Genomic DNA, 144,179 nt, shown 5'->3' with positions numbered 1-144,179 from the left:
GTCAATTGGAGGGGTATCGGTGGGCTGCGGTGGCCCCAGGTGTTCTCAGAAGTTGTTAACATCAGTTCCAGGGTTTCGGGTCCAATAATTTTAGTTTTGCATGTGGGTGGAAATGATCTCTGCTCCATGAGAATGGCTGAGTTGTTGACACTTATGCGAGCAGATATCGACTGTTTTGCCACCTTTTTTTCAGACCTAGTCTTAGTATGGTCGGAAATAGTTTCTAGGGTGGTCTGGCAAGATGCCTGGGATGCCGCTGCTGTTGAAAGGGCCCGTAGGTCCATTAATTCCCGTGTTTCCCGATTTGTAAGATCCAGGTCCTGGGTGGTAGTTAGGCACATGCAGCTTGAGGGTGACAACAGCCACCTTATGCGGCCTGACAGAGTGTATTTATCCGACATTGGATCGGATATTTTTATATCGGGCCTCCAGGATGGCATTGAACAGGCCATATATTTGCTGGGCGGGGTCGGAGCCCTATAGGTTCATAAGGGCTCCTTTGTGGCGATTCCGAGGTTAAAGGTTTTGATAAAGCGAGCCTGGAAGTTCGATGTGCCCGCTGGGAGTCCGGCGGCCGGCACTCCGCGTCCAGCCTGGGTATGAGTTCTCCACATTGGAGAGAGTTGGAGTTACTTGAAAAGAGTTTAAAATTAATAAATGCTGTGGCCGACCCTCGTCCAGCAAAAGTAGAATGGTGTTGTGTTTTTATTTTAGTTATAAGAGCCAGCAGTCTGCGGGTGGTATAGGTTTGTTACCTGTTGGCAGTCTGGTGAGGCAAACAGGCGTTTAGCCTGTGTGCCTAGGGACTGCGAACGGTTTGTCGCTGGGCATAGTTAGCAGAGTGCTGGGCAGGCATGGTTCCCATTATCTGTTACATCCCCCCCTTTTACCCCCTCTGCTTGTAGAGTAAAATGGTTGCACAGGGACAACCCCTTCCACACACATGACCATAGCCGTCCAATAGCAGCAGGGTGGAATGCTTAATATACCCTCCCGTAGCTTACCTCTTCCTCTTGATGATCCGGTAGCAAGCAGGACACATCCCCTTGCTGTCCCTCCCTCCCTCCCAAAAAAAAAAAAAAAATTATTTGGAGATCTTAGATGTTGCCACTTTAGGCTATGTTCACACTACGTATATTTGAGGCTGTATGTTTGAGGCTGTGTAGCAACCAAAACCAGGAGTGGATTGAAAACACAGAAAGGCTCTGTTCACATAATGTTGTAATTGAGTGGATGGCCGTCATTTAATGGCAAATATGTGCTGTTATTTTAAAACAACGGCTGTTGTATTGAAATAATGGAAGTTAATTACAGTTATATGGCGGCCATCCACTCAATTTCACCATTGTGTGAACAGAGCCTTTCTGTGTTTTCAATCCACTCCTGGTTTTGGTTGCTATGAGGACCTGACATGAGGACCAAATACAGCCTCAAATACGGTTCAGGGAAGAAAAGGAGCGCTGCACCTCACACCTATGGCTGATACTGGTGCCCCTAGGCTAAATAAAAAACACATCAGAATTTTGTGTATGAATTGATCAAACCATACTGCCCCATGTACCATCGTGCAGGTATCTGATACACATGGGTCCCTACACTAAGTCCACACCGTGCCAGTCAGTGGCCACCAACCCCGCAGGCGCGCATAGCCAGGGATTGGGGGCCATGGGGAGGCCCTGCGACCCCCGTGCCACAGGACCAGACCCAAAAACACCACACCAGAACCCGGCCAGCACCGCCGGCGGAGAAGGTCGCCCCCAAACAGCACAGGTCTGGATGAGGTATTGCGCTCACCATAGCTGCAGCAGACAGAATGGGAAAAGACAGGAGGGATTAAAACCATGTGCACTCAGGTGTCTCCTGCTAATTGCGGTCATGTGGGTCTCACCAGGAGGAGTGCAAAATACGGAGAAAAGCAAAATGCAGTTCAGGAAAGAAAAGGAGCGCTGCACCTCACACCTATGGCTGATACTGGTGCCCTTAGGCTAAATAAATAACACATCAGAATTTTGTGTATGAATTATCAGCCATAGGTGTGAGGTGCAGCGCTCCTTTTCTTCCCTGAACCGCACAGCCTCAAATATACATAGTGTGAACCCAGCCTTAAGGTGTAATTGCTATATGGTTCCATGTGGTCACATCTTTGTTCATGTTGATTTTCTGTAAGTCACAGCAGGCGGTTCCGAGGTTAAAGGTTGTGATAAAGCGAGGCTGGAAGTTCGATGTGCCCACTGGGAGTCCGGTGGCCGGCACTCCGTGTCCAGCCTGGGTATGAGTTCTCCACGTTGGAGAGAGTTGGAGGTACTTGAAAAGAGTTTAAAAATAAATAAATGCTGTGGCCGACCCTCGTCCAGCAAAAGTAGAATGGTGTTGTGTTTTTATTTTAGTTATCCAACAGTCTGCGGGTGGTATAGGTATGTTACCTGTTGGCAGTCTGCACGTTTACGGTAGAGAATTCTCTATTTTAGTTTTTTTTCTGTATTATTCATTTGATCCATACTAGTGATGAGCGAATACTGTTCGATCGAATAGATATTCGATCGAATACTGAGATATTAGAATATTCAATATTCGTACGAATATCCCGCGAATATTCGATAAATATTCGATAAGCGATTAAGTCCCCCAGCTTTCGGTTTCACCCTCCATATGGTCAAATAGATGTTTTTTTACTAATCGAATACTTGTTCCCATAGACTTTAATGGGATCGAATATTCGATCGAACATTCGAATATTCGCGGGATATTCGTACGAATATCGAATATTCGAATATTTTACTATTCGCTCATTACTATTGCATACCATTGATACAGTCTCTAGGACTTTGGAGCTGCGGCCTGCACTATACCTGTGTACTATTAAAAGTACTACAAATACAATTAATATCTATGTCCAAAAGAAATTATGACAAATTTGCTACCAAAAGTAGAAAAATATGAAAATCTTTATTAAATACTATTTCAACAAAACAGCATAAAAAAATGACTTGGGGAGGCGGGAGGCCATGTTACTGGGACAATCTGGAGTAGTGGTGGAGACAGCACTGCTGTAGTGGTGGTGCTCAGGGTGGGATGGCGCCCCAGACGTAGTGTAGAAGAAAATCCCGGCACTTCACCACGTAAAAGTTTTGATAATTTATTCTGTGCAAAACATCATAGGGTACAGGAGGATGAGTTTTGGCATATAGCCTTCATCAGCTCATGAAGCTGATGAAGGCTATACACCGAAATGCGTCCTCCTGTACCCTATGATGTTTTGCACAGAATAAAATAGCAATACTTTATTTGGTAAAGTGCCGGGATTTTCTTCTACACTATGTAACTGGGACAAATCCTGACAGAATAATGGCCCCCACCTCACACTACAGCGCTGTTTCACTCCTGCTTTGTCAGGGAGTCATGAGGAGGGGGCCCAGGGGTCCTCATATAACAGCTCTTGCACAAATGATTGGTCAGCTCTGATTACAACTGCCAACTCACCTGGTATTGGGTGGTCCCTTTGCATGACCGTATGCATGGAAACATGGACTATACTTTTACATGGTTATAATTGTAAGTAGGGATGGTCCGAATCTGCCGAGGTTCGAGTTCGTATGAACTTGAACGCTCGGCATCAGATTCCCACTGTCTGCCCACTCCGTGCAGGGGGTGGATACAGCGGGAGGGTTGCCTGGAAAACTGGGATACAGCCTATGGTTATGGCTGTATCCCAGTTTTCCAGGCGGTCCTCCCGCTGTATCCACCCTCTCCACAGAGCGGGCAGACAGCTGGAATCATTTCCAAGGGTTCGGGATCGTAGGAACCCGAACCGAACCAGGTTCCGACCATCCCTAATTGTAAGCTTGCACTGCGTCCATCTGTTTGCTGCCTCTCTAATAAGATACTGGTACAGGACCTAGTTATTATGGGCTCTTGCATGGCAGCGTTATGGTGGAGACAGAGACAGGTAGTAATGTTGGGCATACGTTTTGTAATAAAATGTCGACCTATTAGTTACCACATATGTATAATCCATATCTCAGCTCTTGCCTATACGCAAGAGTTAACCCTTAGCCTTCAGCTGCGCTCTTACAAGCAGATAGGGGATAGTGAGACACCAAGTGGTGAAAGTGCTAAAGGCATTCATCATTCCAGAGTGTGACATAGGAAAGGTTGACCTTTTCAATGTTGCTTATGCCTAGAAAACTGCTTTGTCGTTCCCATAGACCTGTATGGAAACTCAATATAAGTGTTAGGACTAGGAAACTGGACAACACAAGACTGGTGATGCATTGGGGCTGACACCCGCCCCGCTGTCCCTGCCTGATTGCCTCGACTGCCCTAGGCGGCAGCAGACAACTGGTCAACAATCCCTAGCCTATGCAGGTGTGACAGGTGGGTAATTGGAAACACACCCAAATGCACCCACATTCCAATTAAAAAGAAATTAAGTTAATCTGGCTGGTACTGCAGTATTGGTCGGGATGAACTTCACAGACAGCGGCCACAGCGTGTAACAGAACGGCCTCTAGTAGCAAAAAAAATTCTTCCACTCCAACAAACCAGGTGCAGGTCAAAGTAGGCAGAAGATAAAATGTATAATAAAAATGTTTTCATAAATATTTTATACATTTTATCTTCTGCCTTCTTGGACCTACGCCCGATTCACCCGGGGTTTGTTGGAATGGAGGATTTTTTGCTGCTAGAATCCTGTTATGGTACCTGGGAGTGGCTGTGGTTCTTATACACGCTGTTTCTGAGCGTTGTGCCTTGCATTTGCACAACAGCATCAGGTGAGAGTCTCCCATTTACTCTCTTTCACTACTTTTACTTCCTCAGACATCACACCATGGAGCGCTGTTCACATTTGTATATACAGAATGGCCCGGTCATAAACTTACGGCGAACCCTGACTCTTTGGACTTAAACCCCGGGTGCCACAACAGGAGGCTCTATGGGGATTCACATGTAAAGTTTCCTCTTCCTTTGCCTGGATTGTGCACCCTATAGCCCCTCCCCCTGTGCACTGACTGCAGAGCTGTACAAGTCTATACACAGCTGCAGGAAGCAGCAGATATTACACAGGGGAAGGAGAGGAGGGGTGGGGCCTGCTGCTTTCCTTTGCATCTTCCTGCCTGTCATCTGGGTGCACAGATAGGAAGATAGGTGTGTTTCGAGCCTGGGAGCTGCTGCAGAGGAAGGCCAGTCCACCAAGAATGCAGGGGGAGGACCCCATGATTTTAGTTCTGTAAAAGAATGAGTCACTTTATAGACCGGGCCCCTGACGGCAGTACTGCCAACACCAATTTGAGGAGCCTCGAGACGGTATGTGTTAGTCTGGACGATGATGGACTAACCTGGTTGCTGTGACGGCTGTGATTTGCTGCATCTGGCCTCTGACTGAGGATACTAGCCGGGAGAGTGCTTGTGCCGCAGAAGAAGATGGAGGTTCACGACCTGCCGTCTGGCTCGGGTGGAGGGCAGCCGGCGGTTAGTGCGGCTTCTTTCCCCGAAAAAATGGGCGTCCGCAAATTGGAGAGTTTGTCCTCTGGGGAGCTGGCATGCAATGGACAAATTGCTATTACCCTGTGACGTGGATCCATCTGCAGCAGGCTCCAAACCCCACTCTTCTCCTCTCCTCAACGACAGGCGAGACAAGATCTGCAAGAGGACCAGGTAACCTTCACCTCCATGGCTATCGGTAACAACCTTGCTGACACATTCCTCTGCTACAGGGAGTCTTTGATTAAGACTTTGAGCCATATGGAACTCCCTATGTAGAGCTAAGAGGAATTGGAGTAATCTAAGGTTGGGGGTTTCTATAAGGATTCGGCTTTGCTGGATGGTATTGCCCCAGTTATAGATGTTTGTATTCATATGTTTGATAACACATGTATACCTCCAACTATATCTGGATAATAAGGATTCAGAACCAGATTAATTAGCTCCTAATTAACAAATTTATTAATCACTTCATCCAAAAGTTTAGATCACACAGTGAATAATTCTATGCCTCCTTATAAGGTATTACAAATTAGCATGAATTCAATACAATGTACATAACCCTGACCTAAAACACAAAACTAACTAAACATACATATACAGAAATATGCGCACAATTATCCTAAGGTAAAGATATCTACCGTCCAGCGGTGCTTTTCTCTACACAGCTGTGTGATTCCTTCTCTTCTTGATGGTTCCCTGATGCATAACCTCATGTTTCTGGACCCTCGTTTTATCTACCTTCTAGCCATTGACTAAAAGGTGGACTTTTCTGATTGGTCATACCTTAGGAAAGTTGTGTAACTTCTGGCGGAATGTGGTTGTGTATGCCCAAATAAGGAAAACTGGAGTATTCCATCTCCATGTTGATATTTATGTCTGTCCCCCAAGCTACCACCAACATTATTTAATTTCTCTATTGGTATTTATTGCTGTCCCTAAGCTATTATCAACAGTATGCCATCTCCCTATTGGTATCTATGGCTGTCCCCGAAGCTACTACCAACAGGAGGGATATGGATACTGTACACAAGAAGGAACTGGTTTTGTCATTGATAACGATCAACTCCTTGTGTATTCAATCACCTCTGCCTGACATATAAACAGCCCTGTATCTGGGATACACAAACACATTCACAGTTATGATTGCTAAATCCCTATGGTAAAAGAATTCTATGTTATTTGACTAATATCCCTTTTTTCCTATTACACCTGACACACACACACACACACACACACACACACACACATATATATATATATACTTTTCTATATACACAAGACTACACATCCTATCAACAGAAATACTATTGTTGTTTTTGTTTATCAGACCAACTATATGTCCAGTTTTTCCAGTCTAGCATTCCTCCTGGGGCAAGCTCTGGCGGTCAAGGAATTTACTCAGTGAAACCAGTTCTATCCAGACGAAGGGTGAAAAGTTGACCATTGATATCAACATATATATACATAGGGGCTATGTTCACACTACGTAAGTCTCCGGACGTAGCGCGTTCCGTGAATAAGCGGCCGGAGACTTACGTAGTTTGCGTACAATGGAAAGTATACGATGTACGGCGGCACAGTTCACACTACGTAAGAACTTACGCCAGGATCGTACGTGGCGCTGTAAAAAATGAATCAGACCATTGTTTGAGGACGAAAATGCTGTAACTTACGCCCGTAGCGTAACATGCGGTCCCGTACGTGGTGGTGATTTCTTCATTTTTGCACTTTTCTTTGCGGATCCTAAGGGCCCTATTCCACCGGACGATTATCGTTAGCATAATCGTTAACGATTAACGATCTCAAACGACCGCTATTGCGAAAGACCTGAAAACGTTCACTCATTTCCATGGAACGATAATCGTTACTTATGATCGTAATTGCGATCGTTTCTTCTTCCGTATTTCTTCGCTATTGCGTTCGTATCTATTGCGAACGACCGAACGATGTCTTATTCAATGCGAACGATTTGCGAACGTTTTGCAAACGAGCAACGATAAAAATAGGTCCAGGTCTTATAAAGCAATCAACGATTTCTCGTTCGGTCGTTAATCGTTACTGCATTTCAACCGAACGATTATCGTTTAGATTCGAACGATTTAACGATAATCTGAACGATAATCGTCCGGTGGAATAGGGCCCTAAAGGTTCTGTGGGGTGTCCGGGGCTAGCCGAAGATTTCCAAGTAAAAGACCGCTGTCAGATCGCTACGTAGGGCGCTCGGTAAGCGTAAGTAGACTACGGGCGTAAGTTTGTGGACCGTACGTAGCGAGTTTAACACGTATATGCCCGGCCGCGAAAATATGCGCCCGGACATATACGTAGTGTGAACATAGCCATAAATTTATTTCAGTGTATGGATAGAGAGGAATAAGCATTTATATAAAAGAATAAGAGTAAGCAATTATCCTTTTGGTAACAGTCGCCCCCTTGTGGCCATGGTAAACTCAAAAAAAGGCCATACCTTATCTTAATAATTGCTTGTGTCTTTCTTCCAATAGCCATTGTAATTTTCTCCTCTGTTGTTTCATCATCTGTCCCAAATATACTATCATCCCTAAAATAATAAAAAACATGACAGGTTTGCCCTATTAGTAATTCCTTTAACCCGGTTTCTAACAACGAATTGGTAGTAGTAAGTTCTACATCCCCATCATTTAATAATTCATTTAAGGATGCATCTGCTTTCTCAATCTCATTACCAATATGAATTAGATGGGTGTCCTTTCTATCTAATAGGTTTTCTAAATTCATAGATAGAGGATCTATGTGGATATTGAATGTGGGGATATACTTCTCAGGATGTGCGGTTGGCTCACTGTCTATTACTGCCTCATCCTTGTATACAGGAATAGGGGAAATAACAGTGGTTCCAATGGTTGTGACCTTGTGTGGAGTAAAGCAAAAGTTAGGGTTAGGTATTCCTTTTCTGGTGTTTGGAGGTTAGCTACTTGTGCTGCTGTGATGTTTTCGAAGTCAACACCCCTGTGTGTGGATTAAGCTCTCCAGAGGCCAAGACAGAGACTGTGAAACCAACCACGGCCTTGGGCAAGGCAGTTAACCTCCAAACACCAGAAAAGGAAGAAGAGACGCCTGCAGGGTATGAAAATTCACTACCTACAGGAGCTGCTATTGTTAAAGAGGTTATCCAGCGCTACAAAAACATGGCCACTTTCCTCCTACTGTTGTCTCCAGTTTGGGTGGGGTTTTAAAACTCAGTTCCATTGAAGTAAATGGAGCTTAATTGCAAACTGCACCTGAACTGGAGACGAGAGGGGGAAAAGTGGCCATGTTTTTGTAGCGCTGGATAACCCCTTTAAGAGCGATCCGACACCAGTGGAAAATGAAACCACTCCAGACAAGACCCTTGAGATGGACTATGGTATAACAGAACCTCCTCTCCTCAACGGCAGGCGAGACAAGATCTGCAAGAGGACCAGGTAACCTTCACCTCCATCGGTGACGACCTTGCTGACACATTCCTCTGCTACAGGGAATCTTTGATTAAGACTTTGAGCCATATGGAACTCCCTATGTAGAGCTAAGATGAACTGGAGTAATCTAAGGTTGGGGGTTTCTATAAGGATTCGGCTTTGCTGGAAGGGCACGAGCGCTGGTTACCGCTAACAAGAACTCGGACTGGCTGTGACTCTGATATTACTCTGCAGCTCACTTCTCTAAGCTGCACAGCCACTGGGAGAGACATTTTACAGGGATTGCTGCCCCCCACATGAGGTATGTGGCTTATTACACTCCCTATCTGTTTTGACAATTCGGCTCCTAAATAATCCTTTATGCTCTTATTCAGATTATAAAGTGGCAACCTGCGTCTGGCATTGCAGGACTGTATAACTAGGAGTAGTGGGATCACTAGAACTCCACACATGATAAAAATCTCTCCTCCAGCCTTCCCATAGTAAGAGAAATCACACTAGAGAAAAGACTACACAGGTTTGTAAGCCACTCTAATGGTCCTTTTACACGGAACGATTATCGTTCGAATTTTCGCGATAATGATCGCATTTGAGCAATAATCGTTCCGTGTAAACACAGCGAACGATCAAGCGACGAGCGAGAAATCGTTCATTTTGATCTTTCAACATGTTCTCAAATGGTCGTTGATCATTCGCAAAAAATTCGCTGATCGTTCCGTGTAAACATTCTTTCAACAATTTCACCTATGTGTGAGATAGGCTTAAGCGATCGCAAAACGGTCGCATAACGATTTTTCCATACGATGTATCATTCCATCTAAACGCTGATCATTATAAAAAAAAAACATTGTTCATTCAAAACCGTTAGTCGTGCGATCAGGCGAATTATCGCTCCGTGTAAAAGTACCATAAGGGCCCTATTCCACCGGACGATTATAGTTCAGATTATCGTTAAATAGTTCGAATCTAAACGATAATAGGTCGGTTGAAATGCATTTAACGAGTAACGACCGAACATGAAATCGTTGATCGCTTTATAAGACCTGGACCTATTTTTATCGTTGCTCGTTTGCAAAACGTTCTCAAATTGTTCGTATTGAATAAGACGTTGTTTGGTCGTTCGCAGTAGATACGAATGCAATAGCGAAGAAAAAACGATCGCAAATACGATCATAAGTAATGATTATCGTTCCATGGAAATGAGTGAACATTTTAAGATCTTTCGCAATAGCGGTCGTTTGAGATCGTTAATCGTTAACGATTATGTGAACGATAATCGTCTAGTGGAATAGGGCCCTAAGAAAGATTCCCAATTTAATGGGTCTGACAGGCCCACTAAAGTATCAAAGGATACTTCAAGGGAACACTCTAGCACTTAAAGAGGTATTCTTGTTTTGACAAGTTATGCTCTATTCACAGGATAGGGCATAAGTAAGTCTACATCTGTAGCCATTCGCAATTCGATGGACCTATTCATAGGTATAGTTGATATGTGCTGCAGATACATAGCAATTACTTATGTGTAAAAGGATCCATTGAAATCAATGGATACTGTCTACAATTAATATGTAAAAGGGACCAAAGAGACTTATGCTGCGTTTACACGTAACGATTATTGGCCCGATCGTACGATTAGCGATGTCGGATTTACGATTTTTTTTTTATAACGATCAGCGTTTAGACGGTACGATATATCGTACGAAAATTCGCACTGCGATCCTTTTGCGATCGTTTAAGCCTATCTCACACATTGGTTAAATCGGCGAACGACTGTTCACACGGAACGATTTGCGAATTTTCTGCGTACGATGAACGACGATTTGCTGACCTGATGAAAGATCACGATGTACGATTTATCGTGCGTCGTTCGATCGTTCACTGCATTTACACGTACGATTATCGTTCGAATTCGACCGTTATCGCGCAAATTCGCACGATAATCGTTACGTGTAAACGCAGCATTAGATGATGTAGATGAAAGCTGCAGTTGCCTATATCTGGTATGAAGGGAGTGGCCCTTAGCTCCATCCAGTGACAATTTCAGGGTCCCTGTACTCAAGATCAAGGTCCTCCGGATTAGACACTCCGTAATCATTGTCAATCATTCTCGGAGGAGGTGGGGGGCACCATAATGATGGAGCCGTGGTCTGAGAGCAGGGTGGGTGCAAACAGTGTTACAGACCGGCCTCTGTGACACTGTCACCAGAAATTAAAGATTGGAGTTTTTTTTGCAGACATGACAGCTCAGAGGAGAAAGCAAACTGACAGCACTTTGACATGCATATCTGGAATAGTGTACACAAGAGACATCTAGTGGTGGAAAAGCAGTATTATTATTATTACAACACTACTATTTATATAATATACATAATATATACTATTGTAACAGAAGTCAAGGAAAGATCTTCAAAATACAAAAGGGGAAATGTATCCAGCCTTAGTACAAGTTTTCTGGCATAAAAAGGATTATTTTTATGCGGTCACCATTTTAAACACCATTCTTTTTGTATATTTTTCTAAAACGTGTGAAGGAGAATGTCATAGCTTCCCCGGATCAAAGGATTTATTATAACTTATTAGTGGTGCAAACTGCAGCTGATGTCTATTCTAGATCAAGGCTCCCATAGATTTACAACATTGTAAACACACGGGTGCGCCCGCATCCCAATTCAGAAGAAATGAAGATCATCCGGCCACTGCTGCAGTACCGCCCGGGATGATCTTCTCTGACACCGGCTGTTCTGTGATCCGGCTGGGTCACAGAACGACCGGGTCTTACGCCATGTAAACATGGCCTGAGAGTGTGAGAGCGATAATGCAAAATGTAACACACTTGCTTCCAATTCACACTTGAGACCTTGTAAAACCAATTCCTCATGTGACAATGGGCATGGAAGATGGCTAATTTGGCCATTTTTACTCAGGGCTGTACTCACATTTGTTGCCAGGGGTTTAGACATTAACCCTTTAAGGACCGGGCCTGAAATGGGCTTACGGACCGAGGCAAGTTTTAAGACCTGTGTCACTTTATTCATTAATAACTTCGGGATGCTTTTACCTATCTGGCTGATTCTGAAATAGTTTTCTTCTACTTATAACAAATCTTTATGAAAAAAACAATCACGTGAAAAATTGCATTTTTCCAACTTTGAAACTTTCCTGCTTGTACAGAAAATGATTATGCCACATAAATTATATATTAAATAGCATTAGCAACATGTCTACTTTATGTTGGCGGCTTTTAGCAAACTATCTTTCTTTTTTTTGAGACAATAGGAAGTTTAAAACATTAGCAGCAATTTTCCAAATTTTCACTAAAATTTCAAAATCTGATTTTTTTTTAAGGAACCTGTTCAGGTTTAGGTTATGTTCACACTACGTATGAGTCCGGCCGTAGTTCGTACGCAGCCGTACATGTGCGGCTGAAAGTACGGCCGTGGGAAAAATAGACATGCGGCCGGATTGCGAACATGCGGGCGAACCGTGAACATACGCCCGTAGTACAGTTATGCTTCCCTAGCTTGTTTCGAAGCGATCTGAAACAGGTCATTTACTTGGAAATCTTCGCCCAGCCCAATAAAACTCACAGAACCTTTTGGATCTAAAAATCACGTTCAATTTGGCTGAAATAAGTACTTCGTACGGGACCTCATGGAAATCCACGGCCGTGAGTTGGAACATTTCCGTCCTCAAACAATGGTCGTGTTCATTTTTCACGGCACCGTATACGATCCGGCCGTAAGCTCATACGTAGTGTGCATTGTGCGGGCGTATATCGTATACTTTCAAGCGAACGCATCAACCTCAAAACTACGTGCGTATATTCGCACTACGAACGGATTCATACGTAGTGTGAACATAGCCTAAAAGTGTATCTGAGGGGACTATATGTTAGAAAACCCCACAAAGCACCCCGTTTCAGAAACTGCACCCCCTAAACTCTGCAAAAGCACATCCAGAAAGTTTTTCTAGGTGAATCACAGAAATAAAAGCTAAGTGTGTAAGAAAATTGAAAGTTTTAATTTTCTGTGCAGACATTTTATTGTAATCCAATATCTTTCATAATTATAAACTTATTACCAGACAAATGCCCCCCAATATTGATTGCCCTGTTTCTACAGTTTATAGAAATACCCCATATGTGGCCCTATTGCGCTATTTGATGCAACCACAAGGCTCAGATATAATGGAGCTCCTAGTGAATTTCAACGCCTCTGTTATTATTTGGTCATAAAAAACACCCCTAAGAGGACACCATTTAGAAAACTACACCCCTCGAGAATTTAAAAATTGGACCCCACAGGTGTTTCACAGATTTGAAAAACATTGTGGCGTGAAAAAGGAAAAATAAATTTTTTTACACTAAAATGTTATTCTAGCCTTCAATTTTTCATTTTTACAAGGGAATAAAAATACATGTAGCGCAGTTTCTCCGGAGTACGGAAATACCCCACATGTAGACATAAAATGCCGAGCAGGTGCAGGACGAGCCTCCAAAGGGAAGGAGCGCCAATTGGCCTTTGCAAGCTGGATGTCACTGGAATGGATTTCAAGGGCCAGCCAAGACAGTGGAAACCCCCTAACAAGGGGTGCAGTGAGCATTACAGATGAGCGAACCGGTTTGCTCGGTATGGGATCCAGTTCGGATCTTCCCAAAAATCTGAGTCCGATCGGATTCGGATTTTTGGAAATACACTCCGATTTTTTTTTTCTTGCTTTCTAAAATGGCAGCCGCGGGAAAACCGTTTTCTCATGATGCCCGGGACACATCCAATCAGCAGGGATCTTGTTCTAGCCCACCCCCTGTGTGACGTCGGTATTGCTTTGAAAGGAGCGGTCACATGACCGCACAGTCAGGGCCGTCTTACCCATTGGGCAGGGTAGGCGGCTGCCCGGGGGCCCTTGTGTCCTAGGAGGCCCCTGCCCTCTGGGACACACCTGTATTTTTCGCTTTATAAGACGCACTTATAAAACTAAGTGCGTCCTATAAAGAGAAGACGGCTTCCAAGCAGGGCTGAGCACCGCAAGGAAGCCGTCCTGCCCGCCCCCTGTATTGCCGCTCACTAAGCATATGCATAGTGAGCGGCCCTGAGCGACCCCCTCCGCCCGCCCCTTCTATCGCTTCTCAGCTGAGCCGATTAGAAGCCCAGGAAAGTGCAATGAGCAGCACTTTCCTGGGCTTCTGATCGGCTCAGCTGAGTGGCGATAGAAGGGGCCGGCAGTCCAGTTACTCACCCGTCCGGCGGCCCCAGACGCTGATGTCTCCCGTCAGCGCGTCACTCCCGTCATCCTCCGGGCACAGGCAGTGGGGTACAGAGAGACTGCCTGTGTCCTGGATGTGTCATGCAGCCGGACACTTCCGGCACAGGCAGTCTCTCTGTACCCCGCTGCCTGTGCCCGGAGGATGATGGGAGTGACGCGCTGACGGGAGACATCAGCTGCTGGGGCCGCCGGACGGGTGAGTAACTGGTTTGCTGTTTTGGGGGGTCACTGGCTACTATGGGGCCACTGGCTACTATGGGGGCACTGGCTACTATGGGGAGCACTGGCTACTATGGGGGGCACTGGCTACTATAGGGGTACTGGCTACTATGGGGGGCACTGGCTACTATGGGGGGCACTGGCTACTATGGGGGCACTGGCTACTATGGGGGGCACTGGCTACTATAGGGGTGCTGGCTACTATGGGGGGCACTGGCTACTATGGGGGCACTGGCTACTATGGGGGGCACTGGCTACTATAGGGGTGCTGGCTACTATGGGGGGCACTGGCTACTATGGGGGGTACTGACTACTATGGTGGGCACTAGCTACTATGGGGGGCACTGGCTACTATAGGGGTACTGGCTACTATGGGGGGCACTGGCTACTATGGGGGGCACTGGCTACTATGGGGGGCACTGGCTACTATGGGGGTACTGGCTACTATGGGGGGCACTGGCTTCTATGGGGGGTACTGGCTACTATGGGGGGTACTGGCTACTATGGGGGTACTGGCTACTATGGGGGGCACTGGCTACTATGGGGGGTACTATATGGGGAAATTGGCTTCTATGGGGGGCACTATATGCAAAGATGTGGGGGATTTGATGGCGGCGGTTGGGGGGGGGGCCCTATTTGCACCTCTGCCCAGGGGCCCATAATGCTGTTAAGACGGCCCTGCGCACAGTGTGTAGAGGGAGAGAGAGAGAGAAGAAGCAAGCTGCTGTTGTGTACTACAGACTACTGAGAAGATATTGTGGGAAGGGAAAGGAAAGATTAGGAAAGCGGAGAGGAGAAACATCTAGTGATTGAGAGAGAAATATAGAGAGGGCGAAAGATAAATAGATTAGGCAAAGGACAGAAAAGGGTGCACGGAACCAAAATGTGCAGTACAGATATACAAGTCCTATACTTCTGATAGTGTGTATATCACATCTGTCTTATCCTGAGAGACAAAAATACCTGGTTCAGGTGTATAGCACTGTATCTTAAAAAAAAGTGCTAGATATATATATATACCCAATTTCTATACTGGGACCCTTCTGATTGAAAGTGTGTATATCACATCCGCCTTATCCTGAGAGACTAAAATACCTGGTTCAGGTGTATAGCATTGTATCTTTAAAAAAGTGCTATTTACCCAATTTCTATACTTGGACCCTTCTGATTGAAAGTGTATATATCACATCCGTCTTATCCTTAGAGTCCAAAATACCTGGTTCGGGTGTATAGCATTGTATCTTAAAAGTGCTATATATATAGACAATTTCTATAGTTGTCCTATATATTACAAGTCCTATATATTACAGATAATACTGTTCTCATCTACCAAGTGTTGAAATCATAATTTGAATATAAAGTCATGGCACAGCGGCAGCAGGAAACCTCACAAAGCGTTTCAGGCAGAGGGCAGGGCAGAGAGTCTGGCTCAAGGGGCATAAGAGGAAGTAGCGCAGGAAGAGGGCCCAGTGGCAGGCCTGAGCTTCCTTTGTCACACCAGGGTCGTGTCCACACGTCTAATTCCATAGTCCTGGAGTGGCTGGCTCACACTTCGACATCCACAAGGATGAGTAGTGAGACAGCCAGCCAGGTATCTGTGGGTACCTCGGACACGACCCTGACTTGGCACGAGCACGCAGCAATTCCCCCACGTCCTCCATCTGACATCCTCAGCAACATCCCGCTAACTTTTGACCCGCCGCCTGCAAGGGAACTGTTGGCGTCTATGAGCAGCCAACTGCTCTTTGACGATGAGCACGTGGAGAAAGAGACAGGGGACAATCAAGTGCAGGGCATAGCTTTGTCGGAGGCGATATCAGAGCAGGCCCATGTTAGTCCTGGCAGGAGAGCAGTAGGTAGTAGACGAGAGAGGGCTGGGCAGGAGCCTGATGAGGATCATAGCATCATTCTGGAACAGGATGATGCTACATCGGATGTTACATGGGATCCACGGCAAGATTTGGCTTATTCGACGGATTTGTCAACCGGGAATCCGTCCGCCAGCAGGCCCGCCACAACTAAAAAGCAGACAGGCAGCAGTAGTCACCTAACAAGTCTTAAGCGTAGCCGGGACAAGCAGATGACCACTGGGGAAACCTCCACCACTGCAGGTCCTAGTATCGGCAGCTCCCGCCCATCCTCGCAGCCTGTCGGTACTAGACTCTACACCTCGCCTGTGTGGCAGTTTTTTAAAAAGTGCCCGGAGGATACCTATGCGGTCATCTGTCGCCTGTGCGACAGGCGCATTAAAAGAGACAAGAGTTGCCATCCTGGCACCAGTGCCATGGCTGCCCATATGAAGGGCCACCACCTTTCCGCCTGGGAGAAACGGGGTGATAGTGGGTCACAGCAGGCCCAGGCAGAGCCGCGGGCAACAGCAGCAGGAAGCAGCAGTAGTCAGGGGGGCCTTTCACAGAGTCAGACCTCCTCTGTGGAAGGGAGTGTGACTCCCTTCTTAGGCTGGTGGCCCCTGTGTTGGTAGCAGTAGGCAGCTTGTCATCATGGAGTCCCTATACCGGAGGCAGACATATGCACCCAGCAATCCCGCAGCAGTCAAGCTGAACGCCCACCTGGCCAAGTTGCTGGTGCTCCAGGCCATGTACAGCTATGTTCGTGAAAAGGTTGCTGACTCGCTGAGCCATTCAGTGAGCAGACATGTACATTTAACCACAGACATCTGGAGCTGTAATTACGGGCAAGGGCAGTATATATCCATTACTGCTCAGTGGGTAAATGTAATATGGCCGGCGGACCCCCAGCAACTTGGTCAGGGAAGGGCGATGACACAACCCTGTTGTCACAGCAGGGTTCCTGTGTCACGGTCCTCCTCCTCCTCCACCTCCACCAGTAGGTCCAAAACCTCCTCAACCGTTAGTGTTCCTCCCTTGTACCACTTGGGTGTAGCACGGAGGTGTCACCAATGGCGGATTATAATGTAGGCGGTTTGGGTGGCCGCCCGGGGCCCGAGGCTCCGGGGGGGCCCATGCCTTGCCGCCCACATTATAATGCCGCCCGGGAGGCCCCCTTCCCCCCGCCACTGCAGGCTCTTGTGACCGCAAGCATTGTTTCGCTTGCGGTCACAAGAGTCTCCGGCTGCCTCCGGCTGATGCGCGGCTGCCGGGGGTGTCCCGTCCTCTCCCCGGCAGCGCGCGCATCACACAGCTCCTAGTGCCGCCTGGGCCCTGACTTCCGGTACTGGGAGCGCACGTACCGGAAGTCAGGGCCCAGGCGGCACTTGGAGCTGCGTGATGCGCGCGCTGTCGGGGAAAGGACGGGACACCCCCGGCAGCCGCGCTTAGCCGGAGACTGCAGACAGAGAGAGGATCGACGGGGGAACGCAGGGTAGGTGAGTTGTATTTTGTTATTTTTGTGTTATTTACTGATTGGGGGGCATCTATAAAGGGGAGAAGAGGGTGACCAGCTATAAGGGGGGAAAGGAGGACCAGCTATAAGGGGGGAAAGAGGGGGACCAGCTATAAGGGGGGGAAAGGAGGACCATCTATAAGGGGGGGGAAGGAAGACCAGCTATAAGGGGGGGAAAGGAGGACCAGCTATAAGGGGGGGAAAGGAGGACCATCTATAAGGGGGGGAAAGGAGGACCATCTATAAGGGGGGGAAAGGAGGACCAGCTATAAGGGGGGGAAAGTAGGACCAGCTATAAGGGGGGGAAAGAGGGGGACCATCTATAAGGGGGGAAAGGGGGACCATCTATAAAGGGGGAAAGAGGGAGACCATCTATAAAGGGGGACTATCTCCTATAGGATTAGCACCCTCCTTTCCTGACATCCTCTGTGCTGCTGGGACCTCCCCTATAGATCAGCACCCTCCTCTCCTGACATCCTCTGTGCTGCTCGGACCTCTCCTATAAGATCAGCACCCTCCTCTCCTGACATCCTCTGTGCTACTGTGACCTCTCCTATAAGATCAGCACCCTCCTCTCCTGACATCCTCTGTGCTGCTGTGACCTTGGGGGGGGGCAACATCAGGGGACCAGGTGAGGTGGCAATATGTTTATTGGGGGCAGTGGAGGTGGGGTGGGCAATGCTTACTGGGGGTAGCAGCAAGGGACCAAACATTATGTTTATTGGGGCCAGCAGGGAGGGGAGGCAGGCAGTGTTTATTGGGGACAGTGGGGGGGGGCGCAGTAGCAGATTATAATGTGGGCGAATTGACTGGGGGGGGGGGGCCAGGTTGGGTGGACAGCCCGGGGCCCAGGGTACATTTAATCCACCACTGGGTGTCACGCTGTGCTGCATCTAGCCTGCCTGGGTGAAAGGAGACACACAGGGGAATAGCTGCACCGCCTCCTCGAGATGGAAATCCTCTCGTGGCTGACTCCACACCATCTTAAAGTTGGGACGGTGGTGAGTGACAATGGGAGCAAAATTCTCTCCGCACTGCATTGAGGAGGTATGAGGCATGCCCCGTGTATGGCACATGTTTTAAACCTAATAGTTACACACTTTCTAAAGTCTTCATCCCATTTTTAGACTGTGCTGTCAATGGCTCGAAAGCTGTGTAACCATTTCAGCCATTTAAGTCGCTCTCACCACATCCTCCTCGACCTGCAGCAGACGAATGGTCTTTCCAACCATCGTCTTATTTGCGATGTAGCCACGCGGTGGAACTCCACCCTCCACATGCTGGACCGGCTCTATGAGCAGAGGAAGGCCTTGACTGATTTGATGCAGACGGACACGGCGACTCCCCTGTGTAACTTGGAGCTCGGGCAGTGGCAGCTCATGCGTGACACCTGCCGCTTGCTACGATTCTTTGAGGAGGCCACCTTTCTGGTCAGTGGGCAAGACACAGGACTGAGCGCCATCATACCCATGCTTCATGTACTGGAGCTGATGGGGCAAGAGGAGGATATGCAGGGCTATAAGGAGGATGAGGAGGATGGAGGCAGTACCCATCGGCAGTATGCTGTGGAGATGGAGGCGGGGACTCCTTCACACTCCCTGGTGGAAATGGCTAAGCGCATGTTGATATGCTTTCGGGGCGACCCACGCTTGCAAAGGGTTCGTCAACGGGATGAGTTCTGGCTGGCCACACTACTGGACCCACGGTATCACAACAAGCTGTGTGAATTCACTCACCCTTCCCAACGGGAGGAAAAAATGAATTATTATAGAGAGGAGCTGGGTGCACAGTTAGTGGCAGCCTTTGGAACACGGCGCTCTCATTCACGCCATTCCCACCAGGGCCACACCAGCGGCGCTGCCTCCTCCACATCCTCCTCTAGCAGCTTGGGTGGCATGAGCAGCGGCATCAGTCTGAGCCTGATGTCCATGGTGCACGCTTTCATGCAGCCACAGGCCGGGGTAACAGGGGCACCCGCACAGCAGCAGGACATCTACGTTGCCACCTAACGTCCCCGAACCCCTGGACTACTGGGTGGGAAAATTAGTTGTCTGGCCACAACTCGCTGAATTTGCTTTGGACATACTCTCCAGTCCGGCCAGCAGTGTGTCATCCGAGCGAGTTTTCAGCGCAGCAGGTCTTATTGTCAGTCCCAGGAGAACCAGATTGTCCTATGATAGTGTGGAACGTCTGACTTTCATCAAAATGAATGCCACATGGATAGATAAGGACTTTGTGACACCTGCTCCTGATACCATAGACTAGGATTTGGTCCTGTTGTCACCAAGATGTAGGACCTTTTCTGCATCTATTATGGCCTATATGTGAACTAGACCTTACTGGTCATTCCACCTTTCCTGCTGCCCTGCTACCTCTCGCCTGTCCATGGACCTCATTATTCTGCTTCTGCTGCTCATGTCACCTCATTACAACTGCTACTCCTGCCCTGGCCTCCATATTGGCTACTACTGGGCCTTCACTGGCCTCATAATTGGCTACTGCTGGGCCTTAACTGGCATCCATGTTGTCTACTGCTGTGCCTGCCCTTGCCTCCTTGTTGGCTACTGCTGGGCCTTGACTGGCATCTAGGTTGACTACTGCTATGCCTGCCCTTGCCTCAATGTTGGCTACTGCTGGGTCTTAACTGGCATCTAGGTTGACTACTGGTGTGCCTGCCCTTGCCTCTTTGTTGGATACTGCTGGGCTTTGACTGGCATTTAGGTTGACTACTGGTGTGCCTGCCCTTGCCTCAATGTTGGCTACTGCTGGGCCTTGACTGGCATCTAGGTTGACTACTGCTGTGCCTGCCCTTGCCTCAATGTTGGCTACTGCTGTGCCTTGACTGGCATCTAGGTTGACTACTGCTGTGCCTGCCCTTGCCTCAATGTTGGCTACTGCTGGGCCTTAACTGGCATATAGGTTGACTACTGCTGTGCCTGCCCTTGCCTCAATGTTGGCTACTGCTGGGCCTTAACTGGCATCTAGGTTGACTACTGCTGCGCCTGCCCTTGCCTCAATGTTGGCTACTGCTGGGCCTTAACTGGCATCTAGGTTGACTACTGCTGTGCCTGCCCTTGCCTCAATGTTGGCTACTGCTGGGCCTTAACTGGCATCTAGGTTGACTACTGCTGTGCCTGCCCTTGCCTCAATGTTGGCTACTGCTGGGCCTTGACTGGCATCTAGGTTGACTACTGCTGTGCCTGCCCTTGCCTCAATGTTGGCTACTGCTGGGCCTTGACTGGCATCTAGGTTGACTACTGCTGTGCCTGCCCTTGCCTCAGTGTTGGCTACTGCTGGGCCTTAACTGGCATCTAGGTTGACTACTGCTGTGCCTGCCCTTGTCTCCTTGTTGGCTACTGCTGTTTCTGCCTGGCCTCCATGTTGGCTACTGCTGATCCTGCCTGCCCTCCATGTTGACTACTGTTGCTCCTGCCTGGCCTCCATGTTGGCTACTGCTGATCCTGCCTGCCCTCCATGTTGACTACTGTTGCTCCTGCCTGGCCTCCATGTTGGCTACTGCTGCTCCTGCCTGGCCTCCATGTTGGCTACTGCTGATCCTGCCTGGCCTCCATGTTGACTACTGCTGATCCTGCCTGCCCTCCATGTTGACTACTGTTGCTCCTGCCTGGCCTCCATGTTGGCCACTGCTGATCCTGCCTTCCCTCCTTGTTGGCTACTGCTGCTCCTGCCTTGCCTCCATGTTGGCTACTGCTGATCCTGCCTGGCCTCAATGTTGGCTACTGCTGCTCCTGCCTGGCCTCCATGTTGGCTACTGCTGATCCTGCCTGTCCTCCATGTTGACTACTGTTGCTCCTGCCTGGCCTTCATGTTGGCTACTGCTGATTCTGCCTGCCCTCCATGTTGGCTACTGCTGCTCCTGCCTGGTCTCCATGTTGGCTGCTGCTGATCCTGCCTGGCCTTCATGTTGGCTACTGCTGCTCCTGCCTGTCCTCCATGTTGGCTACTGCTGCTCCTGTACTGGCCTCAAATGTCTATTGCTGGACCTCCACTGGCCTCCAATGACTACTGCTGCTCCTTCACTGCATTTGTGACCTTTTTCCTGCCTAGACCCTGTAATGGTGAGTTTCCTGCATAGACCCTGTAATGGTGAGTTTCCTGCATAGACCCTGTAATGGTGAATTTCCTGCATAGACCCTGTAATGGTGAGTTTCCTGCATAGACCCTGTAATGGGGAATTTTCTGCATAGACCCTGTAATGGTGAGTTTCCTGCATAGACCCTGTAATGGGGAATTTCCTGCATAGACCCTGTAATGGTAAATTTCCTGCATAGACGGTGTAATGGTGAGTTTCCTGCATAGACCCTGTAATGGTGAATTTCCTGCATAGACCCTGTAATGGTGAATTTCCTGCATAGACTCTGTAATGGTGAGTTTCCTGGATAGACCCTGTAATGGTGAGTTTCCTGCATAGACCCTGTAATGGTGAGTTTCCTGCATAGACCCTGTAATGGTGAATATTGAAGTCTAGAGAAAAAAAATTGACTTTGATATATCGAAAAGATAATGATGTTACTGACATGTAGAGCCCTAAATTCAACCAAATACACTACCCCCGTATCATATAGATGCTTTAAACTATGAAATCTGAAGAAATCCGAAATTCGGTCGGACCGAACTTTTGAAAAGTTCGCTCATCTCTAGTGAGTATATGGATCCAACTGGTGACGGACACAAACGTGGAACAATGTGATGTGAAAGTGAATTTTTTTTTTTCACTTTCACGGCACAAATGTGCCCGTCATCAAGGGGTCCATATCCTCGCTGCACCGCTTGTTAGTTTCCTGGAGGGGTGTAGTTTCCAGAATGGGGTCACTTGTGGGGGGTTTTCACTGTCTTGGCAGCACGAGGGCTCTGTAAATGCGACATGGCATTTATCATCAATTCTAGCCAAATCTAGCCTCCAAAATCCAAATGGCGCTCCTTTACTTCGGAGGTTTGCCCTGCGCCCACATGGCGCTTTATGTCCACATGTGGGGTATTTATTGATTCAGAGGAAATTGCTCTACACATTTTGTGTTTTTTTTTTCTCTTTTAACCCCTTGTGAAAATGAAAAATTTAAGGCTAAACCAACATTATAGTGTAAAAATGTAATATTTCCTTTTCACGCCACATTGTTCCACATTTGTGCCCGTCACCAGTGGGGTCCATATGCTCACTACACCCCTTGTTACATTCCTTGAGTTGTGAAGTTTCCATAATGTGGTCACTTTTGGGGGGTTTCAACTTTCTTGGCAACACAGGGGCCTTTTAAATACAACATGGCCCTCAAAATCCATTCCAGCAAAATCCAGTGTCCAAAAGCCAAATGCCGCATGGTGCCTAAAGTCCACATGTGGGGTATTTCGGTACTATTGGGTAATTGCTCTACACATTTTGTGTGTATTTTTTCTTTTAATCCCTTGTGAAAATGAAAAAAATCAAGACAAGATCAATGATTTAGTGTAAAAACTAAAAATTTTGTACACTAAATGTTGGTCTAGCCTTCCCCTGAGTACGAAAATACCCCATATGGGCACAGAGTAAGCCACCAAAGGGCAGAGCGCCATTTAGAGGCTGGAATGGAGGATGGAGGCCATGTCGCATTGACAAAGCCTCTGTGCTGCCAGGACAGTGGAAACCCCCACAAGTGACCCCATTCTGGAAACAACACCCCATAATGAACCTAACAAGGGGTGCAGTGAAACATGTGCTGTGACAATAAAAAATATTTTTTTTTTCCATTTTCACTGCAAAAATGTGCCCGTCACCAGGGGGCCATACCCCCGTACCATACCCCCTTGTTAGATTCCTTATGGGGTGTAGTCTCCAGAATGGGGTATTTTGTGGGGGGGGTTCTACTGTCCTGGCAGCACAGAGGCTTTGTAATTGCATCATGGCATCCTCTAATGGGAATGGGGGCCATGCCTATTTAGTTGGGGAAAAGGGACAATTTTAATTTATTTGTGAGTATTATGCCAATTATTAGTTTATAGGGTTAAAAAGGACTAGAGTCCATCAAATTCAACCTGTGTTGATCCAGAGAAAGGCAAAAAAAACCTCATAAGGCAGGTGACAGTAGCCTCATCACAGGGGAAAAATTCCTTCCTGACTCCATAATGGCGATCAGAATAATCCCTGGATCAACGTGACCCCTGAAATAGGGATAAGGAAAAGAATTTAGATAATGTAGAACTCCAATGACGTGTGGTACGCCTTGAAGTGATCCTTTATGCAGAGGCCGGGGTGATCAGGACAGGCGTCACACTGGAAAATAGTGTCCTTCCTGATCCCCGTTACGGCACACTCTGCACTTCTTCTGAGATCTCCCGTTTTCCAGTGTGGGGGGGGACGTCACCTGGAAAATGTTTCCCTGGTACGATACGGGGTCCTTCATATCCAGAAGCGCTGGGTCCGCTCCATGGCTGCTAAATATTAGGGCTCTGTTACTGCTTCTGATCTTTTCGGATTGTGCCACAAGCTACAGTAGCTCTGGCAGCGAGGGACCGGAAGAGGAACGTGCTTGTATAAAAGTTATCCCTGTACAGGTGGTAACCTTTATCCATCAGTGGGAAGATCAGTTCCCAAACAATGTTCCACCTAACTCCGAGGATGGGGGGGGGCATTCTGGGGGTTGGGTTTCAGTGTCCCTTCCAGTCTAAATCTGCCTAAGTATACCCTGAGGCCCATGTGCAGCAGGGTCACCTCAAATCTTTTCATTTCCGCTGCATCAACAGGGGTCCATGCATGGTTTGGACCCCTGTTGATGCAGCAGAAATGAAAAAAAGGGGGGGGGGGGTTCTGGGCTATAAATTGGTGCGCCTACAAGTTTGTTTGCGCCACCATCAAATTTATAAGGTCATCAGAGAAATAGAGTTTAAAAAGTATAGTTCTTTGACACCTGTGGGGTTAATTTGGATTCCTGCTCGTGTTACACAAGCCAGAAATCTGGGGCTTATAATTTTGGGGGGCTAGGGTCCAGATGGGGTCACCTGTCTGGGGGCGAGATGGGGTCACCTGTCTGGGGGGTGCTGGCCGGCCAATCACGGTGATCACTGGGGTGGCACCGTCACCATCTTTACACAGCACCAATCGCCATTGATTTCCGGGTCACCGATGACCCGGAAAGCTGTATTTTGCTGTATTTGGCTGGTCTGAATTGACCAGCCAATTACAGTGATCGTCGGCACAGGGGGAGTAAATGACCCCCCATGCCGACAAGCCTAGATTATAGCAGCCATCATTAGTACACACACAGTGATCGAGTAAACCGTGGTGTAAATTTACGCCAGTTTGCGTTAAGGCACAGGCTGCGGGGGCGTATGTTTACGCCCGCGGTCATTAAGGGGTTAATGGCATTTTTAGCGTTATTTTGAGGGCACACCACATTTACACTATTATACAAGCTGTACATTGAGTACTTTACTTTCAATCACAGTGTCAGATCTTCAGTGTTGTCCTAAAAAAAAGTATAATAAAATACAAACAACAATATGAGGGGTGCACTCAGTTATGCGAGAAACTAGATTTGTGTAAAAAAAAGTTTTAATCGTAGGGATCTTGATCTTCAAGCATCATTGTACAGTTTTTAGTTCTAGAGTTGCAAATAATACAATAATACCCTCATCTAATTCCCCATGTTACAATCATTATTTTTATCTAATTTTCTTAGGTGATTTCCCCCCAGGTGCTGTGCTTGCATCAATTAGTGTAATAATAAACTGCATATACTGTATATGTGTATTGTAAGAAGGCGCATGGCACCGTCATAGATGGTAGATATGTCTCACAAAGGATCCTGGCCTTGGTGAGGTGAAAGACTATGATAACTGGTGTCAGCGGCAATAGGCCACTCGCACACATTTAAAATTTAGTATGGCTGCAATGCAGTTTAGTCTGGGACGGTCTTTCATGGGAGCATGCCAAAGAGTGGGTGGGTGGCTGCTCCCACACTCCAGGTCCAGGTTTTGGTGTGGCCTTTGTAAGCCTGGGAGAACCAGCTGAGAGGGGGTGTGTGTATCTCCAGTCTGCAGAGTGTGCTGCTGGGGAGAAGGAGCTGTGTGTGGCTTCTCTGAGGCCAAAGGAGACTTCCAGGAGCTGTTTGGTGTCTGGCAGCGTCTATCCGGGTGAGAGCCCTATGTGAACCAATTGACTGTGTTGCATAACTGCCAATGACTGTTTTCACGGACTCTGTTCCATTCCTGGGTGTTGGCTGAAGAAAGCTGTATGTTTTGTTGGCTGTTGTGGACAATAAACCACTTATTTTTCTTTAAACCTGCTGCTGGTCTCATATCAAAAGACTGCTTTTGAGACTGATCCCCACAGTATATATATAGGCCTATGTATGGGAGGGCTGAACATGTGCCAAGAAAATAAAGGCTCACAGAGGTATGTGATGTATATGTTACTCTATCATATGCGATACAGTATTGGTATTAGCAAATTATACATAGATTTTTTTTTTTCACATATTTACACAAATCTCTTTTATATGAAAAAGTGTTGTTTTTTTAATTCATTATTTTGCTTTGTCCTTCTTTTTTTTTTTTTTTTTTTTTTTTTTTTAAGGGAATCTGTAAGCTGCAATTCACATTCCGAACTGCTGACACTGTTAGGACAAAGAGAAACACTGTACCTTTCATATATTTGTCTGTGATTGCGGAACACTGAAAAATGCTTAGGGGCCTATTCCACGGAGCGATAATCGGCCAAATCGGCCCATGGAATAGGACCCTTAGGGCTCGTTCCCACTGAGGAAAGGTAGCGGAATTCCGCGACGGAATTGTCCGCCGCGGAATGCCGTTAGCCTCCCGCTCATAATGGGAGTCTATGGGAGGCGCGCGCTCCTGCCCTGTCCGCGCTGAAGAATGAACATGCCTCCCATAGACTCCCATTATGAGCGGGAGTCTAACGGCATTCCGCGGCGGACAATTCCGTCGCGGAATTCCGCTACCTTTCCTCAGTGGGAACGAGCCCTTAGTGTCAAAGAGGCGTTCTAAACCTCCTGAAATGCTGAGGGCTGTAACACCTCCTCACTCCTATATTTGAGCCTGCTTGGAGCTTGGAGCAGATTTTAATTCCACTGTGAGAATGTAGTGGTAATACGGGAAACAGATCGCTGATCTCAGGGAGACGAGTCAAAGATAACACTGTCGGCTACCGGTCAAAGCGCTCAATACAGTGAAATCCTAGGTGCATTGCTTCCTGGGAAACATGAATATGCAAAAAAGAACCTGTGAAGCCTCATTTAAGATTTTCGAAACACAGGACTAGCCTGAAATCCCTCCGGGAAGGACCCAGCCAAGTGGTGGCTCCTGTAGGGAAACTACAGGGCCACTTAATATGGTGGTTTTGGTGGTTTTCCTACAGGAGCCACCCCTTGGCTGGGCCCTTCCCGGAAGAATATCCAGCTAATCCTGTGTTTTGAGACTCTTAAATGACGCACCACTGGCTCTTTTTTGCATATGCAATGTAGTGGTAAGGTTCTTTAACTAATTCTATGCCGGGCAGGTTAAAATGATAAAGACACTATGCTTACCCGCTCCCATTCCTCTGCTGTGCTCCAGTCTGCTCCTCTGCGTCCCGGGTCACTGTCAGTCCGCTCAGCCGATCACTGTGCTGTCCTGGAGCAGGAATTAGTTAAAGAAACTTGCCATTACTTTCTTGCTGCAGAATTAAGATCCGGTGCAAAAATGAAGAGCTATAGATTTTAATCGGAAGGAGTATCGCAGTAGATTTGCTGCAATATGAGCAGCGTGTAATCCGCTGCGGATTTGTTACGTGTGAACCTACCCTTAAGCGGGATCTATCTATGCAGAAATTACTGCAGTACTTACTATTTTTTTTCCCCCAGAATTTTTAGGCTATGTCACACACAGTATTTCGCTCAGTATTTTGTCAACCAAAACCTGGATTGAAAACACAGAAACTGTGCAAATATTTCTGTTATACATTTTAAATCTATCTATCTATCTCCTATCTATCTATCTATCTCCTATCTATCCATCTCTTATCTATCTATCTATCTATCTATCTATCTCCTATCGATCAATCAAATTCAAATTCAAAAAAGCTTTATTGGCAGGTCCAAAATAAACATTTAGCATTGCCAAAGCAACAGAGTATAATAGATGGAGTGTGGGGGAGAGGGGGGAGGGTCATTTGGGTAGGAGGGTGTATACGGGGTAAGGGGCAGGATTGGGGTATAATAGGGCGTATAACAGTCCATGGTATCTCATAATCCTCTCAGCCGGTGGCAGGTGGAGACATACTGGGCCGCTACTTCCATGGTGGCCTCCTCTTCCCCCAGCAGAATGTGGAGTTTCCTCTCCTCATCTATGGAGGTGAAGTCCGGGATGATGGTGGAAAGTCTCTGGAAGTAGGTGACCCTGGTGGATGAGTATTTGCTGCAGTGTAGCAAGAAGTGGGCCTCATCCTCCAGGTCTCCCTGCTCACAGTGCCGGCACAGTCGGCTCTCCCGCGGCTTGTATGTCTGTCTGTGCCGCCCCGTCTCTATCTCCAGGCTGTGGGCGCTCAGTCTATATAGGCTTAGGGTCTGCCTGTGTTTGGGGTGGTGCAGCCTCTCCAGGTATGGCGCCATGGTGTAGTCTCTCTGTAGTGACTGGTAGATGGTGAGTTTCTGGGAGTTACTTATTTCTCTCCTCCATTCCTCTGTATATTGCCCCTGGTATGTCTCTATTGCCCCTTTTATTTGGGCTTTTGTCAGGGCATGTTGTGGGGTTTGGCAGGACTGGTGGTGGATGCCCTGTTGGGGGGCACATTGGGCTCCATGGCTCAGGGAGGCTTTGTGGTGATAGGAGTCTGGGCTGCTTCTCTGTAAGTGCGCCCAGAATGAAAGCGCCCTCTTCTGTACCTGAAACTATAGTGGGAACCTGCTCAACTCTGCCCGACACGCCATGTTGGAGGTGCTGCGATGGACCTGGAGGAGGTACTTGCAGAACTCCAGATGAAAGGTCTCTGTTGGGCTTGGATCCCATTTTGACTGGTCTGGGTAAGTGGCCGGACCCCACACCTCACTGCCATAAAGCAGGATTGGGGCAATGACACCATCAAAGATCTTTAGCCAGACCCTCACTGGTGCTTTCAGGTGGTACAGTTGCTTTCATATGGCATAGAAGGCTCTGCTGGCTTTTCCTTTGAGGACCTCTATTGCAGACTTGAAGCTCCCTGATTGGTTAAGCTCCAGGCCCAGGTATGTGTAGCTGCTGGTGTTCTCCAGTACTGACCCGTTTAGTGTGAAGGAGGAGGAGATGGAGGCTTTTTTCTGACCCTTCCTCTGGAACACCATGACCTTGGTCTTCTTAGAGTTGATGGGTAGTGCCCATGTATTGCTGAATTTCTCCAGGACTGACAGGCTTTCTTGGAGCCCACTCTCTGTGGGGGACAGCAGCAGGGCCAGGAGGAGCACGGGACCGACCGACAGCGTTCCTGTCAGTCCCCCGTCTGATGCGCGGCTGCCGGGGGTGTCGCGTCCTATCCCCGGCAGCGCGCGTATCATAGAGCTCTCTGTGTGGCGGAAGTCGCGGCTGCAGCACAAGCCCACAGAGAGCTCTATGATACGCGCGCTGTCGGGGATAGGACGCGACACCCCCGGCAGCCGCGCATCAGACGGGGGACTGACAGGAAAAAGGCTCGACGGGGGAGCGCGTTGTAAGGTGAGTTTGTTTTTTGTTTTTTTTTTTTAAACCTGCTTTCCGGGGGGGGGGGGGGGGGGGGGGGGGAGAGAAGGGGGCATCTATAAGGGGGATGGGGAGAAGAGGGCATCTATAAGGAAGGGGGGAGAGGGGGACATCTATAAGGAAGGGGGGAGAGGAGGGCATCTATAAGGAAGGGGGGGAGAGGAGGACATCTATAAGGAAGGGGGGTGCGATGCCCTGGCCCCTGGGGGCCACTTCCGCAGTGCTGGTGTTATGAGCGGGCAATGACCGGAGCAGCTGCAGGGTGTATACTTGTCACGGTATAGGCCTGAGGGCAGCACAGCTGTAGGGCCGGTCTGTGGAATCTGCGGGTGATGATGGGCATGCGATTCTTCGCTGCACTTAGTCAGGGCACCAGTTAGTGGACACCAATGCCAGGGTTCAGTAACAGCGGTTTTATTATAGATGAGGTAACTAGTAGCAACAGTTCTGTCCGGATGCAACCGGGTATATAGCAGGCTTTGACAAATAAGGCAGGAGTGGTGCTGCATAGGCTGTGAGAATACGTGCCGGATGATGGGAGTAGGAGTATGAGAGAAATAGCGGTGCTGGGTGGATTAGCTTGAGAATAATACTTGCTGTGAATCCTTGCAGCGATGAGGAGAAATAACGGAATGACACCCAGATGAGAGAAAAGAATCCGGTCACTTGAGCAGGCAGAAACAGCCGAAGACTGGAATATAGCAGCAGACTTAGTCACTCTTCTGTGGGAGAGGATAGAACCACACAACCTCCTTGCTTGGAAGCCGGGGCTCAACTCTCTTGTCAGCAGGAAGTGGGAGGTCACATGGTTGCTCCTGGCCAGAGCTAGTCGGCCATTGGAGGAACCATGGTTACAGGTCACGTGATCAACAGCCTTGCATACCACTGTACACTGTAATACACAGGAACACATGAGAATACACATGAAAATGCACAATACCAGAGAATACTAGGGGAAAACCAGCAGCAGTTGCAGTGCAAACACTTACCAGAACAGGCATTGACACAGCAAGAGAAATGGCCATAATAGGAGTAGTAGTCTGCATGTTCTGGGACACTGCATACCTCCCTAGCAAATTTGAGCCGACCTCGGCGAATCTAGAAGGCAGCAAACATGAATAGACTGGACAATCAAACAACAGGAATGAATGATGAGAGTGAGTGTGATGAGGTGTGTGTTTCCCACGCCCAGGGCACAGGTGAGAAGAGAGAGAATGAGAAACCCTAGTGGCAGGACTTCACCTAGGGGTGCCTAACATACTCTGGCGACCAGGTAGCTAGTGCATGAACCATCTGACGTGTAAGCCAGGACAACTTAACTGCTGGCGGGTGACCCTCCATATTCCAGCCAGTTAGACAGTAGGTTTTCTGTTAAATGTGTTACCCTACTGGAAAAGAGAACTGTGAAGACCTGTGTACTACCTTGGCGTGTCTGAGTAGTGTCTTGGATACCTGGAAGAGAAAAGAACAAAATAATAAAAGCAAACATACATGGGGAGCTCCCTTTCATACCACTCAATCACACACAGGCACTCCACAGGCCAAACACACGAAAGGGTATCCAAGGTGCAATATGTATGGACAAGTGTGAAGGTTAGGTATGACTATGTGTGATAACTACTGTGTTGGGACAAGACAGAGGCGAACAAATACTGGAAACAAAAAGGAAGGGAAGCACAACAGACAACAAATACTGTGAGGTCTTGAGGAGAACTGGCTCACATGAATGTGAATGAAACCTAAGAAAAATCTGAATGAAAATCTGAGAAAAATCTGAATAAGAACTGGCTCAACTAAATCTTTCCAGCTATAGATTTGATAATAATACACAATAATGAGACTGGATGAGAAAATACACTCCTACATAAACTGGACTTTCTCTGAGGTATATATGAACTGACTTCTCTTACTCAGAGGAGGAGCTATCTGACTTTGACACTGGAAAATATACTGTTTTACAAAAGAGGCACTCTACTCTGAGGCAATCTAAACAACCCTTTTGCTTACTCAGAGGAGGAAATACAAAGACTCTGATAACACTGAAATGCAATGGTAGAAAAAGTACAATAATGAAATAAGTGCAATAATACCCTGTGTGGAACACACAATCACAGGAAAGTGCATTAGGAAGGAATGGGTTAAGTGTCTCTGTTAGGTAGAGTCTCTTTTAGGCAATTAGAACATCGTCCATGTAAAAGGCTCTGGGACAGGCACTAGAGAACTTTTTGTTACTGTAAGTGTCCATCAGCTCATGGCTGGTTAGTACAGGGAACTTGGTCAGGAGGACCAGGCACGAACCTTGAACGTTGCAGGAACTGGAACAAAACAGTTAGACAACAAAAACAGTTTAAGGGCTCTGGTCTCTGTAACGAAGTGGAGGAATTCCTCTGGTAGAGCGCTCAGACCGTCTCAGCGGAGGATCCTCTTCAACAGTGATTGGTGCAGGTACCGGTGGAAGATCACCCCCAGTGTCTGGTTGTAGAGATGGAGTCGTTGGAGGCACAATTGGAAGTGGAGAAACCGCTGAAACGGGTACAGGGAACGCTGGATAGCCTACGGCCATGAGGAACGGTTCAACTTGGAACATTTCTTCCAGAGAGAGAGGTTTAGCTGGAGCTGCTGGGGGAGCCGGAGGCGTGGATGCAGGTACCGGATACGGTGCTGTAAGGCCCTGTAGGTCCTCCTTAGTGCAACGTTTTATCCTATTCCGGTGCACCGTCTGTGGGGCTAGCCCAGGCTTTTTGACTTCATACACATCAGTCTCTGGGTAAGGGATAGAGGAGATGACATAGGGCTCAGGCTCCCAAAGGCTTTCAAGTTTGTGAGAGCGATGATATTTCTTTAGCCAAACTTTATCCCCCACTTGTAGTGGTGTGGCATTCGCCCTTAGGTTGTAGGCATCCTCTTGGCGCTGCTGAGCCTCCCCCATCCTCCGGTCAACAATTTCCCGGGCATCCTGGATTCTCCTCTGATGTTCCCGAACCCAGTCAGTTTCAGGTAGGGGGTTGAAGGTGTCAGGAGCTTGGACTCCAAGAGCACGGTCCTGAGGAAGTTGGCCTTGGCGGCCGAACATCAGGTAGAACGGGGAGTAGCCAGTGGAACAATGAGTGGTATTGTTATAGATCTCCACTAGTTCATCCAACAAGTGGGGCCACTCTACTCTCTTTGTCACTGAAGCCGTTCGGAGCATGTTGATAAAGACCTGGTTAACTTTTTCACACAGACCATTCCCTTGAGGGTGATAGGCCGTGGTGCGGAGCTTCTTACATTCATGGTAGGCACACAGCTCCTGGAAAAGTTGCGACTCGAAGGCCGGACCCCGGTCCGTCAGCAGAGACTCTGGGCACCCATAGTGCTTTACATACTCCTTGTAAAAAGTAAGAGCAGTGGTCTTGGCGGTCAAGTCCCTGACAGGTACCACGACTACCCACTTGGAGTAGTGGTCAACCATGGTGAGGGCGTAGGTATACCCGCATCTTGTAGGGGCTAGCTTCACATGGTCCAGGGCGACTAGCTGATTCGGCCGGTGGGAGGTGATTGGATGCAAAGGGGCCCTGACTTCTCTTCCCCCAGCTTTGGAGATATTACAGGCAGGGCACTCAGCACACCAGTTCTCGATGTCAGCCCTCATCCCGATCCAGTAGAACCGCTGTCGGATAGTGGCCTCCGTCTTGTGTACCCCGAAATGACCGGACCGGTCATGGTAGGCATCTAGCACCATCTTAGCGTCTCGTCGGGGAATGAGGATCTGGTGGCACCTCTCCCCAGAGACCGGATCAAGAGAGTTCCGCAGGATCAGTCCCTTCTGTAAGAAGAGCCTCTTTCTTTGCCTCCAGAGTCGCCTTAGCTCGACATCAGGATAGGGCCTCTTTATCCGCATGGGGACCCGACCAGTAGAGAGGTAGTCATAGATCTCCCCCAGGACACGGGACTCTTCCTGGATGGTCTGCCACCTGGCCAAGTCTTGCGGGGCCCTAGGTGGAGGCGAAGGCGTTTCAGGCCCGGCTACATCAATAGCACTCTGGGTAGCGAACCTTTGATAGAAGGGAGGCATTTCTACGTCTTCCCAATCGCTGTCCTCTGGGGCCTCTTCGCCCTTGGATAGTCGGGACAGAAGGTCTGCATTGACGTTAGCCTTGCCACTGCGGTACTTAATTTCAAACTGGAAATTGGCCAGTCGAGAAGCCCACCGCTGCTCCAGGGCGCCCAGCCGAGCAGTGTTGAGATGCGCCAACGGGTTGTTATCCGTATAGATGGTAACAGGGGTGGCAGCCAGGTAGTCCTTGAACTTTTCAGTGACGGCCCACACTAGGGCTAGTAACTCCAACTTGAAGGAGCTATAATTGTTATCGTTCTTTTCAGCACCCCGAAGACTCCGGCTGGCATAAGCTACGACTCTCTCTTGGCCATCTTGAACCTGGGACAGCACAGCTCCCAGGCCTTGGAAGCTGGCGTCTGTGTAAAGCCGGAAAGGAAGGTTATAGTCCGGGTAGGCCAGGATAGGAGGCGTGGTCAACAGGCGTTTCAGGGTTTGAAAAGCAACCTCCTGCCGTTCGGACCACTCGACGGGGAGTCGTCGGTTGTAGCTTTCTCGAGGGCAACCCCGGAGTAACTCATTGAGGGGCTCGGCCACTTGGGCAAAGTGGGGAATGAAGCGGCGGTAATAGCCGGCAAATCCCAGAAAGCTTCTCACCTCCTTGACGGTCTTAGGGGGTATCCCAGTGTTCCACAGCCGAGATCTTCTCTGGATCGGGTCGTATCCCCTCAGCACTCACAACGTGCCCCAGATAGTTCACTTGGGGTTTGAGAAGGTGGCACTTGGAAGGCTTGATTTTCAGGCCGTGATCGATTAGAACCTGGAACACTTCAGCCAGATGATGGACGTGATCTTCGTAGGTACGTGAATAGACAATCACATCATCTAGGTAGAGCAGGACACTCTGAAAGTTGAGATGGCCGAGACACCTTTCCATCAACCGCTGGAAGGTAGCGGGGGCGTTGCACAGACCGAAGGGCATGCTGGTGAATTCGAATAGTCCCATGGGGGTGGTGAAGGCCGTCTTCTCACGGTCTTCGGGTGCCATGGGCACCTGCCAGTACCCACTGGTGAGGTCCAAGGTGGAGAAGTAGGCGGCTGACCCCAAAGCAGCAATAGACTCTTCGATCCGGGGCAAAGGATAGGCATCCTTGTGGGTGATTGTGTTTATCTTCCTATAATCCACGCAGAACCGGATGTTACCGTCTTTCTTCCTCACGAGGACAATAGGGGCAGCCCACGGACTCTGACTTTCTTGGATAACGTTAGAGTCTTTCATCCCCTTGAGCAGTTTCTTGACCTGCTGATAGCTGGCAGGAGGGATTGGCCGATGTTTCTCTTTGATAGGCAAATGGTCCCCTGTGTTGATCCGATGCTGGACCAGGTTGGTCTTCCCGAAATCGAGGGAGTGTTTGCTGAAGGCCTCGTGATACCTTTTGGCCACCTTGAGGATGCCGTGGAGGTATTCAAGTGGGGTATTGGCATCGCCAATATGGAGTTCATCCCACCAAGGGGCGAGAGCCCTGTTTGAGTCCCTTTGAGTGCCACGGATGGAGCTCTGATAGGCGATGGTCTCCTCACAGACGATGTCCTCAGGATCGAGTTGGTATAGCATGGCCACGGTGGTGAACTTGGGTAGGTCAGCTGAGGAGTCTCCAAGGTTCACCAGACGGACAGGGACCTGACCATTGGAGACGGTCACCAGGCTTCTAGCGGCCCTGACAAGAGGTTGCCCCTCAATTTCAATAGCATCCAGAAGGGCCACATAATCAGCATTGTTGAGGCCTGGACGGACCCTGCACCAGATGAGGAACTCACTGTTAGCTGGGATGGTGATCGGACGAGCATCTCTAGTGCGGACACGGCAGATTTCTCCTCGAGGATTGGCAAATTTCCGCTGAGCGGCGAGCACCTTTATGGTCTTCTGAACGGCTTGCCTGTACTGAGGAGACATAGCACAAGACATAGAGGCATTCAAGGCATCCAACACTTCAGTGAATACATGACGGATAATATTCATGCCTAATACCACGGTCCCACTATCTCCCTGAGCCTCAGTAACAATGATACCCTGACGCGCTAGCTCCCGCTTCCCTATGCAGACAGTGGGTTCCCAGTAACCTAGTTGCACAATAGGACGACCATTACTAGCAATAAGTTTCAGACGGTATTTCTCAACTGGACCTAGGGTTCTCAGATCCCAATGTTCTTCAAACACATGCCTCGGGATAGTGGTAACCTGGGAACCTGTATCTACCAGAGCCTCCAGGGGGACTCCGTCCACCCAGAGAGTCACATGCGGGCATTGTGAGAGGAACCTTGAGAACCACTGTGCTTCCTGCGGGCCTGGATCTCGACCTCCTGGGTGTTGGCCCTCGGACCCAGGGGTAGCCCGTTTAACTGATAGCACTGAGAGCGGTAGTGTCCATGTCGCCTACAGTGGCGGCAATAGGGGCGCTCAGGGGATCTAAGTCTCGGTGGAGGAGGCCGATCGGGAACTGAATACTCAGGGCAGGGGTCCTGTGGTGGTGGAGGTGTTGGATAGGCCCCTTGTAGCCCCCTTAGGGCTTGGCAGAGCGAGTCAACCACTTGCGTAAGGAGAGCAGGGATCGCTGGTGAATTAGCCGGAATAGACTGTTGGGCAGCTTGTATAGCGGAAACTGGTGGAACCATAGTGGGCACTGGAGGTGGGGGTATAGGTCCCACCGGATCCGGGCAATCTGAACCTGGAGTACAGCCGGCACAGGGATTGTCAATGCCAACCACCCTCAGAGCCAGAGTCTTGAAGTCCAGGAAAGGCATTGTAGGGTTTTGGGCAGCTAGCATACGCAGTTGGCTCTGGATGAGTCTAGAGTCCACCCCCTCTATGAAGCGGTCAGTGATCATACTCTCCACAGCCGAGGGGTCTATGGTATCAACCTGTCTCAGGGCCCGGTAGGCAGATTGGAGTGCTAGTGCATAGTCTCTGAGGGTCTCACCTGGCCTTTGTCGTCGGTCATAAAACTTAAGGCGGACCTCCGTGGGTGACTGTACCTCAAATTCTTTACTCAGCCGGGTCAGGATCTGTTGTACATTAGCTTTCTCCGTAGCTGGCCATGACCGCACCTCCTCGGCAGCGGGACCCTCAAGTTGTCCTAGCAGCAACTGCACCTGCTGAGTGGGAGAGAGTGAGACAAGTTCAAGGGTGCGGGAAATTTTTTCCTTGAAATCAGCCAACGTGTGGGGTTCTCCTTTATAACTGGGAAGATTGTTGGGCCCAATGAAGAATGGGACCGCTGCGGTAGCCATAGCAACGGGAGCCGCGGGAAGCCTTCTTCGGGCCGTCGGCGAACTGCCGGACCCGTCAGAGTCACTGTGATGGCCGGTGGACATGACGAGGGGTTCTGGTGTAAGGCGCCTGGAAGAAAGTAGGGGCGAGGAGAGCTTGCGGGAACAGCAGGCACCGATAGGCAGGGTGTCCGGGACCGGAGAGGAATAGGGCGGAAGTCCGCATCAACACTTCCGGCGGTCCGGGCACAATCTCCTTCCCTCCTGCAACAGAGGCTTGGATACTGCAGGGCCGGGGCGGAGCGCGCGCGCGAAGACAGTGCGTCACCGGCTGACTTGACCCCTTAGCAGGCCGCAGCGCGGCAATAGCAAAGTCTCTGGGGGGATTAGCAGTACAGTTCTGGGGACACTGACAGTTGGCACAACACAGTCTGTATCCTGTTCGTGACGCCAAAAATGCGATGCCCTGGCCCCTGGGGGCCACTTCCGCAGTGCTGGTGTTATGAGCGGGCAATGACCGGGGCAGCTGCAGGGTGTATACTTGTCACGGTATAGGCCTGAGGGCAGCACAGCTGTAGGGCCGGTCTGTGGAATCTGCGGGTGATGATGGGCATGCGATTCTTCGCTGCACTTAGTCAGGGCACCAGTTAGTGGACACCAATGCCAGGGTTCAGTAACAGCGGTTTTATTATAGATGAGGTAACTAGTAGCAACAGTTCTGTCCGGATGCAACCGGGTATATAGCAGGCTTTGACAAATAAGGCAGGAGTGGTGCTGCATAGGCTGTGAGAATACGTGCCGGATGATGGGAGTAGGAGTATGAGAGAAATAGCGGTGCTGGGTGGATTAGCTTGAGAATAATACTTGCTGTGAATCCTTGCAGCGATGAGGAGAAATAACGGAATGACACCCAGATGAGAGAAAAGAATCCGGTCACTTGAGCAGGCAGAAACAGCCGAAGACTGGAATATAGCAGCAGACTTAGTCACTCTTCTGTGGGAGAGGATAGAACCACACAACCTCCTTGCTTGGAAGCCGGGGCTCAACTCTCTTGTCAGCAGGAAGTGGGAGGTCACATGGTTGCTCCTGGCCAGAGCTAGTCGGCCATTGGAGGAACCATGGTTACAGGTCACGTGATCAACAGCCTTGCATACCACTGTACACTGTAATACACAGGAACACATGAGAATACACATGAAAATGCACAATACCAGAGAATACTAGGGGAAAACCAGCAGCAGTTGCAGTGCAAACACTTACCAGAACAGGCATTGACACAGCAAGAGAAATGGCCATAATAGGAGTAGTAGTCTGCATGTTCTGGGACACTGCAGGGGGATAGGAGGGCATCTATAAGGGAGGGGGGAGAGGAGGGCATCTATAAGGAAGGGGGGGAGAGGAGGACATCTATAAGAAAGGGGGGGGGGGAGAGGACATCTATAAGGAAGGGGGGGAGAGGAGGACATCTATAAGGAAGGGGGGGATAGGAGGGCATCTATAAGGAAGGGGGGGATAGGAGGGCATCTATAAGGAAGGGGGGGAGAGGAGGGCATCTATAAGGAAGGGGGGGAGAGGAGGAAATCTATAAGGAAGAGGGTGAGAGGAGGACATCTATAAGGAAGGGGGGATAGGAAGGGGACATCTATAAGGAAGGGGGGGAGAGGAGGACATCTATAAGGAAGAGGGGGAGAGGAGGACATCTATAAGGAAGGGGGGGGAGAGGGGGACATCTGTAAGGAAGGGGGGAGAGGGGGACATCTATAAGGGAGGGAGAAAGGGGCATCTATAAGGGAGGGAGGGATAGGAGGGCATCTATAAGGAAGGGGGGGGGAGGACATCTATAAGGAAGGGGGGGGGAGAGGGGGACATCTATAAGGAAGGGGGGAGAGGAGGGCATCTATAAGGAAGGGGGGGAGAGGGGGACATCTATAAGGAAGGGGGGAGAGGGGGACATCTATAAGGAAGGGGGGGAGAGAGGGACATCTATAAGGAAGGGGGGAGAGGGGGACATCTATAAGGAAGGGGGGAGAGGGACCATCTATAAGGAAGGGGGGAGAGGGGGACATCTATAAGGGAGGGAGAAGAGGACATCTATAAGGGAGGGAGAGGAGGGCATCTATAAGGGAGGGGGGAGAGGAGGGCATCTATAAGGAAGGGGGGGATAGGAGGGCATCTATAAGGAAGGGGGGGGAGGGAGACATCTATAAGGAAGGGGGGGAGAGGGAGACATCTATAAGGAAGGGGGGAGAGGGGGACATCTATAAGGGGGGGAGAGGGACCATCTATAAGGAAGGGGGGGAGAGGGGGACATCTATAAGGGAGGGAGAAGAGGACATCTATAAGGGAGGGAGAAGGGGGCATCTATAAGGGAGGGGGGAGAGGAGGGCATCTATAAGGAAGGGGGGGAGAGGGAGACATCTATAAGGAAGGGGGGAGAGGAGGGCATCTATAAGGAAGGGGGGGAGAGGAGGGCATCTATAAGGAAGGGGGGGAGAGGAGGGCATCTATAAGGAAGGGGGGGAGAGGGGGACATCTATAAGGAAGGGGGGGGAGAGGGAGACATCTATAAGGAAGGGGGGAGAGGGGGACATCTATAAGGAAGGGGGGGAGAGGAGGGCATCTATAAGGAAGGGGGGGAGAGGGAGACATCTATAAGGAAGGGGGGAGAGGGGGACATCTATAAGGGAGGGAGAAGGGGACATCTATAAGGAAGGGGGGAGAGGGAGACATCTATAAGGAAGGGGGGAGAGGGAGACATCTATAAGGAAGGGGGGAGAGGGGGACATCTATAAGGAAGGGGGGAGAGGGGGACATCTATAAGGAAGGGGGAAGAGGGGGCATCTATAAGGGAGGGAGAAGGGGGCATCTATAAGGGAGGGGGGAGAGGAGGGCATCTATAAGGAAGGGGGGGAGAGGGAGACATCTATAAGGAAGGGGGGAGAGGAGGGCATCTATAAGGAAGGGGGGGAGAGGAGGGCATCTATAAGGAAGGGGGGGAGAGGAGGGCATCTATAAGGAAGGGGGGGAGAGGGGGACATCTATAAGGAAGGGGGGGAGAGGGGGACATCTATAAGGAAGGGGGGGGAGAGGGAGACATCTATAAGGAAGGGGGGAGAGGGGGACATCTATAAGGAAGGGGGGGAGAGGAGGGCATCTATAAGGAAGGGGGGGAGAGGGAGACATCTATAAGGAAGGGGGGAGAGGGGGACATCTATAAGGGAGGGAGAAGGGGACATCTATAAGGAAGGGGGGAGAGGGAGACATCTATAAGGAAGGGGGGAGAGGGAGACATCTATAAGGAAGGGGGGAGAGGGGGACATCTATAAGGAAGGGGGGAGAGGGGGACATCTATAAGGAAGGGGGGAGAGGGGGACATCTATAAGGAAGGGGGGGAGAGGGGGACATCTATAAGGAAGGGGGGGAGAGGGACATCTATAAGGGGGGCAACATAGGGGGAGAGGGGGACATCTATTAGGGGACAACATAGGGGAGAGAACCACAACATAGGGGAGAGGGATATTATAAAGGGACAACATTGGGGGAGAGGGGAACATCTATAAAGGGACAATATAGGGGGAGAGGGCCATCTATAAGAGGACAACATAGGAGGGGCCATCTATAGGGGGGGCAACATGGGGGACCATCTATTAGGGGACAACATGGGGGGCATCTATAAGGGGGACAGCATGGGGGGCTTCTATAAGGGGGGCAACATAAGGGGGCTATTTATAAGGAGGGGCGACAGAGAGGAGGGCCATATAATAAAATGGGATCACATAGAGTCAGCCTTCCCACTAAATGAGGGTGTAAAGGGGCCAATGCAGATGTGCAGTATAGAGAGATGAGGATGGTGCCAGTGTGAGGAGACTAATATGTTTTTCTGGCAGATTCTGTGGATTTACATAGTTACATAGTTAATACGGTTGAAAAAAGACACATGTCCATCAAGTTCAACCAAGGAGGGGATGGATACAGGGAAGGGGGAGGGGTGATAGGTTCTATACATATGCATTTATATTATTTTGGTCTAAGAACTTGTCTAGCCCTGTTTTGAAGCCCTCTACTGTTTTTGCTGTGACCAGATCCTGTGGTAGACTGTTCCACAGATTCACAGTCCTCATGGTAAAGAAGACTTGTCGCCTCCAGAGATTGAACCTTTTTTTTCTCCAGGCGGAGGCAGTGCCCTCTTGTCCTTTGAGGGGGTTTTACCTGGAACATCTTTTCCCCATATCTCTTGTAGGGGCCATTTATATATTTAAATAAGTTAATCATATCTCCCCTTAAACGTCTCTTCTCCAGACTAAACAAATGTAATTCTTTTAATCTCTCCTCATAACTAAGATGCTCCATTCCCCTTATTAGTTTAGTTGCCCGTCTTTGTACCCTCTCCAGCTCTAGAACATCCTTTTTATGAATCGGGTTCCAAAACTGGACGGCATACTCCAGATGAGGCCGCACCAAAGCTTTATAAAGCGGTAATATTATATCCCTGTCCCGAGAGTCCATGCCTGTTTTAATGCATGACAATATCCTACTGGCCTTAGAAGCAGCTGACTGACATTGTGTGCTGTTCTGTAGTCTATTATCTACAAGTACACCCAGATCCTTCTCCATCAGTGACTCTCCCAGAATAACTCCCCCCAGGACATATGATGCATGCGGGTTATTAGTACCCAGGTGCATAACTTTACATTTATCCACATTGAACCTCATTTGCCAAGTGGACGCCCAAACACTCAGTGTGTCTAAGTCATCCTGTAACATCTGCACATCCTCCATAGACTGTACTGTACTACAAAGCTTGGTGTCATCTGCAAAGATAGAAACATTGCTGTTAATTCCATTCTCAATATCATTAATAAACAAGTTAAACAGAAGAGGGCCCAGTACTGACCCTTGGGGTACACCACTTATTACCGGGGACCATTCGGAGTAGGAATCATTGACCACCACTCTCTGGGTACGATTATTAAGCCAGTTTTCAATCCAGTTACACATTAAATTTTCCAAACCGATAGACTTTAACTTACCCATCAGACGTCCATGAGGAACTGTGTCAAACGCTTTTGCAAAATCCAGGTACACTATATCCACAGCCGCGCCGCCATCCAGGCTTCTACTTACCTCGGAGAAGGCTCGGAGAAGGAGATGGAGAAGAAAATGAAAAGGGAAGAACTCCGATCAGAGAAGACGTCCCCTGTAAGTCACCTGATATAACTGTACTGTAATTTATATGGTGTACAGGACCTGTGTAGAGCTGAGTGTGTTGATGGCGTAGTGGTCGATCGAGAGGGGGCGGCCGGGGGGGGGGGAGGGGGCGGCCGGGGGGGGGGGGGGGGGCGGGGGCCCCAATCAAAAGTTTGCTATGGGGCCCAGCCATTTCTAGTTACGCCCCTGTATCTATCTATCTCCTATCTATCTATCTCCTACCTATCTATCTATCTATCTATCTTTCCATCCATCTATGTCTTTTTATAGTTCCCTTTACTTATAAGAAATCCTTATTTCTGACTTTTATGATTCCGCAGAATAGCGCTTAACCCTCCAGTAATTCATGGAGAAGAGGAACCAGACAGGTTTCACCATTCTTGCGTTCTCAGACACCCCACAGCTCCAGCTTCCCCTGTTCTTATTTTTCCTGACCATCTATATGTCCATATTTCTTAGCAATGTTGCTATGGTTACCCTGATTTTCTCCAATGCCAGTCTGCATAAACCAATGTACTTCTTCCTAGGGAACCTTTCCACTTTGGATATCTGTTATACCACGGTCATATTTCCAAAATTACTCCAACTCTTAATGAATAATAATCGCTATGTATCCTACTTGGCTTGCTACACCCAACTTTACTTCTTTGTTGCTTTCGCCAGCATTGAGTTCTTCTTGTTGACAGTCATGGCGTACGACCGCTAGGTAGCTATTTGTAAACCGCTCCACTATTACTTCATCATGAACAGTATAATGGCCTCCCTCATCACTGCAGCCTCATGGGTGGCTGGTCTATGTAACTCAGCTGTGTTCAGCTCATCCATTGCCAAGCTACCAGTATGTTCCCACCATCAGGTCAACCACTTTTTCTGCAACATGGCAGCTATGTTAAAACTGGCATGTAAAGGAACCCACAACGTTGAGCTGATGATCTATATCAAGGGTGTCCTCATAGGACTGACCTCCTTCTTAACCCTTATATCATATGTCTATATCATCTCCACCATCATGAAGATCAAATCATCCGAAGGACGAAGCAGGGCCTTCTCCACCTGTGCTTCTCATCTAACAGTGGTTCTAATGTTCTACGGGACCATCATGTGCATGTACATGAGACCCACGTCTTCCTACTCCTTAAAGTGTCACTGTCGTGAAATTTTTTTTTGCAGAAATCAATAGTCCATGCGATTTTAAGAAACTTTGTAATTGGGTTTATTATCCGAAAAATGCATTTTTATCATGAAAAAGCAGTTTGAAGCTCTCCCCCCTGTCTTCATTGTTCTCCTATGGAGAGAGCTAAAGAAAAGACCAAAACAGGACAACAAAGAGTTAATCTACAAATCCCTCACCCGTTATCTGTTCTGACCATCACCAGTGACCTGTCTGAGCTCGGATTACAGCTGTCACCCAGCTCCGTGCCTGTAATCCTCTGTTATCTGCTTTCTGCTGCCGGCTAACTCCCTCCTTCCTCCTCCCCCCTCCCCTCTCCCTAGAGCAGACAGGGGACGTCTCCTGCAACAAGTCACAATTTTCAGATTTTTCAGAGTGGATGAAAAAGAGGAAGGAGGGGGGGGACCTGGGAAAAGGCTTTTTACATGCAGATAATGGCAGATTTGGCTAATAAACCCAATTACAAAGTTTCTTAAAATCGCCTGGACTATTGATTTCTGCAAAAAAAAAAATATGACAGTGACTCTTTAAGTCATGATAAGTTCTTCTCATTACTGTATGTTGTTATCACACCCTTAGCCAATCCTTTAATCTATAGCTTGAGGAATAATGATGTGAAAAACGCCATTAGGAAAGTTCTGGGTATAAAAATGTTGAAGACAAAGTATATATAATGTATAGGGATTGTGGTTTTTAACTGGGAAGAAGTTTGAAAATTAATTTATATATATATATATATATATATATATATATATATATATATATATATATATATAATATATAATATATAATCTCCATATTGTAAATGATTTTACATGTCTGAGCTGACTCTAGAAAGAATTTAATAGGCTGTCTATGCAGCTGTCCAGCCCAAAAGGATTACAATCAACTGATGAACTGTTGTTTTTTTGTAGGCCTAAAAAACTAGATTTCAATGATACGTAATTTTTAGAGATGAGCGAACCTGGAGCATGCTTGAGTAGATCCGAACCCGAACTTTCGGCATTTGATTAGCGGTGGCTGCTGAGCTTGGATAAAGCCCTAAGGCTATGTGGAAATCATGGATATAGTCATTGGCTGTATCCATGTTTTCCAGACAACCTTAGAGCTTTATACAAGTTCAGCAGCCCCAGCTAATCAAATACCGAAAATTCGGGTTCGGATCGACTCGAACGCAAACCCGGTTCGCTCATCTCTAGTCATTTTCAGATGACATAGTTCCTTTTCCCCCCAGACTCTCTTAACTTCAGTAGGGATGTGAATACAAATCATCAGTATTTCAGCCCTCTATGAAACCTTCTACACCCTGCAAAGTGTCATACCAGCTGCGATGGCTGTGTTCACACAACGTTTTTGCAATCCGTTTTTTTGCTGATGATCCCTATTTCTATTGGCTTCCATTATAAAAAAAAAAAAAAAAAAACAGGTCGACCTCTTTTTTGTGATCCGTTTTTTTTTTTTAATGGAGGTCAATAGAGAAACAGAACAAAACGGATGCACACAGTTGAAAATAACGGATTGCAAAAACGTAGTGTGAACTCAGCCTAACCTACTACTTGGATGTCTGTCCTAACCACTGAGTGATGGCCATGTCGGTTGTATCATATTAGAATACCTCCATTTGTATTCTCTTTGCACCTTCAGTGCACTAGCACTTTGATTTTTGTATTGGTATTATAGATTTGTTGTTTAGGCATTTGCTTTACATAGTGTATACATATATTTGCTTTGATTACTGCACATATTTATTTGATTTATAGCGAATATTGATCTATTTGTAATTTATTTATTCTTTGCGATTATGGTCATCACATAAAGATATTGTTCAGTGACTGGGTCCCACATGGCCTTATCGGGGCCAGTGGCTTGTTTGTATTTTTAATTGTTTTTAATAAGTCCATTTTTTCAGTCCTTTCTTTCTTGTGGATGTATGCTATTTGTGGATTGTCAGGACTTGCACTCACTTGTATATGGTTTTCATGGTGCCAGTCCAATCACAATAAAACCTACTACTTGCATCCTAAGACTAGATTAAACTGATTGTGCACAATCATGTTGCTTTCTTACAAAAACAGTGCCAAACCTGCTCGCAGTTTGTGTCTGGTATTGCAGCTGACCTGCACTAAAGTGAAGTAATACCAGACACAAACTGTCCTGTGTTTATCACTATCCTGTCATTGTCCCACACCTGCACAGGAATACTTCTTCCATCTTGCTACTGTTCCTATAGCTTTCTGTGTTGTGCTGTGCTGTGCTGTGATGTGTATGGACTGACTTAGTTTCTTAAAGGTCAAGCATGCACACTCCAACTCCAGTCCTTTGGCAATCACTGCTCGGTCACACCTTTTGCTTCAAATGTTTGGGACAAAACGCAAGAAAAAAGGCAATTTTTTGGGAAAATAAGTTTTTAAAAATGTGCTGCAAATTAACACCAAAATCTACAGGTTTTCTTGTCTTACACATGACATACTCATGGGCACTTATGTGGGAAATTTACCATTGTTTTTCGTGTCGGTTCTGGAAATAAAGGAGCATGTTTCTTTTGTGCCCTTTTTTGTTGCGCTTGCACACTTATTACATGCTGCACAAAAACTTACAGGTCTTGCTCAAATTTTATCACAAGGCACAGAGGCCTTGATAAATCTCATTTTTTGTGTGCTTACGAAATTTTCTTTAGGGTGCCTTCACACCTACCGGATCAGCAGCGGATCTCACGCTGCGGATTGGCAGCGAGAACCGCTGCGGATCCAGTCTCATTTACCCCAATGATAACGGCGGGGCTGATGGGGGCGGCGATGGGAGATGCGGGAGGCGGGGATGTGGGCGGCAGGGGGTTAAAGCACATACTCACAGCGGGATGTCAATCCCGCTGCAAGTATGTGCTATCATAGAAGTGAATGGTACTGGATCCGCAGTGGATCTAGCTGCGATCCGGTAGGTGTGAAGGCACCCTTAGGGTAAATTCACACTTGTGGATCCACCGGGAGTCTCACGCACGAAATCCGCAGCTAATCCACAATACACGTATTGTTCTTCTTATTATTAATATGTGTATTGCGGATTAGCTGCGGATTTCGTGTGTGAGACTCCCGGCTGATCCGCCCGTGTGAATTTACCCTAAAGCAGTTTCTTTGGCTTAAAAATTAGCTAAAAAAAATGACAGGGTACCACTGGAGTACTACTGGGCAGTTTTTTTATGCTCAAATTAAAAAATTGTACATGATAAATATGGCTAAAAAAGGAGCAAAGTTAAACCCTGCTTCAACCATGCCTCGTCCAAGTGGGAAAAAAAATTACAAATCCAGCAAAAACTGTTCAAAAACTGTTTAGAAATGAGATGTAAAATTTGATGCCATGCATAAAACTAAAAAATATGCCTGAATGATAAATATGCCCCAAAGTGTTGCAAATGTTTCAGCTGCTTGTTTTCTCCAAAGTTTGCGGTTTTCCTGTGTTTTACGCAAAACTTTCTGGTGAAACATACTTTTTTCTGGTGAAAGCCTTGATAAATTCCTATTTATCAGTATACACACACACATCTTTATATTTCCTGACAGGTAATCAGATGTCTTTGCTTAAAGACAAAGACATCCAGCGCTACAAAAACATGGTCACTTTTCCTCCTACTGTTGTCTCAAGTTAAGGTGTGGTTTACAATTAAGCTCCATTTACTTCAATAGAACTGAGTTTCAAAACCCCACCCAATCTGAAGACAATAGTAGAGGGAAAGTGGCCATGTTTTTGTAGCGCTGGATAACCCCTTTAAAAGGGATCAAAGTCCCATCTACCACAACAAAATGGTTCTTTAAAAATTCAGCTGTTACCACCCTGCCCCCGCAGGACAGTCAGGACTCATGCTCTCTGTACCTCAGATACAGATTCAAGGACAAATTTAAACAATGTGGCACAGAGCTGCAATCAGGTTTCTGCCACTTTTAAGACAAGCTGTCAGGAACAGGACCTGCCACCCTAGCCAATCACTGGCTGCAGTAGTGTCCTGCCTCATCCAGTGATTGGCTGAGGTGGCAGGTCCTGTCCTCAAGCGTTTTTTTGGAAGCAGGCAGAAGAAAAAAGACTGTAGAACTGCCGAACAAGTGGGGGTCTGGGACTAGGTAATAATATACTGTACCCCCACACAGTCCTGCTTCAGCAGCATACTTTAAAGGAGAAGTCCAGTGAAATCCAAAACTTTAGACTGAAGTTCTGGCACCAGTTGATTTCAAAGATTTTTTTTTTCTTTTGCTCACCTACCCCTTTAATAGAATACTCGGAATGTCCATCTAGTGGTCTCCAGCTTTGGCCTTACTTTCACTTGAAATAGAGAGAATTATAGTAATTCATAGTCTCACAGCAAGATCGCTGAATATTGGAGAAGTGACAGAATCCCAACAATGCAGGAAATCATTCACTGTACTCTGTTCACTCCCACTGCTCAATCACACAATGGAACAGATGATTGCCAACCGGATAAACAGAAATAAGAGCTCAAGTCAATCATGGAAAAAGTGGACGGAATATCTTAAAAAAGTGAAGTAACCAAAGAGGAAGAGCCTTAAATTATGAAAGAAAACTTCAATATAGGGCTTTTTATAGGAAGGGGGGGGGGGGGGGGGGGTAATGGATGATCAAGGTGATCAAACTTGGATTAAGTAAAATAAAATAAATAATATAATAACAAGTAATAAATACTACAGTAAATACAACAGTTTCTTCTTGTGTAAACACAGACTACTCATTCTTTTTTTTTAGAGACATACACAATCTGGTTGTACTCTATGAGGCTATGTTCACACTATGTATGTGTGCGGCTGTATTTTTTATGCGGCTGGAAATGTGCGGCTGAAACTACGGCCGTGGGAAAAAATAGACATGCGGCTGAAAACATACGGTCATTTACTTGGAAATCTGGTTCAACTAAAAATAACAAATAAAATCTTAAGAAAGTGATGCAAACACCTCTGGATGCATCTGGGAAAGCAGGGAAACAGTTTACAGGAATCGCTATTACCGGGGTTTGCGATCCTCTGCAGTATGCCGATGCCTCTCATGGTTAATATATTTAATTAATAAAACACATTTTCGTTGTAATAAAGTCCCTTTCATTGTTCAATAATTAAATTTAAACGAATCCATCATTTTACAATTAAATATACTGTCAAAATAAATATATATATATAAATAAATGTATATTTATATATATATAGTAACATAGTAAACATAGTAAATAAGGTTGAAAGAGGACAAGAGTCCATCAGGTTCAACCTAGGAAAATCCTACTGTGTCGATCCAGGAAGGCGAAAAACCCCTATGGGGCAGAAGACAAACGCCCCACCACAGGGAGAAACTCCCCCCCCTCCCCCGACTGCAATGGCAACCAGAACAATCCCCGGATCAACGTATCACCAGAAATCTAATGCCCATAACTTGTAATATTATATTTTTCAAGAAAAGCATCCAGGCCTCCCTTGAACTTATTTACTGAATCAGCCATGACAACATCATGTGGCAGAGAGTTCCACAGTCTTACCGCTCGTACAGTAAAGAACCCGCGTCGATGCTGATGATGAAATCTTCTTTCCTCTAGACGTAGAGGATGCCCCCTTGTCATTGTTACAGACCTAGGAGTAAAAAGACCACTACAAAAATCTCTGTACTGTCCATTCATATATTTGTACATTGTGATCAGATCGCCCCTAAGACGTCTTTTTTCTAGCGTAAATAACCCCAAGCGTGATAACCTGTCCTGGTACTGTAACCCACCCATTCCCTTAATGACCTTTGTTGCCCTCCTCTGCACCCGCTCTAGGTCAGCTGTGTCCTTCTTATATACCGGTGCCCAAAACTGTACACAGTATTCCATGTGTGGTCTGACCAGTGATTTATAAAGAGGCAAAACTATGTTCTCATCTTTAGCATCTATACCTCTTTTGATGCATCCCATTATTTTATTAGCCTTGGCAGCTGCTGCCTGGCACTGATCACTAAAGTTGAGTTTACTGTCCACCAATACCCCCAGGTCCTTTTCGGAAGTAGTTTTACCCAGTGTTTTATTATTTAGCACATAACTGTACTTATTATTTCTATGGCCCAAATGCATAACCTTACATTTATCCACATTAAACTTCATTTGCCATTTCTCCGCCCAAGCCTCTAGCTTCTCCAAATCCCTCTGTAATATGATATTATCCTCCTCTGTACTGATTACTTTACACAGTTTAGTATCATCTGCAAAAATGGAGATTCTACTCTGTAGCCCCTCTACAAGATCATTAATAAAAATATTAAAAAGAAGTGGACCTAACACTGACCCCTGTGGTACCCCACTAGTAACTAAAACCCAATCTGAATATGTTCCATCAATGACCACCCTCTGTTTTCTATCACACAACCAGTTACTTACCCATTTGCATACGTTTTCCCCGAGTCCCAGCATCCTCATTTTGTAGACCAACCTTTCATGCGGCACAGTATCAAATGCCTTTGAAAAGTCCAGATACACAACATCCACAGCCTCCCCCAGGTCCAGTCTATAACTTACCTCTTCATAGAAGCCGATCAGATTAGTCTGACAGGACCGATCCTTCATAAATCCATGCTGGTGCTGAGTCATAAGATTATTTTCATTAAGATACTCCAGTATAGCATCTCTTACAATCCCCTCAAATACTTTACCTACTATAGATGTTAGACTTACGGGCCTGTAGTTTCCAGGATCACTCCTTGACCCCTTCTTGAATATTGGTACCACATTAGCTATGCGCCAGTCCTGTGGAAGAATCCCTGTCGTAATAGAATCTTTAAATAATAGGAATAACGGTCTGTCTAACACAGTATTTAATTCTTGCAAAACTCTAGGATGGATACCTTCTGGGCCCGGTGACTTATGGATTTTAATATTTTTAAGGCGTTTCCCCACTTCTTGTTGTGTTAGGCAGGTGAGATTTATGGGAGGATTAACATTATCCCTAGTCATATCGTCTGTTATGGGATTCTCCTCTGTGAATACAGTAGAGAAGAATGTATTTAGTAGATTGGCCTTTTCCTCTTCCCCCTCCACCATTACACCCAGATTATTTTTGAGGGGACCAACATTTTCGGTTTTAAGTCTTTTGTTATTTATATAGGTGAAGAACATTTTGGGATTTGTTTTACTTTCTTTGGCTATCCTTCTTTCTGTTGCTATTTTTGCTTCTTTTATTTGTGTTTTACACATTCTATTCTTCTGTCTATAGTTGCTCAATGCTTCCCCACTACCTTCTTGTTTTAGTTGTCTGAATGCTTGTTCCTTATCATTTATTGCACCCCTTACAGCTGTAGTTAACCACATTGGATTTCTCTTATTTCTACTACGTTTATTCCCATATGGTATGTGTCGTTCACACGATCTATCCAGGATGCTCTTAAATATGTCCCATTTCTCTTGTGTACTTTTATTTCTAAAGGCATTGTCCCAGTCTATGTTCCCAAGGTCCTCTCTTAGTTTTTGGAAATTAGCCTTCCTGAAATTTAATGTTTTTGTAGCCCCTCTGCTAATCATTTTATTGAAGGATAATTGAAAACTTACTATGTTATGGTCACTATTACCTAGGTGACCCCCCACCTCTATTTTTGATATTCTGTCGGGCCTATTGGTTAAGATCAGGTCCAGAAGGGCCCCCCCTCTTGTTGGTTCCTCTACTAGTTGGGAAAGGTAATTATCTTTTACTATTTCCAAAAACACGCTTCCCTTCCTGGAGCTGCAGGTTTCTGCTTTCCAGTTGATATTTGGGTAGTTAAAGTCTCCCATAATAATGACTTCCCCCTGCTTCGCTGCCGCATCTATTTGTCTTATATATTTATTTTTTGACAGTATATTTAATTGCACAATAATGGATTAGTTTAAATTAAATTATTGAACAACGAAACTGATTTTATTACAACGAAAATGTGTTTTATTAATTAAATATTAATTAGTACAGGAAGCTCCATAAGCCGTTAATTCATATTGCCGACAATAGAGCTTTCTGTACTAATCATCACTTTACTTTAATTAAAACATCAAATGTTTCTTCTAATTATGTTATCACAATAGCATTATTAGAAGAAACATTTATAATTATATGTGCGCTCAGCTGATTGGCTGATCGGCTGAGCGCACATATAAAGAGCCGATCCGCAGTACAGTGACTTCACTGTGCTGCGAACCAGCGAAGAGACAACATCGGGGTGAGTATAGAGCTCTCCCCACCCCCTCCCCTGCACTGCACCCCTCCCAGCAAGGAAGGGGGGTCACTTAACCCCTTCCTTGCTGGGATGGGTGCAGTCTGACATCAGTCTGGCCCCCAAGGGGTTAAGGGGGATGCAATACATCCTCCCTTAACCCCTTGGGGGCCAGACTGTAAGCAGCGATCTGTAAAGATGCTGCATACTGTAAGGTGCACAACACCGCTCACAGTGATGGGTGTTGTGCTCCTGTTTGTGTGTTTTTTGTGTGTTTTGCTGGTTATAAAAATAGGGGGGACCCAATGCGTTTTTTTTTTAAAATAAAAAAATAAAAAAAAAAAAGCATAGGGTCCCCCCTATTTTTATAACCAGCCGGGTTAAAAACCAAGCGACAGCAGCCTGGTAACACCAGGGTGGGAAGAGCCATTGGTTTAAGCCCTCATCAGCCTAAATCTTACTAGCCTGCTGCCGCCCGGTCCAGGAGCGCCAATTTTGACGCTCCGGGACCACTGGCACCCGGCTCTTCCCAGTACCCCTGGTGGCATTGGGTACTGGGGTAATAATGAGGGGTTAGTGTTAGCCATTTTATACCGGCTAACACTAGGCCCCAACTTAGTAATGGATTTCGTCTATTAGACGGCTTCCACTACTAAGTCTATAAAGTAAAGAAATAAGGACAACACACAAGTGAAAAAATTTTTTTATTCAAATAAAAACACCCCCACACCATTGACCATTTTATTAAAAAAAAAACACCAAACAACCGCTGGTCATCGACGTAGTCCACGTAATCCGACGTAATCCACAGGATACCGATATCTGAAAAACAAAAAGTGAGAAACACACGAAAAACACAAACAGGAGCACAACACCCATCATTGTGAGCGGTGTTGTGCACCTTACAGTATGCAGCATCTTTACAGATCGCTGCTTACAGTCTGGCCCCCAAGGGGTTAAGGGAGGATGTATTGCATCCCCCTTAACCCCTTGGGGGCCAGACTGATGTCAGACTGCACCCATCCCAGCAAGGAAGGGGTTAAGTGACCCCCCCCCCCCCTTCCTTGCTGGGAGGGGTGCAGTGCAGGGGAGGGGGTGGGGAGAGCTCTATACTCACCCCGATGTGTCCTCTTCGCTGGTCCGCAGCACAATGAAGTCACTGTACTGCGGACCCCACTAATTATATGTGCGCTCAGCCAATCAGCCAATCAGCTGAGCGCACATATAATTCTAAATGTTTTTTCTAATAATGCTATTGTGATAACATAATTAGAAGAAACATTTGATGTTTTAATTAAAGTAAAGTGATGATTAGTACAGAATGCTCTATTGCCGGCAATATGAATTAACGGCTTACTGGAGCTTCTTGTACTAATTAATAATTAATAAAACACATTTTCCTTGTAATAAAATCAGTTTCGTTATTCAATAATTTAATTTAAACGAATCCATTATTGTGCAATTAAATATACTGTCAAAAAATAAATATATGTATAAATATACATTTATTTATATATATATTTATTTTAACAGTATATTTAATTGCACAATGATGGATTCGTTAGAATTAAATTATTGAACAACGAAAGGGACTTTATTACAAAGAAAATGTGTTTTATTAATTTAATATATTAACTATTAGAGGCATCGGCATTCGGCATCATTGCCGGCTATTTTTGAAGTACTCCGTACGGACCGCCTGTCAATCCACGGCCGCATTTCCAGCCGCAAACAATGGTCTTGTTCATTTTTTACGGGTCCGTTTATGATAGGGCCGTAGATTCATACATAGTGTGCACTGTGCAGCCGTATATCGTATACTTTCCAGCGTACGCATGAACCTGGAAAAATCCGGCCAATGATTTACAGCCCGCAATACAGCCGCACAGATACATAGTGTGAACCTAGCCTGAAACTGTAACTCCCAGCATGTTTTGCCATCAAGTTAAGTGCTGTAGTTTTTCAGTGTAGTAGGACAAAGATCAATCTACCTGTAATTTCTGATTATTGACGTGATCATCACTGGAAGATTCCAGAATGTTAACATTTTCAAGTGAATGTCTTAGCTCGGGTTAGCACTCTGAACTCACTACTTCCCATCACAACTGTGCTTTATATCAGTGACCTTCAGCTAACTATAGCTCCTATATTTAAGTTTTCAGAATTTTAAAGGGGTATTCTGACGAGTAAAAAACATTAATTGTCAACTTTGGCTGTGTAGGGAACTGCAGGGCTGCTCAAGCCCTGGTCCAGTTACATATCACTAGCACTGCTGCATGCAGTGTTAACAATACTGATCCCCCCCTGATGTCTATTCTAATGTATGTTAGCATTACAATAGACATTACACATAGGGAAGCAGCCTCCTCAAGTGTTATGTCATTCGGATTTTGTAACTTGCTGTGATCTAAACTTCTAATACTGTATGTCACAGGTGACGATTCTGTTCTGTAAGAGCAGTGACACCATAGGATGATGTGCCACATGCTGTGATGGGAGGCCTAGATGTGTGCATTGTGGTGTAGCAGAACTGTGTGTAAAAGATGTGTGTGTATGTAGAGATTTAATACATACACAACCCTCATATTCACTTTATGGTGGCCATGTGAAGATCACAGATTTCGGTCTCACTCTTGAAAAAACGTATTCGGTGGCTCTTTGAGACCAAAAAGCCACCGAAAACGCTAAACAATAGGAAGGGCCACCATTTATAGATTATGGTCACTGTGCTCTCCATTATCTACAGAGCCTCAGGGGTTATAGTCACTAAATAATACACAGTTTCTCATTCCAGCTCCTCCAGAGAGATCCTGCCCAGAGCTTTGGAGTCAACCAGGGGCGTAGCTAGGGGTTCAGTCTAGGGGGGGCGAGCAAGTCTGAGTGGGCCCCCAACCGACTAAGTTACCCATAGGGAACCTCAGCAGAAGACACTGCTTTCCAAATAATAAAGGAAATATTTAACTACATTACTCATAGAGAACAGGGACTGAGAGCAGTGTAAAAGGCTTTCTACTTTTCACATATATGGCCATGTAAAATTTAAAGGGGTTATGCAAGATAAAAGAACCATAGCTGCTTTGTTGGGTGACCTCCATCATACTGAGTATTAGATGCTGGGAAAGCAGTGTGACCTCCATCATACTGAGTATTAGATGCTGGGAAAGCTGGGTGACCTCCATCATACTGAGTACAAGATGCTGGAAATGACCAACATCATAAGGAGTGTAGTAGTGAGGTATAGTGGATAAGGGGTGTAGTAGTGAGGTATAGTGGATAAGGGGTGTAGTAGTGAGGTATAGTGGATAAGGGGTGTAGTAGTGAGGTATAGTGGATAAGGGGTGTAGTAGTAGTATAGGTAGATATGAGGGGTGTAGTAGTGGAGGTGTAGTGGATGAGGGGTGTAGTAGTGGATGAGGGGTGTAGTAGTGAAGGTATAGTGGATAAGGGGTGTAGTAGTGAGGTATAGTGGATAAGGGGTGTAGTAGTGAGGTATAGTGGATAAGGGGTGTAGTAGTGGATGAGGGGTGTAGTAGTGGAGGTGTAGTGGATAAGGGGTGTAGTAGTGAGGTATAGTGGATAAGGGGTGTAGTAGTGGATGAGGGGTGTAGTAGTGGAGGTATAGTGGATAAGGGGTGTAGTAGTGAGGTATAGTGGATAAGGGGTGTAGTAGTGAGGTATAGTGGATAAGGGGTGTAGTAGTGGATGAGGGGTGTAGTAGTGGAGGTATAGTGGATAAGGGGTGTAGTAGTGAGGTATAGTGGATAAGGGGTGTAGTAGTAGTAGTATAGGTAGATATGAGGGGTGTAGTAGTGGAGGTGTAGTGGATGAGGGGTGTAGTAGTGGAGGTATAGTGGATGAGGGGTGTAGTAGTAAAGGTATAGTGGATAAGGGGTGTAGTAGTGGATGAGGGGTGTAGTAGTGGAGGTATAGTGGATAAGGGGTGTAGTAGTGAGGTATAGTGGATAAGGGGTGTAGTAGTGAGGTATAGTGGATAAGGGGTGTAGTAGTGAGGTATAGTGGATAAGGGTGTAGTAGTGGATGAGGGGTGTAGTAGTGGAGGTATAGTGGATAAGGGGTGTAGTAGTGAGGTATAGTGGATAAGGGGTGTAGTAGTGAGGTATAGTGGATAAGGGGTGTAGTAGTGAGGTATAGTGGATAAGGGGTGTAGTAGTGAGGTATAGTGGATAAGGGGTGTAGTAGTGAGGTATAGTGGATAAGGGGTGTAGTAGTGGATGAGGGGTGTAGTAGTGGAGGTGTAGTGGATAAGGGGTGTAGTAGTGGAGGTGTAGTGGATGAGGGGTGTAGTAGTGAGGTATAGTGGATAAGGGGTGTAGTAGTGGAGGTGTAGTGGATGAGGGGTGTAGTAGTGGAGGTATAGTGGATGAGGGGTGTAGTAGTGGAGGTGTAGTGGATGAGCGGTGTAGTAGTGGAGGTGTAGTGGATGAGGGGTGTAGTAGTGGAGGTGTAGTGGATGAGGGGTGTAGTAGTGGAGGTGTAGTGGATGAGGGGTGTAGTAGTGGAGGTATAGTGGATGAGGGGTGTAGTAGTGAGGTATAGTGGATAAGGGGTGTAGTAGTGAGGTATAGTGGATAAGGGGTGTAGTAGTGGATGAGGGGTGTAGTAGTGGAGGTGTAGTGGATGAGGGGTGTAGTAGTGGAGGTGTAGTGGATAAGGTGTGTAGTAGTGAGGTATAGTGGATAAGGGGTGTAGTAGTGGAGGTATAGTGGATAAGGGGTGTAGTAGTGAGGTATAGTGGATAAGGGGTGTAGTAGTGAGGTGTAGTGGATGAGGGGTGTAGTAGTGAGGTATAGTGGATAAGGGGTGTAGTAGTATAGGTAGATATGGGGGGTTTAGTAGTGGAGGGGACAGGGCACACACCTTCCAGTCAGCTCTAATGTGTGTCGGCTCTCTGCATAAGTGAAAGTGAAAGTAAGGGATTGTGCTGTGCAGCCGTGACCTAGTGAGGCAAAGAGTCTGCTGCCTGAGGCAGAAAGCTCATTCTATCTCATGGCAGAAGCAGCAGTTACCAGGTGGACACATGGCAGACCCTCTTCTTACCACCCGCCCGCCATTTTTTCTACTAATACAGCAGGTATACACACCCCAAGCTGCATCCCCCCAGTAGCCTGTAACTCCAAATCAGGTCCCCGTCATTTGGCCAGACCAGCACATCACACCCAACACCTCCTCTCCCCCCAGAAAAAGAAAGGACGCCATAATTACCTGCAAGGCAGTCCTGTCACAGTCAGCCTCAGGAGTCAGCTCACTCCCTGAGTCCCTGCTCTGTGTGTGTGACTCAAGTGCAGGGGGAAGGTAGCGGCCTCTTGTGGCTGGAGGCGGAATTGCTCTGCCTCCGGCCACAGGAGTGATTACATGGCATAATCTCTGGAGATCACAGTGGGCCCCTGCCAGAGTGGGCCCGGGGGCGGCCGCCCACCCTGCCCCCTATCAAATATCGCTACTGGAGTCAACCAAAACATCAGAAAACATCAATTTTTCCAGCGTATTGACTGGGTCACAGTGGAAGCCCTCCAGATACCTCCACCACACATCCCTAAAGTAAGCAAACTATCTACGCCTCAGCAGAAGCCCAAAAGGTTCCGTCTTAAGACCATGGATGCAGAAGAGGCCGGGAAGTGGCGTCTGAAATCTGAGGACCAGGCTGTATTCTGTTACCTTTCATTTGTCACCTTAAAAACCTTTGGCTAGACACCAACTCTAAAGTCATGAGAGTGAGCTGAGCACCTGGCAGAAGAGGATCCACAGACCGAAGACCATGAAGAGCAGACCCCCCAATTACTATTATTCTTCAGTATTCATCAAGGACATGACGCCTGCAGGAAAGAGACACATGCGGAGAAGAATAATATAGATGGACCCCTGCACAGCACAACAAGCCAGTAGGCATGCCCTACCATTGTGCTAAGGTAATTGGAAGCACCAGGCCATCTGCACTGTATAACTATAGGCATGTGTGACATTTTCCACACCAGTGACCAGATTTTCTCACATCCATGACCACCAGCTCCTAGTGTTGTGTTGGATATGAGAGAAAAAAAAACTGATTTACTTTTTTTTTTAAGCAAATGTCTATAATAATTCAATCCTTATGGTAATATATATGCATACTTATACCGTGTTTATAGTACAGTTACATATATATTACATATATATATTTCCCTAGATCAATGACAATGCTGTCACGGGTCAGCAGAGGTGAGGTGAGAGATGGCTATGAAAGGGTGGAGGAGGCCAGATTTCTTTTTTAGTCTTAATAAAAAAAAAGCGTATGCCAAGTGTCATTAAAGTGTAACAGTCGTTTGAATTTTTTTTCCATAAATCAATAGTACAAGCTATAAAAAAATAAATAAAGGTTTTATTAGGCAAAAGTCTCTTTCCGTACTGAAAAAGCTGTTTTCCTACTCACCCCCCCCCCCCACACACACACACACTTCTTATCTGTGCAATATCAGGCAAAGCCGTCTTCATTACAGAGGAGAAAAGTGACGACAGGTTTGTGTGTCCATTATAACCTATGGAGGGGGAGGGGTCGAGGGGATGAGTGAGCAGGAAGAGGCAACAAGTAGCTGTACAGTTTGGAGACTGTTTGGGCACATAAAACACTGGATTCACAGGTCAGAAAGGTTAGTGCTAGTTTGGGATCTTGGTGAGATAAGATTGCAGGATATTGTGTTTTCAAGGGCTGCCTTTTCTCCTCTCTGTACTCACTCATCCCCCTTGGCCCCTCCCCCCTCCATAGACCATAATGGACACAGAAATCCTGCTTCTTCTGAAGTAAGTGGGAGGCTGCAAAACAGCTTTTTTATTTTTTACCACAGAATGAAACTCTTTTGCTCAATAAGACCTATAACAGAGTTTCTTAAAACTGCTTGTACTATTGATACTTATTGAATTCTGAAAAGTAACATTTAAATGAGAGTTACGCTTTAAGTTTTAGAATGTTACCAGCATCTAACACAGTCACTTGCAGGAATCAAGAAGAAAGCGGACACCATGTCAAGAAGAAGAACAAAGAGGCATCAAGGTGACAGGCTTGCACCACCACTACAGGTAAGTAGCAGCATCACGCCTTCTGCACTTTATCTCTATAGACATGTGTGAGGTTTTTTTTTACATCGGTAACCAGATTTCCTCACATTCATGACAGCAGGGCTGGCCTCAGGGTGGATTTCCCTCAGTGAAATTCACTGCGATACTAATTTTTATTAAAGTCTATGGCACTCTATTCCCGCAGCAGATTTAAATTACACTTTAAGAATATTGTGCCAGAGACTTGTAAAAAATTAACTACTTAGCTCCTGACACCATGTTTACCTGCCCTCGTTCCACCGGCAAGCTCTTACATGTTCCTTGAGGTCCCCACACACTGACAGCCTGCTCAGCCAATCAGGCAGTGATTGGCTGTATAGGCTGTCAATGAGCACGGACCCAGAAAATCATGCGGGAGCCCGCCGGTGGAACGAGGACGGGTTAACATGGTGTCAGGAGCTAAGTAGTTAATTTCTTTTACAAGTCTATGGTACGATACGTGATTTTCTTTCCACTGCAAACATAGAGTGCCAATATTTTTATAGAAATAGTATAGCGGTATAGCAGCGGATTTTACTGTGAGGCTCACAGAGTAAAATCCGCCGCGATATGGTATGTGTGAATCCCCCCTTAGGGTAGATGACACCCTGTGCTCCAGCACAGGCAACAAGGGAGTAAAGAGAATCTGGCCACAACTGGAGCAGAGGAAAGGTGAGTGGGATGTTCATTACTTATTTTGTTAGGGACATTTGAGGGGGAAGGGGTTTAGGTGCACTGCTGGGGGAAATTTTGAGGGGTTAACTGCACTGGTAGAGGTAAATCTTGGGGGGTTAAGTGCACTGATCAAGGGTAATTTTGGTTGGGTTAAGTGCTCTGTGGAGGAAAATCTTGGGGGGGGGGTAGGTTAAAAATCTTGGGGGTTAAGTGCACTGCTGGGGGCCACTCTTGGAGGGTTAAGTGCACTGCTGCGGGCAATCTTGGGGGGTTAAGTGCACTGCGGGGGGGGGCAATCTTAGGGGGTTAAGTGCACTGCTGCGGGCAATCTTGGGGGGTTAAGTGCACTGCGGGGGGGGGCAATCTTAGGGGGTTAAGTGCACTGCTGCGGGGCAATCTTGGGGGTTAAGTGCACTGCTGCAGGGCAATCCTGGGGTTAAGTGCACTGCGGGGGGGGGGGGCAATCTTAGGGGGTTAAGTGCACTGCTGGGGGGCAATCTTGGGGGGTTAAGTGCACTGCTGGGGGCCAATCCTGGGGGGTTAAGTGCACTGCTGCGGGGCAATCCTGGGGGGTTAAGTGCACTGCTGGGGGCCACTCTTGGAGGGTTAAGTGCACTGCAGGGGGGGGGGGGCAATCCTGGGGGGTTAAGGGCACTTGTGGGGCGCAATCTTGTGGTGTATGGCTCTTGAATAATTTTATAAACGCTGGAATGGCCCTTGACAGGAAAAAGATTCCCCACCCCTGGTCTATGACAACTGCAGGGCTGGGACAGAAATGTTTTCAATCTGATTGTAAGTTACAGGCCCAGTGTGGTTGTGTGATAAGGACACAGTGTGACATGAGTGTGACAACGTATTACTTATAAATGCTTCATTTTAGGGGGAGACAAAGCTTGTTCTGAACCACCAAAGGCTTATAAACTAAAATCAGCACTCAGGTGGGTCCCTACAGTAACACCGTATATGTAGCACAGAATCCATGTGGTGTAAAAGCTTCATCACATGTGATGTGCTTTTACATTGATACTGTAGAGAAGCTCCTAGTAAACAGTTTAAAGTAACTGGATCATATAAATATAAAAATATATAAAAATAACATTAGTCTAGGAAGGCATCTGAATGAGGTCGCTGTGACGTGGCAGATGGGCTCGCACAATTTGATAAAATTGTGCGCTAAGAACCTCCCTCCTAGGAACGCTCACTCCTGATAATCCCGATATAAACATCACAAAGAACTCAGCATCCACTCTTTTGCAGTTCTATTCTGGTACACTAGAGGGCGCTGTTGTTTTTTTAAGACAATATAAAATCCTTTCAGGAATTTTTACAGTCCTTTGTCTATTATTTTATACAACATGATTAGAAATACTACAAAACACACAGGATATTTTTTGTACTTTCTAGTATTTGTAATTTTTTTTTTTTTTTTTTTTTTGTGATTTACTTAGCATGTCCCATTTTATAATTGGGACATCATCTCTAAAGCCTCTCACTGTCTTGTTTTTTGTTCTAATTTTACTTTTTTAAGGATTTTTTCTTTTTTGTTGTCATTTCTAACTTGGGATGATAGGATGTACATACAAAGTTTTTGTAGTCTTGTGTCTTAGTGAAGTATTAGATTTTATTGATGTCTTAAGAAATATCAGTGAATGGCAGGTGTCAGCTGTTATATAACTATAAATAGTTTATAGATTTTAGTATATAAGTTAAAAAAAAAGTCAATGACTGGCAGCAGTCAGTAAGGGGAGTCATGGTCCCTCTGCTGCCACCAGTGGCTGTGTCGGGAACTGCAGGGCTGGGGATGCTGAGAATGAAGGTAACTTTCTTACCGTCATCCTCAGCACCATTGTTGTTAAATCCTGTAATGGCATGGTTTACTGAAAACTGTGGTGATGGTGAAAAAAATTACCTGCATTCTTAGCGTCCCTGGCCCTATGAAATGTATAAGCTGACGGTAGTTTCCCTTTATACATGTAGAAATAGCTTTCCTTATGCTCTGTTGCTCCCTATGTGCTCTTTCTCAGTAAAGCTGGGTTCACACTACGGTTTTGCAATGCATTTTTTTAAATCCGTTTTTGCAAAAAGACGGAATGTCAACCCAGACGCATATGTGTGCATTAGAGATGAGCGAACCTTGAGCATGCTCGAGTCGATCCGAACCCGAACTTTTGGCATTTGATTAGCGGTGGCTGCTGAAGTTGGTTGAATCCATAAGGCTATGTGGAAAACATGGATATAGTCATTGGCTGTATCCATGTTTTCCAGACAACCTTAGAGCTTTATCTAAGTTCAGCAGCCCCCGCTAATCAAATACCGAACGTTCGGGTTCGGATCGACTCGAACCCGAATCCGGTTCGCTCATCTCTAGTGTGCATCAGTTTTGATCAGTTTTTCCATTGACTACCATTATAAAAAAAAAAAAACCTGATGAAAATGCATGTTTTTTTAACCTACACAAAAACGTGGTCGACCACATTTTTGTGTATGTTAAAAAAAAAATGGATGTGTTTTGATCTTATTTTATAATGAAAGTCAGTTAAAAAAATTTATCAAAATGGATGCACACATATGCAAAAACTCATGAAAAAAAAAGGATTGCAAAAACATAGTGTGAACCCAGCCTACAAGCGTAAGGCCGAGTCCACACTTCAGAGAATGGATATGTTATGTCAATGTAAACTAGCTTGGACGGGCACAGTCAATTCCATTGGACCGAGCATTGTCAGATATTGAATATGTTGAGTCATTCTCTGAGCATATCAAGTTTTGTTATGGACTGAAAAGTGCTGCGAGCCGTGAACCTTCATAACATGAGCCAAAATGTGGGACCACTCAGAAAAGGACCTGACTGACTGGGGCCCATGCCGATCTAAACAGGTATTCATCAGCATGTCGTTTAGTGTCCACTCGTATACCTGTCTGGTGAGACACATAGTGGTGTGAACGAGCCCTTAACCCAATTCCAATGGCTGCAAATGAGCAAATCCACACACTGTGCAGCTCATAGGGTCCATTTAGGGTCCATTTAAACAGAAAGATTATCTGCCAAAGATTTGAAGCCAAAGCCAGGAACAGATTTGAAAGAGGAGAAATCTGAGGGTTTCCTTTAGGACCTGATCTCTGTTTATAGTCTGTTTCTGGCTTTGGCTTCTGTGTAAATGGACCCTTAGTGCGCTCCTAATTACCATCAACAAACAGCTCCTCCTAGTGCTGCATTTAGGAGGTTGTCTGAGAAAAATGTACTTTTCCCCTATCCACAGAATAGGGAAAAAGTAAGAGATCGCGGTGGTCAGACCTTGGTACCCTGTGCCAATCTCCGTATGGGGTCCTCAGCTTCTTTGTTATGAATAGAGACTCGGATACGTCACGTGACCTTCGGCACTATTGATTCCTATGGAGTGACCAGAGAGCTGAGTAAACCGGGAGAGTGCTTACTCGAGGATTTTTCCCTTCATTGGGTCACATACAGAACAGTAATTATATATATATATATATATATATAATATATATATATATATATATATACAGTGGTACCTTGGTTTAAGAGTAACTTGGTTTAAGAGCGTTTTGGTTTAAGACCTCACAGTTTTTCAAAATTGTGACTTGGTTTAAGAGCATTGCTTTAGTTTAAGAGTCTCCCTGTACTGGGTGGGAGCGCGAGTGGAGGAGGGACATGGTCTGCATAGTGGGGTCTACAGCCCTGTACTCTGACCCAGGAAGTCTCCCTCACCTACCAAATCATAGCAGATCCACTTCAGGCTGGGGCTTACATCAGGGGACAGGACTGTGGGGGTAATCTCTCCATAGCTGTAACCCCTCTCTCCCCGGACAGAGTGCTGCATGTATGTGCCCACATCTGTCCTGCTTATTCCTTCATGCTCCCTGCGGTCTCTCTCAGCTCCTGTGTTTCCCATCCTCTCCTGTGTTTCCCATTAATGTACAGTAGTTTATGATATCACATATTCTGCTGTTTCTTAATCTTTGTTTCATCTGTTTTACATGTAATTCAGAAAAATAAATCATTATTTTTGGGGTGTGGAACCAATTGTCTGCTTTTCTATGATTTCTTATGGGAAAATTTGCTTTGGTTTAAGAGCAGATTTGGATTACAAGCACGGTCCCGGAACGAATTATGCTCATAATCCAAGGCACCACTGTGTATATATATATATATATATATATATATATATATACAGTGGTACCTTGGTTTAAGAGTAACTTGGTTTAGGAGCGTTTGGGTTTAAGAGCTCCCAAAATTGTGACTTAATTTAGGAGCATTGCTTTGGTTTAAGAGCTCCCTGTACTGGGTGGGAGGGGAGTGGAGGAGCGGCATGGTCTGCATAGAGGGGTCTAAAGCACTTTACTCTGACCCAGGAAGTCTCCCTCACCTTCCAAATCATAGCAGATCCACTTCAGGCTGGGGCTTGCATCAGGGGACAGGACTGTGGAGGTAATCTCTTCATAGCTGTAACCCCTCTCTCCCCTGACAGAGAGTGCTGCATGTATGTGCCCACATCTGCCCTGCTCATTCCTTCATGCGCCCTACAGTCTCTGTCAGCCCTTGTGTTTCCCATCCTCTCCATTACTGTACAGTAACTTATAATATCACATATTCTGCTGTTTCTGAATGTTTGTTTCATCTGTTTTACATGTTATTCAGAATAATAAATCATTATTTTGGGGTGTGGAACCAATTGTCTGCATTTCTATGATTTCTTATGGGAAAATTTGTTTTGGTATAAGAGTGGATTTGGATTACAAGCATGGCCCCGGAACTGTAACTACAGATATAGGCTTGGTTCACACTACGTATATATTTCAGTCAGAATTGTGCTCCTCATATTGCAACCAAAACCAGGAGTGGATTAATAACACACAGAAAGGCTCTGTTCACACAATGTTGAAATTGAGTGGATGGCCGCCATTTAATGGCAAATATTTGCTGTTATTTTAGAACAACGGCTGTTATATTGAAATAATGGCCGTTATTTACTGTTATATGACGGCCATCCACTCAATTTCAACATTGTGTGAACAGATCCTTTCTGTGTTTTTAATCCACTCCTGGTTTTGGTTGCAATATGAGGACCACAATACTGACTGAAATATACGTAGTGTGAACCCAGCCTCAGAGGGTAAGAAATGTTAATGTTAATTTATATTTGGATTGCAAAAAAAAAAACACGTACCTGTGCACAGGATGGTACAGCCAATCAATGGCTTCTGCAGTCACATATAGGCTTCAGTATCCTGTGTACAGTGTGCGGGGACATCAGCATCCAGGCACTTACATCTGGGCCTCTAGAACAGTGAAGAACAGTGAGGAAATTACATTTCTCAGCAGCATCAGCTCTGCTCTCCTTCCTCCCACTCCTCATCTGTATACCCCCAAAAGTCACCACATAAATGCATAAAACAACTGTACCAGAACACAGGAGACATGATAGTAAATGACAGCGCGGCTGATTTACTAGCGTGTTCCCAACAAAGAATTTACGGGTTTCCGTCCATTTTCCCAGTTGCACAACACTGTGAGCCGGCCAGTTCACAGAGCAGCCGGTGTCAGTGAAGATCAAGATGGCGATGGAGGCTGTATATCGAGTGGGGTCCCACCTTAGTCACTTACTGGCTGAGCGGACCACACACGTCATGACCCGGGTCCAGCTCAGACCAGGAAGTGTCCGAGGCTTGGAGTGGGGGAGATAAGAACATGTTATTTCTTTTATCCTCCCCCTCCCCAGCACTTGTTAAAAAAAATTTATTTGCCGGGACTGCTCCCCTAAATTTCTAGGCTCGGAAATAATAAAAAACTGAAAAAAAATCAGATAGCGGAGACTGACATAACTTTATTTTTGAGTTGAAAAGCGGTGTGGATCATCTGAACAGAAGCTATGAGGCTATTGGGCCTAAATGATAAAGAACGCATGCGTGTTTTTTTTTTTTTTTGCAATTCTGTATGTACACTTTAGTACTTGAGCATTTTAAATACACTTAAAGGAACATGCGTAGCAGACAGTGGTGCTAATTTTGTATCTCTGTATTTTGTATTTAAGTATTTTATTTCATGCCAGCATTGCCGACATACTTAAGCAGCGCCCATTGAATGTCATGTCCTTGTGTCATGTATTCGTGAAACAGCCGTCTCTCGTTGTGTAGAACGCACCTGTTTTACCCTGCTCTTGATGTTGGAATAAAGTATCCGTTTGCTATATCAGGTGAGTGCCGCTATTGCCTTTCATGGATAAGTAGACTTTACAAATTTCTTAGATGAGCGTTGCCTCCAGTGGATGTTTGTTATGCACATGTTCTGATATTAGGATTGCTGAAGCCAGTAGTGCCAGCTGTTCTACAATAAAAAAAAAAGTTATTTTTTTTTTTATTTTAGTTGCAACATAACAAAATGTATATGTATATATATATATATATATTGTGGACATGTCACTGGTAAAGTGCTCGAGGGGATGTACATCTCACCCAGGTTGATACATAGTGTGAGATGGTGAGTCCAGGAGGCATCTGTGCTCAGCAGTGTTATGCTGCTGAGCTATTATTTATTATTGCCGGGCCTGGACTTACATGGAATGGCAGGTAGGTTTTGGTAGTGGGACTTGCCATTCCCTCCCCCTCGATCCAGTGTGGGTTTTGGGATCAGGTGAGCTCTGATCCCAATCAGCCTGAGAAGGCAAAAGGTGTGCTCAGTGTACAGGTCCTGGCTCTCAGTCAGGAGTGAACAGCCTGCAGGCTGGGTTTGCTGCGAGCAAAGGATACTGTCGCTGCTGGGGGGCTTACTCAGCGACTCTGCTTACCAAGTGCCAGATAGGTGACCGGTTGTTAGTAAGTGCCCGGACGGGCAGGACCTTTTGTTTTGTTTGTTCTGAAAAGCACGGTATTGCTATTTTTCTGTTATGGACTGTTTATGATACAAATAAACACCAAGCTGTTTTTTATAAGTCCAAGTTTGCTGACTGAACTGTGTCCAAACACACCATCCCCCGGGAAGATCCCTACAATTGGTGCTGCGGAGCGGGCAAAACGGTTGCTAGGGGCAACGGTGTGCATCAACTTGGCTACAGCTGCTTATGTCCTGGGTGAAGGCTGCGGCTTCACTCCAAAAACAGACAAGCAACATGGAGGAGATGATGAAGCAGTTAATGCAAGTGAGTCTGCAACAGCAACAAGCTCTGACAGACGCTAACCTGCGCCATGAGCAGGCTCTGACAGCCGCTAACCTGCGCCACGAGCAGGCTAATCGGCAGCAACAACAGGCTCTGACAGATGCGAATATGCGCCACGAACAAGCGATGGCCCAACAACAGAGACTTATTGAGCACCTGATAGCAAAGCAAGAGGCGTCTGCAGGTGCTAATCCCCAGCTGGTGGCAGCAGCCGCGCCAGAGACTTTGTCTGTGAGAAGAGCCGTGCAGCGTGCGCTGCAAAAGATGACTGCTGATGACGATGTTGAGGCCTACTTAACTGTCTTTGAGCGTGTGGCTGAGCGAGAAAGGTTGCCATCCACTGAGTGGGCAGAGGTCATTGCTCCCTATTTAACAGGCGAACCTCAAAAGGCCTATTATGACCTCAGTGAGCAAGAGGTCAAAGACTATCCTCGGCTAAAAGCAGAGATACTCGCCCGACTAGGAGTTACTGCTGCTGTCCGTGCCCGGAGGGTCCGCAACTGGAGCTACAGTCTGGACAAGTCAGCGAGGTCCCAGATGTATGATCTGATCCATCTGGCAAGAAAGTGGTTGGAGCCAGATACCTCTACTCCTGCCCAGATCCTAGAGAGGGTCGTGATGGATCGCTACCTCCGTGCACTTCCTGCTGATCTGCAACGCTTGGTGGGACAAGGCGACCCTAGGAGTGCCGACGAACTCGTCAGCCTTGTGGAGAGGTTCCAGGCGACCGAGGACTACCTCCGTGATGTTCCTACAGCACCGTCACCTCCCCGGAGTGCCAGATCTGTGCCGTCAGCTGGTAAGAGACTTCCATCTATTGGGGGAGTGTGGAGGGGTGCTGATAGAGGGAAGAGCGCTCAGGAGGTGTCTCAGGGGCAAAAGACTGGTGGTGGTCCCCGGTGGCTAAGTGGCCCTAAAAAGGACTCCCTGCCAAGGAGACCAGGCCCTATCCAGTGCTGGAGATGCCATGAGACGGGACATATGTCTGCCCATTGCCCTCTTACCACTGAGCCCATGGAGTGTGACGCTAGCCGGCGTCAGTCGCTATTTGCGGAGCCGTCTTTTGTTGCAGTCACTGGACTAGAGACTGAACCACAAGTCTGCAACATTACTGTAAATGACTTCCCTGTTAAGGCGTTGCTGGACTCAGGAAGCCTTGTCACCCTGGTGCATGCCAGCCTGGTGGCTGGGGACTTTGTGCCAAAAAGACATATGAGTGTGGTGTGCATACATGGTGATACAAAGGTTTACCCTATAATACTGGCTAATGTCGGGACTGAACTAGGCGCTGTACAGTATGAAGTGGGTGTGGTTAAAAACCTTATGCATAATGTGATATTGGGGCGTGATTTTCCATTGTTCTGGGCTCTATGGGGAAAACAACAATCCCCTGAAAGGAGTGAGGAGACCCCTAAGTCTATTGCATTACCCACGGTAACTGATAAAAATGTACAGGATGAAAATGATGCTTTTCCTTTGCAGGTCCTGGCTGGTGAGGAAGAGGCTCCTCCCACTGCGCAGAATGTTCCAGACTTAGAGGTGTCTAGGGATAATTTTGGTACTGCACAATTACAGGACCCCACTCTCAAAAATGCGAGAGAGCAGGTCACTGTTATGAATGGGGTACCTCAGGAACCAGAAGCTGAGAAAAAGTTTCCACATTTTTCTGTGACTAATGATCTCTACTATAGAGTCACTAAGATTAATGATGAGGTTGTGGAACAGCTTCTGGTGCCTAAGTCGTACCGGCGTCAGGTACTCGACATGGCTCATAATCATGTCCTTGGGGGCCACTTGGGGACAGATAAAACACAGGAGAGAGTCCTCCAGAGGTTTTATTGGCCTGCGATTTATGCTGACATAAAAAAATACTGTGAGTCGTGCCCCACATGTCAGCTTAGCGCTCCAGTGTCGCATTTTCGCAGTCCTTTGGTCCCACTCCCCATCATAGAGGTACCTTTTGACCGGATCGCAATGGACTTGGTGGGTCCCATTGTAAAGTCGGCTAGGGGACACCAGTACATTCTAGTTGTGTTGGACTACGCGACCCGCTATCCTGAGGCTGTACCCCTAAGAAACACTGCCTCTAAAACCATTGCACGGGAATTGTTTTATATGTTTTCCAGGGTGGGGATCCCCAAGGAAATCTTGACTGACCAAGGTACCCCATTTGTGTCAAAGGTAATGAAGGACCTGTGCAAACTGTTTAAAATCTCACACCTACGTACCTCTGTATATCACCCACAGACAGACGGGTTAGTGGAGAGGTTTAATAAAACCCTGAAACATATGTTAAAAAAAGTGGTGGAAAAGGATGGTCGTGATTGGGATCACTTACTACCCTACCTGATGTTTTCTATTAGGGAAGTACCCCAAGCGTCCACAGGGTTCTCTCCCTTCGAATTAGTCTATGGTCGTCACCCTAGGGGTTTGTTGGATATAGCGAAAGAGACATGGGAAAGTGAGTCCACCCCATACAAGAGTGTTATAGAGCATGTAGCACAAATGCAGGACCGTATAGCCACTGTAATGCCCCTAGTAAGGGAACACCTCCAGAGGGCGCAAGAGGGCCAAAGCAGAATTTACAATCGTTCTGCAAGAATCAGGACATTTAGCCCAGGTGACCGGGTACTCATACTTGTTCCCACGGTAGAAAGCAAATTCTTAGCAAAGTGGCAGGGTCCCTATGAAATTGTAGAGAAGATCAGTGAGGTCAACTACAGGGTACACCAACCAGGTAGAAGGAAGCCTTTTCAAGTTTATCACATAAACTTGATCAAGCCCTGGAAAGACAGGGAATCCTTGGTGGCGACAAATCCTGTTGGTCATCTGTCACCACCAATCCCTCTGGTCAGGATTGGTGACACCCTATCGGTGTCCCAGAAGCAGGAAGCTAAGGAGTTCCTGCAGAAAAATAAAAACAAGTTTTCTGACCTACCAGGGCGTACGCATCTCATTAGTCACCATATTGAAACTGAGCCTAGAAGCAGAGTAAACCTTAAGCCCTATAGGATACCAGAAGCCCGGAGGGAGGCGGTATCATCCGAGGTAAAACGTATGCTTGACCTAGGAGTCATTGAGGTGTCCCAGAGCGAGTGGTCCAGCCCGATTGTGTTAATCCCAAAGCCCAATGGAACTTGGAGGTTCTGTAATGACTTTAGAAAGTTAAAATGAGATCTCCAAGTTCGATGCCTACCCCATGCCCAGGGTAGATGAGTTGATAGAAAGGATGGGTAATGCCAGGTACATAACTACCCTTGATCTTACTAAGGGCTACTGGCAGATCCCCCTCACTCCTGAGGCTAGAGAGAAGACTGCGTTCTCCACCCCTGATGGGCTCTTCCAATATGTAGTGATGCCATTCGGGTTACATGGAGCCCCTGCCACTTTTCAGAGGTTGATGGACTTGATTCTGCGACCACATCGGGATTACTCTGCTGCCTACCTCGATGATGTGGTCATTTTTAGCCCGGATTGGGAAAGTCACCTCTGTAAGGTCCAGGCGGTGTTAGATGCCATAAGTGATGCGGGGTTAACCATCAATGCAGAGAAGTGTGCACTAGCCTTAGAGGAGGCCAAATACTTGGGCTACATTATTGGGAGGGGGTTAGTGAAACCACAACTAAATAAAATCGAGGCAATACAGAATTGGCCTCAACCCCTCACAAAGAAACAGGTCAGAGCTTTCCTGGGTGTTACGGGCTATTACCGTAGGTTTGTGCCAAATTTTGCCTCAGTTGCAGCCCCACTAACTGACCTGACAAAGGGTGCGAAGTCCGCAATGGTGACATGGACTCCAGAGGCCGAGAAGGCTTTTCAAAGCCTCAAGTCTGCCCTGTGCCAACAGCCTGTGCTAGTTACCCCTGACTTTAGGCGAGAGTTTCTAGTACAGACAGATGCCTCTAACACAGGGTTAGGTGCCGTCCTCTCACAGGTCGTGAATGGCGAGGAGCACCCGGTGATGTACTTAAGTAGGAAGCTATCCCCGGCCGAGAAAAACTATGCCATAGTTGAGCGAGAATGTCTGGCAGTGAAGTGGGCCCTAGAATCCCTGAGGTACTACTTACTAGGCAGGAGGTTTAAGTTAGTGACAGACCATGCCCCCCTAACATGGATGAAAATAAACAAGGAGAAGAATGCAAGGGTGACTAGGTGGTTTCTGTCCCTACAAAACTTTAATTTCACTGTGGAACACCGGCCAGGGAAATTACAGGCAAATGCTGACGCCCTATCAAGGGTACACTGCCTGTGGGGACAATACGCTCAGCCCTCCGGTCTGAAGAAGAGGGGGGGGATATGTGGACATGTCACTGGTAAAGTGCTCGAGGGGATGTACATCTCACCCAGGTTGATACATAGTGTGAGATGGTGAGTCCAGGAGGCATCTGTGCTCAGCAGTGTTATGCTGCTGAGCTATTATTTATTATTGCCGGGCCTGGACTTACATGGAATGGCAGGTAGGTTTTGGTAGTGGGACTTGCCATTCCCTCCCCCTCGATCCAGTGTGGGTTTTGGGATCAGGTGAGCTCTGATCCCAATCAGCCTGAGAAGGCAAAAGCTCTAGTCAGTCTGAAAGGGATTGCTCTCAGTCAGGAGTGAACAGCCTGCAGGCTGGGTTTGCTGCGAGCAAAGGATACTGTCGCTGCTGGGGGGCTTACTCAGCGACTCTGCTTACCAAGTGCCAGATAGGTGACCGGTTGTTAGTAAGTGCCCGGACGGGCAGGACCTTTTGTTTTGTTTGTTCTGAAAAGCACGGTATTGCTATTTTTCTGTTATGGACTGTTTATGATACAAATAAACACCAAGCTGTTTTTTATAAGTCCAAGTTTGCTGACTGAACTGTGTCCAAACACACCATCCCCCGGGAAGATCCCTACAATATATATATATATATATATATATATATATATATATATATATAAAATTTATTTTTCTCTCCTCTTTTAAATGTGCGCTCTGAGTCCCATGAGTAATCCCATAATGCACAGGGCCAGGTTCTCTGCAATCTGTCAGGCTGGAATGTGTTCTTACTCCCAGTGTCTAAGATAAGAACAGGAATGTGGGAATGGAGGAAACTGAGAACAAAAGGTAAAGAGTTACTTTTCTACCTTCCATATATTACACTACAGCGGTTGTGTTATCTATATGTGCTGTCCCTATATATACAAGATCAGCAGATCATCCTCTGTTACTGTACATACAGTACGTATATATCTATATAAATTTAAGGGGAGTTTAATCTGTTCTATGGTACTGGGGGGAAGGGCCATGATTTATGTCTATGTGACTTTCTTCTTCTTGAACTTCATACGTGTATATGTTTCGGTCTCATTTTACAAAGCTTATGTTTTTCAAATTTTTATATCCTTTTATTTTAGAATATTAATATATTTTATTTATTTTTTATTTAACTTTTATTAGGTTTTGATTAGGAAAAAAAGTAAACAACAAAAAAAAAAACAACAGAAAACTTAGTCATCAGATCCATGCGGGGATTTAGTATGTTTCAAGACAAAAGATTAAATACATTTATATTTCATTTATTTTAAGACACTTCAACATTAAAATTACTAAATTTAAAAAAAAAAACGAAATATAAAATAGCAATTTCTCATTCCCAATTTGTATTTATTTATTTTTTTTAATCCAGTAAAATGTGCAAACATTCAATAACCTATTCCTGAATGATATACCGTCTCTATACAACTATATAAATAGAGTGTGGGCTCTTTAAAATCTGAGCAACTAATCCATCTTGTGTAAAACGGCAGGAATTTTAATCCTATTATTGCATTTTTTTATTTTGTTTTCAATTTTCTCTTTTTTTTGTGAAACCATAGAAAAGGGATAGGTGTAAATTATATAAGCAGAATAATGTTCCTACCCTCGAACTGTATATGGTAAAAGTATTATAGCTCATTATATAAGTCACTTCTTGTGATCATACAGTATAGACGCCGCAGACTCCAAGGTGACTCCCAATCTTCTACATTATGTAAAGTAAGGGGGTATAAAACTCCTTGTAATACATACTGCAGCTGCTGCAGAGCCATGAGGTTCTGCAGCAGCTGAGGTGTATTATGAGGGTCTGCAGCAGCTGAGGTGTATTATGAGGGTCCGAGTCTGAGATGTATTATGAGGTTCTGCAGCAGCTGAGGTGTTTTATGAGGTTCTGCAGTAGCTGAGGTGTATTATGATGTTGTGCAGCAGCTGAGGTATATTATGAGGTTCTGCGGCAGATTAAGAGTATTATGATGTTCTGCAGCAGCTGAGAGGTGTATTATGAGGTTCTGCAGTAGCTGAGGTGTATTATGATGTTGTGCAGCAGCTGAGGTATATTATGAGGTTCTGCGGCAGATTAAGTGTATTATGATGTTCTGCAGCAGCTGAGAGGTGTATTATGAGGTTCTGCAGCAGCTGAGGTGTATTATGAGGTTCTGCAGCAACTAAGGTGTAGGTTGATGTTCTGAAGCAGCTCAGGTGTATTATGAGGTTCTGCAGCAGCTGAGGTGTATTATGATGTTCTGCAGCAGCTGAGGTGTATTATGAGGTTCTGCAGCAGCTGAGGTGTATTATTAGGTTCTGCAGCAGCTGAGGTGTATTATGAGGTTCTGCAGCAGCAGAGGTGTATTATGAGGTTCTGTAGCAGCTGAGGTGTGTATTATGAGGTTCTGCAGCAGCTTACTTGTATTATGAGGTTCTGCAGCAGCTGAGGTGTATTATGAGGTTCTGCAGCACTTGAGGTGTGTATTATGATCTTCTGCAACAGATAAGGTATGTATTATGAGGTTCTGCAGCGGCTCAGGTGTGTATTATGAGGTTCTGCAGCAGCTGAGATGTGCATTATGAGGTTCCGCAGCAGCTGAGGAGTATTATGAGGTTCTGCAGCAGCTGAGGTGTATTATGAGGTTCTCCAGCAGCTGAGGTGTAGTATGAGGTTCTGCAGCAGCTGAGGTGTATTATAGGGTTCTGCAGCAGCTGATGTGTGTATGATGAGGTTCTGCAGCTGATAAGATGTATTATGAGGTTCTGCAGCAGCTGAGGTGTTTATGAGGTTCTGCAGCAGCTGAGGTGTATCATAACAACATTCTGCAATATCTGTGGTATACATATTATGAAATTCTGCAAGAGCTGAGCTTTGTATTATAAGACTCTGCGCCATCTGGGGTGAATACTAATGATGTTCCTCTGCAAAGATCACCTCTATAATACAAATCATATTGTGTGTTCAGAACTTTATGTTCTCATGATGCTTAATAGCAACAATCTGCCTGCAACCTTTAGTTTTTGTTCCCACGACTTACCAAACATTGCAAAGAATGGCCCCGGTTGTTGAACAATGGCCAGAAATAATGTTCACAACAATGGCCTTTCTTTGCGATCTTTAGTACGTTGTGAGAACATAGCCTTATAACAATCCAAGAACATCCAAAATACTATGAAAACCTAACCTAAGCTCTATTAGAATTTTTTTCTCTTTCTTTCCATGGGACTGCCCCATTAGGAGAACCCATTTGGATGCTCTAGTCTAGTAGATGCTAATGTAATACTACATTTCTCCTGTAGGGGCTGGACAGCCTTAGATTCTCCTAGCAATAGCAGCTGATTTCAGCCTGTGACTCTCTGTACTGGTTGGAACTCCTGTGTTTAGTCTGTTTTTTTTCCAACCAGCACAAATCAGAAAATCTGCCTTCAGGAGACTGGACCTGGATTTCTGGTAAGTACAGCTTTGTTTTACAGCATGACAACAACAAATAATAATGAATGTATATTGTATACTTGCTTTATCTACTGTTGATTTAGATTTTTAAAGTTATAACAACAGGGACACTTTAAGTAGTAAATGACAACTTTTCACTAACAGCATGTATATGTTAAAGTGTCACTGTCGTTATAACTTTCAAAATCTATATCAACAGTAGATGTGATATAAAGCAAGTCGGCAATTTACATTATTATTATTATTATTATTATTATTATTATTATTATTATTATTATTATTATTATTTTGTTGTTATCATGCTGTAAAACAAAGCTATACTTACTTGTATCCAGGTCCAGTCTCCAGAAGGCAGATTTTTAGACTTGTGCTGGTTGGAAAAAACAGACTAAACACATGACATCCCGGCCAGTACAGAGAGTCATGTGTCTGTCAATTAAATGTCCCTCTTCTCTGTGAGTGCAGATGACCTGGAAAACACGAGACTTCTTGTGTCTCTTTGGGGAAAAAAAAGTAAATAAAAAGGGGTCTAAACACAGGAATTGCCATGTTTTCCATGATAACTTTAAAAAAGTTGTAATGTATATTGCAAACTTGCTTTATATCACATCTACTGTTGATTTACATGTTGAAAGTCATAATGACAGTGACACTTTAAAGGAGAAGTCCGGTGTTTTCTAAAACAGGCAACCTGGAGGGGGGGGGGGGGGGGGGGGGGAATTGGAATTGATTTCAAGTAACAACTTCGGTGAGCGGCAGGAGCAGCTTCAGGACCCGCACCGGGCTCCAGGATCTCCGGGGTGTCCACTTCACAACCTGGCTGATGGACTGGCCGCTCAGTATGGGACGCCGCTCCAATCACTGGTTCGCTAAGCTGCCAGTCCATCATCTGGGACAGGCATTTTTCCGCTGACTGGTGACGTCATTACAACTCGGGGGAAAATGACTTCCGGCGAGGGTCCCGCGGCTGCTCCAGCCGCTCACCACAGGCACGGGGAGAGGTAAGTTGTAAACAAAAATCAATTTACTCTCTCCCCCTGCAGACTGGGGGCTTTTAGAAAATGTCAAACTTCTCCTTTACATAGGCACTGTCACTTAAAAAAACTAACTTTTGATGTGTTGTAGAGACAGGTTTTGATTGGATGGAATCTGGGTGTTCACACCACCACCGATTGCTTGAATTCTATGGGGAAATTTGTGCTAACCATTCTTTTGTGTCACATGACCGAGATAGACCCCCTAATGTAAGTCTATGGAACCACATTGGTTTGCATGTACAGAGGGTAAAGAAATTTGTGTCTGACAATCAGTTGGGGTCTGAACATTCCTCATCCTGACCGATCAAAGCTTGTTACATGTCTCTAAGACACATCAAAAGTTGTTTAGGTTATGTTCACATAGTAAAGACGGTGAATAAAGAAGAACTGTTTAATACATAGTTTAATACACTGTGTGCATTGGATGTCCGTCATTCCATTGAGGTCAATTAAAATGCGGTAATAACTAGAGATGAGCGAACCTGGAGCATGCTCAAGTCGATCCGAACCCGAACTTTGATTAGCGGTGGCTGCTGAAGTTGGATAAAGCCCTAAGGCAATGTGGAAATCATGGATATAGTCATTGGCTGTATCCATGTTTTCCAGACAACCTTAGAGCTTTATCCAAGTTCAGCAGCCCCCGCTAATCAAATAGCGAACGATCGGGTTCGGATCAACTCGAACCCGAACCCGGTTCACTCATCTCTAGTAATAACAAAAGTTGTTTTTAAGGAAAAACCAGGTGCCTTTTCTCTCTTTTTTTTTTTTTTTTTACACAGTGTGAACATAGCCTTAAAGTGACAGGTACATTTTAACATTTTGTGTGTGGAAGGATAGATGAATTTCCAATAGACTTTAAGCATTTATATCACTGAATGAATTTTATGAAATTAAGTAGAATGATTGAAGGACGAAAAAAAACCTCCATAAAGTCACTGTGATTTTCCAGCCCTTTATGTCATCGCTTTCTAGAACACTGAACCTTCCAGTTATATTGCACTAAATGGAGAGCGATTGATAGCTGGAATGGATTACGTGAATGGTAAATGGTCACTCCCCGAGTCTGTTAATGATTGAGGAAAAGACAAACGTAGGCAAGAAATGTTTACCCATATATGTATCAGCGTGAGGCCTACACGGAAGTGGCCGTCCATATAACGCTGCCTCGATGTCTCAGTCTAGGTAAGGAAATCCTAATTATCTTAGATGAGAACAGTAATGGATTACATATAGTAAATGGGGATCGGGACCTAGTAGTGCGGGAGACCAGGGTAAGGGACATGCAGAGGATACTGCACCCTGGTGGCTTCGTATCTACAGCTCTCCCTGTTCAGGTAGGAGAGATTTACTGGTAGGTCACTACCTAGAATTTAGCCAACAATGTTCTAAGACCTCATGGACACGGCAGAGCTGTGTATGGGGGCATAGTGGCTCCACAGGGAATTGTGTCCCAAGGTACAAGGACGAAAAAACAAGGCTACCAGGAGAGAATACAGTCATCATATGGTATCTAAGGATACATGCCTAGATTACATTGAGGTGCTTTAGGCTTCTGTGGGTGATACATAACTGTTCTGTACAACTCCCAGGTTGTTCAGTCCCATAATATGGTTTATAGTATATGAGCACACATTTGTCACTGTTCAGCCACAGCTAGAATTGAATCCAAAAGGTCAGACCTGATAGGAATGGAGATCTATCAGATCAGCACTCGTGTAATAAGCCTTTCACACGGCTCAATGATTGTTCTGCCCGTCACTCTCATTATTGCTGGTAGCACATCCTCAGCTGGCCAAAGAGGAGTTTTAGGGCCACACGATGCCAAGGATCAGCTGATGAATGATGGGTTGCTTGTTCATCGGTTGATCACTGTGTCTTTTACGTAAGGCAATAATGGGCCTCTTCAGCCAAAGACAGCCCCATGTAAAAGGCCATCAATATAAAGCATAGACTGATACTTTGTATTCACTTCTGTGTTTGGTTCTGAAAATTGCATCAAAAACTGACACAAAAAAATACATGCGTGATTTCAGCCTTAAAGTGAATGTAGGTACGTTTTTTTAACATGAACAGTTCGGCGTCGGCACAGGGATGCCGGTGGCGTGGTCCTTTTTTTGAGGCAATGCCTGGTCTCTGCGTACAGTGCCGGTCTGTTAATGAGCGCCTGCCCACCCAGGAGCACTTTGGGCAAGTCTGCCAGCCTTCAGTGTGACAATCTCCCCTCCCCTCTGTGACACGGCTTCGTTGATTCTTGAAAAAAGGACCGTGCCAGTGGAATCTCCAAGTGAATCCCCAAGTGATGTACCTAGTGGTACATTTGCTTTAAAAGGATAAGTAGCTGATTATAAAATTTCTTTATTCCAGCTTTAATTTATTGGGTAAGTGTATGTTCACACGGAGGAATAGGCACGTATTCAGCGAGGAGCTGAAGAGGAAAGTTTTCTACTTGATATTCCTCGCCTAGGGCTCATGCACACTGAGCGAGGCTATGTGCACACTGAGGAAAAGGCGAGGAATTAGGTGAGGAATTGAAGAGGAAATTCAGCTTGAAATTCCTCACGTAAAATATGTACAAAGCAAAGTCCCATTGTGTTCAATGGGTTTTCTGCTCTGTTGTTCACATTGCAGAATTTCCAAGCAGAATTTTCTGCTGTAGAACTGCTAGAGGAATCCTATAGAAGTCAATGGGGGGGCTTAAATTCTGCTTGAATTCTGCCTGAAAACTTTCTGCTTTAACCCTTTAACCCCTAGACGATCCTGGACGTAGGGTTACGTCATGGAAGTCTGTCCCCAGACGACCCATGACGTAACCTTACGTCCTGGGTGTTTTTCCCGCTATGAAGCACGCTCCGGAGCGGAGCGCGCTTCATAGCAGGTGGGGGCCGGCTGCAATCAGCAGCCGGGACCTCACCGGTAATGACACGCTGCAGCGATCGCTCTGCCGCGTGTCAGTAACCCCTTAAACGCCGCAATCGCGGCGCGACCGCGGCGTTTAAGTGTAAGTGACAGGGGGAGTCCCCTGTCACTTACCGATCGGGACCCCCGCAGTGTGACTGCGGGGGTCCCGATCGTTGAAACGGACCGCCGGAGGTCTCTCACCTTCCTCCGTGCGGTCCGATCGGCGATCTGCTGCACTGAGCTTGCACAGGCAGGCTCAATGAGCAGATCGCCGATAACACTGATCAATGCTATGCCTATGGCATAGCATTCATCAGTGTAGAAATCAAAGTACTGTATGTAGAAGTCCCCCAAAGGGACTTCAAAAGTGTAAAAAAAAAAAAGTTGTACTTCGCAATGACAGGCTGAATTTTTCCATAAAATATGCTGCGAAACCAGAAAAAAATTATATGCCCAGTGAAATTGAGAAAAACCCGCAATTATTTTTCTTTGGGGGGGGCTTCATTTTTACGCCGTGTGTCCTATGGAAAAAGGATATATAAGGTTATATATGTTCCTCAAGTCATTACGATTAAAACGATATGTAACATGTATAACTTATATTGTATCTGATGGCCTGTAAAAAATTAAAACCATTGTTAACAAATATACGTTCATTAAAATCGCTATATTCCCAGGCTTATAGCGCTTTTATCCTTTGGTCTATGGGGCTGTGTCAGGTACCTTGATTGCGCATATGCAACTTTTTGATCGCTTTATATAAAATTTTTTCTGGATTTGATGCGACCAAAAATGCGCAATTTTGCACTTTGGGATTTTTTTGCGCTTACAACGATTACCGTGCGAGATCAGGAATGTGATTAATTAATAGTTCGGGCGATTACGCACGCGGCGATAGCAAACATGTTTATTTATTTATTTATTTTTATTTGTAAAATGGGAAAAGGGGGGTGATTTAGACTTTTATTAGTGGAGGGGATTTTTTATTAATAAAAACACTTTTTTTAACTTTCCCTTACAGTAATATGAAGCCCCCTGGGGGACTTCTATATACACAGAACTGATCTCCCATTGAGATCAATCCTGTGTATATAATAGAGCAATGATCCATCAGATCGGTGCTCTATTATAATGGTCTGCTGCAGACCATCTGAATAGATTGCGGAGCCGGGATCAGCGTCATTCCGACGCTGAGCCCCGGCCGACTCATTAGAACAGATCTCCCCTCCGCGATCGCATCGCGGGGGGGAGATCCCCCACTGGACACCAGGGAGAGGGGGCACAGCTGCTATTCAAATGCAGCTGTCAGCTTTGACAGCGGCATTTGAATAGTTAATTAGCCGGCCGCGCCGATCGGCCGTGCCGGCTAATACACGCGGTCCCTGGCTGCACTTAGCAACCGGGGACCGCGCGCTGCAGAGAGGGCTCACGTCGGGAGCCCTCTCTGTTTACTCTTAACGGCCGCATGACGGGTATACCCGTCATGCGTCGTTAAGAGGTTAATTACTCGAGAATTGCTCAGTGTGCATATACCCCAAAAGACGAGGAATAGAAGAGGTATCCGCTCTTAAATTCTGCTTGAAATTCCTCCCATAAAAGGGTGGGTTCATAGGGCGGGTTCATACTACGGAATTCTCGCGGACAATGTCCGCGGAATTCCGTCGTGTGTCCGCGCGCACGGCTGCGCGCCTTTCCGCCGGCTCCATAGACACCATTCTATGGGCCGGCGTATTCCGCTATCCGTCGAAAGAAGTGACATGTCCAGGAGGAATTTCAAACTGAAATTAAGAGCGGTTTCTGCTTCAATTCCTCACCTATTCCTCAGTGTGCACATATCCTAACCTGGTAGTAAGTGTACAATTTTCAAGCAGTGCCATCATTGGGGAAGTTAAGCATTACGCATGTGCCCATTCATATCTGTGTGTTGTCTATGTAATGCAAGACAGGTCCTCCATTGCATGAGACACTCATTTTAACCACTCTCTATTCAGACCGAGAGATGAGGATCCTAAACAGTGGATGACCCATCTATAGACTTGTTGGACGCTTCTAAACCTCCTTCCCCCTGCTCCGTACTCAACCCAAGGATAACATGATCTTTTCTCATTTTACAGATGATTGAGCTTCATTTCACGTGACTGGTCTGCTCAACCAGCAGAGAGATGGAGACTGTGGTTATCGTAGCTATTGGAGTCCTGGCTACAATCTTTCTGGCTTCCTTTGTGGCCTTGGTTGTGGTCTGCAGGCAGCGCTACTGCCGGACCAAGAATCTTCTCACACACTACAACAACAAGTAAGAGTACAAGACTGCAGTAGTATAGGTCAGATGATCAACCACTGCTGTCACAGCTATCATACATGCTGTTGGGTCTGGTGGCAGACAGATCAATAGGTGGTTTCTTCTATCGACAAGTGAATGGATATAGTGGGGACTATCTACACTGAGACTAGGGGCTAAATGTCTGCATAAAAGGTCTTGCATATTGTATATGTATATGTAATCAAAATATCTGTAAATTTAAGAAGATTGTGCTTCATTAAGATCCTTAAGGAGAAGTCCCACCCAGGGGAGAAAATAAGCAATTTTTGCTTACCTCTCCCCGTGCCAGCGATGAGCAGCATGACCAGCTCTGGGACCCCTACTGATATGCATTTTCTGTCATCACAACTCGGGGGACCATCCCAATCCTGGCTGATAGGCAACCCGCTCAGCCAATCAGTGACTGCTGTGGTGCCCCAAGGCAGTCACTGACTGGCTAAACGGTCAGTCCATCAGCTGGGTTGTAACGTTGGCTCAGGTGGAGATTTTGGAGCTCGGCGGGGGTCTCGGAGCGGCAATCAAATGCTGGAGAGGCACGGGGAGAGGTGAGTTTGTGTAGTTTTCCCCCCTGTTCCTGCTGTTAGAAAAATTTTGCCCCTGGCTGGACTTATCTTTAATAGGATATAATAAGAAATGATTCAGCACAAATTGCATTCCGTCTGAATTGCACAAAAAATTCTTTGTATGCATTTGTTTGTATGCATCACAGCTTCCATCTCCTTTATTCACCGGGCCAGGAGCTCTACACCCTGCTGTACAGGAGCAGGGACTTTTGCTTTTGACAGGAGTCCCCTGACCATGTACATACTTTGCACGGGCAGTAGGGGAACTTTCGAATGCAAAACAAATTTGATGATAGTTGCTGAATCAGAACCGAAACTGATCGAGGGTGATTTGCTGATCTCTAGGGATGACTTTTCCATGACCGAGGTCTTCAAAGGCCTGGAGCAAACTAATGTGTTCTTTCATACAATGATGGTGGTTTGGTATAAACCATTACATTTCTCTAAGGTGTACACTAGTGTAATGTAGGCCTGACTTTAATCTTGTATATACAGTAGATACAGTCTTGTATATACAGCAGATTAAAATAGTTTTCTGCAGCCTCTTTATTCAGCAGGAGGAACAGAGAGTCCCAACTCTCACTGATAATAAATTAGTCGGTGCCCTCAAGGTGGCCATACACATTAGATAGAAGTTGCTGGTTAAACAGCTGTATGAACAATCTACTGATGAATGCACTAGTGCAGGTATACACATTTTAGTCCATGTTGGTTGTTAAGGTGGCCAGAACAATAAGGCTGTGCAGAAAAATTCATCATGGCTGAGTCTTTTTTGCAACAACATCAACTGTTGGTGGAGTAAGGGGGCTGTCATACACTTTCAATACATTTTACCTATTGTTTATAGGTTCCCTATGGGGAGTGGTAAGCTGCTGCTGCTGACCGCTCTGGTGAACCTTCTGAGAACATAAAGTTAAGATCCATGTGTTGGGAGACCCTCACATACCTTATACTGTCAACGGAACTCACTACTAGTGGTGGGGGGGTTGGCAGACTATAGTCTAAGGTGTATGGGCACCATAAAGCACATACAGTTTTTTCATTCTTTCAGCTTGAAAAAATACCAATTGTACAGACAAAAAACATGTCAAATGTAGTGATGAGCGAATAGTGAGATATTCGAATATTCGATATTCGTACGAATATCCCGCGAATATTCGAATGTTCGATCGAATATTCGATCCCATTAAAGTCTATGGGAACAAGTATTCGATTAGTGAAAAACATCTATTTGACCATTTGGAGGGTGAAACCGAAAGCTGGGAGACTTAAACGCTTATCGAATATTTATCGAATATTCGCGGGATATTCGTACGAATATCGAATATTCGAATATCTCACTATTCGATCGAATATCTATTCGATCGAACAGTATTCGCTCATCACTAGTCAAATGTTCAGATTTGGAATGTATTTTCAGCTGGCGATGTCTGTGCAGCCCTTTGCTTTAATCAGCCGTCAGTCGTGCATCTCTTATTACAATGAGTGATGTTGTGCGGCCGGCCAAATATATCTGCCCGATTTGGCCCTAACAGGGCCTTTACTTTCATCCAATAAACGTTTTGGATGAAATTGTCGGCTGTTATCAACTATAATTTTGTGTATGGTTACCATAAGAACATCATCATTGTTACAGTCATAGATAATTCCTTTAAGAGGAATCTGTATTCATGTATATGTATTTGTCCTTTTTAAAGGCCAACTGTGGATTTAATTGGAGCAATGGAAACGCAGTCTGAGCCTTCCGACCTGGAAATGGACGATGTTGTGATCACCAACCCACAAATCGAGGCTATTTTAGAAGACGAAGACTGGATTGAAGATGCATCGTATGTTTAGAAAGCATTATAACAATCTAATTACAATAAAACCTCTCCAGAAGAGACATCTAGACTATGTTATATTGGTCCATTTTATGAGAAGACAACCTCCACATCTAGACTAGTTTATGTTGATCTCTTCTATGAGAAGATCACCTCTACATCTAGACTGGTTTATATTGACCCCTTTTATGAGAAGACAACCTCGACATCTAGACTAGTTTATATTGACCTCTTCTATTGGAAGATGACCTCCACATCTAGACTAGTTTATATCGGCCTCTTATATTGGAAGATGACCTCCACATCTAGACTAGTTTATATCGGCCTCTTCTATGAGAAGATCACCTACACATCTAGACTAGTTTATATCAGCCTCTTATATGAGAAGATGACCTCCACATCTAGACTAGTTTATACTGGCCCCTTGATTCAGCCCAATACAAAAGTATTTATTGTATGTTATGTAAGGAATGTATTAATTCTATGTTTTATTTTTAAAAAAATCACTAATCAATGTTGTTTTTGTGTTTCTATAGTGGCCTTGTGTCCCATTGCATCTCAATTCTGAAGGTAAGTATAAAAGAACATACCAAATTACTAGATGGTCTATAGTAGCTGGGTCCCTGAGAATAAATCCTAGTATTTGTTATATGATTACACAACTGGGATGGTGGTCAGGGATTGAATTGCTTACGTCCAAAAATTTTATATAATATATAATCTGTTAACCCCTTTAATTGGACGACTTCTTTTATAGATATGCCATACACTGACTGAAAAACTTGTTGCTATGACCATGGGGTCAGGTGCTAAAATGAAAAGTCCATCCAGTTTGAGCGATATCATTGTTGTTGCCAAGAGAATTAGTCCCAGGTAAGAATTTTTAGTAAGTGTCAAGCTGGGTACATATGCTAGGCTAATGTTTCTGTGTGGTGTTGATCACGGTGACCACAAATAAAGATATGTCAATTACATTTTATACCGTCTTAAACATGATAGAAAACAGCATTCAGTGTGTACTGAACTGCTTTTGAAGGGTATGTGCACACTGAGCAATTCTCGTGGAATTTCAAGCAGATTCCGCGTCAAATTTCTGCCCTTAAAAAATGAGCAGTTATGCTCAATGGGGCTTAAATTCTGCTCGAAATTCCACTTGAAGGCCCAGTTCACACTGAGCAAGAACAGTCGAACCTCTCCGCGCTCAGTGTCTCACTGTGAGTGAGGGAGAGGGCGCGAGTCCACTGCTGCCGCTCTCCGCTCAATGGAATGACATGTCATTTCTTTGAGCAGAAAGCGGCGGCAGCAGAGGAGCGCACTACCTCACCTTCACTCAAAGCAGCACACTGAGCACGGTGGGGTTCCGCCGCAGATTTCCGATGTTCTTGCTCAGTGTGAACGGGGCCATATTCCGCTCCTATTCTGCCAGAGCAGAAAAGGAGAGGAATTTCAAGCAGAAGTCTTTCCTCTTCAATTCCTCGGGGAATCCACGAGAATTGCTCAGTTTGCACCATGGCTGTGGAGTCGGTAAGCCGCAGCTCCGACTCCAACTCCGACTCCTCAATTTTCTCAGGACCGACTCCGACTCCTAAATTTTATCAGGACCGACTCCAACTCCCGGAGTTATTTATCACACTGGCTCAGCAGCTTCTCCCTAATGTCCTACATGATTTCTGAGGGAATAAGGAAACATATAAAGCAGATTCTCCTGTGTGTGCAGTGGATGCAGCCAGTCTCCAGCCTCCATGTCCTGAACAACTCAGAACTAGACTAGATGGAGCAGGTGGTCTTTTCCTGCTGACAATCTTCTATGTTTTTTACTAATTATTCACCATACACAAAGAAACACTGCTAACAATGCCAGATCCCTGTGAAATAAAGCTCAGCCACAGTGATATACAGGGGGCCACACATAGTGATATAGAAAGGGGTCACACATAGTGATATAGAGAAGGGTCACACATAGTGATATAGAGGTCACACAGTGATATAGAAGGTCACTGTGGGGGCACACAATAGCACGCACGCACACACACACACACAGCCTGCTGCAGCCATAGCGCACACACACAGCTTGCTGCAGCCATAGCGCACACCACAAACAGCCTGCTGCAGCCATAGCACACACACACACAGCTTGCTGCAGCCATAGCGCACACCACACACACACCCACACAGCCTGCTGCGGCCATAGCACACATAAACACAGCCTGCTGCAGCCATAGAGTGCACACACACACACACAGCTTGCTGCAGCCATAGCACACATGCACACAGCCTGCTGCAGCCATAGCGCACACACACACACACACACACACACACACAGCCTGCTGCAGTCATAGCACACATGCACACAGCCTGCTGCAGCCATAGCGCACACACACACACACACACACACACAGCCTGCTGCAGTCATAGCACACACACAGCCTGCTGCAGCCAAAGCACACACACACATACACACAGCTGCAGCCATTGAACACTGAAGAAAAACACACAATCTTCTCCCAGAGAGAAAACACCACACTGAGGACAGAAGTTTCACCTACACTACTTATGTCTTCTCCTCCTCTTCTATATTACACAGGATATCTTTATATTACACTGCTGCTCATATACAGTCATCAAGCATCCAGGTAGAGAACAGCACAGATCTCCCCCCACACAATGGACTCTTCCTGCTCAGAAACAAACTGCCAAATAGTGACCGATAACTTTTCCATGACCCCCCTCATGTAATAGGGCCAGTGTTCTATTAGAATGTTGCTCATAATATATATTCATGAGCAAAACTTGTAAAATTCATATCAAAATTAAATTCTACATTTTTTAAAGATTTAAAGCTGGAGTCGGAGTCGGTACTTTTTTTTTTTCCAACTCCGACTCCAGCCAAAGCTAGCTCCAACTCCAACTCCGACTCCACAGCCCTGGTGTGCACACTGAGAAACTGTGACAGAAAATCTCTAGCGAAATTCGGCGCTTGCGCCCGCTCGTGGACTGCGGCAACGTGAACGTGTTCATTCTTTGGACGGACAACGGAATCTGCCCATGCATAGAATGGAGTCTATGACACGGGCGGAGACACAAGCACCGAATTCCGCAACGGATTTTCCATCACAATTCCTCAGTGTGCACATAACCTAACTGCATTTAAAGGGGTTATCCAGCGCTACAAAAACATGGCCACTTTTGCCCCACGCTTGTCTCCAGTTCAGGTTTGCAATTTAGCTCCATTTACTTCAATGAAACTGAGTTTCAAACCCTGCCCAATCTGAAGACAAGAGCAGTGCAAAAGTGGCCATGTTTTTGTAGCACTGGATAACCCCTTTAATTGCAACTCCTCTCTTGACATTGGGTTGGTATTGCATCAGCCTCACTCATGTTGCTCCAGCTGCGTCAAACTGCTGATTTTGCCAATGAGAAGCCAAAAGACCCAGATATTTTCATTGCAGAAGCCACTGTTGGAGATATATACTAGTAAATGGTGTTAATTAAAGCCCTATTACACAAATCGATTATTGGACATTGAGGCCGATAATCGCTTCGATGATCAGCAGACATGCTCGATGTCGGTTGATTGTCGTCTTTCAGTGTCTTTTCAAGATATTGAAAGAAAAATTACAAAGATGGCGATGATCTGCTGCTGTAGCGCCGTGCAAATAAGACAAGTCTTTTTTCGGGGGAAGTGCTATTTCACTCCCCCTGGCCAGGGGAGAGAAATAAGGCATCGCCGCAAACCTCCCTGGAATACTCACCAGCATCCTTGCTGAAGCAGGAGTGCATGAGTAGCGGGACGTGCTAGCAGGACATTGGTCAGGCTTGTGGGGGAACGTGCGGAGGATGTGGGGGCCATGGACCAGTATGCCCCGGGCTGTGAAGGTCTATGAGGGGATTAGGTGAGTCAGAGGTGGCAGCGGCAGCCTTACTTTCAGGGGGGGGGGGAACCTTACTTTTGGGGAGTGTCCTAGTTTAGAGCAGGGGTGCCTTATTTTTAAGGGATTCCTTACTATAGGCTATTTGGGGTGTCTTATTTTAGGAGGGTGTTGGAGGCTTCGGGGAAACATGGTGGGAGCAGCAGCAGCAGGCCGCCACCATTGCCAATGGGCTCCCCGAACAATCTAAGGATCATTTGGGCAGCCCTCCAGTACTTAACCGCTCGCTGTCAGCCCATGTAGCGCTGCCAGCAAGCAGGGAACGAGGAGCAAGTGAACACTGACTGACAGGTAGGCGCTTGCTTGCTCCCGCTGATCAGCCCGTGAATAGGGGCCTTAGAGATAAGCACAACTTGAGCATGCTCCAGTCTGATCGTTCAACATTTGAATATCGGTGGCTGGAAGTTGGATGCAGCCCTAGGGAGTCTGGGAAAACATGGATACAGCCTATGGCCTATGGCTGTATCTATGTTTTTCATCCACCTGCATTCAAATGCTGAACAATTAGACGGTCTACAGTGGTCATTCATGTGCATGTAATAAGAAGGGATCTGAACTGTTCCACTTCTTAGTGACTCTGAAAGAGTAGAGTATATGGATAGGGGTTGTGCAGAACAAAAGAGTATATCGAACTCACAAAGTTAGCTCATATACCCAGGACAAGGATAATAAGCTAAGTAGTGGGGCTACGGTTAAAAGGGTTATCCAGTGCTACAAAAACATGGCCACTTTTCCCCCTCTCTTGTCTCCAGGTTGGGTGGGGTTTTGAAACTCAGTTCCATTGAAGTAAATGGAGCTTAATTGCAAACCGCACCTGAACTGGAGACAAAAGGGGGAAAAGTGGCCATGTTTTTATAGCGCTGGATAACCCCTTTAATTTTGCTCTCCAACTGTTGCAAAACTGCAATTCCAATCCTTCCTGGAGAGCCAGAGCTTTGGTTGTCCAGGCATAATGGGAATTGTTTCAGTAACTGGAAGCTGAAGGTTCTCCACCACTGCCATAGAGATCGAGCGGAGCACTGTCTGTGAATGCACACTGCTCTTCATTCTCAGATCTCTGGAGTTGCCAGACCCCCATCAGCTTCCTGTGGATAGGGGATAACTTTGCGAGATGGAAATACCCCTTTAAAACTTTAGAAGCTCTCTAATGTTCTCTAAGGGTCCTATTAGACAAAGCGATTTTTAACAATTAACGACTAATGGTGCGTTTACACGAAACGATTATCGTACAAATTTGCGCGATAACGATCGAATTTGAACGATAATCGTACGTGTAAACGCAGCAAACGATCATACGACGAACGATACATCGCGCATTTTGATCTTTCAACATGTTATCAAATCGTCCTTCGCAAAAAATTCGCAAATCGTTCCGTGTGAACAGTCGTTCGCCGATTTAACCAATGTGTGAGATAGGCTGAAGCGTTCGCAAAATGATCGCACAACGAATTTTCCGTACGATATATCGTACCGTCTAAACGCTGATCGTTATGAAAAAAAAAAACGTTACTCCGACATCGTTAATCGTACGATCGGGCCAATTATCGTTCCGTGTAAACGCAGCATAACAATAAACAATCGCAAACGAGATTGTTTATCGTTAACCATATTACACAGAACAAAGATCGTTAGTTACTAGTTACTATGATCGTTTACTCCTTCTGATCCCAGAAAAACAATGAACAATGTGCAATTCTGACAGATTTTTAAAGCAAAACCCAGGAATGGATTTGAAATGACCTGATCTTTATGACCTGATCTCTGTGTATAGTCTGTTCCTGGTTTTGGCTTCAAAAATTTGTCAGATAAATTGGTCAATTATCTATGTGTAAATGAAGCCTAAACGAAGCAGGAGACCACTGCTCTGTAGCATATCTATGTATGTTACCAGTCAGTGCACCTGGTAAGCGCAGTGGATTTTGTAGCCTGAACTAATATACATGATAATGGCCAGGAACCACAGTGTATCTCAGCATTGTCTCCAGTGACCGGTGAATGAATAGGTTCTATTCTCATGCTGAGTGACTCAGCCCACCAATGTCTGATTGCTATGGTTCTCTATTGAGGCTTGTTGTTAAAGGGTAATCCTGCTGGCAGTGCAGATATAGCACTATACAGACGTCAGGATTTTAAACGAGATCCGCCTGAAATTGTTCACCATATTACACAGAACGATAGTCGTTTGTTAGTACGATCCTTTACTCTATCTGATCCCAGCAAATGAACAAACAATGTGGAATTACACTGAATTTTTAGCGAACGAATGTGGAATTACAGCGAACGATTAGCGAATGATTAACAATGATTTTAGGTCCAGCTATAAACATGCGAATCAACGACACGCCAATAATTTTTTTAGAAAAAAGATGGGCAATAATCAGCGGCACTTACCTGGTGAGTGCCGCTATTTATTGCCCATCTTCTTGCTGGATTATATATACTATAATCGTCCCATGTAAAAGGGCCCTTAGGGTCCTTGTACACACACAGATATCAGACAGATTTTTGAAGCCAAAGCCAGGAACAGACTATAGACAGAGAACAGGTCATAAAAGAAAGACTAAGATTTCTCCTCTTTTCAAATCCATTCCTGGCTTTGGCTTAAAAAATCTGTCAAATATCTGTGCGTGTAAAAGGACCCTTAGGCAGGTTTGGACAGTATTATAAGCAATAAACCAATGAGAAACATATAGAGATGTCATTTGTTGCTCTCCTGTCGAGAAGGTACTGAAAGCCTCAGCATGGCGTCTTAGCCTGCTGTGTGGTCACCATTCTTACAGGGTCACAGACCTTTCTTCCTTTTGTTCCACTGCAGTGAAGTCTTGGCCTTACATTGTGAATGCAAAATACAAAGGTACAAGATGTTGGACACAACCATGCCCTATTGTATCTCATCTATGGAGGAATAGATATAGTAAAGCTAAGGCAAATAGTAGATCGTAACCCACTAGCAGAACTTGTATGTGTTGTATTGATGAGGCAATCCCTTTAAAGGAGAAGTCTGTGGTTGGCCTTTTTTTTTTTTTTTTTTTTTTTTTCAAAAGAGACGGAAAGGAAGTGGCTGAAAATAATAACATGCACCTACCTCCCTGGCTCCAGCACTGGGGTCCACTGTCCTCTGCTTTGGGTCCCAGTTCCAGGGCGCTTCCTGGTTTGAGCGGGACCCGCGTGGTGATGTGTCAGGCATGATCAGCCCGCTACGGCCCTGGACTTCTTCTTTAAGCTCCCTTAGGCTCATACTAAAAAAATTGGCCAACAGATAATGGGCCACAATGCCTATGTCGTGGTGGATCCATAAAGTAGATGGTAACTTAGCAGCCACAAGGGGTTTAGAACCAGCCTGAAGCCCTGAAGGGACCTAGTGCAGAATTGGGGTCTTTGGGGGAGATTTATCAAACTGGTGCAAAGTAGAATGGTTTCAGTTGCCCGTAGCAAACAATCAGATTCCACCTTTCATTCCTCACAGACTCTTTGGGAAAAAAAAAGGTGGAATCTGATTGGTTGGTAGGGGCAACTGAGCCAGTTTCACTTTACACCATGTTTGATAAATCTCCCCCATATTTGTGTGGGCTCTCTTACACAGAGACAATACAACAGCAGTAGATGGTAGCATAAGAAATGTAAGAAACATGCTTAAAGGAGACCTGTCACCCCCCGTGCCGGGATGACAGGCTCTGGCAGAGTCCCGCTCCTGGAGACGGTCCGGGGATATCCCGGCCAGAAGCTGGCGCGCACTGTGGGGAGAGGTCCGGCGTCCATAGAGAATGAATGGAGCCGTGTGCTATGGACGCCGGACTTCTCCCCACAGCGCGTGCGCCGGCTTCTGACCGGGACTGGTTTTGGGAGTGGGACTTGGCCAGATGAGGTCTGTATAAGGGGATCTAGCTGGGGGTCAGGAGCCTGTAACCCGGCACGGGGGGTGACAGCTCCTCTTTAACATTTGATCATACATGGTATCAATGTCATCCTCAATGAATTGAGGGCAATGAAGAGGAGCAAACGAGCACTGTCAGCGCTTGTTTGATCCTCGTTCCCCGCTGACTGCCGACGCTATTACACACGTAGGCAGTGAGTGGGTAAGAGACGGGGGTGCTGCGTGGAGCTGCCCGGGTGATTGCTAGATCGTCTGGGCAGCCCATAGAAGATAGTGGCGGTCTGCTGCTGCCATTCCTATTCCACAGGGCATCGACAGCAAATCGCTGCTATCTTAGTTGTTTGTCTTTCAACATGTTGAAAGACGACAGACAATGATCAGGCGACATTGTTCATGTTGGCTGACCGTTGTCTTCTATTACTCGAGACGATTATCAGCCATAACAGCCGTGCTGTGTAATAGGGCCTTAAGTGATTGCCACACGATAAGAAAAAGGGTCTAAGCCAAATTAGAATACGGCCATAAAGTGTGAATGACTCTGGCCGGGTCTGGGTGGTCATTTTAAGCATTTCTGCATTGTGATACAATACTTGAAGGGGACAGTTTTTTTTTTTTCAAAGATGTAGTTGGATCCATTGGAAACCCAAAACATAATGAAAGTGATACAGTGCAGATACTGGCACATACAAGGCTCCAACCGAGAAAAGCTAGAATGGTAAGACTTATTCTGGACCCACTGTTGGTTTTGGCTAAAAATAGGGAAGAGAATACTACAGGTCTTGTTGAGCTCCCTGTTAGGTAATAATGTCTGTTATGTAATGTTCCTTTGTTCTATATTTAGAGTTGATGACGTGGTTCGCTCTATGTATCCTCCACTGGATCCGAAACTACTTGATGCAAGGTACAGTATGTGTGTCCATGTCTTCAAAGTAGCATAAAACAGCTATGCAAGATCTGAAAAATACGTCCATGCATAGAGCAATCCAGGCATCTGTCATGGTAGACACTGGAGAATATTAAAAGTCAAGTAGTTTAGAATGAAGACCTGTGTGTTCCAGGGTGTATGAGTGAGTAACTGAGCAAGTGTTGAAGAAAAAGATCACTTGGCGAATACAGCTGCCATTGACTGCCAGTTTGTGGGCATTTGCCAGCACTGTTTGTAAGGAAACTTTCATTCTCTTAAAGCACTATCACACGGAGCGATAATCCAACCAATCGGGCCGATTATCGCTCAGTTAAATAGAGACAACAATCATCGGCTGATCATTGTCTTTTGACCCGCTACAAAATCATCAACCGCCAACTGCGTATCACTACGTTTAAGGGTACAAACACACACACACCGTATACGCAGCATATTTTCTGATGCGATACGCAGCAAATTAGGTCTAAATAACTGAACACAGCATCAAATCTGCTGCGTATAGGGTGTGTGTGTTTGTACCCTAATAGTGATGCACGGCCGATGGGTGAGTAGAATATATATATATATATATATATATATGCGAAGGGAAAAGTCCAGCACCAGTGCAGCGGGTAAAAAACGTCCTTCTTTATTTATGCAAACTTCACATACAGGAAATAGACATGCGGTAGGTTGACGCGTTTCGGCGTATCTCACGCCTTGTTCACAACACAATATACCATATACTGTTTTCCCACAAGCTTATATGGGCGGTATCAGACATCACATGACACATAATTAAAAATCACAAACACATGAATTTAAAAACAAGCACAAAAAGTTGTACAAAAAATAAACCAAAAGGATTGGGAAACCTAAAGCAAATCCGTTCTTAAACATATCTCAATGGCATAAACAGAAATGATACATAAACAATTTTTAAGTTTTAGTATGTCATAATAAGATCGTGTCTAGCGTTTAGACCACCAGGAAATCTACTCCCCAACCTAAAAATCCAAAAAGATTCCCTGTTAAATAATTTTCTTTTAAGAGAGCCCCCTCTTTTAGATGGGTGAATTTTTTCTATGCCCATAACTCTAAGATATTGTACATTGCCTCCGTGTGCCTCTCTAAAGTGTTTAGTTAGGGATGACACATTTACCACCTCATTCCTACAATCCGAAATATGTTTACGCATTCTAGCCTTGAGGCTGGTAGATGTGCATCCTACGTACTGCAGGTTGCATTGTGTGCACATAGCCACATATACCACATATGTAGTGTTACAATTAATGTAGCTGTGGATTTTAAAAACCTTCCCATTAGTACAGGACTTAATCTCCTTAGAAACCGCAACATGTGAACATGTCACACATCTTTGGTGTCCACATTTGTAGGATCCTTTAATGTCTAACCATGTTTTTTCCTGGTCTTTGCCTCCTGTGTGCAAAGATGGAGATAGTATCGATCCCAGAGTCGGGGCTCTTCTGGATACGACCCTAACTCCATTTTTGGTCATGCTGTGTAATACCTCATCTTGCCACAAAAGTGGTAGATGTTTGTTAATGATGTTTCTAATCTGTGAAAACTGTTTACTGTATGATGTTACAAATACTATGTCATTAGTGCCCTGTTTATTACGTTTATACTGTCCCCTGTTGCGTGTTTGTTCGGTTAATAATTCTGCTCTATTAACCCTAGACATCTTGCATGCTGCCTGATCCAGAAGCTCCTGTCTAAATCCTCTTTCTCTAAATCTTAGTTGTAATTTCTCCATTTCTAAAGTGTAGACATCCTCTCTGCTGCAATTACGTTTTAATCTAAGGCATTCACCATAGGGTATGTTGTTAACCACATGTGGTGGATGACAAGATGTGGCCATGAGAATGCTATTTCCTGCACACTCCTTCCTATATGGTAGTGCCTCTATACATCCTTGGTTAGCATTGGCCACTAATCTGACATCCAGAAAGGTAATTTCATTGTTGCCAAAATGTGCAGTGAACTTGAGCCCAAATTCATTGCCATTAAGGTAGTCCACAAAGTTATGGAAGCAACTCTCACCATCTCTCCATATGACAACCAAATCGTCTATATACCTTCCTATCCATTGTATAGATCCAAAGAAAGGATTGTCCTCAGAAAATATATAATTAAGCTCCAGAACCGACATTACGATATTGGCGAGAGATGGTGAGAATTTAGCTCCCATACTTACTCCCTGTATTTGTAGGAAAAATTCATCATCAAAAACAAAATAATTGTGATTCAGCAAAAAATCCGTGGCCATAATAAGAAACTCAATTTCTACAGCTGAGTATGAGCTGAATTTAGTCAAATAAAATTCTAATGAAGACATGGCAACTTGTTTGGGGATTGACGGATACAATGCCACAACGTCTAATGTTCCTAATTTCCATTCTTTGTTTATTATCTATTATATATATACATATACATACCTGTCCATGCTTCCGGTGTTCTTCTTGCTTCTGCCCGCAGCTGCTGCTGGAACTTCAGAGTTGGTCTCTGAATTGACAAGCAGCTCAACCAATCACTGGTCAAGACGGGACAGTGCCGCAGCCGGTGATTGGCTGAGCGGCCTGGCTCTGAAGTTGCAGTGGCGGCTGCAAACAGTGGGCAAAAGCCAGGAGAACACAGAGGATCGGGGACAGATATATATACTGATTATTATTTTAAATTTAAGGCAAGGGCTTAAAGCAAGCACCGATCCAGCAAATTGGCGCTTGCTAATCCAGAACATCAAGCCCTTAGTTCTGTCATGCAGTGCTGAGACTCAGGAGTGGCCATAGAGTGCAGAAAGTCTTCACTGTACTGCCCTGAGATAGTGAGATAGTGGTCCACTGAATGCATGGCACTTCCATCCATCCTTAGACCACGTTCACACTTTGTAAGACAGTGGCCGTTTTATGACATGGCCCTTTCATAGAACAGCCGCTGTCTGTGTAGTTCACCCCAGCCGATACTGCAGTACCGGCCGGATGAACATCACTTCTTTGAAATTGGAATGTGGGCGCATTCGGGTGTGCCCGTGTTCCAATTAGCCATTGCAGACAATATAGCCGGAGCAGCACTTTACATTGTATTCGATGAATAGCTGCCGCACAAAATTGACATGTCAGTTGTTTAATAAAAATGTGTCACATAGAAGAAATAGTGGCACTTACCAGGTTAAATTGCAAATAAAACAAACTTTTATTCCATTATTATAAATCTGGCAACTGGGATGTGGATCAACGGGCGACAATCTTTTCGTGTGCTCACGTAATGCATGCTTTCTCTCGGCCTACTACGTCACTCCGTTGTCCCTCCCTTTATAGTGCATAAAATGACAACATATAATAAATATTAGCACAATGTACAAATTTACAAACATTTCACTTAGTGACAACAGAACGACGGACATATGCTAAATTACACTATGTGTTACATATATACTTATGGGATCTCATGATCCTTCCATACCATACATTTCTAAACCGTCGTTGAGACCCAGGGGACCCAATGCATTCGCAGAATCAAACCAGTTTCTTTTTTCATTAGGGCTGCATGTCTGTCTCCCCGTTGGCAAACTCCTCACTATGCATAATCCCAAGAATCGCATCTCCGACGTGTTCCCATTGTGAACAGAGTCAGAAAAAATTAGTGAGGATAAATTATTATAATAAAAGTACCTGAGTATGATAGGATAGTGATCCTCTAGTTGAGCGGGATACCTGTGTGGAAAAGAGTCCATACACTGGTGCTGCAATCCAATCTGCTGTTTATTTTAAACAATACACTCGGTACACTTCAGCTCACAGGCTGATCCACACACCCAAGCGTCCACCTGGAGTCCTGCGGACGTTTCGGAGGATAGGCTCCTCCTTCCTCATGCGCAAGGACGTAGGGGGTGGAGGGTCTAATATATGCACGTCAGTGACATAATCTGGTTAGTAACACTTAATAATATTTATAATACTATAATAACACTTAATAATATTTATAATACTATATACATCATGATTTTACATATATTATACGCATGATCGTTAAGGAAGGAAACCCAATACATCCCTAATTCTACAAAAAGACTCTAAAGCTACATGTTTCATTGAGTCCTTTTGGGCTCAGTGTTTCAAGCTCAGTTATCCAAAATACTTCACGGCGAAGGAGATGTCTACGGTTCTCTTCGCTATCATTACATACCTCAAGCTGTTCTATAACCTGCCACCGTAGATCGCATATATTATGTCTGCATTCAAAAAAATGCCGGGCCACTGTAGTCTCTCCAAAGTCATTACTACGATCTTCATAATTCTTTTCTTTTTCTTTTTTACCTGTAAATCTCCTAATAGCTGATTTATGTTCATTAAGTCTCACTTTAATCTGCCTGCTGGTTTGTCCCACATATCCCATACCGCAGGGACATTTAAGCAGGTATATCACGTTGGTATCGTTGCATGTATGAAAGCCTTTAATAGGATATTTTTTACCAGACATGGGATGGCTTAATTCGTACATTTTTTTGATGTGAAAAGACAAGAAAGAAGTTTTGCATCCCCTTTGGACGTAGTACCACTAAGTCTATTCAAAAAAAGTGCCTATGATCCATGTGTGAATAATGACTCACTATCCATGTTTGAGCGAATGGTCTCACAAGACGTGCGAACACAATGGGACCAGGTGTCGAAAGTGCATGCCAATCTATCCAAAGCAGAGTATGAAGCCCTACGCGGTCTAGAAGAGGACACATCTATCATCATTAAAAGAGCGGACAAGGGAGGTGCGATTGTGGTTCAGAATCGCACCTCCTATGTCCTTGAAGCAATGCGGCAATTAGCTGATACCAATGTGTATGTGAAGTTGAAGGGTGATCCTACAAAAGAATTTAAAAAGATTGTGGATACATATGTAGAGGAAGCTACTATTGCAGGTGTGATTAGTGAAAGAACTATGAAAGCTTTATGTGTAGACTCCCCACGTGTACCCGTGCTCTACCTTTTGCCTAAGATTCACAAGGACTGCAGCAATCCACCCGGCCGGCCCATCGTGTCCGGGTCGGGATCATTGCTGCAGTCCTTGTCAGTCTATGTGGATTCCTTTTTGCAGGATATCGTAAGAAATCTAGAGTGCTGTCTCTCTGACACCGGACAATTCCTGGATGTAATGGAAACTGTATCCAGTGAAAATGTAACATTCTTGTGCACCTTAGACGTGCAAAGTCTTTATACTAATATTCCCCAAGAGGAGGGATTGGCCTGTGTCAGAGAACAGTTAAATAAGAACGCCCGATTAAGTAACAGTATGATCAATTTTCTAATGGGACTGCTTGACTTAGTATTGTCTAAGAATTATTTCAGATTTGATGAAGAGTATTTTTTGCAGAGACACGGAGTCTCGATGGGTTCCTCCGTGGCTCCGAGTCTCGCAAATATCTTCATGCACAGTTTTGAAGAAAAATTTGTAATGAGTGTACTGCCAACGTCATGCAGATGGGTCCGCTATGTGGACGACGTTTGCTTAATATGGACAGAGAGTGAACAAGCCCTTTTAGAGCTGGTGGAAAAAATTAACTCATGCCATCCATCCATTAAATTCACCCTAGAACACGATAAAGATGTCATTCATTTCCTAGACGTAGAAGTAAGAAGAACTGAAGATAAATTTGAGACCACATTGTATTCCAAACCCACCGATAGGAATAACATATTACATAAAACAAGCCAGCACGTCCCACATGTCTTTAAAGGTCTTCCCAAGTCCCAATACATTAGGGCTAAAAGGATTTCAAGCTCTCGGAGTGAATATAGAAAAAATGCTAAAAAACTTACAAAAAAATTTTTGGAAAGGGGCTATAAAAAACGCGACTTAGAAAGAATAAGTAAAGAAATTGACAAACTGAGTAGAGAGGAAGTAAGGAGACGTAAGAAGATTAATAAGAAAAGAGAGAATAAATTACTGTACAGTATGACATATGATCGACATTCCGATCTAATCAAACGTGTAGTCATGAAACACTGGAACCTGCTAAGTAGTGATCCCAAATATGGAGCAGAATTTAAAGAAAAACCTATTTTCTGTTACAAGAAACATAAATCATTAGGGAACAGACTGATTAGAAGTGACATAAAGAAAAAGAAAAAAGATAGACAGACATTTTTAGCAGCAGCACGGAAGGGTACTTTTGCCTGTATGAAATGCCAACACTGTAATAGTATCATTAAGGGTGGCGAATTAAGCCATCCCATGTCTGGTAAAAAATATCCTATTAAAGGCTTTCATACATGCAACGATACCAACGTGATATACCTGCTTAAATGTCCCTGCGGTATGGGATATGTGGGACAAACCAGCAGGCAGATTAAAGTGAGACTTAATGAACATAAATCAGCTATTAGGAGATTTACAGGTAAAAAAGAAAAAGAAAAGAATTATGAAGATCGTAGTAATGACTTTGGAGAGACTACAGTGGCCCGGCATTTTTTTGAATGCAGACATAATATATGCGATCTACGGTGGCAGGTTATAGAACAGCTTGAGGTATGTAATGATAGCGAAGAGAACCGTAGACATCTCCTTCGCCGTGAAGTATTTTGGATAACTGAGCTTGAAACACTGAGCCCAAAAGGACTCAATGAAACATGTAGCTTTAGAGTCTTTTTGTAGAATTAGGGATGTATTGGGTTTCCTTCCTTAACGATCATGCGTATAATATATGTAAAATCATGATGTATATAGTATTATAAATATTATTAAGTGTTATTATAGTATTATAAATATTATTAAGTGTTACTAACCAGATTATGTCACTGACGTGCATATATTAGACCCTCCACCCCCTACGTCCTTGCGCATGAGGAAGGAGGAGCCTATCCTCCGAAACGTCCGCAGGACACCAGGTGGACGCTTGGGTGTGTGGATCAGCCTGTGAGCTGAAGTGTACCGAGTGTATTGTTTAAAATAAACAGCAGATTGGATTGCAGCACCAGTGTATGGACTCTTTTCCACACAGGTATCCCGCTCAACTAGAGGATCACTATCCTATCATACTCAGGTACTTTTATTATAATAATTTATCCTCACTAATTTTTTCTGACAGTTGCATTGGAGGGTCAGTGGAGACCCATTAGTGAGTTATTTAGCCTGGAGGCTTTCTGTGCTATAATTTTCTATCTCGTATACATTGTGAACAGAGTGCACATGTTCAATTGATTTGGGGCAGCCCGTGCGGATTGATCTAACGTGCACCGCAAACCTTACGTACATAGGGCGAATGGTCTTACCAATATAGTAAAAGTCGCAGTTGCACACTATTGTATACACCACGTATCTAGTGCGGCATGTAATAAAATCTCTTATGTACCAATTATTACCTCCCAAATTAACACATGTTGCGTTCTGTAGTTGCCCACAGAATTTGCATGATCCACGTCTATGATTTCCTTGTGGTATATTTTTAGCTAGCCAATCACTTTCTATTTTAGAATTACTGTATCTACCACGCACCAGTACATCTCTTAAGTTCTTACTTCTCTTAAATGCAACAATAGGACGTTGGGCTACTATCTCCTGCAGAGTCTCCTCACTTCCAAGAATATGCCAATATTTGTTAACAACCGATCCGATCGTATCATTCATGGGGCCATTCCTGGAAGTGAGGACACACCGCTCTGAAGCCGCATGCAAATCCTTACGTCTTTTTTTTTTGTATCAGTGTGAACCTATCAAACTTACGTACTTTTTCTAGGGACTTTTGTACGTCATGTTCTGGATAACCTCTCCTATATAATCTATGTGCTAATGCCCTAGCCTGCTCTTCAAAGATCGCTTCATTATTATTGATTCGTCTGAGCCGCACGAATTGCCCGTACGGCACAGCATGCGGCTTCAGAGCGGTGTGTCCTCACCTTCAGGAATGGCCCCATGAATGATACGATCGGATCGGTTGTTAACAAATATTGGCATATTCTTGGAAGTGAGGAGACTCTGCAGGAGATAGTAGCCCAACGTCCTATTGTTGCATTTAAGAGAAGTAAGAACTTAAGAGATGTACTGGTGCGTGGTAGATACAGTAATTCTAAAATAGAAAGTGATTGGCTAGCTAAAAATATACCACAAGGAAATCATAGACGTGGATCATGCAAATTCTGTGGGCAACTACAGAACGCAACATGTGTTAATTTAGGAGGTAATAATTGGTACATAAGAGATTTTATTACATGCCGCACTAGATACGTGGTGTATACAATAGTGTGCAGCTGCGGCTTTGACTATATTGGTAAGACCATTCGCCCTATGTACGTAAGGTTTGCGGAGCATGTTAGATCAATCCGCGCGGGAAAGGGCTGCACCAAATTAATTGAACACGTGCGCTCTGTCGGAGATGCGATTCTTGGGATTATGCATAGTGAGGAGTACAGCAACAGGGGGAGACAGGCACGCAGCCCTAATGAAAAAAGAAACTAATTTGATTCTGCGAATGCATTGGGTCCACTGGGTCTCAACGACGGTTTAGAAATGTATGGTATGGAAGGATCATGAGATCCCAAAACTATATATGTAACACATAGTGTAATTTAGCATATGTCCGTTGTTCTGTTGTAACTAAGTGTAATGTTTGTAAATTTGTACATTGTGCTAATATTTATTATATGTTGTAATTTTATGCACTATAAAGGGAGGGACAACGGAGTGACGTAGTAGGCCGAGAGGAAGCGTGCATCACGTGAGCACGCCAAACGATCGTCGCCCGTTAATCCACATCCCAATTGCCAGACTTAGAATAATGGAATAAAAGTTTGTTTTATTTGCAATTTAACCTGATGAGTGCCACTATTTCTTCTATGTGCCAAGTTTACCAAAGACTGTGTATTGGAGTTGAGCACCACCAAGGTATTGCAACAGTATAGCCTCCCCCGGCAAGTCACACTATTATTGTTGCCTGGAAGCCACAGCCGGTAGTGACGAGACTTCTCTTATTGCATGCACTTGTTAATAAAAATGTGGCCTAATAGTGGTATAGTCAGTCCCAATCAAAGTCCACTGAATGCATGGCACTACCATCCATTGCACGACCATGTTACCTAAATATTTGAACTTCACAATATCATGCATTTCTATTTTCAGGACCACTGCGCTTCTGCTATCGGTAAGCCATCTTGTTTTGGTGACAAAAAATGCCTGCCACCTGGCAGTGGGCATGGATTGGATCGATCAGTCCCTTTCAGCTGCTGAAGAACATATGCAAGTTCTCCGTGAAGCTGCAATGGCCACGGAACCTGAACGAGTCATCACAGGAGCAGATAACTTTCTGCAAGAAAGTTCTACAATCTAACATTGTGGGTGGGGGAGGGTGGCACTTTATCCCACCAATGTTTCCCTACAGTAGCTATAATTTCTCTCCCTAGGACAGTATATTGCTAATGAGAGACCAAGAGTGTCCTTTTTCTGAAAGACCAAAAAAAAATAATAATTATGGAACAACTGTAAGGGTATATGCACATAGAGTAATTGTCGCCGAAAATTCCATGCGGAATCAGCCACTTGTCCCTGTGTGCTTCCGCTTCCCTCTTTGCCAGCTCCATTATATGATTGGACAGATTCCGTCGTCCGCCTAAAGAATTGACAAGACAATTCTTTGGACGGACAGCAGAATCCGCCCAAGCATATAATGGAGCCGGCGGAGAAGAAATCGGTAGCGTGCGGGGATGAGTGGCGGAATCCGCCTAGAGTTTTCAGCGACAATTACTCTGTGTGCATATACCCTTAAGGAGAAATTTAAAGAGGTTGATGACATTACCATATTCTAAGACTCCCTATGCAGGTAGTGTTATTCGCTTTTGCTCCCCCCTTCTAGTGTAAGCAGATTAGCAAGAAAGAAGCAGAGAGAAAGTACTACTTGCTCTAGGCCTCGGAGCTCCTAACTCCATGTTATACCCTGTAACAGCATATCCATTTAAAAATCTTCATGAAACACTCAGGTATATCTTGTCTGTAGATACCTCTCACGAGGACTCTTGTTAAAGTTTCACTACAAAATGTCCCATGACAGGTCTACATAGGCAATATTTTTATGTAACCTGACCACTCACCGTGGTGGGTTATCCAATCAACATTCTACTGAATAAAAGGTTTCATGATACCCATGCATGCCTAATCTACACTTAAAGGGATTGTCCAGAAAAAGGGGGGGGGGGGGGGGTTTGTCTGCTTATGTCCAAGTGCTTTATCAAGTGTTGCAACTTATATCTCCCTTTTATTTGAATGAGGTACAATAGCAGGCACAGCCTATAGGCAAAAGTGCTTCTGTTTTTAGGTAATGACAGAGTCCCGACTACAGACTCAATCAGACCTCCACATAGTTGCTATCTTATAAATACTGGCTTGTAAATACACCGCTATAAAAATACAAGAACTTTCTGAAGATTGAATATATGAAGAATCTGCTTTTGTATCTATTTGTATATATATCAAATCTGCACATTTCCTCACTGTGGTATAGCATCTCTACGGTTTACATTTATTACTTGTAGTCATTGTCTCCACTGTAACTTATGTATTTCTGTAATAAACTTCTAATGCTAGGTGAGCCTTCGTGTTAGTCAATCACTTTAGCCAAATCTTATATGCTCTATAATTCGGGGTAATAGGACACTACTATGACTTCCCATTCCTTCAGCAGCACCAAACTGTTAATAATAAAGAAAAAGATGTACTTACCTGTCCAGGCTCCTCCGATGTCCTCCAACCTTATTCCTATGTTTCTCACTTACCACAACTGCCTCGGGGCCTTCTGATCCAGTCTCTAAAATGACAGGCTGCTCAGACAATCCCTGGCTGAGTCATAACAATGCTGCGGCCAGTTATTGGCTGAACGGTCTGTCACTTTAGAGATGGGTTTGGGAGTGCCGGAGGCAGCTGCAGCGAGCAGAGAACACAGGAACAATGCAGCTAGATAATGGGGGAGCCTGGACAGGTAAGTACAATCTTTCTTTTTTTTTTACCCTAGAATCAGCCGTCAGCCTTGCATTGCTATAACACGTGACGTTGTGTGGCTAGTGATTTTAAAACATGTTTAAAAAAGACAGCGATCAGCAGATGAGAGTTTCTTGGGCTGATTGTTGTCTTTATTACACAGAGCAATAATCTGCTGAATCAGAAAGATTTGGCAGATTATCGCTCCATGTAATAGGGCCCCCAGTATATACCTGGCATTTCACATGACATTACATAATAAACCTTCATATGTGGATATGAATAGTCTATTATTATAAGACTTGTATCCTGTACTTTTCATCAGTTTTCCCCTCTGCAAGCTGCATTTCTAATGGTCAGTCTTACCTGTACTTAGCTCTTGAGAAAACAGAACATGAGTAGAGATGATTTAACATCAGAAAATGGTAGGTTGGATCGAACTCTAACATTCTCGAACCTGCCGCATTTGATTACTGATGCCTTCCCGATCCATGCGGAAGGAGGAGCGTGCCCAGGGACCGCCTGGAATCCCAGAATTCCAGGCGGTCCCCGGGCACTCTAATACCCCACAGACCAGGAAGGCATCAGCAATCAAATGCGACAGGTTCGAGAAAAGTTAGCGTTCGATCCATCCTACGATTTTCCGATGTTCGATCATTTCTAATCGAGAGGTGGTGGCAACAGTATTTGTGCCCTTTTCTCACGCTGCACCATCCTCCTATCCACTTTACAAATTCCTATGGGCATCAGCGGTAACTCTTGAAATACACGTTACAGTAGACAGGTAGTAACCCCAGCTTTTCCAGGCTGCGCTTTCAGAAATTATAGGGGTAATGTATCCTTAGACTGCTGTTACACATGGCAGATTTTATTTGGGAAAAATACTTCTGCAGTTCTTGAGCCCAAACTAAGAGTGGATTCAAAAGGAACAGAAACTATAAAGGAAGGAGTTATACTTCTGCTTCCTGATAGATTCATTTTTGGCTTTGGTCATGTGTGGCAGCAGCCTTATATTGTTAGGCAGAAGATTTAAAAAAAAAAAAAAAAAAAAATCCCTTCATCAGGCATGTTTTATGACAATATCTGAAGAACCACATACACAAATGACAAAGGAAAAATACATTGCAAGTCTCATTTAACTCAATGTTTCTAAGTAGTGAAGAGCGCAACTCTAGTCTGATCATTGCACATTCGATTACCGGTGGCTGAAGTAGTTAGATGCAGCCCTAGGGAGTCTTTGAAAACATGGATAAAGCCACAGGCAATCTCTATCCCTAAGTCCTTTGTGTATATAATTGTCAAACCTTGCCATTTATATTTTTACATTAGCCATTTAAAGTCAGATCGAATTTTGAAAGGATGGATAACCACATGATGTCGTATCTATACCTGATGAAAGAGCAGCAACAGCTCAGAAACACGTTCAGACGTTAAAGGGATTGTCCAGGTAGCAGAAGACTGCTGAAGGCTTCTGCTCCCTGGTACTCACTTTTGCGGGCCTGGTTTCGGCTGCACCCTCCACGCATCAGAAACTTACTTTCAAGCCGTGGATTCATCGGAAGAAGACACAAAGGAGCAGAAAGCTTTAGCAGTCTTCTGCTTGGTAACCCCTTTAGTATAGGATTACCTTGAACACTACTAGACTTAGTAGGTGGATACCAACAATGAAGATTCTACAAGCCACAACAGTCTCCCTTTACCACATACCACTGTGCAAGTCCTCACCAGTTATAGGTGAAGCATGAATACTGGTTGCACTGGTGTACTATACCTGACAAAACAGTTGTGCCTATATGCTGAGCGACCTCTATCCCTCTATATAAAAAAAAAAAAAGAGACATGAACGCAGGTGTGTGCCTGGTGAACTGGAGAAGTCGCAAACTCTTTAGTTTGAGAGGCGTGCATCTCTATAATTCCAGTGGGCGCTGTTCCCATTAATGTAGTGTTCTGTCCAGTAAGACCGTTAGAAGCATTGCCCTGTGTCCCAGGGGCGGATCGGCGGTCTAGGGGATAGGCAGTGCACAAAAAAGCCTTAGGGTAGCTTCACAAGTACCGACTCGCAGCGTTAATAACGCTGCGAGTCGGCTAGGTCCTGGCAGATCCCTTTCACTACATACACGCAGCGGTCTGAACGACCGCTGCGTGTATGTAATTCTGCCGGCCGCTTAACCCCTTCAGCTGCCGCCCGGCTCCCGCTCTGTATAGATTACCAGTCCTCGCTGCACGGGGTCCCGGCGTACTGCTCTCCCGCCCGGCCAATCAGTGGCTGCGGCAGGGCAACACACTGATTGGCCGGGCGGGAGAGCAGTACACCGGGACCCCGTGCAGCGAGGACAGGTAATGTATACAGAGCGGGAGCCGGGCGGCAACAGAAGGGGTTAAGCGACTGGCAGAATTACAGACCGCTGCGTGTATGTAGTGAAAGTGATCTGCCAGGACCTAACAGACTCGCAGCATACGTGTGAAGCTACCCTTAGTGGACATAGCACTAGATTAAAACTGTATGGGAACGGCGCAGAGGATGAAGGTAACAGACAACCTTCATCCTCTAAACCCTGTGGCACAATTGGGAGCTATTAGAAGGTTAAGGCTATGTTCACACTACGTAAAAGCACGGCCGTTGCTGCGGATGGCAATGATCCGGTCACGGAACGGCCTGATACGTTGTGTGAACATAGCCTAAATTCGTCTAACCTGCTGATAGGTACTCTTTAAAGGGGAACTGTCATGGGAAAAAAAAACCTAACAAACCCTGACCGATTAAAACTTTTGGACATCTCTCTGACATATCAAAAGTGTGTTATTTAAGTAAAGTGCTTATTTAAGTATATCTATGATTATTATTCCTGTACCATTGTCCCACTCAAAGCTCTGGCCTCCATAATAAGCTTATGGGTAGGGATACAGAGTGTCGTATAGGCTATCAATTTTGGAAGAGTGGATAAGTCCCAATGCCCCAGAAGCCACCGGCTCCCAGACCCCCACTGGAAGTCCTAGACTGGTAAAGGAACGCTTTGGAGGCAAGGGGACGAGTGAGTATTGCTTGTTTATTATGTTCCCCCCTTCTGGAAAATTTTCATTTTCCCTGTACTTTCCCTTTAAGACTATATTTTACATACTTTTTCTAATAAATACATACCAATGTGAAACCAATACTAAAGGAAGAAATATGGACTCCCAAAGCGTCTACTTACCCAAATCTGAACGGACATGGTGAAAGAGCTGCTCATATGAAGGACCAAACCACATATAACAAAGATGGCAGAATAACTGGGAGGAGAGTCACTTGAAATGCTCTAAAATTCAACAAGTTAAACATATGGGAAGCCCCTACTAAAAGCAGGTCTAGCTGACATGTCTTACGTGCAATGAACCTAAATCTAAAAGGATAAATACATTTTTCTACTCAAGACCACCAATTGTTGATCAGCGGGGTGCCATCACCTGACATTACACAGTGACCAGGGCCAGGAGCACTTCAATGCGAGTTAAATGGGTTTTCAGTCTGAACTAATATAGTTAATCTCATAGGGCTTAACAAGTTGAATATTTTTGCAAATTAATTCATTTAGCAAACTTGTCTCCTTCCGCAGTCTAGGTTACCAGCCACCATATTGCTCTAAAAACGGTGGTGACCCTGGTGTATCTATAGATATAAGAACTTTGATATACAGAGATATAGGGGCTGATTTGAAGATTGTCTGGTTTTCAAGAACCCTAACATCCACCTCAGGGTTTTAGTTTTACCCCAGGGATGGGGAACCTTCGACCCTCCAGCTGTTGCAAAACTACAATTCCTATCATGCCTGGACAGCAAGTTTAGTTTCCAGAACTGTAGTTTTGCAACAGCTGGAGGGCCGAAGGTTCCCCATCCCTGGGGTAAAGGATGAGATCAAGGCGGCGGGGGGGGGGGGGGGGGGGGGGGGGGGGGGGGTGGACAAAATCAGACAAAACAGCATAATAATCTATTAGCCTTGTTCACGTGGAACAGTTTCTAGTCGGGGGAAAAAATGAGGCCAAACAGCAAGCATTGATGTAAATTTTTTATTTTAACTTAGGATCCACAACCCCCTTTTCCCCCTCAAAAATAATAATAAAAAAAAGTTCACGGATTCCCCTCAACCCACCCCCTCCCTCCAAAAAAAAAAAACCAAAACTTATGTAAACGTGGAATCCCATCAGCAGAAGATAAATCCATATTCTCTATTTCTTTGTCCAAATGAAAATATTTAAAAAAGAAATAATGGTAACATATTGCTTGTCCATGCTGCTTCTATAGTCAAAGCTAAATCAATTAAAAATATTTCTGGAATTTGGCGCATCTGGACAAAGTTCGGAAACTTTCAAATAATAGTAAACGTCATCTATATATATATATTTATATCCATATATAAAAACAGGGGCCGATGAGAAACTGCAGACATCTTGTACATTTGCAATCTTTTTTTTTTTTGATATCTTAGAACACACATTGCATTGCTGTAGTGTATAAATAGACCATAAACAGTACATACAAAGGGACATCATGAAATTACACAGGCAAATAATGATCATGTTAAAAAGGCAATAATACTTCCGTTCCCCCCCCCCCCCCCCCCCCCCCGCCAATTTGTGTTTTCTACACAATACAAGCTCAGTCCCAATGTCTTATTTTTCTGAAATAAAAAAAAAAAAATTAAAATTCCACAGACGAATGAAATTAATAAAATACACAACTGAACCCAAGTCTGTGGAAAAAATCAATCTGCATAAGGTCACATGAAATACAGCGATGATTTTTTAAATTGAAAAATTGTAATTTTTTTAAATGTAAAAGAAACAAAACCACCATATGTACGAGCTGACTTTTCGCAGCAGCAAAAATTCTCCGCAATTTTTTTTTTTCTTACAATAAAATGGCTTTTACACTGTGGCCTTTTTCTGATTGGTAGACAAAAGGTGAAAAGAATTTAAAAAAAAAAAGCAATGATTAAAAATTGTGCATACTGTTGCAAGGAGTAAATAAAAAAACTGATCAGTTTTATTGCACGACCAACCCATATGTTCTCACACACATACAAAAAAAATACACATTCACTATAATACTGATTTCAAAGCATGTACCCGTTTGAAATGGACAATACAATTAAGGTGCACCGATCCCTTACACAGCCACTGTCATCAGAAAATATCTCCATATCTATAGTCAGACAGATGCCCAGAAATAAAGTCTAACAAAAATATAATGTGTCCCTCTCAGAACTACTGATTGGTATAGAGCTTCAGAGTCAAATCTATGGTAAACTACATTCGAGGCTCCTGATCAGCAGTTTGCTGTGGTGGTTTACTGGACAGATGTCCAACAAATGTACATATACTGAAAGTATTTTACTAACTGTGTTTTTATGCTTTTCTTCTGCTTCTGTGGTCTTTAATAGCCTCAATTCCTGTTCCTGCTGTACACTCTAGCTAGAAAATCAGTTCACAGAAGCCTCCTCAGCTAGAGTGTACAGCAGGGACAGAAAGTCTGTTACATGTTTAACAAACAGGAAGAAAGGTAATAAGCACAGGAGACAGAATGCATTACAACAGGATTTTTTTTAAATGCCTTATCTTCATTGCCCCACTTCCAGTCTAGGACACACCCTAGAGACTTGCTTTTGTACACTCTAGCCGACAATTCAGCCAAATGCTCTCTCACTCCACTCAGTGGGAGGGAGATAGGTGTCTTAATTGCCAGCAGGAACAGAAAAGGAGGCTATTGAAGACAGACCACACAGTATGAATCAGAAGAGTGAAATAACTTTACCAATATATGCTCATTTAAAGGACAATTAAAATATATTTAAAATGTTGTAAAATATCTATAAGGAGCTTGTCTAGCTACAACATTTTGAAGAGGAAAGTCGCCCCTCCCCCTTAATTTTATAATATTTGTGGCTCTTTCTTAGAAAATGAACGCCCCCTTTAACTCTGGGGACAACCAATAACATACAAAATGACAGCACATGCTGTGTAACTGATGAATACACATTAATATGTAGTACACAAAGAATGAGCTACATGACTATACTGGTAAGTTTTTTGCCTCCATTAAAAATGTAACAATATTTCTTAAGTAGGGGAAATAAATTCCCAATTCAACCTGAATTTATTCCTTATCGATACAGTAACCAAGTTATCCTTGACATAGATTTACAGCTTTCTGCTTTTCGGCCACTTTAAAGAATCAGCAGGCTGCAGTCAATAGAGGCAAGGCTTCGTCTTTAAATTCTTAGGCCGGACAGACGTCCCATTTTACACCTTTAGCTCACTGCCGTAACCTGCTAGTTAACAGGACTGTATTATGGGTTTTAAAGAAGATTTAACAGAGCACCCATACGAATCCCAAGGGCCTTACTGTTCCTCCGTACACCTTCAATTTCAGACTCCACTACCGATTGTATGGAGCCTTGAGTATAATGTGTGAATTTACGACAAGAGTTCTCAAAGCTTTTTACTCTTTGGAGATTCATTGCTGTTTACAATAGTTACTAATTCCAGTGACATGTTCTAGAAAAGGAATTTTTTTCTTCTCTTTTTGTAAATAAAGGGTCAGAAGCCCTTCAATAGTCACATTAAGCCATATCCAGAGCTGGTCAGTCATTAAATTACATCCTGTTCTATGGCAAAAGTGAAGCACAGGGTAAGGGAGTTAGGCGTTATCCAATTAATAGGTTCTTATCCCCAAAAAGGAGACCATCATTAACCTCTGCAATCACATTCATCCAGCATACAATCTTGGTAAATGGTAGTTACCAATGGGATAGTCTACTGAAGATCAAGGCTTGTGCCAATAAGAAAGTACCTTGTAACTAGAAGGGCACAGATCGCAAAGTTTGAAAGGGTCAAGTCTTAGGTGGTAAGGTTACGTCTGCAGGCGATTTAGTATTAGGGCAGGAATAAAAAGCTGCAGCTAGCAGAGCCATCATATGGCGGTATAAACACTCGCTTTCATAGAACATAAATGAAAAATGACTGCCATTGTTATGTACTATGGCCAATCTTGCTTTCACATGGTCATAATAAGCCTAAACCTATGCATGCACACGGCAGACATAACGTCTGAAGCCTAGGGTTCGGCCTGTCATGTTATGGCTTTGTGAAAGCAGAGAAAATAGAAAAAAGGTCACCTTATCACTTGCAAGGAAACATGTCAAGAATTAGTAATTGAATCTGTGAACAAGCAAATGTTTCCCATAACTCATATGTATAAGGGATTACTCCTGGAATATGCCACCTCCAATATATATGACAACCCCCCCCCCCCCCCCCCGCCCAATAAAAATTGGTCCTAAATAACATATTTAAGAACTGCTTACCCCTTGTGACACCCAACAGTAAGGTAGATGAGTATGTTAGAGGGGTAAACCAAGGCAGGAAACCACATGACAGAAGCAAAGGGCCATATTAACCAGCTTTTGCCTGCTTTTATTGGCAAAGTCAACCTCTGCAATATTGCCAAGCCGCTCCTGTCATTTTGCTACAATAGTTGAAATTAAAAAAAACAACATCCCGCTACTTTCTTAAAGCAGCGGTAAATGGCTGCATACATACAAGTTCATCTTCGCCTCTCGGTTGGCAACCATTAAGAGTGGATCATCCGTTTGCATTCACCGTTAACATGTGTTCTAGATCGCAACTTAAATTTACTTTTAAGAAAAATCCAGTTTCTTTAAAAAGGGGCTGTTTTTTTTTCTTTTCATTTAAAGTCTTGGGTAAATTTTTTAGTTAAATTCTCTATTTGTGAAAGATGATCAGTCGGCCTTCGAGGTCGATGTCTGAAGCTCAATGACAATTATAGTCCTCATAAGCTATGTACCTTTAGCCACAATATCCGCTTCATTACCAGGGCTCAGTGCGCTGGAAACACAACTGGACTCCACTTGTTCTGCGCCTACAGAATAGCAGTCCTAATATGAATGTGGATTATCTGCATCCCTTGCTTGCTCGCCCGATACAAAAGGCAACTTTTTTTTTCTTTCTGCTGTATATTCGTTTACAACATTTTGCACACTTCTATAAAATAATTTGAACACAATGGTTTCTTTTTATTATTTTCAATGATATTGCAAAATACATGTTCCTGAATGCTGCATGAACAGTAAAAATGAGGTATATCAAAAGGAAAAAAAAAAAAAAGATAAACACTGTACATACACAATTTGTCAAAAAAAAAAATCTTGATAAGTAAATTTAAGTCTTGTTAATTTAAAGCTATTGCCGAGAATATTAAATATAGACTGGAATACGGGCTAAAGAAGTGACCTACTCTGACAGTATGACGTCTTTATGATGAGCGGGAGGAATAACTCGTGCTGTTTAAAGTGGGGGCAGGGGGAAAAAAATCTTCATTAACTCATTATGTGCCTTCAGCTCAAAATCCCATTCCTGAGTCCAATAATATGTCGTAATAAGCCATCTTATATATTTTTTTTTCCATAGTCTGACAATGGGCATTTTTTTCTGTCCCTCTGGAAATTTGCAATTCGAGAAAATACAAAGAAAACTGCGGAGCAGTTGCCCCCCAAAATCAGGTTTGGCTACCCTGTTCCCCGTCCCACCCCCACTATCTAATCTTTCTTTAAAAGTTTAGGTACAAGCTGAACTATCACAACACTTTTTCATAATAAAAAAAAAAATTGCATTGACAGGGCATAGATTACATAACTCTTATTACGATTGTGTAGAAACATTCTAAATGGCAGTGTTAACAAAATAAAAAATACACCATGGTTTAAAAGACCTCGAATGTCTGGCAAACTCGCAGCCTCACCTGAAGCTCTGACTAGTTGACGTCTTGACTCTCGTACTACCTGTTTCATTTACGTCAGATAACAAATTTGTGTACCCTGAGAATTCTGGAGTTGAAGTCCTCAACCTGTGATCCACTCCCCCATCAGTGCTAGTGTTAAATGATATTGGCACCCTACTTCCAGACCTTAACTGAGAACCAAATGCTTGTGCAAAGTTCTCAATCTGGCAAGTGACTTGCTGTCTGACATCTTTGTGTTGTTCTAAGGGACTGGCCAAATCCTGAGGTTGAAGGTGGAAACCTGAAGAGGACTCCAGGCCCTTTTGCTGATCCTTCTGCCCGTTCAATTCCTGAGATGAGATCTGGTAACTGGAGGATGTGTCTAAGGATTTCTGCGAGTCTATCTGGTCAGCCAACTCTTGTGATGGAGTCAACTGCTGCGTCTCCAGCGATAACGAAAAGCCAGTTTGGGGGCCCACTACCATGCCAAAGTGTGACTTTGGTAAAGTGGACGGTAATACTGATGTTACCGACTGAGTGAACCCACACTCGAGAGGAGATGTAGTGTAAATCTGTTTGTCGGGAAAGATAGAATGATTGGCGAGAGATGAAGATAGGCTTACAAACTGTAAACTCGGCCCCAGTGGGAATGAAGTTGTATGGCTTGTTCTTTCCAACGCTTGCTGAAGGTACTTTGAATACTCCTGAAACATATTGGACTTGTCATTTGGTGTAGATTGAGAGTCTGAGCAAACATTCTCCCCCTGCACCAATTCACTGTTGTCTGCCGTCTGAAGCTCTACATGCTGTTCCGCAATGTTAAATGTGACGTCGGGATGCCCAACGGATTTATGAGTGTAGTGATCCAAGATACTCTGAAGAACCTCATCAGGAATGACAGATTTGTCATGACAGTTCTTGATTTCAACATTCAGTGCCTGGGAATCAATAAGAGTTAGTGGGTTGTCCCCATCGATAACACTGGAAACTGCAGACTGAATGACAGACTGTTGCGACACCATATGCCCGACATTCACAGCGTAGGCGTTGTTGCTGCTGGAGGCCTGCAAATACCTCCTCTTTTTCAGGAACTGCATTGCATCATCGTAATTGCTACTTGTAGCACCTTTGTTACCTGAACTTTGAAGGAGGGTCATGGTGTCTACATTGGTATTCCCCACCATGTCGAGAGGGCTGTTGGGTTTATCTGAAAGTTTATGAAGACCCATGTTAGCGGACTGAGACTCCAAAGAGAGATCATTCTTCTCTGCTGGTTTCCGGTTGGCCTTCTTGAACACCAACTTTGTTCCCTTGGAATCTAAGTCTTCAATGCCAGTGCTGGACGAACCACTACTGGAAGACACGATCGGAACGTCCACTGCATAAGTCTGAATATCGAGACCTGCTGCTAAATGTGCCTCATTCAGTTTGTTGCCTTGCTTGTGGTCCTTGTTAGAAGGACCATTTCTGGACTTGCTTTTTTTGCGCCCAGAAAAATTGGAATTTCCCTGAGATAAATCAAAGTTGCCAGACAAATTATCCATACTATGGTTTGATGACCCAGGCTCCAATGATCCTTTATTCATGTTTTCCCCACATGTCCTTTTGTGCTTCAGCAACCTATCTGTTCTTGAGAAGTACTGTAAAAACAAACAAAACAAAAGTATGAAGCAAAATAACCAAATGGAACACACAAAAGTAAACTAAACTAAACAGCCATAATACACATAACATGGATGATACTAATGTCAACATGTTACTCTTACAAAACAAAAATATTGTATACATCCCCCCTCTGCAGTAAGGCCCTCCAGACTATATACCATCTTCCCCCTCTGTAGTTATTTCCCCATACAGTATCCAGAACGCCCTCTCTGAAGGTAGTCCCCACACTGCATACCTCCTAGCCCCTTCTATTTGGCCCACGCTTCGGTTGCCCGGGGCCCATCAGTGCCAGTGTCAAAGATTTGGTCAGCTGACTTTAGGGCTTATCTTTGGAGTATGACTTATTCCAAAAAGTCAGCAAAATTAGGCTGAGTCTTATTTTTGGAGAAACACTTGTATTCCCGAAAAAACATTGCCATCTTTGCCTACTATCAGGGGCGCCGCAATGATGAGGCGACCTGAGTCGTCTGCCTCAGGCGGCGCCACCAGCTATCTTCATGGGGGCGGCATTCAGGGCCGCTTTAACCAGAGGGCACATGGTGCACGTGCACCGGGCCCACTGGTTAAAGGGCCCCCCCCCGAGCAGGCCGGCCGTTGCTATGTGCGACCAATGCGGTCGCACAGGGCTCCGGCCACCAGCCTGTCAGGGGGGAGCGCCATGGATGGGTAATCTACTTACCCCTCCATGGCGCCCCCTGCAGGGCCCCCCCGTCCGCCGCTGCCCCCGTCCGCTGCTGCTGCGGCGCTCCCGCGCTGCAGCAGCAGCGACACTGACAGAGAGAGAGCCATTGGCTCCCTCCCTGTCAGTCACTCTTGTGGCCGCACTTCCTGCGGTCACAAGAGGCCGCACTCTCCCTCTAGCGGCCGACGTCACTGGAGCGTCGGCGCGAGGGTGAGGGGAGTGCAGCCTCTTGTGACCGCAGGAAGTGCGGCCACAGGAGGGAAGAGAAGAGGAACGCGTGGACCCAGGTGAGTAACAGTGTTTGTTTTTTTCAATGTTATATGGGAGGGGGAGCTATATACTACGGGGGGGGGGGGGCACAGGGGGCTATATACTATGGGGGGGCACAGGGGGCTATATACTATGGGGGAGGACGGGGCTATATACTATAGGGGAGGACAGGGGGCTATATACTATGGGGGAGCACAGGGGGCTATATACTACTGGGGAGCACAGGGGAGCTATATACTATGGGGGAGCACAGGGGGGCTATATACTATGGGGGAGCACAGGGGGCTATATACTATGGGGGAGCAAAGGGGGGCTATATACTATGGGGGAGCACAGGGGGCTATATACTATGGGGGAGCACAGGAGGCTATATACTATGGGGGAGCACAGGGAATCTATATACTATGGGGGAGCACAGGGGGCTATATACTATGGGGGAGCACAAGGGGCTATATACTACTGGGGAGCACAGGGGTCTATATACTATGGGGGAGCACAGGGGAATATATACTATGGGGGAGCACAGGGGAGCTATATACTACTGGGGAGCACAGGGGAGCTATATACTACTGGGGAGCACAGGGGAGCTATATACTACTGGGGAGCACAGGGGGCTATATACTACTGGGGAGCACAGGGGGCTATTTACTATGGGGGAGCACAGGGGGCTATATACTATGGGGGAGCACAGGGGAGCTATATACTGTGGGGGAGCACAGGGAGCTATATACTACTGGGGAGCACAGGGAGCTATATACTACTGGGGAGCACAGGGAGCTTTATACAATGGGGGAGCTTAGGGGGCTATATACTATGGGGGAGCACAGGGGAGCTATATACTATGGGGGAGCACAGGGGGCTATATACTATGGGGGAGCACAGGGGACCTATATACTATGGGGGAGCACAGGGGACCTATATACTATGGGAGAGCACAGGGGACTATATACTACTGGGGAGCACAGGGGTCTATATACTATGGGGAGCACAGGGAATCTATATACTATGGGGGAGCACAGGGGGCTATATACTATGGGGGAGCACAGGGGGGCTATATACTATGGGGGAGCACAGGGGGCTATATACTATGGGGGAGCACAGGGGAGCTATATACTATGGGGGAGCACAGGGGAGCTATATACTACTGGGGAGCACAGGGGAGCTATATACTACTGGGGAGCACAGGGGAGCTATATACTACTGGGGAGCACAGGGGGCTATATACTACTGGGGAGCACAGGGGGCTATATACTACTGGGGAGCACAGAGGGGCTATATACTATGGGGGAGCACAGGGGACTATATACTATGGGGGAGCACAGGGGACTATATACTATTGGGGAGCACAGGGGGCTATATACTATTGGGGAGCACAGGGGAGCTATATACTATTGGGGAGCACAGGGGAGCTATATCATATTGAGGAGCACAGGGGTCTATATACTATGGGGGAGAGCACAGGGGGGCTATATATTATGGAGAGCACAGGGGGGCTATATACTATTGGGGAGAGCACAGGGGGCTATATACTATTGGGGGGAGCACAGGGGGGCTATATACTATTGGGGGAGAGCACAGGGGGGCTATATACTATTGTGGGAGAGCATAGGGGTCTATATACTATTGGAGAGCACAGGGGGACTATATACTATTGGGGGAGAGCACAGGGGGGCTATATACTATTGTGGGAGAGCACAGGGGGGCTATAGACTATTGTGGGAGAGCACAGGGGGGCTATATACTACTGGGGAGAGTGCACAGGGGGGCTATATACTAATAGGGGAGCGCACAGGAGGGCTGTATATAACTGGAGGAGCACATGAGGGTCTATATACTACAGGGACACCTTAAAACTATGGAGGCACAGAGGGGTGTAACTATGTAGGAGTACAGAGGGGTGTAACTACTGTATAGGGGTACAAGGGACCTAACTACTGGATGTGTTGGAGCCTAAAATATTTGTCTGGCAGATTCTGGAGAGAAGATTCACAGCCAGGAGAAGACTTCAAGGTGGCCCAGGCTGGATGGAGAGAAAAAGAAAAGGTGACAGACTCTGATTGGAGAAAACACCCCCGGTGAGTCACTGGATGTAACTGCACTCTGTTATAGGATTGTAGTGTTAGGGGTCATGATGTGGCGGTATTATGTAATGGTATCATTGGTGATATCTTTCTGTTTTGTTTAGTGCAGTTTTTATGTAATATGTAATCACTGTATGGTGGAAATAGTGTTATAAGGTAACTACTGTATATATTGGGGCTCTTGATACAGTGTGGGGGCAAATTCAGTACATTATACAATGTGCAGAAAGGTAAGGGGGGGGCCACTCTTGAGGGCTGTGCACTGGGCCCACCAATGTATTAAAACGGCCCTGGCGGCATTCAGTGGCAGATTATAATATGGGCGGTTCGGGCGGCCGCCCACATTATAATCCGCCACTGATTGTACCATGTACTGGAGCCCCCCCGCCCCCGGGAAGTATCTGTAATGAGATGCTGTGAGCGGGGGAGACTGTATTCATAAGCGCCCCGCTGTACTAAATCAGCCGCGCCGTGCTGATACTACAGCGCGGCGCTTATGAATACAGTCCCCCCCGCTCACAGCATCTCATTACAGATACTGCCCGGGCGCGGGGGGGGCTCCAGTACATGCAGACGGATCACGGAACGTGGGAATGCAGCCTTAGTCCCCCGGGTGATGTGCGGCTGCCGGGGGTGTCCCGTCCTGTCCCCGGCAGCGCACGCATCAGAGAGCTCCCTGTGCGCCGGAAGTCACAGGCGCACGGGGAGCTCTGTGATGCGCGCGCTGCCGGGGACAGGACGGGACACCCCGGGCAGCCGCACATCAGCCGGGACCAGACCAGAGAGGCTCGACGGGGGAACGGAGGGTAGGTGAGTTGTGTGCTGTTTTTTGTTTTTGTTTTATCTGCTGTGCAGGGGGGGGGGGGGGAGAGGGGGACCATCTATAAGGTAGGGTGGAAAGAGGGGGACGATCTATAAGGGAGGGGGGAAAGAGGGGGACGATCTATAAGGGGGGACCATCTATAAGGGGGGGGACCATCTATAAGGGAGGGGGAGAGGGAAGAGGGGGACTATCTATAGGGGGGGGAAGGGGACCATCTATAAGGGAGGGGGGAAAGAGGGGGACCATCTATAAGGTAGGGGGGGAAGGGGACCATCTATAAGGGAGGGGGGAAAGAGGGGGACCATCTATAAGGTAGGGGGGGAAGGGGACCATCTATAAGGGAGGGGGGAAAGAGGGGGACCATCTATAAGGGAGGGGGGAAAGAGGGGGACCATTTATAAGGGAGGGGGGAAAGAGGGGACGATCTATAAGGGAGGGGGGAAAGAGGGGGACGATCTATAAGGGGGGGGACCATCTATAAGGGAGGGGGGAAAGAGGGGACGATCTATAAGGGAGGGGGGAAAGAGGGGGACGATCTATAAGGGGGGGGCCATCTATAAGGGAGGAAGAGAGGGAAGAGGGGGACCATCTATAGGGGGGGAAGGGGACCATCTATAAGGGAGGGGGGAAAGAGGGGGACCATCTATAAGGGGGGGAGAGGGAAGAGGGGGACCATCTATAAGGGGGGGGGGGAGAGGGGGACCATCTATAAGGGGGGGGAGAGAGGGAAGAGGGGGACCAACTATAAGGGAGGGGGGAGAGGGGGACCATCTATAAGGGAGGGGGGAGAGGGGGACCATCTATAAGGGGGGGAGAGGGGGACCATCTATAAGGGAGAGGGGACCATCTATAAGGGGGGGAAGAGGGGGACCATCTATAAGGGGGGAAGAGGGGGACCATCTCCTAAAAGATCAGCACCCTCCTCTCCTGACATCCTCTGTGCTGCTGGGACTTCTCCTATAGGATTAGCACCCTCCTCTCCTGACATCCTCTGTGCTGCTGGGACCTCTCCTATAGGATTAGCACCCTCATCTCCTGACATCCTCTGTGCTGCTGGGACCTCTCCTATAGGATTAGCCCCCTCCTCTCCTGACATCCTCTGTGCTGCTGGGACCTCTCCTATAAAGTCAGCCCCCTCCTCTCCTGACATCCTCTGTGCAGCAAGGGACCAAACATTATGTTTATTGGGGACAGCAGTGGGGGGGGGGGGGCAGTAGTGGATTATAATGTGGGCGGATTGACCGGGGGGGGGGGGGGGCGTCATTCTATAGTTCGCCTCGGGCAGCAGAGAGGCTAGAATCACCCCTGCCTACTATATAAAGTATACATATACATTGCCTTCAGGTTTTTTAACTGCAATTACTGAAAGCAAAGAGAGGAACTGATTTGAAAAGAGAAGTCTTTCTTTTACAAATGTCCTCCACTTGGTATCAGTTTCTGGCTTTGCATTCAATAATTGCAATTAAAAAAACATGTGAACAAACCCTTGTCTATAGTGTGCGCCCTGGCAGCCAGAGAACCAGTTGTCAATTTAGTCATACAAAAGATGAACAGAACAACACAGGGATCCAATAATGGTTTATACAAAATAGTTTTTTTTGTTTGTTTTTTTATAAAAAAAATGTATGCAAATGTATACTAGGTGGTCTGCCCATTTAGTTTTTTTTATGTATAGCTAATAAAAACACACATATAGCATCTGGCATATGTGGCAGCAATCTGTATATAGCGCTAATCACATCTGAATCACATACCTGCTGACAAGTGTCACATTTGTATGGCTTTTCTCCACTATGTGTCCTCTTGTGTCGCTCCATGTGGTATTTCTGAATAAATTTCATGTTGCACTGATCACAGTTAAAAGGTTTTTCACCTGAAAAATTAAGCAAAATACATGTGTATCAATAATTAGATCATCCTGACTAAATTATGATAAAACATACTGCCGACACTACTACTTCTCCAGGGTGTCAAACCCACAGCCCTCCAGCGTATGCAACACTACAATTCCCATCATGCCTGGAGTGCCAAAGCCTTAGCTGTCCAGGAATGATGGCAATTGTAGTTTTGTAACAGTTGGAGGGCGGCATTTTGACACCTGTGTACTACTCAGATACACATAGTACTTCTAGTGGACAGGTCTAGTCTCATTGTGATGCAATCACATTCAGTACTCCACTAAAATTCCCCAGAATTATAAGGTGCTGCAGAATATGTTGGTGCTATAAAAATATTTATTAAACCCATATCCAACACCACAACATAAATCTAAAGGTCTGCCTTGGATTTCTGCTACAGACTCTAGATGGACTTTTTTTCTAACAGAAGAACCTGTTGTGTGAACAGATCCGGGGACTATGGTTGTCGGCATGTTGGCAATTGCATTAGATTAAACGGCAACTATAAAACAGCATGCAGGGCTAGTCTGGTTGTCAAAATATGGCCGTCAAAAAGTAACCTGTAGGGTCCCACTGGTATCTGTTGTACCACCATCTGACAACACAGATGTGATTTGTGCTTATCTGCCTTAACAGCCTGACTATTGTCCGGTATTGCTGTATCTCGTAACACAGAATTAGACGTATATAGTAATATGCTCTGCATTCAGCTACAGCAATTGTAATGAAATATCACATCAAGTCAAGAAGAACATCTACATACCGCTATGTATTTTTTCATGCCGCTGTAGCAGATACTTCTGTATGAAACTCATATTGCATTGACTGCACTGAAATGGTCTTTCACCTAAGATAAAAAAAAAAAAAAAAGAAGAAACAGTGTATGATAGGAATTTAGGACGGAAATCCTCTAGCTAGAAAGGGCAGATACACATTTAAGATAGATCGGAAGGTAAAATAAGGGCAATCTGCATCATTTGAGGGATATTTTTATTAAACTTTAACCATAAATAGAAAATTGATCCTTGGATCTTCATCATACTTCATATTCAGAGGATGCAGCTAGATTACATATGGACTGAGTGTACAAGCTCACATTTACTACTGGGCTGTACTCTATATTGTTCCAGTCCTTACTGATCATATCTATGGAGAAGATCAGCTGTGCAAACCAAAGTGGTTAAGGTGATCATTACAGATATGTGTTCTCTCTCACCCACATATCTAATCCTGTAATCTGCTGCATATTTTAGAGTCTGCAGGTAAAATCCAGAGACTTTCTGATGTGAATTTACCCTTAGCAATCACTGTCTGCAAATCATCTGCTTCATGGACAATTCTATGCCCAGCAGACATCGACTACAGAAGAGTTATGTAAGGTTTTGTTTCACTCAAGCAAGACCTACCTGTATGTATCAGCACATGTCTGCGCAGATGATAGGAACTCCTAAAAGCAGCACTGCAATGTTCACATATATGAGGTTTCTGATTTGGAGACATATTAGCAGCTTCACCTTCACCACCTAAAGACTGAATGGAAAAAGACAATCAGATTTTTGAACTATAAAGGGTTCTTTACAACAGGCGTATCTAATACAGTATCACAGATCCAGGGGCTGAAGGTAAATGCATTCTTCAATGAACTTTATTTACACAGTCTCTAACCCTTTAATGAAAACCACATTGTGTTTTCACAGTAATGCATTGGTGACTGCATAGGGGTCTCACATGGTCACGGAGTCGGTACCAGTACGGTCATATACATTATCTTCTGACATGTTGTTCAGTTCTAAAGCCAGCCATCATTATAGTGAGGTGAAGCCATGATCTACACTCACCTGGCCGACTTATAACTTGCTTATATTGGAGCCAGACTCCTGCTATAAGTCGGATTGAATAGGCAGCCATTGAAGAGAGTGGTCACATGCGTCCCTGGCAATAACTCACGATTGCAGTAGGTCTCAGGACTGAGACCGGGTTCAAACTCCGTATGATATCAGAACAACATGTCACAAGTTAATACAGTGTTGCTATAAGTCATTGTTGTCAATAGCATAGAAATCTACATCAGCAGAAATCACGACAGGTGCAGATGCTCCAAATCCCGGCCCTATCTTACTCCGGTGTATCTTAGGAAAAAGAATGGTTTACGGATCACTGGGGTAATGGGAGTTAAAAATATTTTTTTATTTTTTTAAATTAACACTCCATCACAAAAACACTTACTAGCAATAAACTCTACATATAAACAGAAATAAAATTACTTTACTAGCATAGAAAGTAACTTATACCACCAAAGCAAAATATAACTGGCCTGGTCACATGGTATTAATGGGCTAAAGGCTGATGCAGGGATGGCACTAGTGCAGAGCCCGAGAGCTGCACCACTGCCTCCTAAAGGCATGACGGCTCAGTACACATCTGATGTGTGGGTCGTGTAGCAGTAGCATAAATCTGCTCCAATTTTCCACCCCATTAACAACACTGCCAGGAGTAGAAACAGAGAAGCTAAACGGTCATTTGCGTCGTGCTTTCTTTTCCTCCCCATCAACAGTTCATGGCCATCTTCTCCGTCCGCTCCAGGGCCATGCCTGCCATATGTATAATTATATCCACATATAGCACAGAAAGGTCTATTTATAAGACAAGGAGGGAGTTCATGCAGGGACGCTCTTTTGTCTTAAAGTTTGTCCACAGAGCAGTGGGATGTGGGGCTGGAGCGCGAGCAGCTGTCACTAGTATGAATGTGACAGTGCCTGCACCTTTAATAGGGTTCAGTGAACCCTAAGAAGAACACGTCAGGACACAAGAGCCTCCAGAGTCGAAAGCCAGACTGATCACACGGCTGTACAAGACCTGCTGCATCCGTAGCTCCTCCTGTATTCAGTCCAGAACAATCACAAGAAGTCTATTCTTTACAGAGTTCAATGACCTCATCTGAGGTCCGCCATCATTTTCCTACTACACTGTAATAGGGATCTGCCATACAGCTTCACTACAGTACACACGGGCTATGACTACAGAGGTTTACAAAAATAAAGTCAGGAAAGACTGAATGGTCTGGGCTACTGGGATTGTATGGCTAGCAATAAGGCTCAGTTATGACTTTGCAGACTTGATCCCTGATCATTGATCCATCACTTCTCACAGCTGACAGGCATGTCCACCCAGCTTTCCTAGGGTCCTGAACAGCAAATCTGTGAAGCAGTTTTACCAGAGATTACATTAATGCTCTAGTGCCAGATTCTGCAACAATTCATCTTGAGCAGATCATCAGTCAGCGTATCATCCTGGAAAATCCCTTTAAGCGGAGATCACTAGGATCACTGTATAAGACTATGCAAATTGGCTACTTAGGGGTAAAGTAAAGCAGAAAACCTCGCAGTGACTTTACTAGGGTAGTTTGAACTGTACACAAGAAAAAAAACAGAAAACTCTGAGACGACCAAATAAAATTGCATTGAGAAGTGGTTACTATGTATAACATACGGCTGGTGGAAGTGAAAGATTGGATAAGGAGGTGGTCCTGTGAAGAGGTTTCACTGTATGTGATGTCTGTACATTACCTTTGTGTTGTAGCTGCGGATTATTGCATAGTAATGTCTGGAAGCCAACCTTGAGGGTTTGGGATCAGACACTAGACAAACTCTGCAGGGTGTCCTGACTGCGCTCCGCTCTTCTCCGCTACATCAGCGCAGGTGAATAATATTGACAAAGCAGCAGATAAGGAGACACGTGGAGCGGACTGTGGTGGAGTAGGAACAATATATGTGCAGACTTTGTCGATTATGAAGTGTTTACTTTGTAAAGTTTACCCTGTATGGCCCTCACCTACATGTAACCCGCATGGACCCAGGGGCACAGAGAACACTGACAAGTTTGTGTCAATGCATGCATGCAGTCCAGTTTGCTCACACATATTAAAGAAGCAGTCCCACAATTTTATTATTATTTTTTTTTAACATATTATGGAGCTAGTCAGCATGCATATATATTAAGTAATATATATATATTTTTTCAGTAAATTGCAACTGATCCAGCAGCAGTCATGACAGATACACTTTAAGGAACAACAGCTGACTTCAGTGGCCTCCGCTGACCATCTAATGTGTTTGGAGCTTCCTGAAGCCAGATGTATGGGCAGAGAACACATGTAATCTAAACACGCTGGATCCTGCTAGGCAGTCAGACAGCCCTTTTCTCCCTGCTCACAGTGCATACATGCTCAGCCCACCTGAGTGTGTATGCGTATGTCAGGATTAGGATAGAGAAAACAGTCAATGCTGAATGAACAGCTATCTAAACTAAAAGATGGCGCAATGATAGTTCATGTACCTTTCCATCAAAGTATTCCTAATAGCAGCAGGAAATAGATGTATTGTTTTCTGCAGCTATTGGCCTGAATCCTTAGTAACCGTGACCACATGGCCATATTGATTGAGCGTGTGCAGTAAAGAGGAGGTGGCCATCAGTCAATGACTGCTCCCCTCCCTCCCAGCCGTCAGCAGGCTCAGCCAGACAGGAAGCTAAGATATACAACGTAGAAGTTCACTCGAGGTCAAAACCTAGACTACAAGCAAATAAAGCCCAACCCGCACATGGCTAGGAGCCACTTTAGCCTGTTCATACTACAATTTACTCCCAATGTAATAAAACAGTGTTAACCATTGTTATATAATAGCGGGTTATCATTAGATAAAGCAAAAGTCCCCCCACTCATACATGTGCCCACCCACCAGCCAACCGTGCACCTCAGCTTCAGCCTCTCAACCAGGAAAGGTCTTGAATGAGGCAGGAGGGATGGCGCCCCCTAGCAGCCCCGATGTGTATCATTCTACATCGGCCCGGGAGCCAGCACTCCTGCATCACCAGACGTGGGACGTATAGATAGTGAACCTGGCAGCCCATGAGCACGTTAAGGCTCTTACTTTAGAGGAGTCACTCCGCCTGCGCTTGGATTTTGCTTCCTGAGCTTCTGTGCTTGGACGCCTGGTCTTCTTCATGGATGGACTTCCATGTTTTGGATCGCAGCCATTTTTTTCAGTTCTTATAAAAAGCTGTGAGAAGATATGGGTACGATTAGCTTTATTATATGGATGGATCTATGGAATATTGTAACTCATCCAATGTAATGGACACTATACGGCATGCTGTATTATGGAGGGCCCTGTACACTAAACAATAAAGACACCTGAAGAACAGATTACACAGCATTCAGCCATTCACATGCATTCAGCCTCATACAGTTCATTCACCTTATATTATGTGCTAATAAGTCCCCACAATACACTTTACCTACAATGAGGAATTCAAAAAAAAAAAAAAGTGTCACTTCACATATTCCCCCATACACCTTATACTAAAGTCATCCGCACCCAGCAGCTTACGTATCTAATGTGTACGGCAGCCTCCCAACTCACCCCAACAGATGATGCCAATGAAGAGGACAGTGGCCATGATGGATTTTCAATGCCCGACCCTATTGTTCATGGAGGGATAAGACGCGTCTGTGGCTCAACCCTCACCTCTCCATAGAGAACACAGGAACGGTTCAGCCATGCCAAATGTGTATGCAGTCAGGAGTGGTAAGTGTTCATCCAACAGTTATTGAAAATGGTGAAGCCTTATACAAACTATACAGCAAGACACGCAGCCACGATCACAAAGTTGTGATCTGGTCCTGTATATGTGCAAGTACAGCACCAGAGACAACGGATAAAGTCCGTACAGATGTACATAGCTCCATATGATAAAGGCAGCCATTTATATACACATAAGCTCCTTGGTGGGTGGGCAGGTTCCCCTATTCTAGAGACCATTTGTCACCAACCCAGCCTTTGGCTGGAGTGTCCCTTTAAATCTCAGAATCAGTTCTTAGTGAGTGAACACTGGAAGGGTAATACCTGAGTTATACAGTGTTATATGGTGGTTAAAGCACTAGCTTCACTGACATAACACAAGAGTACTCGCTCAGCTGTTGACTCTAACCCCTGCTGTAATGCATGTGACTGACCACATTACTATGCACCTTCAGAGGACATATTAGGCCTATGTAAAGCAGCTTGTCAGCAAGAGGCGTCTGAGTCCCTCACTGGTGATGTGTATTCTCCCACACGTCCCTATATCTGCATTTTGAAGTGATGCAGACAACATAAGGCTCCATCCATCTCTATATGGAGCACAGTGGGAGGCCGCAGACTGGCTTAAATCTGATTGAAAAAAAGGATTTATGAACTAAACAAAGCTTTGGCACTTTACAATGGGCTGGCTTGAGGTGGCCATTGAAATCTTTGTTTCACTTGCTGAAGCCTCAAGAGGGAACGTCTCGATGGCAAGATTTATCTCAGCTCAATTCAATGGCTCCCAGACTCTCAGATGTCGTCACACCTGCCATGGACATATTTGTGTCCCATAGCAATGTGAGCCAATTATACCGGAGCCGCCGCTCTAACTTCCTACACGCCAAGCATAAAGGGGCCAGGCAGAAGCAGTACACTTTATTCCAGCAACACTAGATGGCGGTCAAGTATCCAAAAGGTTTAGGTTTTCTTTTCTACAGATTTTGTACGTCCCAAACACATGAATGTACAAAACGTCATCCGCTGAACAACTGTATTCACATACATAGAATACTATCATGTTATACAGGAAAAGGACACAGATATAAAAAGCTGTACTACACAGAGTATACAATAGAGTGAATACAGACTGGGAAATACTAGCGATCACTATGCTATACACTTTTTTCCCTATGAAAAACCTAACCCCCAAATCCCAGAATTCACTTTGTACGCAATGGCATGAAGACGAAAATGAGAACGGACTAGCCCATTAAAGGGGTTATCTAGCATTACAACAGAGGCTTTCTTCTGAAAACAGCACCACCCCTTTCGTCAGCTTGTGTATAGTATTACAGCTATTACTCCATTAAGCGCTATACAAGTGATAGTGGGTGACCAACAGAACATTGCAAGATCAAAACACATTACATAAAAGGTAAATGGCAGACTGGTACACAGAGATAGAGGACCCTGCCGCGAGGGCTTACTATCTATATTCACTTTAATGGAAATGAGCTACATCAACGCTTACTAACTGAGGACATAAGAGGCGCTGTTTCTAGAATGTTTTTATAACGTTGAAAAACCAGAACTGATAACAGTCAAGAAGCCTAGAAACACACCGTCTCCTCACGTCTCCACAGAATAGTTAATGGCTCATTCCCTTTCATTTTCCATATCCATTAAACGGATATTCCCTTGTACATAGAATAGACAATAAGCTGCTATGTGGTGATCCAACCAGTGGGATCCCCGGATAATGATCCTGTGATCAATGGGACCCCCACTGATCGAATTCTTATCCCCTATTCTGTGGGGAATACCCCCTTAAAGTAATGCTCAACTACAAAACGTCACAAAAAGAGTGTCCATCTCCTTGCATTAAGGGGATTGCCTGCACACATTTGGCATCCTTGCATTAAAGGATTATTCCTATGTCACATATGGAGCCCTGGTGAATCCTAGTGATAAGTCACTTTCCTCATCTTTTCCTGCACAGCAGCGCTCCAGGCCCTCAGCTATACATGGCACCGCTCCAGTAGGATCCATGTACCTGAGCAGAGCTGGGGTGCCGGTGTGCAGGGAAGGACTGAAGGGGCAGAGTAAGCACGGCCCCAGGAGCGCTGGGGATCTCAGAGGTTGGATATCCACAACGTAAAGGTCTTACAATGGCACACGTCTGAAGGTGCAGAAGGATTGGTTCACAGAAGCCTGCGCTATACATACAATACAAAATGTAAACCATCTTGTAACCACAGATGTAAACCACACATAATACCTTTGTGTGTACAGACTAGGTGTACACCAACTGGAATATATTGGGTACTTAATGGTCTATGGGTACATTTGATGTATTCCAATGTAAAGTTAAGCAAAATGTGAACAAACACCCTCATTACTGCCATTAATGGCCATTCAACATACGCCAACCAGCTCTCTTTATGTGCTAGGGTACAATTCTATCCAGGAATACATCAGACAATCAGCAGGAACAATGCCGGTTCAATGGCCTTTAATACCTTTAAGAAAGGCCAACAATGAGAAGGCATCTGCTCCCAAAACTGAAGAGCTGCTAAAGAATGCCTCAGTGGGTGTCACCCATTCCTAAAGAATGACCGAGCCGCAGCCTCATGAATATGTGTGCAACTCACAAAATGGCTGCCTCCATGAGGTCACTGGTGCCCAGACCTATATATACACGCACTCATGCACCGTACACAATGGAGCACTGCAAAAGACTAGGACAACATTTGGCTGGATTGTCTCCATAATGTGCCCAACCATACCTATATAGAAAAGACCATGCCTATAGCAAGAACAGCATAGGCATCATCTCTGGAACATCTGCATAGATGAGCAACCACCAAGTCCTCGATACCTTCTTAAGACTTACACCCATTCAAGTGAAAATGCAGCAAGAGCAATAGCAAGCAAATAGGAACTGGTGACCACCACTAGCCGGTCACAACATGACCCCATTCACTTTCATTAGCTATGGCAATTTCTGGCCACATGACTCTGCTATGATTCTGCTAAAATTGCCAGTGTCCCTCAGCTGCTGCAAAATTACAACTCCTATCATGCCCAGGCAGCGAATGGGAGTTTAGAGAGACAAGTGGATCCAGCAAACCAACGCATTAGCCAGGTATAATATACAGACAATCTGAGCACAACAAACACCTAGAAGTGGACACATATGATGGGTCATAGCACCCTTAGGGCCCTATTACACTAACAGATTATCTGACAGATTTTTTTTTTTATGCCAAAGCCAGGAATGGATTTGAAAAGAGGAGAAATCTTTTCTTTATGACCTGTTCTCCGTTTATAGAGCGCTCCTGGCTTTGGATTAAAAAATCTGTCAGATAAATCTCTCTGTGTAAACGCATCATTAGAATGCAAGCAGATGGGAGTGGTAGTTTTGCCACAGGTCGGGGAACGAGATGAAGAGATGGATGGGTAAAGCTCAGCTGTACTTATGGCTACTAGACAGCAGCCTTGGCAACATGTCTGTACATCACAGCCACAGTCACTGTCAGTAAGGAGCAGGAAGGCAGCCGCCATGACTCTTCTTCATACAATGGGAAGAATTTATCTATGCTTTCACCAACTGGCTGAAAAAAAAGTTGCAATTGTGGGTCCTCTAAAATAACAAGTGATGTAGTCTTTTAGATAGGATTCTGTATGTGTCAGTAATAAGGCACGTATAGGAACCAGCCAAGCCAGCCTAGGATATCGATAGAAACCCAAAACTAAAACTAAAGCTGTAGGACCTCAAGCCCCAGGCTCCTGCTGTGCTGCTGGAATGAACAGAGGTCTCCACAGCCATTCAAGTCAGGTTCAGTTTTATCAACCACTATACAAATGCTAAAATGCAGCCATAAAAACTAGCCTGGGTATAGACAGAGAGCGTGTCCGTCAATGTACAGTCACACTGGATGCAAATGGAGGCCATGTAAATCAAGATGGCTCATACTGCGGAATGGCTGCCAGAAGCCCATCTACAAGGCTGCAGGTATGTACGGATACAGGAGGACACTCGCTATAGTCCCTGCTCTCCAACTGGTGGTAAAGCATCTCAACCCCCAAATATACTCCAGAGAACAGTGCACGTATACACTACACATCCCCTGTAGATACAGTATATACATACCAGCCTAGTATGTACCCAGACAGTTCACCTCCAGCAAAGTGAGTAGCAGCCAAAAGAAAAGACACCCTTTAAAGAGGCTAACCAGAGTTAGAAAAACATGGCTGCTTTCTTCCAGAGACAGCACCACTCTAGTCTACAGTTCAGGTGCGGTTTGCAATTAACCTCCACTCACTTCAATTGAGCTGAGCTGCAATGCCGCACCCAAGTGTGGTGCTGGGTCTGAAAGTGGCCAGCACCTCTCCTGTAGTCAATTTGGGTGGCCATTAAAGTGAATGGAGTAGAATTGTAATGCCACACACAACCTGAGGACAGGGGTGGTGTTTTTTTTCTAATCCTGCATAACCCATTGAAGCATGGGTCTCCAAACTGTGGCCCTCCAGCTGTTGCAATACTACATTTCCCATCATGCCTGGACAGCCAAATCCAAAGCTTTAGCTGTTCAGGCATGATGGGAGTTGTGGTTTTGCAACAGCTGTAGTGCCGCAGTATGGAGACCAATGCATTCAACGCTAAGAACTAAGGAAAGAGTGGAAAGTTGGTTTATGACCAAAATCACTTAAACTACATATGACTGATCTGTCACTATGGGCAGAAACTATGCTTACAGATCACTAAGGTAATGCTGGGGTACATAAGAGTACACCGTCATACACTATGGCATCTCATACACCTTTGCCCACCCATTATATACTGAACATAATGCTCTAGTGACCACCTTTGTCCTCATCATTTAGCAGAACTCTAAGGTGTACTGAACTGAATAAGCATGGCAAGTGTCTACCATGGTAAAGGATGGCATACTATTTAGCCAGTATATGTCGATATACTCCACAGCTTATATGCAAACCTATCCTTACACAGTGCTGGAGAACCGATCCTTACACAGTCCTATATACAGATTTTACCACTAAGTGCAGGCAGTTTGTGCTCACTTAAATCTGTTGTGTGTAAATACGGATTAAGATAAAGCCAAGTGTCCAAATACGGCTACTGGGTACACAGTCCAAGTCTCACCCACTTTAAGGGTGCCTTCACACCTACCGTATCGCAGTAGAAATCCGCTGCGGATCCGCAGCAGATTTAACTAAATGAATGAACACAGCATTAAATACGCACTGTCAAATCCGCTGCGGATCCGCAGCAGATTTGTAAGTGCGGATTTAGTGCTGTGTTCATTCATTTAGTTAAATCCGCTGCGGATCTGCTGCGGATCCGCAGCAGATTTTCTACTGCGATACGGTAGGTGTGAAGGCACCCTAAGGGATTTTTTGTTTTGTTTTAAAGCAGATTAATCTCTTTACTGCTTATCCAGTCCTATATTTCAAAATACCTCTGGCAAGTAAAGGTTACTGACTGGAATATCCCTTTATCATCCACTGCATTATAAATTTTACAGTAAAGTCCGCTAAATTAAAACCTTTTGCCACCAATCACTAGCATGGAGGACGCTATGCAGTGTGGGGAATGTGCCACAGCCAGTATCACAATTCCCATATAAAAGAATACCCAATTAATATTCTACTATACAAACAATAGAAATACTTAAAGGGTCAGTCCAATGTTATAGCTCCACCTACTCTCCACAATAGCTGAGATGCAGGTTGGGTTGCCAAGGCAACTGTACAACTCCTGGCAAGCTAAGTGCGCGAGACCTTTTTATAATTAATAGGATTGGTGCACAGAGCGATCAGGTCAGCATCAGGGACCATAACACTGGACTTACCCTCTAAACATGTGTGGATCAATGCTCCCACATGCCGCTGTAGTGGCAGCACACAGCACCCTCATTTCCATCAAATCGAGGTGACCACAATGAGGCTGATTACATGGAGTCTATCAGGCCTATTGGAATCTGTCATTGAAAAAAAAATTCCACCTCAAATATGGAAGCTGTGGGTAACTAGTAAGATGGGACTGACGGGAATCTATCGTAGGTTGGGAAATGCAGCTGAAAACCTCCTTTGTGATTGCTGTTTATGCAGCGCGGCCACCGATTCGTACAATACCCATTCACACACATGGGACAGATATAGAAATATCACATGGAAGTAAACTACTATTGTTCCTGCTTAAAAATGATCTCACCTTCCACTTTAAAAGTCCACTAGAAGCAGATGATGGGTATTAAACGTGTGATGGATGGCCATCTGACCACCCAGGGACCCCAGTGATCGAGAGAATGGTGGTCGCCAAGGTCCTGTGTGCCTAGAGTGGTAAGGCGACTGCTGCTCTATGTACAAGGGCGCCGCCTCATCTGATGTTGGGCTCAGAGCGATAACTTCAGCAATGAAGCTATTTCCTGTTGAGCGGCATCCTAACCCACCATGGGATGCATTTTACTGATACCCTGTAAGCTGCTGTATCCATATGAAAGGGGTACTCTCAGCTGCATATTTATGGTACATCCACAGCATACGCCATACACATATGACACATGCGGTTTCCACCTTTAGCTTGAGGTTGCAGCTGGCTGCTGAGGTTGGGAAGTCAAAACCAGCCAAGTGGTGGATTTTACACACTTTTTGTAACTACCCACAGACTTTAACTAAAGTTGCGCTGTGAGATACGCCTCTGGCGCTCCAGTTGTTGCAACACTACAAGTCTCATCATGCCCTTGGAGCCATTTATAGAAATAGCACAGGCAATTAAATTATTCTATCATTTTTTGCAGTATACTTACACATAGCAACCAGATGAAGACTAATACAACAGCAACACTATGGCGCTCTATAGAGACATTTCCTGTGCACCTTGGGATGGATTTGTCTGCCATTACTTTAATAAGGTCATATTCACATATCAGCAGATACTCAGAATACACAGGGGCTTAAAGCAAATGTGCCAACAGGTACATTCGCTTGTGACTGTACCACCAGGCCCAGGCTGAAGCACTGGAGGCGGGCCGACCCACCCTTAGTGGGAAGAAACTCCAGCCCCTCCATGACGTGACTCTGTTAGAATCAATGGAACCCTATCATAGAGGGGCGGGGGTTTCCTCTCACTAAGGGTGGGTCAGCCTCCAGTGCTTCGGCCTGGGCCTGGTGGTACAGTCACTTTAGGCTTTGCACATGAACAGAACAGCGCCAGGAAGCCTCTGCCGCTGTCCTTTTTTTGAACCATGTCCCCGGTTTATTACCGAGCACCGGCCTGGGTTGAAGCACTGGAGGCGGGCGAGCTCGCCCTCATAGAGAAGAAACCCCAGCCCCTCTATGGCTCAGCTCCTTTGATTCTAATGGAACCGCCACACAGAAGGGAGGGTGTTTCCACCCACTGGAGGCGGGCCGGCCCACCTCCAGTGCTTTAGCCCAGGCCGCTGCTCGGTAATAGAATGGGCCACGGTTCAAAAAAAGGACTGCGGCACCAATTTCCCTGTGCCGGCGCCATTCTATTCACGTGCAACACTTAAAGCAAATTTACCTTATGGTACGTTCGCTTTAATCCTCGTACAGGCTACCAAAACCTAGAAGCAGAACAGATTTTGCAACTGATATATATAAGTATATATTCCCCCCCCCCCCCCCCCCCCCCAATAACCGTTTAGTGTAATAGGGCCTAAATAGAGATGTCCGAACCAGAGCGTGCAGCATTTGGTTCCCGGTGGCTAAAGTAGTTGGATGCAGCCCTAAGGCCGTGTGGAAAGCATGTCTACAGCCATAGGCAATATCCATGTTTTCCCGGACTCCCTAGGGCTGCATCCAACTTCTTCGGCCACCGGTAACCAAATGCTGCACGCTTGGATTTGGACCAACCCAAGCATGCTAGAGGTTCGCTCATCTGTAGACCCCAACAATACTGAGAACCTGTAAAGAAACTACTACCCCCAACATGCACTGGCTGTAAACCACGACACACTGGGAGAGTTAGAACACAGGGGACTGGTATAAACTGTGATGACACAAAATAGGGACTACAACCCGTGGAGGGGTGAACCCAGCGTGCAGTGCCCTACTCCATGGAGTGATGATTATTGGTAAAATCAGCTATCGCACCAGGTTAACCTGTAAAAAAAAATTTTTTTAAAATGCACATTTGACCCTGTGTAATACATGATGAATGATGGAAACAGGGGGGCTGCACCAACTATCCAGTGATCAGTCGCCTGTCCCCTCCCCCCCACAGGCTGGACGAGCAGTTATAGGTTCATCTATGAGATTGGCGCTCCTATACACCTGATAGGGCCCTTTAAATCTGAGCACAGGATGTTTGTCTGAATTAACTTTATTTACACTAACAATAGGGAACACAACTAACAGATTCCAAGGTAAATATTAACCGATCAGGGTACGTTCACACGCTGCAGATTTGCCCAATTAACTAAAACACGGAAATCGGATGGGCGACAAAGCCGCGGCGTGTGAACGTTGCCGTATCGTGGATCCTAAGAAAATAAATCTGCCCTTATTATGGCTAAAAATCCACCCATCTATATTTATCTATATACTGACGGTAACGTCTAATTACGGTACACGTGAACGCCACCCGGGGTTGTTTACAGTGTTCTTAAAGGGCCAGGGCCCTCATTGGTGTGGGGCTATGGGCTCGATCCCATCATCCATTGTTCACAGCGGCACAGAGAGGGGTCAGCAATCTCCCTCCATTTTGTGTTTACAAACAGACTGGGGGGGGCACTTACCGTCCTGATCTAAAGGGGGGGGGGGGGTATTACCGTCCTGATCTAAAGGGGGAAGGGGGTATTACCGTCCTGATCTAAAGGGGGGGGTATTACCATCCTGATCTAAGGGGGGGGGGGGGGTATTACCGTCCTGATCTAAAGGGGGGGTATTACCATCCTGATCTAAGGGGGGGGGGGGGGTATTACCGTCCTGATCTAAAGGGGGGGATTATTACAGCTCACCTCTCGGTTGAGGCCCAGCTCCGGGATCAGCCCCGGGCTCCCCACCGTCACCTCCACGATCTCGGCCGGCCTGCCCTCGTAGTACGGGTGGTGGTGATGATGATGATGATGGTGGTGGTGGTGGTACTGCTCGTGCTCCCCCATCTTCTCTTGCTTGATGCCCGTCAGGCTCTGCAGGAAGTCCGCCGGGTGAGGAGGGGGGGAGCCCGGCTCTTTCTTCAGGATCATGTCCCCCGGTGCCGGTAGAAGAGTCGGTGGCGGCGGCGGAGGAGGCAGCAGTTCGGAGCCCAGCCGGGCGAAGGTAGTGACCGGCGGCAGGTGGCTGAACATGAGCATGCTGGGGGGGAACGTCGGCTCCATGGCTCGTCGTGTCCCGGGGAAGGTGAAGCACAGCGGAGCGGACAGAGAGCGGGGGGCTGCTGAGGTAACGGACCGGGCCAGGCAGCCGACTAGGTCTCCACACGCTCACTCATCCTCACACTATCGCCTTCCCTCCTTCCATCCAGCCCTCTACCGATCGCCGGGGGCTCTCGGCGGGAAACAATACCGTCATTGACCGCCGGCCTACTGAAGAAACACGACGCCCGAAAGCTCCACAATAGAAGCGGTTGGAGAGTCGCACTGCGCACGCGCGGGGATCAGAAAGCATCTCACGGCGCTTGCGCAGGACCCAGAAGGCTTCTCAGCGCGCACGCGCCGTAGCCCGCGACGCCTGCTGCGCATGTCCTGTGGTTTAGTTGGGTGTCCAGGGCGCAGGCGCGTCTCCGTAAATGGTTGCGCATGCTGTGTGCTAGTAGTAATAGGTGCGCATGCGTTTTGTGGTTTTTCTTGTGAATGGCTTCATTTAAAGGGACCATACGAATCCGTAGTATATGTTGTCTGCTTTTAACAGTGCAATTCAATGAATTCTACTCATATTTATAAGCTCCCACATTAAATTTCCGAGTAGCCTTCATATTCCTAATATTTAGATTCAGAATACCTTTGGCATCACATAGTTATTAGGCTGTGGTCACACTGCGCTGTTATTTTCATTACAGTATATTACATTTTGCTCTATACAAAAATGCAGTCAGCTATTTGAGGCTATGTGCACACTACAGAATCCCAGTGGCTCACCCGCCGCGGATTCTGCAGGTCGCCCCCGCTCGCACATCTCCGCTTGTCCCATAGGCTTCATTCTATGGTTTGCCAGATTCTTCGGGCGGACGGCTGAATGTGGCAAACCATAGAATGAAGCCTATGGGACAAGGGGAGATGCGCGTATCCGCCAGCGCAGGCGATTCCTTAGTGTGCACATGCCCTTATGTGGCAAATAACATGTATACATTGCAATCCTTTATTTTTTTTTTTTAAATGTTATTTATCAATGGGAAATAGAATCTGATGTATGACATAAAGCAGCATCCGCTCTCGCTATTGTATACGTATTTTAGCCTTGGAAAGTTGGATGCAGCCGTCTTGGAAAACATGGAAACTGCCATAGGCTGCATGTATATACTAAGATAATAAGAAAGGAGTGATAAAAGGACAGACTAGATGGACAGTGTGGTCTTTTTCCTCTGACAATCTTCTATGTTACCCTGCCCTGAACAATGACTTTGGATACTGATTTTCCATTAAAGTCCTACAGTTGGGTCAAGGAACTTGAAATCAATTTAGACGGTAAATTTTTCCCACAGTCCTAAATATCACACTGAACAAAACCAAGTAGCGGGACTGTGGTTGAATTGCTATAATACGTCTTATAGCATAAATTTATTAACACACTAGTGTTACACACAAAACATCCTAAACATGAAACACAGTCAATATAGTCAACATAGAGAATATTTTTAGACAAAGGTTTGAAGTGGTGTGTAGCCCGGGCCCAGCCTGCTACTACAGGGGGACCCCCTGGTTCAGGCATCCCCAGATGCCAGGAAGGACTCACCATACACTTTGGTGTAGGTTTGTCCAGTCAAAAGATAGTCAGTCTCCAGTCAGATAGAGAGACAGATTGGCGTGTAAAAATACAGCAGGTAATTATGCTATTAATTGTTGTGGTATCCCTTCTTCCGTTATCCAACGTGTTTCCCTTTTTCGATAATAACAAGTTTCTCAGGGAATAGGAAGAGTGTTGGTAGAAAATTGGGATATATCTCTGTTATATTGGCAGGCTGATCCAATGTGAAATCATATTCAATTGCTGGTCTAGATTAAATAATGATGTAGGAGGATGTACCCTGATTCAAGGTCTGTCCAGCATCCTGTCTAGACGGGTCAGATTGAAGAAGTAGTTCTTTCCTGTGTTATAGAAGGACATGGGTTTCAGGATCATTATATATTGTTGTAGCGCCTTTTGATTAGCAAGCTCCTGTTAGTGTCAGAGTATCGTTTTTCCCCTGTGCCGGAGCAGGTCTGCGATGTTAATGATGCTGGGCCTTTCACAGTGGAGCCCGCTCAATTCCGTGCAGTTAAGAGCGTGTCCTCGTGCTAAGATACTCCTGGTCCGTGTGGGCTCCCATGCTTCCATGAAACATTACCTGAAAATAAGGGCCCTATTACACAGAACGATTATTGGCCAAACAGATATCATGTTGTGTAATTGGGTCAGCTCCTTTGGTTGATCACATTGTTATGCCTTTTTCTAAAAAAAAAACCATTGGGGACATTTGCATGGGGCTTAAAAATGTCCCTGCAGCGCCCGAGCTCTGAGGATTTATGAAGAGGTGCACTGCCTCTACATAAATTCCGTGCTTACCGGAGAACCACCGTGCGAACAGAGAGAAACAAAGGTTTCACTGACATTTTTTTTTTTTATTCAATCTTTTAATTTACCATTTACCATACAATACCATACCATACCATACCATACCATAATTTACCATACAAAGTGAGTAAAATGAAATTCATTTACATCATATTCCATAGAAATATATATCCCCAACCCTACCCACCCCAATCCTTTCCCCTTGAAGAAAAAGATGGACCCAAAAAAAGAAATAAAAATCAAACTATATACAGTGGTGCCTTGGATTATGAGCATAATTAGATCCGGGACCGTGCTTGTAATCCAAATGCACTCTTACACCATAGCAAATTTTCCCATTTAATTAATTATGGAATATCACCATCTCCTAACCTGATCTACTTCTTACTTTACCTCTCTCATTTCTTCTCTATCGTCACTTTGATACCCTCAACTCCCTCCTCAAACCCAAAGTTCAGACACCCATAACTAACCTCTGTGCTGAAGACCTAGCATCCTACTTCAAGGAAAACATAGATACTTTTCATCAGGAGATCACCTCCTAGTCTTCAAGTAGTGATGATCCTATTCCCTCTTGTATTTCCTTCTCTTCCCTCTCAGTATTTGAACCTGTAACAGAGGAGGAAGTCCCCAGACTCCTCTCCTCCTCTCGTCCCACCACCTGCCCTAGTGACCCTATTCCCTCACACCTTGTCCAGTCTCTCTCTCCTGTTGTCACTACTTACCTTACTAAAATCTTCAACCTCTCCCTCTCCTCTGGCATTTTCCCCTCAACTTTTAAACACTCCATCATCACTCCATTACTGAAAAAACCCTCCCTAGACCCCTCCTGTGCTGCCAATTATCGACCTGTCTCTAATCTTCCTTTTATCTCCAAACTGTTAGAACGTCTGGTCTATTCCCGCCTAACCCGCTACCTCTCTGACAACTCTCTCCTTGACCCCCTTCAGTCTGATTTCCGTCCTCACCACTCTACAGAAACTGCCCTGACTAAAGTCTCTAATGATCTCCTCTCCGCCAAATCTAAAGGTGACCATTCACTTCTCATCCTCCTGGACCTATCTGCAGCTTTTGACACTGTAGACCACCAGCTCCTCTTCTCCACGCTCCGCTCTGTCGGCCTCAAGGACTCTGCTCTTTCCTGGTTTTCCTCCTATCTCTCTGACCGCTCCTTTAGCGTATCACTGTCTGGCTCCACCTCATCTTCTCTCCCCCTTACAGTCGGGGTTCCTCAGGGATCAGTCCTGGGCCCTCTCCTTTTCTCACTTTACACTTTACTCATCGGACAAATCATCAGTAAGTTTGGTTTTCAGTACCATCTCTATGCTGATGATACCCAGCTGTATACCTCCTCCCATGATATCACCCCCGCTCTTCTACAGAACACCAGTAACTGTCTGTCTGCCGTCTCTAACGCTATGTCCTTCCTATTCCTAAAACTAAACCTTGCTAAGACTGAGCTGCTTGTATTCCCTCCCACCCTTACCCCTGGGGTTCACCATTTTATGGACACTGCACAGTCAAGACTGAGATAGCTGCACTAAAGATCACAGCTAGCCAAGAAAATATATTACTGAGACTACTATTGGAGGTAGTCGTATAGAGTCTGGGTGTGCAAGTGCAGCTATATACTGTCTGTCACCCTCTCACACAGGGCAATCATTAGTGAGCTTGGATATGCCTTAAGTAAGAAATATAGAAATCAGAAAATATACTGGTGGTCCCACTAGTTTTTGGGAGGCTGTGGTATACAATCTGTTGGTGGCTGCACCTATACACAGTGTAACACCCCCTTGCACAGGGCAATCAGTAGTGAGCTTGGATATGCCTTAAGTAAGAAATATAGAAATCAGAAAATATACTGGTCGGCCCACTAGTTTTTGGGAGGCTGTGGTATACAATCTGTTGGTGGCTGCACCTATACACAGTGTAACACCCCCTTGCACAGGGCAATCAGTAGTGAGCTTGGATATGCCTTAAGTAAGAAATATAGAAATCAGAAAATATACTGGTCGGCCCACTAGTTTTTTGGAGTCTGTGGTATACAATCTGTTGGTGGCTGCACCTATACACAGTGTAACACCCCCTTGCACAGGGCAATCAGTAGTGAGCTTGGATATGCCTTAAGTAAGAAATATAGAAATCAGAAAATATACTGGTCGGCCCACTAGTTTTTTGGAGTCTGTGGTATACAATCTGTTGGTGGCTGCACCTATACACTGTGTGACACCCCCTTACACTGGGAAATCAGTAGTGAGCTTAGATATGCCTTGAGTAAGTAATTCAGAACTCAGAATATATACTAGTGGTTCACTAGTTTTTTGGAGCCTGTGGTATACAATCTGTTGGTGGCTGCAGCTATACACTGTGTGACATCCCCTTACATAGGGCAATTAGCAGTGAGCTTGGGCATGGCTTCAGTAAGAAGTACAGAAATAAGTAAATATACTGGTGGTCAGTGTCACACTACTATTTGGAGGCTGTCGTGTGTGTCTGTGTCTGTGTGTCTGTGGTCTGTGGTCTATGGCACCTGTTACATAGGACAATGAGCAGTGAAGTTCTATGCAGGTGTACTACAAATCACAGCAATACAATCTATGACAGCAGCACCACCAGCCACAAAATCATAAAAGATTACTGAGCACTTCTTAGGGGTCTGTATGCAACACCTAATGTCCCCTTTCTGCCAGCAGCCGGTCACCACAGTGTGCTGCTGAAATCGTGGTAGCTGCACTGCAAGTTCCAGCCAGCAGTCTGGAGTAATACAAATAAAAAACTATTTTAAGCCCTTACAAGGGCTGTTTGGTTCTTTCGCTAGTATTCCCTGCCTACTGGAACGCTAATTCCCTCCCTAACGCTCTCCCTGACCAGCAGCAGCTCTGTCCCTAATCTCTTCCAGCATGCATGTGAGCCGAGCCTCGGCGGCCGAGATTTTTATATGGCAGGGTCATCTGATCTGGCCAACCCATCGCTGCTATCGACATGTATGGGTCCCGCGTCATCGCAGGATGTACCAAAGAGTCTCCTGCATGTTGATTGGCTGAGAAATTGCACCCAAACTTACAGGAAGCGGATGATAAGATTTTCTCGAGTATCGCGAGATGCTTGTCCGAGTAACGAGTACCATCGAGTACCAAACTCGGACGAGCATGTTCGCTCATCACTACTAGTGACCTCTGGGACCTGGGACCATAATTGTAGACCCGCAAATGAGAACAGCACTACAGATATGCATCCGAAGTTGTCCAAAGTGCACAGACCTCTTCATAGATCGCTAAAGATCTGTGCTGCAATTGCAGGTCCGTACTAGGACCTGTCCTGTTTTTTTTTTTCTGCCCCTTATCACATGCAAGCTGCATTACGGATGTGTAAATAATGCCTTATTCTGTACATCACATCACATAACAGGAAGTCTCAGCTTAGTTTTAGACCTAGTGGTGAGAATGAAAACTGTGAGATTTCGGAATGATTTCATAATATAGATAGTACGTTCGAAATCAGGAAAAGCACCATCAAAACGTCTTTAAACAATGTTTCATTTTCTTTTCACACATTCCCTTTAACTGGACACTGGTAATTGCAGTGTTTCTAATGTCGTGGTGGTATTACTTAAAGGGAACCTGTCCCCCCCGATGCCAGGGTGACAGGCTCCCGACCCCCCGCTAGAGCACCTTATACGTACCTGACCGCGCCGGGTCCCGCTTCTTGAGACGGTCGGGTGACGGAGATTTCAGCGCCCGAAGCCCGGAGCGCACGCTCCTGAGATGAGTCCAACTCTCATAGAGAATGACGGTTATCTTTTAATCCAAGATCTGTCCTGTGGTCCGTTCGGCAGGTGATGCAGTTAATGTCGTAAAAAACAACTTTTAACCCCTTCTGGACCCGGCTGATTTTTGTTTTTGGGTTTTTGTTTTTTCCTCCTTGTGCTTAAAAGGCCATAGCAGTGGCATTTTTACACCTACAGACCCACATGAGCCCTTATTTTTTGCGTCACTAATTGTACTCTGCAATGACAGGCTGAATTTTTGCATAAAATATGCTGCGAAACCAGAAAAGAATTATATGCGCGGTGAAATTGAAAAAAAAATGCAATTCTTTTTCTTTGGGGGTCTTCGTTTTTACGCTGTGTGTCCTATGGAAAAACTGACATGTTATATATGTTCCTCAAGTCGGTACGATTACAACGATATGTAACTTGCTTAACTTTTATATTATGTGATGGCCTGTAAAAAAAATTAAACCATTGTTAACAAATATATGTCCCTTAAAATCGCTCTATTACCATGCTTATAGCGCTTTTATCCTTTGGTCTATGGGGATGTGTGAGGTGTAATTTTTTTGCGCCAACAGCCCCTTGCTCAACGGCCGGGGCTTAAAGTATCTGTGCCCTAAATTTGCACCACCCCTACGTTCCTTCTCCCCACCCTCGTCATCAGGGGCGGTCTTGGCATTTCTGGGGCCCCAAGCGAAGTTATGTCTGGGGCCCCCCCTCGACACGCGTTCCAAAACAATAGACCGCTTTGTGTTGCCCCCAGTAGTATATACCCCTTGTGCGCTTCCGCCAGTAATATATATTCCTTGTGTGCTGCCCCCAATAGTATATACCCCTTGTGTCCTGCCCCCAGTAGTATATAGACCCCTGTGTGTTTCCCCAGTTATATATAGCCCCCCGTGTGCTCCCCCAGAAGTATATAGACCTCCTGTGTGCTGCCCCAGTTGTATATAGACCCCCTGTGTGCTCCCCCACTAGTATATAGGCCCCCTGTGTGCTCCCTCAGGGGTATTTAGCCCCCCTGTGTGCTCCCCCACTTGGATATAGACCTCCTGTGTGCTCCCCCACTTGGATATAGACCTCTGTGTGCTCCTCCAGTAGTATATAAACCCCCTGTGGGGTTCCCCCAGTAGTATATAGACCCCCTGTGTGCCCCACCAGTATTATATAGACCCCTTGTGTGTTGCCCCAGTAGTATACAGACCCCTGTGTGCTCCTCCAGTTATATATAGACCACCTGTGTGCCTCACAAGTAGTATATAGACCCCCTGTATGTTCCCCCAGTAGTATATAGACCCCCTGTGTGCCCCACCAGTAGTATATAGACCCCCTGTGTGCTCCCCCAGTAGTATATAGCCCCCCTGTGTGCTCCCCCACTTGGATATAGACCTCCTGTGTGCTCTCCAAGTTGTATATAGACCCCATTCTGCTGCCCCAAGTAGTATATAGACCCCCTGTGTGCTGCCCCCAGTAGTATATAGACCCCTCTGTGAAGCCCCAGTAGTCTATAGCCCCCCTGTGTGCTCCCCCTGTTATATAGCCCCCCTGTGTGCTCGCCCCATTTATATAGACCCCCGATGTGCGCTCCCCCAGTTAAACAGACCTCTGTGTGCTCCCCCTCCCATATAGTATATAACACAATAAAACAAACACTTATACTCACCTGGGTCCGGGCGTCTCCTCTTCTCTTCACTCTTGTGGCCGCAGGAAGGGTTTTCCCTGCGATCACAAGAGGACGCACTCCCCTTGTCCTGGCGCTGATGCTCCAGTGATGTCACTGGAGCGCTGGCACCACAAGGACAAAGCTGCCACTTGTGACCGCAGGGAAAACCCTTCCTGCGGCCACATGAGTGACTGACAGGAAGGGAGCCAATGTCTCCTGCCCTGTCAGTGCTGCTGCTTCATGTAACTATGAGCGCTCATTACGAGTACTCATAGTTACAGTTCAGATGGTAGTAGCAAGCGGGGCAGCGGCCCTGTCCAGCGGTCTTGAGCACAAGAGCGGGGCGTGGGGGCCCCCCTGGATGTTAGGGGCCCCAAGCGATCGCTTGGGGTGCTTGGTGCCTAAGGCCGCCACTGCTCGTCATCATTAGGAATGCTCCAGGCAGATTGTCTCCTATTCATCAGCTGTGTCAGCCCGGCACATGGGCTGGAGCTTTAAGGCACCTGTGTAGTTTTCACTGCAGAGGAATAGGAAAAATGGGGAGGAGGGGCGGAGAGGTTGTGTCTGCCTAATGCATACACAAACTAAGCCATGGCCATTGGGCACGGGACTGCAATTTTAAAAGTTGTTTTTTAGGACAATAACTGCTTCACCTGCCGAGCGGACCCCAGGACAGCTCTTGGATTAAAAGCAGCTATCTGAAGGTACAAGTGTTTTGGGGGTCAAATTGTGGGTACAGAGTCGCTTTAATAAAAACTAGAGATCATGGCGCAAAAAATGACACTCCAACTATCCCTGTAGGTGGAAAGTGCTTAGAAGGCGGGGAGGAACATTGCATTAATTTGATTCGGACATTCGAGCATCAATGTGCTCGGTCTTCATTTCTGAGTGTTAACTTTCAACTGAGCTGATAAAGGTCAATGACCATTCTCTTAACTTAAAAAAAAAAAAACAACAATAATGATAATAATAATAATAATAATAATAATAATAATAAGAAGAAGAAGAAGAAGAAGAAGAAGAAGAAGAAGAAGAAGAAGAAGAAGAAAGAAAAAATAAAGAAAAAAACTAGACTCTTGTAAAAGAAAAAATTTGCCAAAGAAAGTTGAAAGCAGGACTAGAATCTGAAATGTCCTTACTGGCTTAGTTGGTTCTATCCTGAAAAATCATTCAGTGGTCTAGCAGGTTGGTTCCCAGGTATCATGCATATGTTAATATGGATTATTGTTATACAATGAGTATGGACTTTTTATGTGTAAGTATCGCAGGTATCGCCTCTGACTTCTAGTTTGCAGAACCCTGCCATCCTTTCAGGTGTGCATTTTAATTTTTTTTCCAAAACCTCTGTGCAATAAAAAAAAAAAAACTCAACCCCTGACTCTGCTCTTCTACAGTGTTGGAATCAACAGCTATCTATCCTCTATAAGATCTGGATTACTTTCTATATTGTGCAGTGCTCTTAACTGTCCTCCTGCAAGAACTTAATATGTCTTCTTGGGAGGAAGACATTTATGCCAGACTATCCCTGCAGAGATGGCAGGCTTGCTGTGAAGTGTTAAGCACAGGTAGCTGCCAGGTTTCTCCCAATGGTGTTCCTCCGCTCATACCACCCAGTCCAGTGCCAATCAAGTCTACTCTCCTCCTGGTCAGTGCTCTGTGCTTCTAGCCACCGCTGCAATCCCCCCATTGTTCTCCTGGGCACATGGTTGCCTACTTTCTCAGATTTAAAGGGCTAGTGTGTGCTATATTATTTCTTCCTCTATCTATCATGTTTCTCCCACATCGTTGTTGGTTCCTTGTGTTCCAGAGCAAAGGTGTTATTCCTGTTTCTCCTATTCCATGTTTCCTGACCCATGTCTGTTCCTCAGACTACGCTTGCCTGCCTGATCCCTACTGTACTGTTTGCATCTCCTGTTGCCAATCTTCTGCATTGTATCACTTCCTCTGGAGGGGCGCCTCCCTGAAGAAGCGATACAATGCGAAACTTATGTTGAGGGGGATCTTGTGATTACCAGGCTGATAGTCTTATATCCTATGTAGGATTACAGCTATTTGGGGGGAATAACTAGATGCATTTATTATGACAGTTGTTTGATATGGCTCCCCATAGAGATGATGTAGTAATCATACAAATGACTATATGCTGCTGTGCACACTGCCACTTCTGTTTTATTGTTATATTTTTTTTTTGTTTGTTGTTTTTTTATAATAAAGAGATTATTTTATTGAGAACTAGCCTTATTTTCTTGAGTATATATGCCTCTAATACTAGTATTTCTTTTTATTTCACGATATTGACCTTGGGTCTCATATATAACTTTGTTTTTTATTCCTATTTATACCCGGGAATAACTTTTTAAAAATATTTTTATTTGTAACTGTTGCTCTGGAATGTTACTTAGTATATTCTGGTCTTTGGGGGACATTTATAGAGACCAGCGTTTTTTACGCCGGGCTTACAAATGTCCCCGCAGCTCCGAAGCTCAGGGGATTTATGAAAAGGCGCATTGCCAAAGATGGCGCAGATGAGAAAAAATTTTTCTCAAAAATACCATTTGCGAATATTTTTACGCCAATCTGCCCCATCTGCGCCTAAAAAAGGCATTTATGCCTTTTCATACATGTCCCCCTATGTGTACATACTCTGATCTATCTTTTGTGCTATGTTCCTACCTTTTGAATATCAAGTAAATGAAGGGGGTCACCACCCTTCTTACCAAATGCACAGATCACAGAGATGACACAGAACAACGTTTACTAGTGGAACATTCTGGCTCAATGAAACAGACCTCAAAAAAGGGAAAGAAATTGTTTTCATTAATGACATATGTTTTTTCCAGTTCATGTAAAGGAAAAACTTATGGAACCAATGTTGGAGAGAAAATAGTTTGTATGCTTTTCCTGAAGAAA

General features: G+C 45.4%; 2 protein-coding genes across 4 annotated transcripts; one reads left to right on the top strand and one right to left on the bottom strand.

The window, feature by feature from the left end:
- Window positions 1-71,299: 71,299 nt before the first annotated feature.
- On the top strand, window positions 71,300-101,935 carry TMEM98 (transmembrane protein 98). 2 transcript variants are annotated; one of them, XM_069952022.1, is made up of 7 exons: window positions 71,300-71,367; window positions 80,049-80,227; window positions 82,515-82,646; window positions 83,177-83,210; window positions 83,398-83,513; window positions 91,285-91,344; window positions 100,474-101,935. In XM_069952022.1, the coding sequence occupies exons 2-7, from the start codon at window positions 80,097-80,099 to the stop codon at window positions 100,679-100,681; spliced, it is 681 nt and encodes a 226-aa protein (XP_069808123.1). In that variant the 5' UTR covers window positions 71,300-71,367; window positions 80,049-80,096; the 3' UTR covers window positions 100,682-101,935. The 2 variants fall into 2 exon arrangements, with proteins under 2 accessions (XP_069808123.1, XP_069808122.1); XM_069952021.1 differs by lacking the exon at window positions 71,300-71,367 and adding an exon at window positions 76,125-76,218.
- Window positions 101,936-109,636: 7,701 nt separating this feature from the next.
- On the bottom strand, window positions 109,637-133,745 carry ZNF281 (zinc finger protein 281). Of its 2 annotated transcripts, XM_069953048.1 has the most exons (6): window positions 133,083-133,743; window positions 123,442-123,570; window positions 119,920-120,043; window positions 119,277-119,360; window positions 118,370-118,488; window positions 109,637-112,734 (listed from the first exon to the last, which is right to left on the bottom strand). In XM_069953048.1, exons 1-6 carry the CDS (start codon window positions 133,440-133,442, stop codon window positions 111,112-111,114), a joined length of 2,439 nt encoding a protein of 812 aa, XP_069809149.1. In that variant the 5' UTR covers window positions 133,443-133,743; the 3' UTR covers window positions 109,637-111,111. The 2 variants fall into 2 exon arrangements, with proteins under 2 accessions (XP_069809149.1, XP_069809150.1); XM_069953049.1 differs by lacking the exon at window positions 123,442-123,570 and having other exon boundaries at window positions 133,083-133,745.
- Between the last annotated feature and the right edge of the window lie 10,434 nt (window positions 133,746-144,179).

This window comes from Dendropsophus ebraccatus, chromosome 14, assembly GCF_027789765.1.
Source record: "Dendropsophus ebraccatus isolate aDenEbr1 chromosome 14, aDenEbr1.pat, whole genome shotgun sequence".
Lineage (NCBI taxonomy): Eukaryota > Metazoa > Chordata > Amphibia > Anura > Hylidae > Dendropsophus > Dendropsophus ebraccatus.
Note: the sequence above shows the minus strand (reverse complement) of the source record. Positions and strands in the feature narration are given on the sequence as shown.

Excerpts from the sequence above, each read along its gene's own strand:
- ZNF281 (XM_069953048.1), bottom strand. The coding sequence starts at position 133,442 with ATGGAGCCGACGTTCCCCCCCAGCATGCTCATGTTCAGCCACCTGCCG. Across the intron at positions 123,571-133,082 it reads AGCTGGGCCTCAACCGAGAG|CTTTTTATAAGAACTGAAAA; the intron begins GTGAGCTGTAAT and ends ATCTTCTCACAG. Across the intron at positions 118,489-119,276 it reads GCATGAAAAAATACATAGCG|GTGAAAAACCTTTTAACTGT; the intron begins GTATGTAGATGT and ends TTAATTTTTCAG.
- TMEM98 (XM_069952022.1), top strand. The coding sequence starts at position 80,097 with ATGGAGACTGTGGTTATCGTAGCTATTGGAGTCCTGGCTACAATCTTT. Across the intron at positions 80,228-82,514 it reads CTCACACACTACAACAACAA|GCCAACTGTGGATTTAATTG; the intron begins GTAAGAGTACAA and ends TCCTTTTTAAAG. Across the intron at positions 91,345-100,473 it reads CCGAAACTACTTGATGCAAG|GACCACTGCGCTTCTGCTAT; the intron begins GTACAGTATGTG and ends TTCTATTTTCAG.